Source organism: Hermetia illucens, chromosome 5 (assembly GCF_905115235.1).
Source record: "Hermetia illucens chromosome 5, iHerIll2.2.curated.20191125, whole genome shotgun sequence".
Taxonomy (NCBI): Eukaryota; Metazoa; Arthropoda; class Insecta; order Diptera; family Stratiomyidae; genus Hermetia; species Hermetia illucens.
Genome location: NC_051853.1, coordinates 23152938 through 23268770, shown reverse-complemented (window position 1 = coordinate 23268770; position 115833 = coordinate 23152938). Strand labels below are relative to the sequence as shown.

General features: G+C 42.9%; 4 protein-coding genes across 6 annotated transcripts in view; 1 reads left to right on the top strand and 3 right to left on the bottom strand.

Annotated features, from left to right (window-relative positions):
- Positions 1–18085: 18085 nt before the first annotated feature.
- On the bottom strand, positions 18086–26845 carry LOC119658360 (aminopeptidase N-like). The gene is made up of 7 exons (XM_038065720.1): positions 26171–26845; positions 20804–20962; positions 20254–20734; positions 20039–20195; positions 19893–19974; positions 18584–19841; positions 18086–18490 (listed from the first exon to the last, which is right to left on the bottom strand). Exons 1-7 carry the CDS (start codon positions 26701–26703, stop codon positions 18233–18235), a joined length of 2928 nt encoding a protein of 975 aa, XP_037921648.1. The 5' UTR covers positions 26704–26845; the 3' UTR covers positions 18086–18232.
- Positions 26846–40577: 13732 nt separating this feature from the next.
- Positions 40578–74457, top strand: LOC119657253 (aminopeptidase N-like). Of its 2 annotated transcripts, none has more exons than XM_038064073.1 (7): positions 40578–41101; positions 41273–41428; positions 55714–56191; positions 57818–57974; positions 66682–66763; positions 72700–73948; positions 74024–74457. In XM_038064073.1, the coding sequence occupies exons 1-7, from the start codon at positions 40617–40619 to the stop codon at positions 74315–74317; spliced, it is 2901 nt and encodes a 966-aa protein (XP_037920001.1). In that variant the 5' UTR covers positions 40578–40616; the 3' UTR covers positions 74318–74457. The 2 variants fall into 2 exon arrangements, with proteins under 2 accessions (XP_037920001.1, XP_037920002.1); XM_038064074.1 differs by lacking the exons at positions 40578–41101; positions 41273–41428 and adding exons at positions 49756–50245; positions 50312–50470.
- Positions 74458–81298: 6841 nt separating this feature from the next.
- On the bottom strand, positions 81299–104496 carry LOC119657379 (aminopeptidase N-like). Its single transcript, XM_038064263.1, has 6 exons — positions 103967–104496; positions 98838–98996; positions 98165–98645; positions 97834–97990; positions 81750–83101; positions 81299–81661 (listed from the first exon to the last, which is right to left on the bottom strand). The coding sequence occupies exons 1-6, from the start codon at positions 104455–104457 to the stop codon at positions 81440–81442; spliced, it is 2862 nt and encodes a 953-aa protein (XP_037920191.1). The 5' UTR covers positions 104458–104496; the 3' UTR covers positions 81299–81439.
- A 2159-nt stretch (positions 104497–106655) lies between these two features.
- LOC119658465 (aminopeptidase N-like) overlaps positions 106656–115833 on the bottom strand; it is a 16517-nt gene continuing 7339 nt past the window's right edge. Inside the window, exons 3-6 of one of the 2 annotated variants that reach the window (XM_038065877.1) lie at positions 113868–114348; positions 113628–113784; positions 107093–108447; positions 106656–106993 (exon numbers count right to left, since the gene is read on the bottom strand). In XM_038065877.1, coding sequence (XP_037921805.1) covers positions 106724–106993; positions 107093–108447; positions 113628–113784; positions 113868–114348 — 2263 coding nt within the window. In that variant the 3' untranslated portion in view covers positions 106656–106723. Of the gene's footprint in view, positions 107016–107092; positions 108448–113627; positions 113785–113867; positions 114349–115833 lie in introns of both variants that reach the window. The other variant, XM_038065878.1, reaches the window with a different exon arrangement.

Here is a 115833-nt window from a genome sequence, read left to right as displayed (position 1 = left end):
GAAAGGCTGAATCTTTCAGATTTGCACCAGCAATCTTTGTATTTATTAGGGTTTTCCTATTAAAACCGATGCTTTGAATTTTGCATACAAGAATTATTTTCAGTGCATTGTAGACTGCAGCTTTCCATCCCCCGCATCCTTTCTCAAATGGAGTTCTTTCTTACAGGCTTTGAACAGATTCGACCCATACAAAAAAGGAAGCAAACTTTGCATATTAAAGATCATAAATCAAAAATATTGATATGCTAAATTCTATCCCACACCTTTCCAAAATCTAAATGCCCCAATAACGTAAGATGTCCTTAATCGGCAAACGATTTTTTTGCAATTCATTGTATTTAATGGTTTCGATATGCCTCGAACATGAGAAATGGAGCTGCGAAAATAATAAACATCTGCTAATGGTCCTTTTATATTATTCTTTATTTGAATAATATGAACTGAGTTGAACAGCCTGGAAAAATAGCTATTGTCAGGGAAATCGAGGAAGAAAATTGAGTATAGTTAAAGAAATTGATTCATTCCACGTGGGAGTCATAATGCCTTGGTAAACGGTGTCAATTTTGAGAAGAAAGTAACGAACTTTCACCGCAAATCCAACCGAATATTCCCTGAGTATAAAAGGTGTGAATAATTACATTGAACGTGTAAGGTTTTCGCCTTTTCAGCTTTACAGAAAATAAGGATAATATTTATAACCACACAAAAAGCAAGGAAATTGAAAGCCCTTTGTGAGCAGCGTGAAAAGCGAAATAATTTCGTAAGTTTGTATTCAGCACCATCTAATAAAGTCAACTAACAACCGAGAGATAAAAAACCCCAGAAGCCGAACAATTAAATTAGTTGTATTGTTACAATGGTAGCGTCAAGATCTATTGTGAAAAAGGCCTTTGTGAAGGACGAAAATACGTTCTCATGGAATCAGCTTATTGTGTCTGATGGAGATATTTAGAACAGAAGCCTTAATTCAGATATTTGAATCCTAAGCACGCTCCTCAACTTGGTAGGTAAATATATATTCCATTCGAGCAGTATTGGGTGTCAGGATAATAAAAGGGGTCAAAAGTTACATTTTGTGTTCTTGAGATAAAAATCGGCCCCTAAAAGGTTTAAAATTCAATATTGCGGAAAGAAAGTTGCAATCTTAAATAATTTGCGTAAAATTGCACGTTTACTGAATTCATCCATTTTCAAATTCTTCCATTTTTGTTGAACATGGAAATTGTTATTGTTGCTATGCTGTGTATTGCTCTCCCTATGCGCAATCAGATGGCAGGAAAATAAATCAGGTGTGTACCAGCACAGTGGCTCCCAATATCAATTTGAGTGAGCGCTCCAGCAACAGGTTGCTTCACAAAGGATCAATTCCTTGTGACTACATATTTGGGAACACTGCCAGCAAAAAATTTATTGATTGTGCTATTTGTTTACCTACATAGATAGAATTTTAGCAGAATTGGAGGTCCAACGTAGAGTCTGCCATGGTGGCAATCTAAAGAGGAAGTTAAATGAGCCTTGCCATTTTTCCGCAAACTATTCGACTACATTCATGCAACTGTTCGCTTTTTGATCCATTCATAGACCTTGACCTTCTTCTTTTTCTCTTCAGCCTTTGTCCCGTTCACAAGCGGGGTCGGCTCGTCGTGATCGGCTTCGCCATTTGGCTCTATCGAATGCCTGATCTGAGTGCAATCTCGAGGCTTTCAAATCCCCATCCAGCGTATCAAGCCACCGTTGCTTAGGTCTGCCTTTTGGTCGTTTACCATCGACTTCGATGTTCAGACCAATCTTGGCAAGTGAATTCTCGTTTGCACGAACTGCGTGACAATACCATCGAAAACGCCTCTCACGCAACTTTTCCACGATCGGTGCAACCCCATAACGATCGCGGATATCCTCATTTCGGATGTGATCTAAACGTGTGACGCCACTAGTCCAACGTAGCATCTTCGTCTCCATTACAGCAAGACGCCGTTCATTGTCTTTTATGGTTGGCCAACACTCCGAACGATAGAGAGCGACTGGACGAACGACATTGCGGTAAATTTTAGATTTGAGACGTTCGTTGATACGTCGATCACAAAGGACACCAGTTGTGGAACGCCACTTCATCCAGGTTGCGTTAATGCGTGAAGCAATTTCATAACGCAGTTCTCCATTGGCTGATAGCGTTGACCCGAGGTATTTAAATCACTCAGTTCTGGGCAGATCACTGCCGCTGACAGTGATTGTGCCTGTTTCATGGGGATCGGTCGTCAAAAATTCGGTTTTGTTTAAATTCAATCTGAGACCGTGTTGCATGAGGCGATCATTCCATTTTTGAACAAGTTGCTCGAGATCATTTTTGCTATCAGATGCTAGGAAAACATCATCTGCATAAAGCAGTGTGTAGGGCGCTGGACGTTGGATATCCCGTGTGACGGTCTCCATAACAAGGACAAAGAGGAGTGGTGAGAGGGCACTTCCTTGATGAACTCCAACAGAGACACGAAGCGGTTTTGATACACCCGCCATACTTCGAACTTTACTTTTCGGATCGTGGTAGAGCAATTGAACCCAGCGCACGAGTTCTTCTGGCACGAAGTGCTGTCATAAAGCATACCAGATAGTTCGTGTGGTACACGGTCAAACGCTTTCTCTAGATCCAGAAAGGCAATGTAAAGAGGGCGATGCTTCTCACGGTGTTTCTCCATGAGTAACCGCGCAGCGTGTATAGCGTCAGTAGTTCCGCAGTTCTTGACAAATCCGGCTTGATTCACGGTTATTTCAACGATTTCGCGAATACGGTTGTCAAGAATACGTTCAAAAATCTTCATGGTATGGGAAAGTAACCGGATCGGACGGTAATTTGAACATTCTGCTGGGCTACCTTTCTTTTTCCATATTGGAACAGTGGTACTTTCTTGCCAGTCAGATGGTGTTCTTCCTTCCTGAATAACCCGGTTAAAGAATTCACTGAGCCACATTGTTGGGTCCCAGCTCTTCGCTTTCCAGAGCTCAGATGCGATCTCCTCAGGTCCTGTTGCTTTCCCCGATTTCATTTGTCTTATTGCCTCCTCGACTTCAGTTGCGCTGACTGGTGGAACTGCTCCAAATTGTGACTCAATCCGATCATCATGTTTGTAACGACATTCTATGCATTTTCTTGGTCGACCTGTCGCGGGGCCTGTCACCAAGAGAGATCAGGTAGGATTTAGCATAGTAGAATAACTCCAACTATACTCTATTTATCTCTTTCCCTGATCTCAGCATTTTATTTTTGTTTTACTGAGGATAGTACAGAGTACGTTGCCTCAAACCCTCCTCCTTTACCTGGGCTTGGGACCAGCATACTATGTTAATAGCATGGCGGAGTTCATAGACCTTGACCAAATGGAAATAAAGGCAAACAAAATTAAGGATCTCAATCTGACAAATAGCCGCACTTTTCCAATTTGCACTAAGGGGCATAGTATCGAAGGTTTTGATCAAATGTCGAATTCATTTTGTCTGACGAGGACTTTGGAATCCCCTATGCCGGGTGAGTTGGAGTCATGTAGGAAACGTGAAATGGTTACCTCCGTCGGGTCTGGCATCTATAAATTAAAAAGAGGGTTGCATGGGAGAATTTTGGAAGGTAAATAGTTAACTATAGCCGGAGTATAAATTAAGAATATATACTCACATATTGGCATTCCAAACAAATTCGCCTCAAATACACAAATTTGACCGTCTAGAACTTTGTTAACAATATTTAAATTGTTATCAAACTTTCCAAAATTGCACAATATTATTACTTATAACTGTATCACATTTTATATTGCTAGCATGAAGGGGGTTTTCGGGTAAATTTCTAAAATGTGGTAATATCCTATTATTAACTTTATTTAAGCAGATATCGGAATGGGATGTATTTTCAGGCCTAGATTCCGTATGGATACACCATCGCGAACGTTTTTTCGGTTGGATAGGTTCTGAGAACGAGACCTACTTCACTTTTGGGGCACACATTTTGAGCCTTCACTCCCCTATGTTTCACCCAGTATCAAAAATATTATTAGTTATGAAGAGTACTAATTGGGCCCTTTTATTTGATATCCCACATGACCATATTTCTTAAAAAAAATTTACACAACCTTGCACATATATGGGAAGCCAACTTTTAAAGTCAATCCAAAGTGATGCGACCCGTTGTATGTAAATGGATTCACAGATCACATGTTGTTACCAAATTGCGTGGCAATTGGTTTAGCCATTTCATAGTAAATCCGGTGTAACAGACAGACAGGTAGACACGGAGTGTTCGGCGGTGGTATGCATCGATGCCATGACCTTATAGTTTTCCTAGTAGGATAAGTGGAATAGTGAGTTGTCTGATTTTCCATTGGCGTTCATCGGGTCAGACGAACGGTCCAGAGAGCAGGAGGATTGATCAGGAAGTGAAGCAGCGAGCTTACAGAAAACAAGAACCTAGAAACAAGAACCTAACTATATACCGAAGCAAGAGGATTGCTTTAAGGAACTTTGCACAGAGACGCATATAAATCCATGAGGAAGCGCCCACAGGGTTGAGGTGGAGAGATTTAAAGGTCAGGTAGCTTTGCAAATTACATGTCCCGATCTCCTACTGAAAATAGTTTATGGTTTATTCCCTCAGGGGAGTACAAGCGATTCCAGTCTACAGACATCTCAAGATGTGGCTGTAATACCCCCAATAACGACAAACAACAAACAAAGCCCTTAAGCTGGCTATTAAGTCGAAGTCGGACATATTCGTAGTGTTGTTTGTAGCATGCTTGGCGGATGGGATCTTTCCCGGGACATAGAAAAGACAAAGGTTAGTGTTGCTCCCTAAACCTAATAAGCCTCCTAGTGAACCATCTTCCTAAAGACCTATATGTCTATTGGACACTATGGGGAAAATGTTGGAGCGATTAATTTACAACAGATTGCTCCCGGTTGCAGAGAGTCTGGGAGGCCTATCAGATTGGCAAATGGGCTTCCGTGTGACCAGATTAACTGTCGACGCCTTCAAACTGGTCATTGGCTTGTATGTGTGTGTGTGTGTGTGTGTGGTTGGGAGAAGCTACAGCTTCTGAGCACTCAGGCCGTGGTAGCCCATTGTACTCGCGTCCCCCGTCTAACGGAATATTCCGGATTCGTTAACGTATCGTAGGATTTCCGTTAGTGGATGTGATGCTACCCGTCGTAATTGGAGAACATCGGCACCAAAGATTTGATGCCTGATGCGTCCATAGGCGGGGCATTCACATAGGAAATGCTCCGTGGATTCCGCTTCCTCATTACAGGAGGGACACGTATCATCTTCGGTAATTCCTATTCTGAACATATGCCCAGCTAGTGAATTATGGCCTGTCAGAATGCCCACAATACACCTGCAAGTCCTTCTGTTTTTCGGTCATTGGCTTAGTTGCAAATGCGATGCACGCAAGGGGAGGCACTAGCAAGCACTGAGCAGTGATTACCCTTGAGGTGGAAAATGCGTCCAACTCGGCCAGCTAGAACCTTATAAGAAGATAATTGGCGGCGATTAGGGTACCCTTAACTGCGCTAGTCGACAGCCATTTAACATGTAAAAAACTCTAGTACTCTAGTAAAATGTAACCAAGAACACATTGTCTCCGCGCGTGTTCTACAGGGCTCCGTTCTGGGACCGCTATTATGAAACATCTTGTATAATGATATCCCAGTTGCTAGTGAGGCCACAATAGCGGGTTACGCCAACGACATGGCGGTGATTTTCATTGCAAAAGATCTAATGAATATGGAGTTAGATTCATCCGAAGCAATCACTGCTATAAACAATATAAGTTGCAAACAGAGGCGGTGCTTATCACGAAGCCGCGTAAGGAAACCACTGGCCGTATCAGACTGGGGAAGCATATCATCATTTCAAAACTAGCAATTAAATAACTTGGAGGCGTCCAATGTTAACATGGCCCTGGCAAGGATGATGCCAAATGTTGGGGGCCAGTAATGTACTCCTAGACTGCTTATATCTAGAGTGGTGAGCTCTATACTGCTCTACGCATCGCCAATCTGGTTAACTGCCTTGCATACCGCAAGAAAGGCGCAAAAGATGAGCACGGTTTGTAGAAAGACCGTTTTAAGAGTGTGCTGTGGTTATACAACCACATCAGACAAAGTGGTCTATGAGGTAGCCGGAATGATACTGATCGCCACGTGTAAAACACTGAAAGGGAGGAATCGTTAAGCAGGTGGCTATAACGGTGGGAACGGGCGGAAAAAGGTTGATTGACGCATATATTGATTCCCAGCGATAAAGTGCGGACGCAAAGAATGCATGGTCTCACGCTGTTTCTCATGTGACACTGCGTTTACCGTAACTATCTCTATTGGTTTACACTAGATAGCTCAACCTACTGTAACAGATGCGACGGTATTCCAAAGGAGTCGGAGCATGCCCTATTACCCCAGAAGCTGGCTGTTGTAAAGAAAGAGTTCAAAGATCTAATGAAACAGAGTATATGTAGACCTTCCAATAGTTGTTGGTAATCTTATCAGACAGTTCCTGACCGATACCCTATTTCACTCATCCAGGATTTCGCACGTAACTTGAAAAACTGTATGTTTTCTGGACCTTGGATCCGACCAAAGCGTATCATCAAATCCCAATAGGTCCTGAAGATATACCGAGAATTGCTATTTGGACACCTTTCGGACTCTTCGAGTTCACTTGGATGACATTTGCCCTATGCAATGCCATGCAGGCATTCCAGAGATTCATCTGCTCTGTTCTGTGAAACTTGGATTTCTGTTTTGTATACATGCGTTAGTCATCTCTTCTTCCGAATTTCGTCTTTTTACCCATCTCGTACCACTGCATTAAATACTTCTGTTACTCCCTTGAGGGTAGGCCGTTCACCGTGTTCACAGGCTACAAGTGCTTTATGTTCATGCTTAAACAAAAGCCCGACAAAGTGTCTCCTCGCCAAAACTCGACAACTGAGCTTTATCAGCCAATTCACCCTTGACATTACAGTTGCCGCCGTGGTCAATTTTACGGCTATCGCCGAGACACAGAAGAACGAGGCAAGGCTGCGAAGCTTGAGGACAAAATCCAAATACAAGTTCAAGGAGCTTCTCATATTTGGTTCAAACTCCTACTTATTTAACGAAATCAAGGAAAAGGGACCTAGACCATTCATTCCACGGAGTACACGATCTTGCGCACCCAGGGATCACGACGACGAACCGGTTAGTTTATGGCCGGATCTGAATAAGGACGTACACTCAGGGGCACGACAGTGCATCATGTGCCTGAAGAGTAAAATCAACAACCACGTAAAAGAGGAAGTAGACGTATTACCTTGGTCGACCAAGTGCTTCCATACCATTGACCTCGACATTATTGACCCTTTGCGAAACTTGCACGGTTACAGGTACAAGACTACGATCTTGCCAGTCCTCATGTATTCATCGGAGACCTCCTCGGGTTCTTAGCAGGAGCGTTCGAGAGAAGAATTCTCCGAAGAATATTTGGCCCCCTACATGAGGTTGGACGATTCCGTAGCCTACATAACGTCGAAATCTCAAGTTGTGGATAAAATCCGGCTCAATAAGATGCGGTGGGCGGGTATGATATGGTATGATATGGTCACTTAATCTGTATGGATAAGGTGATCCAGCCAGCCCGGAAAGTCTATAAAGGTAATATCTGTGGCAGAAAGAGCAGACGAGGCAGACTCTGCCGGAAATCAAGCCCCACCCGTCAACCAAACAGCGATCCAGCTAGACTCGGCATACGCATGCGCAATGTTTCCTTTTAGCGTTAGGATTACATTTCAAATTATGCGACATGGTTTAGCATTAGGTGTACACAACAACACAAGTGAATAAACATGTTTTCGAAGTGTTGGAAATTTTCTATAGTAACCTTAATGTTTAAATGAATTTCAGGGTCTCATGGAAAGCTAAGGATAAGGATTTATGCAAATGGAGGTATTGAACGGAGTTAAGTAAGCGGATCGAAAATATGCTGCATACAAGGAAATACATCTTTCATCCGGTCGTCGCTAAATAAAAGGTAAAATAATGTAGTCGCCGAGATGCCACGGATACTACAAATATTAAGGATATTATCACGGAGAAAATTTTAATAGCAAATCTAAATAATCTTCCTAAACTAGCAGCGAAGCCATCTACAAAAAATGCCAGTGATGATTTTGGGAATGATGAGATAATATTTTACCATGGAAATAGATGTAAGATCATCATCATCAACGGCGCAACAACCGGCATCCGGTCTAGGCCTGCCTTAATAAGGAACTCCAGACATCCCGGTTTTGCGCCGAGGTCCACCAATTCGATATCCCTAAAATCTGTCCGGCGTCCTGGTCCACGCCATCGTTCCATCTTAGGCAGGGTCTGCCTCGTCTTCTTTTTCTACCATAGATATTGCCCTTATAGACTTTCCGGGTGGGATCGTCCTTATCCATACGGATTAAGTGACCCGCCCACCGTAACCTATTGAGCCGGATTTTATCCACAACCGGACGGTTATGGTATCGTTCATAGATTTCGTCATTGTGTAGGCTACGGAATCGTCCATCCTCATGTAGGGGGCCAAAAATTCTTCGGAGGATTCTTCTCTCGAACGCGGCCAAGAGTTCGCAAGTTTCCGAGGAATACATGAGGACTGGCAAGATCATAGTCTTGTACAGTAAGAGCTTTGACCCTATGGTGAGACGTTTCGAGCGGAACAGTCTTTGTAAGCTGAAATAGGCTCTGTTGGCTGACAACAACCGTGCGCGGATTTCATCATCGTAGTTGTTATCGGTTGTGATTTTCGACCCTAGATAGGAGAAATTGTCAACGGTCTCAAAGTTGTATTCTCCTATCCTTGTTCTTCTTCGCGTTTGTGTTTGACCAGTGCGGTTTGATGTTGTTGGTTGATTCGTCTTCGGTGCTGACGTTGCCACCATATATTTTGTCTTGCCTTCATTGATGTGCAGCCAGATCTGGATAAAGACAGTTTGTACATCTCGGGTCGTTCTTCCCATGATGTCGATATCGTCAGCATAGGCCAGTAGTTGGGTGGACTTGAAGAGATTCGTACCTCTTGCATTTACCTCAGCATCACGGATCACTTTCTCGAGGGCCAGGTTAAAGAGGACGCATGATAGGGCATCCCCTCGTCGTAGACCGTTGTTGATGTCGAATGGTCTTGAGAGTGATCCTGCTGCTTTTATCTGGCCTCGCACATTGGTCAGGGTCAGCCTAGTCAGTCTTATTAATTTCGTCGAGATACCGAATTCTCTCATGGCCGTGTATAGCTTTAAAGTCGATGAACAGATGGTGCAACTGTTGTCCATATTCCAACAGTTTTTCCATCGCTTGCCGCAGAAAGAAAATCTGATCTATTGCTAATTTGCCTGGAGTGAAGCCTCTTTGGTATGGGCCGATGATGTTCTGAGCGTATGGGGCTATCCGGCCTAGCAAGATAGTGGAGAATATCTTATAGATGGTACTCAGTAACGTGATACCTCTATAGTTGCTGCACTGTGTGATATCTCCCTTTTTATGTATGAGACAGATAATGCCTCGTTGCCGATCGTCAGGCATTGATTCGCTGTCCCATACCTTGAGCACAAGTTGATGAACCACTTGGTGTAACTGGTCGCTTCCATATTTAACCAATTCGGCTGTAATTCCATCGGCTCCTGGCGACTTATGATTTTTCAGCCGATGAATTGCACGGACTGTTTCTCCTAAATTTGGTGGTGGCAGTATTTGTCCGTCGTCTTCAGTTGGCGGGACCTCCAACTCGCCGATGTTCTGGTTGTTCAGTAGCTCATCAAAGTACTCAATCCATCGCTCTAATATGCCCATTCTGTCGGAAATCAGATTTCCGTCTTTGTCTCGGCAGGATGAGCATCGAGGTGTATAAGGTTTCATCCTGCTGACTTGTTGGTAAAACTTGCGCGCCTGGTTCGGTTCCTCCCTGTACTTTTCTAGTTCACAGACTTGTTGGTTCTCCCAGGCTTCCTTTTTCCGTCTGTGAAGTCGCTTCTCCGCTCGACGGAGTTTGTGATAAGTCTCTGCGCGTGCCCGCGTTCTTTGAGAATGCAACATTACTCGGTATGCAGCATTCTTCCGTTCCGTTGCTAGCTTACATTCATCGTCAAACCAGCCGTTCCGACTCCTTTTGCGGCTGGAGCCAAGTATGTTTGTGGCCGTATCCATGATAACGTTCTTCAGGTGATTGTGAAGATCATTTGTTGATGCTTCATCTCCAGGTCCTCTGTTGACTGCGGTTATTGCGGCATCCATTTCCCTCTTATAGGTGTCGCGGAGGGTTGTGTTGTGGATGGCTTCAGTGTTCACTCTCACCTGATTGTCAGAGGGGATTCTAGGTGGTATTGTTATTCGAGCTCGGAGCACCATGCCAACGAGACAGTGATCCGAGTCTATATTGGCCCCCCTATATGTTCTGACATTCATCAAGGCTGAGAGGTGGCGGCGTTCGATCAACACGTGGTCAATTTGGTTGAAAGTGGTCCCGTCTGGAGAGGCCCATGTATGTTTGTGGACCGCTTTCCGCGCAAACCAGGTACTTCCAACAACCATTTCGTGTCCCTGCTAATTGAATAATCCGCAGTCCGTTATCATTTGTTTTTTCGTGTAAGCTATGGGAGCCAACGTATCGCCTGAATACCGGCTCATTCCCTACTTGGCTGTTAAAATCCCCAAGTATGATTTTGATATCATATCTGGGACAAGCTTCGAGCGTTCGTTCTACTGCCTCGTAGAAGGTATCCTTCTCCGACTCTGCAGTCTCCTCTGTAGGGGCGTGAACGTTTATGAGGCTTATATTTCTAAACTTGCCTCGCAAGCGCAGAGTGCATAGCCGTTCGCTTATGTTTTCAAGGCCGATAACAGTAGGTTTCATTTTTTGGCTGACTAAGAAACCTACTCCGAGCACATGGTTTACTGGATGACCGCTATAATATATGGTGTAGTGGCTCTTCTCCAGGAAACCGGTCCCTGTCCATCGCATCTCTTGCAACGCTGTTATATCAGCCCTATATTGGGACAGGGTATCGGCTAGCTGCTCGTCAACTTCATCTCTGTACAGGGAGCGCACGTTCGATGAGAAAATGCGCAAATCGTTATTCCGTGTTCGCTGTCGGGTCCGTCGTTTTAAAATCCGTTCTGTCCGAGGCTGCTGTTGTGGCTTCGTAACAAGTTGTTTTCCGTGTAGGGTTGTCAGCCCTACCCAACCCCCAACCTGGAGGACCAGTTGGTACAATTTGTCCCGTTTTTAGGCGCGGGAGACTCACCTTCATCCTTCTCCGTCTGCAGCTTTTCGTTAAGAAAGAGCTCCCAGCGGTCACCACGTGGAGGTGGAGATAGGGTTTGATAGTAGAGCTGTTGGTGTTGGTTCAGCAGGCATTTCCCAGGTTTCATGCTCCATCGTGGGTACCAATCCACGTTTCGCCCTGGGACCTATACTACCCTTTGTGGGGTGTTGCGACCTAGATAACTCTAATGCTCCTATGCCCTTGGTTACCTATCGGCAACAAAGTTGGGTTGCCGGAAAGCCAACTTCCTTTTAACTATATCCTTATACGTCCTTTTCTTGCGTGACGATTCAATTTGAATGTCAGGTGTTGTAGAATATTTGACACAAACGAATAATACTCTATCAAACGCGATTAAGCTCGCTGAATTATAATATTTGCTATTAATGAACCTGTAACGAAACTACCTATTCCTGCTTTGTTTCCTCAAATATCCGTTTTTCTCGCGATTCATATAGAATATGGAAAACACACTGGCAAAGTTACTGAATGCTATATATTGCCTCTAAAAATTGCGAATAATAATCCACTGTCTTTAGATTCAAGCTCATTTTGTCCTTTCGAGAAAGTCAATTTTTTTCTAAATTTGGGAAATATTTGCAATTCTGAATTGAAGTTAAGAAAAAAATTAAAATTTCATATTGAACTGACTCGAAGCATAAGATTAGTGCTCTAGTGCATCAGGATGTGACCCTGAAAGTGCTCCTCCGTCTCCCTGGAAAATCTCACTTAACGATTTCACTGTATGTTTCACCCCACTCCGTCCGCTAAGGATATGCGTGAAAACTTTTTAAAAATTCTTTTTCCAAATTGAACACGTAGTTCTCCGTGTCAAAGTATGAAATATTGAACGCTTTTAGCATCATTTATTTATAACGAAAATATTTACTCGACGACATGCATCCTTATAATATCCAAATGCCAAACTCCTACGAACGTTGCTTCTCAAACTTATGGTTGAAGGAGAAACATCGAAAGCTCCGGCTTGATCCGAATCCTTCACTTCCCCATCTGAACTGAGCGACTGCACCTTGCAACCCCTCATGAAGGAAGTAGCCTTGAACGGAATTTTCGCTGAGCTGTCTCGTCACAGCCATGACGTAGCATGCACGAGTACAAGCTCGGCTGACCAACAAGGAAGATATCTGAGTAGTAAATTTCAGGCTCACAACGACCAGGACACGCACGACTTTTCCTTACGTTATCGCCCTTCTTCTGTCACCCCAAACGCAACCTATTTAGTAGCATACGCTCAAGCAGAACACCTCGAACTGTACGATAATATCCTCGAATGGAATGAGCGGAACATATGTACGCGTTCGAGGTGGGGTGCTTATCTTGCGAAAATTGTAAAGGTGATTTTATCTTTTCATCGACGCAAACACGTCACGGAATACTCGCATCATTTGCCTCAAACATAATTATATGATGTCTAATTGGATTCGCTACCTTGGGAAATAATTGAGAAATGCTAGTGACATTGTGGAAAGATACGAGTTGCATGTTTAGGGTAGTTAGGATATTTAGTATGTATGTACATAAGTGGCCAATGAAATTAGATGGCTTTATTTTTTTATTTCTGGGTAATCAGATTGAGCTTTATCTAAATGAGTAGTTTTAAAGGACATCTACTATCAATCGTATTTCCTGCTTGCTTGGTCTTTGTATTAATCTTCATGTTCTTAACAAGATAGCATCGGAAATATTTAAAAGGTATGAAAAATAATGTGGATTTCTTAGGCAAGAATGAAGTAATATTGTATATGGGTCGACAGTGGTCTCATGTGTATGCATATTAAGCAGTAGGTACGCCAATCCACTCCCTATTACCTGTGATACTGTCGTTATGCACATCATATCTCGGAATGCAGTCAACTAAACGAAAAGCGATATTTTTGGGCAAGTAGTGCTTTCTTTTTAATAGTAGTATTCCCACCAAACTTTCCACTATCGTATTGTGTACCTATGGTCAATATAATTCAAAAACTTAACGACGGCGGAGTGAACATAATAAGGACTGCTGTAAATTTAAAATCTTTCGAATGGATAGTTTGATTTAAGTCCATGCCCTTCATGCGCCCTTCTTATCCATCTTCTTACGACTGCTGTTAAAACTAGAAATCCCTTTTGGAAAGCATCAATGGATACCTTTAATTTCGTACACCACATGAACTTATTTTTCGATAAAAACGCAAAACGAGGAGGATAGAAGAGCAAAGGATTTGCATAGGCTAGAACAAATTTTGCAGCAAGCGCGGCCTTCAAATTGGGATTATAGAATTTACCTCACTTGATATTAAGACCCTAGTTACAATCTTGTCAGAAATTCGACGGAAATTTTGCAATGAATGGCAAATGTAAAATCCAGTCACTTTTCGGATAATCTATTATAGCGTGTCAGCCGGAAAACCGCAAACCTCTTCACGTAAACTTGCCTGATGAATTTCGCTAGGGATAGTTTGCTAGGGAATGAAACATGCAAGGATGCTCAGCTGCTTAGGCAAATTATTTTTCAGACAGTAGAAAATTTAAATTAATTTATAAGACTTTTTCTAATATGTTGGCAATCTTTTTCGGAAGGAGTCGTTAAGACATGTCAATATACATATTTGGATTCCATATTACAAGACGAACTTTGTCAGACTTATCTTTTAAAGCGTGTCGAAAAATTCAATGAATATTTTTTTGAAGGCTACACCCAATACCAAAAGATTGGGCTCTGAAAAAGTGCATTCCGTTGGCTTTGCTGGCTCAAATAAAAGATGTGTGGACAAAGGGTAGTATAGGTTCCAGGACGAAACGCAGATTGGTATCCACGATGCAGCATAAAACCTGGGAAACGCCTTCTGAACCAACACCAACAACTCCACTACGAAACACTATCTGCATCTCCACATGGCGACCGCTGGGAGTTCTTTCTCGAAGCCTGTCCCGAGTATGATATCAAAGCCATACTTGGACATTTTAAAAGCCCAGTAGAGACAGAGCCCGTATTCAGGCGATAAGTTAGCTCTCATAGCTTACATAAGAATACCAATGATAACGGACTCCAGATTATTCAATTAGCAGCAAATGATTGATGGAAGTACCTGGTTTGCGCGGTCCACAAATTAACGTGAGGACCACTTTCAACAAAATTGACCACTTGTTTATAGAACACCACCACATTTCAACTTTAATGAATTTGGAAAAATGTAGGGGGACCAATATAGTTTCGGATCACTATTTCGTTGACATGATACTCCGGGCTCGAATAACAGCACTGCCTAGAATCCCCTCTGACAATCAGGTGAGAGTTAACATTGAAGCCAGCCACACAGCAACCCTCTGTAGGGAAATGGATGCTGCAATAACCACAGCAACAGAGGTCCTGGAGAAGAAGCATCAACAAATGATCTCCTCGACCAATTGAAGAACGTTATCATCGATACGGCCACAAACATACATATTTGGCCTCAATCACAAAAAAAAAGCTGGAAAGGCTAGCTCCACGAAGAATGTAAGCTAGAACCGGAATGTAAGAATGCTGCATAAAAACTAATGTTACTTTCTCAAGGAATGTCGATACGCGTGGAGACTTATCACGAATTCGGTGGAGCGAGGAAGCAAATTCACAGACGGAAAAGGGAAGCCGATTGGCTACGGGGTATTATCTGTCCCATACATAAAAAGGGTGATATCGCACAGTGCAGCAATTGTATAGGTATCACGTTGCTGAGTACTATCTATAAGATATTCTCCGCTATCTTGCTAGGCCGGATAGCCCCACACGCCCAAGATTGGCCCATACCAAAGAGGCTTCACTCCAGGTAAATAAGCAATAGATCAGATTTTCTCTGTGCAGCAAGCGATGGAAAAACTGTTGGAGTATGGACCTCAGTTGCACCATCTTTTCATCGAATTTGGAGCCGCCTTTGATAGCATAGACAGGGTAAAACTGTACGCGACCATAAGACAATTCGATATCCCGACGAAATTGATAAGACTAGGCTGACCCTGACCAATGTGCGAGGCCAGATAAAAGCAGCAGGATCACTCTCAAGACCATTCGACACCAAGAACGGTTTTGGAGGAAGAGGTCCCCTATTGTGCAGCCTCTTTAACCTGACCCTGGAAAAAGTGATCTGCGATCCTGATGTTACTGCAAGAGGCTCTATCCTGTTTAAATCTAGCCAACTGTTGGCAGCCAACAGCGCCTTTTTCAGCTTACAAAAACTTTTCCGCTCAAAACGACTCACCAAAAGGTCATAGTTCTTTCTGTACGAGACTGTGATCTTGCCAGTTCTCATGTATTCCTCGGAGGTTTGGGTTCTTAGCAAGAGAAATTTCGAATTTTTGGCCGCGTTCAAGAGAAAAATCCTCCGAAGGGTTTCTAGTCCCTTAAATGAAGATAAATGATTTCGTAGCCTATACAACGATGAAATCTATGAGCGATACCATGAGGTTATGGATAAAATCCAGCTTAATTGGTTGCGGTGGGTTGGTCATAAAGTAAAGTTTGTCGGAAAGTATATAAGGACAATAGAAAATGAAACAGACCATGCCTGAAAAGTGGAGATGGCGTGGGGCTGGACGCCAGACAGCTTTTAGGGATATTGGTGGATCTCGGCGCAAAATCGGGATGTCTGCAGTTTTTCATTAAGTAGGCTTAGACCGGATACCCGTTGTAGTGCCGTTGATGATGAAAAGATGTGTTAGAATCCAGTTAAATGCTGTATACTGGGTTGGGGCTTAAGAGTAGACTCACAGTCTTCCCTGCTTGTTGCAAGAGGCGACTAAAGGGTCTGAAAGTTGGTGGGCTAGCAACCTGCACATTTTGAAACTTCGTTGCAATCGAAACCCTAACAACGCCTCGGATAGGGACTGGCCTCACGCTTATGGCCTGGAGCTATCGAAAACGAACTATGATTGGTTTGTGGAATGTGCTCCTTGGATACGGTAGCCAGGGTCCTCAGAATGCTCGCTTTCTCGATCTTGAGCGAAAATTCCACGGATATAAGCTGGACATTATCGGGCTAAAATTAGTAAGACGGTGAGAGTCTGGAGAATACTATTCTCCTTTTTGCCACACTGATGCCAATGTGCTTTAGTACTCTGGAAATTCCAATGATAGCAGACGCGAATTCAGTGTCGAGTTGCTTCGGATGACTACCGCAAGGAGCGCTCTCTTAACCTGGGAGCTAGTTACTGACAGACTTCTAACTGCAAGATTTCTGTCCAAGTTAAGGAGCGTCACAATTGTACAATGCTTGGCAGCATAGAAAACTTCTGGCTAAGTGGGGAAGGATGCTGTCTACGAGCAATTACACGCAGTTCAGGAGAGGCGCCCTAAAGGTGGCATTTTGATAGCGATGGGTGATCTAAATTCCAAAGTGGGGTCTGACAACACCTTGCTTGGACATGTAATGCGTGACCCCCTAAGTTCAACATCAACCACTTGTGTGATCCTGCTGTCGCTAAACAGTGGGGGAGCTATCTTGCTAATCGAACGGTAGATGTAATGAGTAACCCGGCATTGGGCTGCCATCGAAAATGCTCTTCCCTCTGGTGCTAGACAGGTGGTCAGCTACGTCCCGATTGTACATAATAAAATCTGGCTGGCTGCAGAATCGTGCAGAATCGATGAACGGAAGGGGTTGAAGAATGTACTGACTGCTTCCTTTAATAGCGGACGTTACGTGTTCGAACTGCGATACCGAGCGAAATGACGAGAAGTCCAGCGCAGTGCACACCGTAACAATAGAGAATTTTCAAACAGAAGGAAATCATTTCGGCAATCAATGGACTCAAACGGAGTAAAACCGCTCTGGGCTTGACAGTCTCCCGGCAGAATTATTTATCGCAGCACCTCCATTTACTACAGATCTGTTACTTCCGCTCGTACGGAATTCTCGGAAGTGCAAGACTTTTCCCAAAGAGTGGAAGAAGGGGATGGTGGGAGGAGTGCATCTGGAGTGCTCTATGCAAGAGAGGCCTTCTGAAGAAACTATTAGCTATTGTCTGAACGACATATGATGGCATAAAATGTCAGGTGCTACAACGAGGCAAAATCTCGTAGAATTTTGAGGTCCAAAGCGGGTTTGGATCCGGTCGCCGATATTATTTATTCTTATTATCAGTGACGTTCTTCGTGCTGTCTTGTCCGGAGGATGAGAAGGAATTCTATGGACGATGACATTTTTCTTCAAACACATCGACTACGCTGATGTCATTTGCTTCCTCTCTTACCGGATCATGGATCTTGATCAAATGGCTCTGAATTTGGAAACAGAGGCAAGTAGAGTTGGCCTGAAGATAAACACCAACAAAACCAAGGTTATCAGTTTGACGGGTCATGCACTCTCCCTATCTGCATTAATGGCCAAAGCATCGAAGGCGTCGATCAGACTTAAAGCTCCTTCTTTTATGGGAGCCGCTGTAATCTCCTTCCAATCTGACTACACCATAGGCGTTAAGTGCAAGCTTTTCAGCGAAGTGGGGAGGCATACCTTCCACAAATAAGAATATGAACTTGACTTGGCTCCGAAAATCTTAAGATTGGTCAACATCGAGGATAGATTAGAAAAGAGTCGCTTGCGACTTTTTGGGGAGTATAGATTCATAGATATATTTAAGTTTTAGAGGTGCCGCGTACAGTAGCGAAGTACCACAAGCTACCCCATCATGTCAAAGTAGTGCCCTTTCGGAGAAATATTGACATCACCATATAGATAAATAAAAGGTCCCCCTTATATTTTTCAGTTGTATTTTCATTTTCTTCTTCAATATGAATCGCAAACATTGAAAAATTATAAAATTACCTAATTACAAATTTCGATGAAATATACAAGACAATGGGCCCTAATCCTAAACTTAGCATTTCAACTGCTTCAGATTGCAGACAGTTACCAAAAACATACGTATACTATCTAATACCGAACCAAATATAAACTTATGATATTCAAACCCAAAATAATCCACGATATTTCACCACCAATTAATGCTCCAGACGTCACAGCAACGGTTTTGCTTGTCTTATCGTAATTATACGTACTAAACCACTCTATAATGGGCTTCCGATGACGGTCCGCCCAAATTATATTCCTTTGCACCGTGTTCTCTATTGGTTTCGTATGTTCCTTTGAAAGGAGCGAGTATCTTTTGACTTTCTTCAGGAGTCGTGTAAACTGCAAATAATCAAAAAATTTAAAGAAATATGAGTGACCGAAAAGTTTCCTTTTTTTTTTGGGAAAAATTGTCAAGACCGAAATATAACTCACATCCATCTGCAACTTTTTATTAACAATATATCGCCCAACCTCCTGAACCGCTTCTTGAAGTGCGTTTCTCTTACCAGCGCTTATCTTGGAATACTCCACGGTATTTTCTATGAGGAATTCAATGGCTACCCTTAAACCAATCCTGCCTGCCTGAATAACCGACTTCAAAACATAAAGCCTCTCATCGACGGTGTATTTTATGTCAAACGTCTTCTTCATTGCAGTCGTCAAATACAAGCGTATGAGGTTAGCGTCCATCATGCAGCCCAAGCATTCCATGTACTCCTTGCGCTCATACTTATCTCGCGACTTAACAAATAAACTTAGGACTAAACTAAAATCTTGATGCGTAGCGCTTTTCATGCCGTTGCACAAAATCGTGCTTTTCAAATCATTATTAATCTTTTTTGTTTTATTCAGTAAAATCTTGTTCAGCAGGGCTTTAGTTTCATGTAGGCATTCCTCGTGGCCAGAGTAACAAGCCAGATTAATAACTATTTTCCGGGTTAAATGTCTTAAGAAGTCATCTTTCGGCTGGGCTAATAACCCAAAACGTTCATAAGGAACCGTTGTCACATCTCTCAGAAAGTTGTCAAAGCCAATACTGTCCTGTCGATCGGGAAGGCGTCGTCTAAGTTGTCCTAGAACAGATTCAAATGTTTTCCAAGGGGCATACTCATCCTCCTTTACCATATATTTCAAGAGATTCAGGAAGACGTTTACTGGTAACCGATTTACGGTCATAAGATGGTACGCATCGTCCATGAGCTGCGCCCTATTAAGGACGTGTATGGACGTATGGTTTTTCAAAAGGGCCCCTGTAATAAGAGCCCAATTCCTGGGATCATAGTTCACTCGGTAGAAGCCAGTCTGTTGTTTGTTTAGAATTAGCCAGTCCTCATTCGTCCACATTTTCAAAGCAGGGGAGATGGTTTGCTCACCACTGCTGTCGAGGTACCCATCAGCGATGGTAACTTCGAAAGTATCCATATTTTTAGTTACATAATTGAACGGGATCCACCAAATCCTAGTATCATTTTTGTTCTCTCTGCCAATGGTGTCAAATGGCTCCTGTTGCAATCGAAATGTTCCGCTATCATAATCCCTTACCAGTGTCACCAGTGGGTAACCACTTTGCAAGGTCCATGTTCTCAGGAACGATTGAAAATCAATTTCAGTATTTTCGAATACTCCATCTTGAACAGCCGCATCCGTGAAATATTGGAAAATGATATCTGGACTCACTGATCCATACTTTCTGAAAACAGATACTAAAACTGTACCAATTTTGAAATATTTTTGATATTACCGGTCAGCCAGGTAGTTCCTTAGAGCTTTTTGAAATGCATCTTTAGTGAGGACGTGCTCAATCATTCGAAAGATACATGCGCCTGAAATACATGTGAGCATAGACTCATTGTTCGATAAATCCCTAATTTAAATATTTCACTGAACCTTTGTGGTAGGTTATGTAATCAAAAATTCCCCTGATTCCAGCAAGATCATGGGGCCAGTACGTTAAAGGGTGATACGTTTGGTTAGTATCTTCCGCCAAAACCACATGCGTCTTGCTCATCACAAACCACTGGTCGAAGTTCAAGTCGACAAATATCTAGAAACAGAAGTCCCCTTAATCCGGTTTGTTATACCGAAAGATTTAAGATAGATACCAGTTTCAAAATGTGGAATTCCAAATAAGACGTAAGTCCCTCACTTAACCAAACATAGGACCACCAGGCAGGTGTCACTAGATTACCAAACCATTGGTGGGTAAGTTCATGTGCTATTGTGAACGCAATTCTCCATTCCGTCTCCTTCGATCTCTCCCTCAGTGTAAGTAAGCTATTTTCATCGTAGATAATCAAAGCCCAGTTTTCCATTGCCTTCCATTTGTATTCAGGTATTGCCAGATTATCCAGCTTAGTAAAGGGATATGACTGGTTCGTATACCTCTCTAATGCGGACAATATTTTCGAACTCATTTGCAGTGCATATTCGGAGTGGGATCTATATCCAGCTCTTGTTGTAACACTAATCTGAGGTCTGGAATCTTTCAGATAATGTGATTTGAAATCACCGATCGCAAAGGCGAGCATGTAAGTCGACATCTTAGGTGTCGCAAGAAAGCTAGTAGTACAGGTGCCATCGAGACTAATGTGTAAACGAAAATAGGAAGGAGAGTCCTTAATTACAAGTTATTCAAATAATCTTAACACGTACTTATCCACCGGATCCCCGCTTGCAGGCATGTTAGAAACCGCAACATACTTCTTGTTATGTGTAATATTTAGTTGAAAAGTGGCCTTATGGCCCGGCTCATCATAACATGGAAACGCCCGTCGAGCTGAAGTCGGTTCGAAATGTGTCGCTGCCAAAAACCTGGCAAGAATAATGTGGTTAAATCAATGGAGAGAAGATTGAGTAAGTAAAACCATGAAAGTGCAGTCAGGCTCCCTCACAATATACCAAGATTTAAATTCAAGGAGAAGTAAAAATAGAGCAGCCCCAGGCAAACTGAAAGAATGGAGCTGATTTAGATGCAAAGGCCTTCAAGAATTAAGAATAAGTCGTGTTGAGCAAGTCGTTGAAGGGTTTCTGGCGAACTCCACGCAAAACAGTTCACCAAGTATATCATCTCATCGCTTCAGGAAGCATTAAGTCGAGCTCTTGGAAAAATCTGACTTTTTGACTACCGGAAACATCATTTATATAAAGGCTTTTTGTTTAACTTACGGCGGCGATCTTCCTCTGTGTTTAGATTGAAAACCTTCTAGGTTTATAATCCTATGAATAATTAGGTAGGAAAGGATTAGTAAAGAAAATCTAAGTCTTCTTCCTGGAAGCGGGCGCAAGGAGAAAGGTTTTAAAACGATATTAAAAATGTTAGAGCAGGTCGGACCCTTATTTTTGCTGAATCCATTGGTGGACCTCGGCGCAAAACCGGGATGTCTGGAGTTCCTTATTAAGGCAGGCCTTGACCGGATACCGGTTGTTGCGCTGTTGATAATGATGATGATTGAAGGCCATCCCAACGCATCGTCCGTTATCATAGAACACCTCAGCAAACAACCAAAAAGACTCATTCCTCCATAATCCGTAGTCCCATAGAAAAACAAACCCTAATGGTGCACTTTCAGGTCTTACCATGAAGTAGCCGCAACCGATCAAGTTTTTCCAATGAAAGATGCTCATGGTTTTTTTCGGCGCGTCGATAGACTCAACGAGCCCACCGAAGAGTACTACGAAACCTCCAAGTAATTTAACGAGCCCCAAGTCAATCTAAGTACCTTTCACCAGATGGTCCCTTTCGGCAGAGTCAAGAGAAATGAGCTAGCGCCGTGTTTTAAATATCAGAATTTCCAAATACATTGCCCAGATAGCATAAAGGTGCACTAAGCGCTCAAAAACCCAAACCCCTTGAGGAATGTCGAAGACACAGTGCAGTGCATTGCTTTAAAAAAGTAATATCTTTTTAATTATCATGGTTATCCAGCATATAATAGTTTGGTTGCCAGCACGAAAGCTGGCAAACTGAAAAAAATAAGTCAAGTGACACGGGACAAATAGATTGTGACATAAATGCCAAGAAATTCGGTCGGACTAGTTTTTCTATACGGCTAAGGAGACCCCTTATTAAAATCCTGCTCTCACTTCAACCCGAAATAATGTGCAGCCACCCTTCGCTGCTATTAAACTCCTTGACAACACAGGCCCAAAATGCCACTGCTCAAATGTCGGTTAAGTCTCTGAAGCAGACTTCTACTGCCTTTCAGAACCTCGTTTAAGGAGTCGTCCAAACGCCAATTTTATCGGATATACCATCCAAGATGGTTTACCACAACCACTGCGCTCCTAATCATGGAGGACTATGATTTTGAAGAATCTATCGACGAAAGCTTAACTACAATAGATACACCTAATGACGACAGCTGGATCCTGATTATTTTCCCTTACATCAAAAAAGAAATCACTAAGCAATCTAGACTTAATAGTCTTGGGAAGCATCCAAATAAAATCCAAATATGTAGCTGGTTTTTGGGTGGCCACTTCAACACAGGCATTCCTCCTGGGATGATGCAGTTGATCTTAATGGGAGGCTCTGCCTAAATGGACCCACAATCCTGAGATTATCTTCCAGAATGTACCACCAAGACGCGGAAGTCAGTTTATAATTGGTTACTGCTCTCTGATGAAACCTAGTGCTCAGAGGTGGTGAGAAGGCAGGCGAAGAAACAACCCTGTCGGCTGAGTCAACACCAAGTGACCAAGGTGAACCTCCACGTGGTGCCACTGGGAAAAGCTGTATTCACGTTGGTTTGCTGATCGTGATACAGTGCTCGAATCCTCCGAGACCTTGGTTCAACAGACTCGATTTTGTGCGGGACACTTCAGAAGCGACTCCGGCCACAAAGCCTTATCAGAGGTTATCTGGTATCATGGGAACGGTAAAGTCCTCCGAGTTCATATGTCTCAGGAGGATTCCTGGCGGATGTGTTCGTGGTTAGCACCATTGTGGGAGTTTCATGGAAGTTATGGTTGTGCCCATATCACAGATGAAGTTACTGGTGGGCTCAAGCGTGGAGTTAAGGGGTACAACTCGGCTGCCGTACTCCTTAGTTGACATAAAGGCTTCTTTCCATTGGTGACATTCATTATAAACCAGGATCGCTGTGGGGTCTCTAAATCAATCTGTGTCTGATGAGGACTGTGGGACCACGCCGATACGACGAGTAATAATAATGATAATCATTGGCGCAACAACCCATATTGGACAGGCCCTTGAAGTGTGTTAGAGCACTTCATTCAAGACATTAACGGTACACTACAAGATTACAGTACCCTGTAGGAGGCAATGTAGTCAGCATTGCGCTCGCCCAAGATTATTGCCTTGATTTGACTCAGGTACTCATTGACAACTGGTATCCGACGTCAAATCACGATGAAAATTTTACTTCCACCAGTGAGATTTGAACCACGACCTTGCGCACGACATCCTTGTACTCTAACTACTCAGCTATCCGATACGACGAGTACTCACGCAATATCACCAAAACTCAACTATCTGGTCAAACCTGATAAAGATTTCAATCGAGTGGAAAGATATTTCAACGAAAATTATCATCATCATCAACGGTGCAACAACCGGTATCCGGTCTAGGCTGCCTTAATAAGGAACTCTAGATATCCCGTTTTTGTGCTGCGGTCCACCAATTCGATATCCCTAAAAGCTATCTGGCGTCCTGATCTACGCCATGGCTCTATCTCAGGCAGGGTCTGCCTCGTCTTCTTTTTCGACCATAGATGTTGCCCTTCTAGACTTTCTGGGCCTGATCATCCTCATACATGCGGATTAAGTGACCCGCCCACCGTAACCTATTGAGCCAGGTTTTACCCACAACTTGACAGTCATGGTATCGCTCACAGATTTCGTCGTTATGTAGGCTAAGGAAGTTTCATCCACAATACCTGAGAAAATTTAAAGTTAGCTTCCCGTAAAAAGTGACTAAAATAGATGGAAATGTGTGGGCTACCGATGTAGAAACTTTCAATGCTTCAAAATGGCAACAATGTCGGATACGGACAGATGACAATTTGACCTTTGGCAATTCAAAAGCTTTTGATTGGTCTCTTGGATCGATACATACCATTTGATAATGATATCGAGGCTCTCCGAAAGTTCATTTGCTTCAACTTGAACGAGAATTCCGGCGGTATAAAATAAAAATTTTGGGTATAAGCGTAGTAGACGCGACTTTAGAGTTTGAATGTTGCTGACAGTGACTCCATTGTGCGCTTTAATAAGTGGACAGCCACTTTTTGATAGGTCCTTGACTGTATAATTGCGGTCCACGTTTATATATATGGTCACCCATCAATTCAATCACATCTATGCGCCATCGCTCGTGGTTACCTGAAATGCGCCTCAGCTCTCCCCACGACTTGCAGAGACGCTCGCATTCATCCTTTACTATTCTGCGCCAAGTGTCCTTGGGGCGACCTACACGTCGGCTGTCTCAGGAGAGTGGATTGCACTACATGGCGTAGCGCGCAACGCAATGGTCGCCCCTCTTTAAAGTCTGACCTATCCACTACCACTTGCGTCTTCCTATCACAGTGTATATGATTGGCAGGTCTGTGTGCCGACCAAGTTCTCTGTTTGAAATAGTGTCAGATCAGCGCACTTCAATGACACGACCAAAATAGATGTGTTAAGAAGTAGTATTAACGAAAACTTGAATCTTTTGGATAACAACGGAGTACACTCTGCATGTGCTACTCTTATAAAGCAACACAGAAAGAACACTGGCACACAACAGTCTCAACTTGATCTTAGTATTGAGATAGCTGCATTTCTAGATTTTAGAGTAAGCAGCGAAATCGGATCTAGTGCTATTAATACGTCGGGCAACAATCAGTTCACTGTCACCGTCGGTAGAAGCGACGCTTCCTAGATAATTAATTGATCGATGCTGCCGATTCTCTGCCCATTAATGCCGATAGGGAGAGTGCGTTGACCCGTCAGCCTGAGAACCTTACTTTGCTATTGTTTATCTTCACTCCAACTCTGCTTGCCTCTTTCGTTCCAAAACTGAAGTCATTCGCCCAAGGTACATAACCTGGGGAGAGGGTAAGCAGATGCCATCATAGTCGAGGTGTTTGGGGGAGAATGTCATCGTCCACAGAATTCCTCCACGCCCTCCGGACAAGGCAGGACGAAGAACGTTACCACTAACAAGAAGAAATGATATCGGTGACAAGATACTTTTTGGGTCCTCAAAATCGGCCGAGATTTTACCTAGGTGCAGTACGTGACATTTTGCGCCATCATATGTAATAATAAAAGCTATTAATTTCTCCAGAACGTAGAGTCCTTCAGATACACCCCCTCTTCACGCTATAGAAAGCTTTCTCGAAATCGATGAAGGGGGGGGGGGTGAGGGTGCGGGTGGTGATGTGATCAATGCAGGTGGATCCGGAGCGGAAACCAAACTTTCGATATTTCCTTAGGTGCGTTCTAGAATTATTTTAGCTATTATCTTTGGAACGACAGGGAGCACACAGATACCCCTCCAATTGTTACACTCAAATCGGGGCCCCTTCTTTGGATTCCTAAGATTTCTGTACGATTCGGAGCAGCAGATCTGTAGTAACCGCAGGTGCAGCGATAAATAACTCTGTGGGGAGCCCGTGAAAACCAGTAGTTTTACACAAAACCCTAAAAATTACCCTATCAAATGTCAGAACTATTTATTCAATTAGCCTGCTACCAACTGGTACACTTACTTTGCTTCCTTCTTATCATGAAATTTCAGTATGAGCACACTCATCAAGCATCCAAAACATAATATAGTTTTTGTTTTACGCAGAAACCTTAAAAATTGCGATGGAAATTCGTCTCAACTTGAAACTGACTAAGATATGAATCGTCGGTTTTCAAAACCACTTATTAAATGCCGTAAAAATTGTTGTGCTACCGGAAAGCGTTTCTAAATGCTATAATAGGGTAGGCAGATGTCTAAGGAAGGGATCGCCGCAACTTCAATTTCTATCAGCCAAAACTAAAGTAGTCAAACCAGTAAAACTCACATTTCCTTCTTCCTGTGTCCTTCATACACCTTTCCGAAAAATCCTTCATCATTACTTCCTAATTTTCCTGAATAGACAATCGTTAACATCCAAACGTCACCCTTACTCATGGCTGAGGAACTGCCTTTATCAAAGTCAACGTTTAGAAACTCGCTTCCAGCATCCAGAGAAAAAGAAGCATTATTGGCTCTAGGTTCATCCTCTTCCGTCTTGTTGCTTTGTTTAACGAATCTGACTTCTTCGATTTTTAAATCTTTAGAATGCAGAACAACTCGGGATGTATCTTCTTGAATTCGGATTTGAATTTTCACCGTTCCCTGGAAAACACCAACCTGGATGTCCGCCTTCAAATCAATTTCATATGAAAGCGGCAAACTCATGTTCGGAAGACGGAATAAAGGTTTATTAACCCTCAAATTCTTGGTAGAATTCCCTAGCTTTAAGCTTGCATTATCGTCTTTTTGAGGTTTTCCGCAAATATTCAGAGGAACAAGAAGCAAGAGCGTCGTTATGAAGCCCAGCGTGATGAACATGATTTTGGTTATTCCAATTTCCGATTTAATTGCTTAAATTATTTTTCAATTCTTCGCAAGGATACCAAAACTATGCAGTTACTGAAATTTGTACGTTTATTTAACAAAATTATAGAAATAATGATAGCAGGTACGAATAACACATAAGTGACACTGACAAACAATATTCCAAAGGTCCTACTTCGATTTAGTGACGATTTTATTGGTAGTATATTTACGGGTCTTAGGCGGCATTCATCAATTTCAATCATGCGTTTATACCACGCTTCCTAAATTAAATTCTTTCTAAAGATTCCGCTACCTTTCTTTTTCGTAGAAAAGAATAAGGTCACTTTATCATAATTCACTCACTTTTGTTATCGAAACAATTAAAAAAATTTACAAAATATGACCAGCTTTTTATTGCCTATACGAAAAGATAAATGTCTTTACAATGCAATATAAGTAAGTAGTCTGAGCAAATTGGCAATTTGGTAATCAGATACCAGCTGCCATGAAATTAATTAACTACATCTATTACTTATGAATAAGATAATTTTCAAATATTTGAAAAGCGTTTGGAATATTGGGTTTTGTATAGATCAGGCGTTGTAGGTTAAATAATATAATAAAAGTGATCGAGAACCCTCAAAAACAATGAAGTCAAAGATCGGTCCATGCTGGATTCAGAGAAGGTTAGGAAAAACCCGTATTAATAGATGGTTGCCATTTACCCTTTCGTGGGGTATAGTGCGTCAACCACAGCGGTGCGGTTACATGAAATATGCTTCAGCGTCCACCACGATTTCCCGAAGCACCTGCACTCCTTCTGTACAGTTCTGCGCCAAGTGTCCTTGGGACGACCGACGCGTCGGCCATCTTGAGAGAGTAGATTCCACAGCATGGCGTAGTTAGCAATGCAATTGTTGCTCCGCCTTAATATTTCCTCTATCCATTGCCACTTTCGCCTTTCGATCATAGTGAGTGCAGGCACCAGGTTTGTGCGTCGACCAAGTTCCTCGTTTGAGGTAGTATCAGGTCAGCGTACTACGATTATACGACGCAGACAGGTGTTGACGGAGGCTTGAATCTTTTGACTAACAGTCGGGTTCACTTTCCATCTGCTACTCCAATATAGCAACACAGAAAGGACAATATTACACAACAGTCTCAACTTAATTTTGGTGTTGAGGTAACTCATTTTCAGATTTTACACATGGCAGACAAAGATGATCCAGCACTGTGAATGTTGCGCGCAACATCGAGGTCGGTGCTACTTTGGCAGAAGTCAAACTTCCTAGATATACAAATTGATCGACGACTTCGCTGCTCTGACAATAAATGCGATGACCCGTCAGACTGAGAACCTTGGATTTGTTACTTTTTATCTTTAGTTTAACTCTACTTGCGTTTCCTGCCAAATTCAGCGCCATTTCACCAAGGTCCATGACCTGATGAGAGAGCAAACAGATGTTATCAGCGTAGTCGAAGTATCATCGTTGATTGTCCTCGGGACAATGCAGCATGAAAAATGTCACCGATAACAAGAAGGAACAATATCAGTGACAAAATGCTACCCTGGCGAGCTCCGCTTTGGACCTCAAAATCCTCCAAGATTTTACCTCAGTGTAGTATGTGACTTTTTGACATTTACCAACCTGCTCTCTGTCGACCAAGCTTTCGAAATGTCCTGTGATGTGTTCCCGGATTATTTTAGCCATTATCTTTGCAACAGCAGCACGTAGATATCACTCCAATTGTCATACTGAACATGACTGCTCTTCTCTAGAATCTTCTCTCTGAAAAAAGTCTCGGAGTCCGAAGATATCTGTGCGAGTGGAGGCAGTAGATTTACATTAACTGCAGGTACAGCGATAAATAACTCTATAGAATAACTGTCAAGCCCAATGGCTTTACTCGGTTTGAGTGCATTAATGGCCAAAATGATTTCTCTTCTACTTGGAAGAGCAGTCCGTATTCGCATGTTACGGTTACTAGCCATTTCATCCATTCACAGGACCATCGAAAGACTTCGCCTGCATGCAAGTTCTTTTTTGATGGGAATGATTCCTGAAATTATTGGAAAATTTTCTATCGGTGCACACTACGCTGAGCTTGTCGAGATTTCCTTCGGTATCAGAGTACCAGCGCGTCATGCCCGTCATCGTTCATTGATCCGTTTCACGATTCCGCAGTCAGCCAGCGTTTTTGGAGCACCTTCAAGGCATGGCCAACGATCTTTTTAGCACTCGAAAAAAGCATTTTCGGTGGCAGCCAAATATACATCGATATTTTCAAGCAGGTTACTAAGTATATCTGCCGTTCGATCAGCAAGATAGCTCTCACACTGTAGAGCGACATACAAGCAGTCAATGTTGAACTTTAGGGGTCGCGGCTCTCCAACCCTCCACATAGTGGCGAACGTAACACGCAAGCCAACTTAAGCGATTATAATAGTAGTCCCTTTCGAGCCGGACGTCAGTGCCTCTCTTGTTACACACAACCAGGAGAAAACCCCCAAACCAACTGCTGATCGCGAAGTGATAGTTCTCCCATTGTAGAGCGACAGCTATATCATACAATGAGGGGTTGCAAATTTAAACACCTGTTACGCACCACCAAAGGAGCAACTTCCAAATCTATTACTGTCTATTTGATTGTTCGTACGATGTCGGCCAGTTGAAACCCAAAGGACCTTATGGCAGGCTCTGTGCTCGAACAATGTGCCACCAATGGCGAGGCGTTGGAAGTGGCAGAAATCCACGAGCCTTAAACCATTATCGTTGTGGTCACTAAGACCGTATTTCCCCGTTATATCACCGAGGAAGGTGCTGTCATCGCCCGCCTTGGCATTCAGATCACCCATCACGTCCACAACGCCACCTTTAAGAAGAAGCCCTGAAAATTGTCTGCAAATTGTTCGTAGAAAGCATCCCTCTCCACTATTTTCAAAGTTTCCGTGGATGCATAGCATTGTACAATTGCGATGATCATTAACCTCGACCGCAAACTTGCAATTAAAAGTCTGTCGAAAGCCAGCTCCCGGGTCGCGGTAACTGCCTGAAGCAACCAACACCGGATTCGCATCTACTACGACTTAGTTTTACAAAGTACGAAAGTATGTTGTCATCAATGTGGCAAGAGAGGGAGGAATACTCTCCAAAGTCCCACCATTTTACTTTGTTTAGGCACAGAATGTCCACCTTATATGGTTGGAATTTACGCTCAAGTTCGAGAAAGGGAGCATTCTGAGGACGCTTGCTACCATTGTTGAGGAATGTGCTGAAATCGTTTTCCGTTTCGATAACAGCAACACGTAGGGCACATTAAAGGTTAGGCGCATACTGATAGGCCAGCCGCATACGCAGCCATATGACTCTCCTGAAAAGAGGGTCAGACAAACAGTGTCTGCGTGAGTTACATCAGTATATCACCTTTACACCTCAACGCTATACATATTAGGTTCTGACAGAAAAAGTTTTGTAAGTCTAGAAGCATTTAGGCCTTACCACCTGTCATTATGGGAAGCTTTTTCCCAGTTTACTAAGACAGTCTTAGCCAATGCTATTGATAGTCAAATTGCTGGTTGTCAATCAGAATATTCTACAGAAGTGGCGATAGCACACCTTCTTGGGGGTAGCCTTTCGTTACTTCTGTTATTAAGTAGCGATCGACACCCATTTCAGCACACAGCCATCTCTGTGTTAGCATAGTTTAAATCCGCTTAATTAAAGTGTCATCGACACCATTCGCTCTGGCGACATTGCAAAGTTTTTGGGAACACGTATAGTCAAACACCATTACGTACTCACCCTCCATAATTGCTTCCTCTATCTTTGAAACCAAAGAATGAAGAACAGACTTACAGATCTTTCCACGTTGGTAAGCATGATGGCTTTCATTTAGTGGTTGAAACCTAAGCGCCTTCTCGCGAATCTAATGCCCAACTAGTCTCTCCAAACCTTTCATAAAAATGATGTCAAGTTGATCTGTCTGAAGTTCTTTGGATTTGGAATAGTCATGTTTCCCAGGCTTGTTTATGAAGACTACCTTAACTTTCTGCCAAGAGGTAAGGACGTAGTTCAAAGCTGGACATACTAAACGAATATTTCTTAGCAGTCGCCTTAAGTGTTCTATACCCTCCTTCAACATTCTTAGATAGATACCGTCCAGAACAGGTGCTTTGAAGCGTTCAAAGGATAGTATAGCACCTCTGACATTTTCGTTGGTAACAACCGCATTCGCAGGGTTCCAATTCACCTCGCAACACTTACGTGTTGCATGGGTTGGAGTAACCAACAACTCTCCCCCTTCCGCTTTTCCCACCTGCTCTCCGGATGGTGTACTTCCAAGAAGGTCTATACTGATTCCAGTCTGGAGTTTATGAAAGTACCATCGGGCTTTCAAAGTGAAAGCAACTTGGTCGACTCATCCCTTTTAAGGACTCTGCGCAGCCTTGAAGTCTCTCTTTCACCTTCCAGTTTCTGACAGTATGCTCTAAAGGAGTCTCCTTGCGCTGTGAGTGCCGGACATTTAACCAGTCTTCATTCTTATTACTTTTGCAAACACGGTTGAGAAGTCGCTTGGTGGATTTCCTCAGTTTTGGCAGTTCGCGGTTCCACTAAGGAGCCGTTTTATTGCTTTGGTCTCGGGGAAATTTGACAAACATCTTGAAAGCTCTCTAAAAGTGTGCGATTCAGAGTTTTCGATTCATTTTGAAATGCTTTATTGCCGAAAAATTCATTGAAATTTTCCCAATCCTTTTTCCTAGGGTTCCATCTTTGTATTACAGACCGTTCAAACGCAATGGTCAGATTGAACGCTAGATATCGGTGATCTAAATGTGAGACTTGGCCTAGTAACCACCAGTTTTTAATCAACTCTGACTCATTTGAGTGTAGATTGCTAGGTTAATTATTTCAATCCTTCTCGGTGCAACGAACGTAGGGACACACCCTACGTTTGCAGTCATGAGACCAGCTGAAGTAATGAAATCAAATATCTTCTCTTGATATCAGGACACAAGCTCTCGGTCTTTTAGATCTTTTATCGTAAAAGGCTCTAGCCCCCTTTACTGCTCCAAGCCATTGTTCTTCGCTCTCAAAATGGAGATGATGCTCTAAAGTTTCTTGATATGATTAAATTTCAGTCCAACAAGAAATAAGTAGAGCACCATTTGGTGCCTGTCTTTGAACACCTTCAGACTTTTTTGGTCCAGTTCCAATACCAAATCTTTCACGCCTGAAGATTGGTCCTTCCCGGCATTCGTGAACTTTATCCTTCAGTACCCGAAGTCCATGCCAGGGTTTTGTTCGCCGAACATGAGGATGATGTTCGCTGCCCTCCTTCGAGGACCAGGTATCCACCATCCGACATGTTGTGTCCTACGCAACTCAGTGTTCACAATAGTACACTTGGGCCGAGTGAGAGTGTTGCCCATCACTACACTTGAGGTTGTCTTGGAACGTTTTCCGCTGAATGTGAAATAATTTCCATTCATGCAAAGGACAGCCAAACTCCATTCTGATGGGAATGCTGGGAAGTAAAGCTTTGACGTCAAATGACACAGGACGAAAATTCTCAGCTAAAGCCTGAAAACTAAAGTTGTCGCATTGAAGTTTTAATTTTCTGTAATGCCGCCTAACACTTCTATTTTTTTAACATAACCAAAAGAGTTCATTGCCTTAGTTTTGAAAGAAAGTACAAAACCCTGGACAGCATTGTTAACGCTAATCTGTTAAGTTGTTATCGCCAATGATTAAAATTGTAAAAATTCCGCTTCCAGACATTGCGTAATTGTAAGTACAAGGTATGCAAAAAGTATATCTGGAAACATTAATATAATATCTTTATTCAATTCATTGTTGCGACAATTTAATCCCGTTGCAATAGAAAACTTGATTCGGAAAATTTGATATGGTATTTCAAAGAAATTATATAAATATCGTTCGTACTTTTTTCTGGGAGGTACAAAGTTGTTTGTATTCTATTTTAAGGGCAGACATTGTATATTTCATTTTCCGCTTCCTTCCTCTTTATGTTTCAATACTATAATCTCCCAACATCAATCAGACCGTAAAATGGACTGAATTCCTCTTTGGCAGTTTGTTAGCAACATTGAATCTTTTTCTGCTTTGTTTCTTTAATGCTGAGGCCGGGAATATATGGGGTTTCTGTCACAACTGAAGAACCATAAAGAAGTTCAACAAATTGAAAATGTAACGGACGTAGATGCTGGGCATGGCTCAAATGACCATCCGAATTGACTGAACTGGGGTCAACTAGTTATCCATTGCCCATTGCAAAGCGAACTAGGGAAAAAGCAGAAAGAGGAAGACTTGCCCGCAGGAGATTTTATCAAAGTAGTTTCCAGGGCCCAAAAAGAGAAGGCGAAGAAGGATAAACGAAAACAACTAACTACGCCGCAGAGACCCGTCTGACAAGGGGACTGCAAACCAAAAGCCAGGAGTCGAAAAGACGAGAAAGCGAAGAAGGCAAGACGTTTGTGAGAGTCCTTAGTGAAATCCGCTACAAGATGAAACCCGAAGATAACTGAGCAGAGGTGTCTTCCATACGGAAAACGAGGGGTGGCGGAGTACTCGTCGAACTGGGCCCGAAGACGACTAGCAAGAGTACGTTCTGCGAAGTGGTGAAGGGGTTATTGGGAGAGAAGGCTCTCATTTACAGCGTAGAGCCCATGTGCTCTCTAAAAATCCGGGATCTTGACTGCCTTACAGAAGAGGTCGAAGTGGACGAGGCGACAAAGCGTGAATGGCCAGAGGCAACTACTCCTGTAAATGTTCGAGGCCAAAAACTCGCCGTCGTGGAAGTCCCGAGCAATATGCGAGGAAACTACTTAGCAGTGGTAAAATCAAAATTGGATCCTTTGTACTGGTGGACCGCAGAAATTGCTGACCCACGGAGTGAGTGTCATAAGCTCAGGCGTTTAGCACAACGTCTACATGCCAACGAAGGGCATGCGCCATAAAAGCACAGTACAGATCAGCAAAAAGTAAAGCTCGTGGCTGACAGGATCTGGTCAACAAGGTGAATGAGCACCTGTGGGGGCTTGCCTATTAGCCCTGCATACTAAATAGCAGCTCGATAGACCACATTGTACGGGCATTATTCCCCAGACAACCTGTACGGGTTGATGACAATACCACGGAAAGCGACGTCTCCTTATGGGAGCAACGCAGTCGGTTCTGCTCTATGGCGCGGAGGCATGGGTTGATGCCCTTGACAAGGAGATGCATCGTAGGCGCCTTGCTCAAGTGTAGAGTAGGGGGAGCTTTGCGATTGGCGTCTACTTATCGCAATGTTTCAGAACCGGCAGTGATGGTGATCGCGGTAGTGATCCTCGTTTGAGGTTTTCAGTCTTACCTGCACAGGATTGCGAGGGCACGTTTTCCTGATTTTGCGCTCTGCAATGGAGTCGCGGACGCTGAACACACCTAAAACTGTCTACAGCCGCAAGGGCGAAGATTTAAGAGGGGCGGTTGCCGGTGATGACGTACATCGACCCACACCTACCGTGTGGCAACTCTTTCGGTAAAATGAACCAAGAAGTAGATAGGCTCCGTGGCTCATCGACAATTTAGAGCCGCAGCTGAACTGAATACATGTTGAAATTTGTTACTTCCTTACCCAAATTCTAAGTGAATTTGGAGGCTATCAGTCTTACCTGCACAATATTGGGAAGGCACAATCTCTTGATTATGTGTTTTGTAATGGAGTGGTGGACGACGCTAAACACAACTTTTTCTCTTGCAAAAGATGGGACGACTTTCGTCAGGAACTTTATGCAGACACAAAGGAGCTCTCTCTAGACAACATTGTCAGAGAGATGCTGAGAAGCGCTGGCAGCTGGAGTTGTGTTGCTCATTATGTCCAGGCTCCGGCTTATTGCGAAGAGGATTGAACTCGACCAGCGGAGTGTCCGGCTGGCAAGGGGTTCCCTAAACTAACAGCTCCCTTCCTTCCCTCTCCCAATTGACCCACAAAGCATTTTATATTTGAAGCGCTGAGTTTCCAGTTTCCAAATTATATTCTCCCCTTTAAAAGCTTTGTGCAGGACGAAAGCCTGCTGAAATCTGTTCACTGTATGTGTACTGTCCAATCCATCTTTTTTTAAAATTTTCTTTTAAGAGGTGGGATTTTCCCCCTTAAAACCAACCAGTTTTCTTCTAAGCAACGATTATATTGGTTCGTGGATTATTTTGCTTATCTTGAAAAAAACATTTCGGAAAAACCACACGAAAATCGTCGCTTCCCTTAAAAGTTGCCTATACAATTTTGATGATAAGAACGCATGTGTAGAATACAAAGTTATCTTTATCCGATAAGAAACGGCCTTTTCGGGTAGTTAAATACTTAGATCCCTACAATTGTAATCATTGCTTGAAGCGACGTTAAATATAGTGGGAACGGAAGGCTGTTAATCTCGAAGTTTCGCTTGCAGGCATTGATGGCTGGTTTGTTTTCATTTTCGATGGAGGGTATTCCCGAACCATGTACCTACTACACTAGGTTTAAAATCATGCAGGACTTATTTATAATTATGATGGTAGACATTTTCCATCTGATTATTTCTTCGTTATCATTAGTTAGTCTAATCTAATAATAGCTTTTTAGCTGAACTGAATTCACTGAGCCGTATCACAATCGCGTTGACCAAATAATTTTCGATTAGGTCACACTCGTGAAGGTCATTTCAATTTTTGGTATTTTGTATTAAACGATCGCCTGTATGCTTCTTATATGGGGCTGCATTTTATGGAAATTACTTGGGGATTTGCTAAGGAACTAATCCCACCTAAAAATGGAAGTACTGGAAAGAGGAAAGGAGAAGGGTTGTTCCTCACTAGTGGGTTGTTTATGATTTTTGCTGGCTGCGAGACTCATCATTCAAAGAGGTGTAATGACAAAAATAAATTTGAGATGGTTAATTGACCATCATGAAGTGCCCGAGGCAAGAGCTATTTCAAAAACCTAAAAATATGTCGAAATTGACCTTGAAAGTACACCAGCAAGCTCCTTAAAGCTCCTTCCTTAAATTCTCGGACCCGAGTACCGCAATCGAAAGGAAGGATCCACAGCGGATCACATCCTCGATCATTGTTCCTCCTGCTTGTTTAGTGAGGGACGACCTCTCAGGTCACCACTATTCCTTGACATCGTCAGACCATTATATTGGAGGATGTCCTTAGTTTATACGGGCTTTGCGGGGGTAAGGGAGGAGAGAGGAAAGAATTCCTCAAATCAAAGAAACCTAGTTAGAATTCATGGTATAATATATTTAGGATTCAAAAAGAATACAAGAGAAAAACAAATCACAATAAATACTTATGATATCAGTTACGTGTGTTAATTCTCTCACCTGGAGTATTTATTTATTTAATGAAGGCAATACACCGAAAACAAGTTCCTTATTACATACTATCCTCAGAGGGAGGAGCAACTAAATGGCTTGCTTACCTTAAAACTAGAGAAGGAAGCAGAGTCAAAGGACCCCCCAAAGGCCGTTGTGGGACCGGCATAGCCGGCGGTGCGGAAAGTAATATCCGAATTGGCAAAGCAGTACATCAGGCAATTGCAAAGCTTAAAAAGAGTACAGATATCAAGGAAAATGCGGCGTTGTTGCATGGAAGGGAGATTGAGGGTTTGGAGTCGCGACGGATAGTCAACCCGTGGAAAATTCTTTTTGTAAAAGAGGGTCCGGGTGAATTTGCGTTGTACAACTTCAAGAGCACGACAGTCACAGATACTATACTACTCAAGGATGTTTCTGACAAGGGAGTTGAATAGTGTTAAGGAGGGCTGAATTGAGGCAAAGTCGGAGGAGGAATGTAGGATAAAATCAAACATTTTGGAAGCTCTATTGATCATGTCTACGAAGTGGGAATTGAAACGAAGTGTGTCATCAAATATTACACCCAGGTCTTGGAAGGAGCTCAGTAGTGAAAGGGGCTGTCCATTAAGAGAATAGGAAAAGGGTGTTGGGAGGATTTAAGGGAACAGCACATCCAGTGGCATTTGCTAACATTCAGTGTTAGCGTATTGACCGAACACCAATGGACCAAATTATCAAGGTTAGATTGCAAGAGAGCACAGTCGAGTGGAGACGAAACATCGTAAAGCAAACACGGACAGGTGAGGATGAAGGTTAGGTCGTTGGTAAAAAAAGGAAGAATAGGGGCCAAGTACAGAGCCCTGGGGAACGCTAGAGGAAGGGGAGAAGGAACGAGATGAGTAACCATGAAAATATTTTTTGCAGGAATGGTATGAGACATAGGAAGAAAGCCAGAGGATGGTTGAAGAAGGGAAGTGCACTTGATAATGAGGTGACTGAAGTGCATGTCTTTCCAGAATTTTCCAGTAAGAGAAAAGAAAAGAGAAGGAGCGGTAGTTCACAGCAAGAGAAGGGTCTTTGCTCTCGAGAATAGGGATAATAAGGGCCTCTTTCCAGAGAAACGGAAAGTAGCATTCTTCTAAATTTTGCTGTAGATTATACACAGGGGGAGGGAAATGTGTTTTCTACAATTAAGAAGGAAGAGACATTTTTGTTTCATTTTGGTGGTTGAAACCGTTGCTAGCAAGCTGAGAAGAAACCCAAACCCGAAGTCAAGAAAGAAGAAGATAACAGTCAGAAGACGTAATGAGCAAATCTGACTGATAATTCTACTCCAACCAGAAAATCATCAAAAGCCTCATCATGGGCCAAATGTGTAAGGTTTGGAATGCCAAACGTTTCTTCAGCGGCACACATTTTCAACGGAGAACATAGCGGAGTAGCTTACGGCTAGGATGGAAAGAAGAAAAACTATATATATGATATACCATTGGGCGGATGTGATAACAGTCTTTCCTTCTCATCACCAAACTTGCCCAAAAACACGATCTCCACGCACACGTGTAAAGACTGCCTGACGAACAATCTTGGGAGGCACTCACAAACACCAATTGCTAGAACAAGTGCAGATTCGGTAACATTCCAGTGCAGTGAGGGCACATTGTGTGAAAAATCTATCAAGATCCCTGAAGGAATTGTAGAGATTGCTGTGGCCGAAAGAGCAGAAGCAAATAAGGAAATGGACCTACCGCCCATTGAAGAGGAGGTACTAAGCGATTCGGGTTTCGATCTCCTAAGTAAACCCCAGGCGTGTGCCATGTCGGCAGAAGATGATTCTCGACTTAGGAGAAATAATTATTGTTGTAGCCGGCACTGTGATGACCTAGGTGAATTTCCACCATAGAAGGTATCCTTTTCCGACTCTGCAATTTCCTTTGTAGGGACGTGAACGTGGATGAGACTTATATTTCTAAATTTGCATCGAAAATGCAGAGTGCATAGCCTTTCGCTTATATTTTTAAAGTCAGAAGGTTTAATTTTTTGGCTGACCTACTCCAAGCGCATAGTTTACTGGATGGCCATTATAATATATAGTGTAGCGACTCTCCAGGAACTCGGTCCCTGTCCAGCACATTTCCTGCAACGCTGTTCATCAGCCCTATATTGGGACAGGGTATCGTCTGCAGCTTTTCCTTAAATAGAGTTGCCAACGGTCATCACGTGGAAGTGGAGATAGGGTTTGGTAGTTGAGCTGTTGATCTTGGTGCAGCAGGCGCTTCCTAGGTTTTATGCTCCATCGTGGATACCAATACACGTTTCGCCCTGGGACCTATACTACCCTTTGACTACCGGATGTGATCATGACGTGTTACATCACTGATCCAATGAAACATCTTTGTCTCCATTACCATGATATGCCGTTCATTGTCTTTTACAGTCAGCCAATACATTGTTGTTAATTTTGAATTTGATGTAGTCGCCATTTCTTTAGCTGATGCGTCCGCCAAATTTAAAACGCAATTCACCATTGGCTGACAGAATCAAATCAACAATTTGTTCTGAGCAGGTCCGCGGATGAATTCTTCGGGCACTCTGGCCGCAAAGCATACCACATTAGTTTATATGGCATACGGTCAATCGCCTTCCATAAATCCACAAAAGTATGATAATATAGATAGGGTGATGCTTTTCGCGGTACTTCTCCATTAGCTGCTTCCCGAGATATTAAGAGAGCCTTCAATAACATTATCCCGAAGTTATCAGGGAAGTTTTAATGAGAATGTGATTGGAAGAATGTCAGGAAATAGAGTTTTCGGCCGAGGATCGTTCTCTGGATTGTGCACAGCTGCAGTTCGTCCCATCCTAACATACGGTTCTATTGTATGTTGAAAGTGCTGAGCAAGGAGTAGATTAGAATCAAGCTCAATAGAATTCAAAGAACTATATGTTCAGGTGCTCCTGCTCAGCAGATGCCGTTGTCCTTAGCCTCCACCCCTGGACCTCTACATTGAATCTGCTGCAGCATGCAATGCTTTCGGACCAATTGAGCTCAGGTGTTGGGCAGTAGTGGGCTATAGTAACATGTTACATAAAGTAGCTCAGTACTTCTGAGCATCCACAACAGGTTATATTACACGCAACCCGAGCTTCAAGAAGAATTTTGCTTTCGACATTTTAACTTGAAACCGACGATGTGTTTGATGTATAGCGATAATGAGGGTCTATTGATGTGTGAGGCATGACCCGTAACATAGCCATTCTGACCGACAGCCAAGTGTCCATTAAAGTTTTGTACTCAGTGGTGATATTCTCAAATTTGGTAGAAATATGCTGAGTAGACTGGTTGCCAGGTTCAAAGTGAGCTTCCCGTGGGCTCCCATTTGTAGGAATATAGAGAGAAATGCACGGTCTGTCGGACTGCCCAAGGGGGGGTCTGCCCGTTTAACCCGCACCACTTAACAGCTGCTGAGTTCTGATAGCGAAGACTCGTCATCCGCGGCATGTGAAGGACAATTTGGCCTGCATGCAACCAGACCCGATCGCGGAAACTTTTACACCATAGCATACAGATGCGAACAGGACTACGGTAGCTTGCATGGGGCACTGACCTATTGTGAATCATATTGCCAGATTCACCATACTTTACAATTCGTATAGCCAAAGTTACGGAGAGGAGGGAGAAATCTTGAGGCACTTCCTTTGCGATTGCCCTATTCTAGCTAGAACGAGGTTGCGGAGACTAGATGGTCAATTCTTTGGGAACCTGAAAGAGATCGCTAGTTCAAGAGTTGGTGAGTATCCTTTTAATTAGAATTTAACTAAATTCCTTCCTGAGTCCAATTATATTTTTTCTTTCTTTTAACAAAAGTTGTCAGCCCCCAAAATATTATTTAGCCGCCTTTTGTAATAAGGTAAAATATTGTGAGTAAATTATCAGCTCTGGGTTATAAAGGAGAGTCACTCTCTTTGGGATTTTAGATGTCAGTAAGTTACCACTGAAATGACTCTCTTATTCACTCTTTTCACATGTTTCGAGACAGATTAGACATTATGTGATTTGTGCCCCTGTATGCGATCTACCACTTCTAACCTTCAAGCCCATAATTAACTGACTTCAAGAAGGCATGATGTTTTGCAGCCTAAGCTTATTTAATGATTACACACCCTCTTCTCTTTATTTCTTTTTAAATTAATTCTTTCATTCGTTACTGGCCCTCAAAATAAGTTAGTTAATGACATTTTTTAGAAGGTAGAATTTTTTAGAAGGTAGAATTTTTCATCCGATCTCTGTTCGGAGTCGATACGAGATCACCCACGATAACAGACTTTATCGATTGATTATCTAAATTTGAAAATTCTTCTGGTATTTACCGCCGACCGTAAATTGAATTGCGCTCGTCACATACTCATGGATATCCCCTTAATCTAATTAAACTATCATTGGGCAATTAGCACAAATAATATATGGCCACCATGTAATCTGTAATTATTATATTACTGGTTATCGATAAAGAGTTGATCGACATTTAATGTTGCCTGAATTGATGGAACTTGACTTCAGTTCAATCCAATACCGGGCAAGATGTGGTCCCTGAGTGTGGTGTGCCTAGTGTTACCTATATTTCTTGTGGTTAGCAATGTAGCTGCTATCCCAATCCTCCCCTTCAACGAAACGCGGGCAGATGATGTTGGATATCGTTTGCCAAATAACACGCGTCCGGTTACATATGATATCCGTTTGACCACGAATATCCACAGGGAGGATTTGGCATTCACCGGAGTTGCTATTATAGATTTAGAGATACTCCAGAGTACTTCTTCGATCTATCTGCATGCTCGGCAAATCAAAGTTACTTCGGCAACTATATGGCTGGCTTGGGCAGAATCCTATACATATCCGGTTACCTTGACCTACGATGAAGTGACTGAATTTCTTGTAGCAGAAGTTCCAGCAGTTTTACTTCCGGGTGGCGTATACCGGTTAACTCTCAATTATGAAGGCACTCTTCGCACTGACGGTGGCGGATTCTATCGCCAATTCTACAAGAACTCTCTCGGCGAAAATGTGTACGTATCACTTTTGGTATACTCAAAAATATTATAGGATATTAGTGCCGAAGTTGATTTATCGCTGAACAGACCATGGATGGTATCTAATTCCCTTCCCTCCCTCCCTTCCTTCAAAATCTTCTATTCACTTGTGATTAGTAAAAACTTTAAATAATTCTTTACTTGCAGTTATCTTGCCACAACACAATTTGAATCAACCAACGCCAGACACGCTTTCCCTTGCTACGATGAACCGCAAAAGAAAGCCATTTTTAAAATCTCAATTACGCACGGAAGTACTTATAACGCCGTATCGAATATGCCAGTGATGAAATTAACCGAAAAGTAAGTACCATTTATTTCCTAATTAATTTACCAGGCAAATTGGATGTTATACTTGGGAAATCCACATTTTTAGTTATGCATTGAAATACCATAAGCTTCTGTACAGAGAACAGGATTAGGTCCAAACGCATATACGTTTTTATGAAGTAGTTTGGGTAGACGCACTCAGCACTTTACCGCAATCTAACTAGGATTATATAATTGGTGCACGAGTGCTAATTATTTGCTAATCATTATGAGTAGTATTAATTGCCATGATTAATATCACGGTGCAATAAAAACATAAAATCCATCCAGCTTTGCAGATATCACTCCGATTACCGGTGAGTAGGTCCAGTAAAATGTTATCAAAAGCAATAAAACCTATGAAATATTGGCAGCTATTACCTAATGGAATGCGCAGCTCCGCCAGACTTGATTCTTGCAAATCCTGTTCCAATTATCCCGTTTCAATGATCTCTTGATTCAACTTTACACATCTAGTGCCGATATCCACTTGTAGCTGATCCTTCAGGTTTTTTAGCCTTCAGGCCTTTTATATGTTCTCGCATCCACCATTTGCTTCTTATGGTACAGAACAGCATTTTCTTTTCATATACAACCTTCGTCAAAAGTAGCTTTTTTGAGCTCTGAGATCTTATCTATAGTGTAACACATGTTTTCGGTTGTTTTGTTGATAAAAAATTTAACTTTTTTTGGTTTCCAATTAGACTTGAATGAACCGAATCATCATCAACGCAACGACCGGTATCCGGTCTAGGCCTGCCTTAATAAGGAACTCCAGACATCTCGGTTTTGCGCCGAGGTCTATCAATTCGACATCCCTAAAAGCTGTTTGGCGTCCTGGCCCACGCCATCGCTCCATCTTAGGCAGGCTTTGCCTTGTCTTCTTTTTCTACCATAGATATTGCCCTTATAGACTTTCCGGGCTGAATCATCCTCATCCATACGGATTAAATGACCCGCCCACCGTAACCTATTGAGCCGGATTTTATCCGCCATCTGACCGTCATGGTATTGCCCATAGATTTCGTCGTTATGTGGACTATGGAATCGTCCATCTTCATGTAGGGGGCCAAAAATTCTTCGGAGGATTCTTCTCTCGAATGTGTCCAAGAGTTCGCGATTCTTCTTGCTAAGAACCCAAGTTTCCGAGGAATACATGAGGACTGGCAAGATCATAGAGCTTTGACCCTATGGTGAGAATTTCGAGCGGAACAGTCTTTGTAAGCTGAAATAGGCTCTGTTAGCTGACAACAACCGTGCGCGGATTTCATCATCGTAGTTGTTATCGGTTGTGATTTTCGACCCTAGATAGGAGAAATTATCAACGGTCTCAAAGTTGTTTTCTCCTATTCTTATTCTTCTTCGCGTTTGACCAGTGCGGTTTGATGTTGTTGGTTGATTCGTTTTCGGTGCTGACGTTGCCACCATATATTTTGTCTTGCTTTCATTGATGTGCATCCCAAGATCTCGCGCCCCCTGCTCGATCTGGATGAAGGCAGTTTGTACGTCTCGGGTGGTTCTTCCCATGATGTCGATATCGTCAGCATAGGCCAGTAGTTAGGTGGACTTAAAGAGGATCGTACCTCTTGCATTTACCTCAGCATCACGGATCACTTTCTCGAGGGTCAGGTTAAAGAGGTCGCATGATAGCGCATCCCCTTGTCGTAGACCTGTGGCGCGGCAAGATCTGCAACATTCGAAATAAATTTCGAATGCCGCACCACATCACTCCGCCCTCCGTTGTTGATGTTGAATGGTCTTGGGAGTGATCCTGCTGCTTTTTTTTGGCCTCGCACATTGGTCAGGGTCAGCCTAGTCAGTCTTATTAATTTCGTCGGGATACCGAATTCTCTCATGGCCGTGTACAGTTCTACCCTGGCTATGCTATCGTAGGTGGCTTTAAAGTTGATGAATAGATGGTGCAACTGTTGTCCATATTCCAATAGTTTTTCCATCCCTTGCCGCAGACAGAAAATTTGATCTGTTGCTGAGTGAAGCCTCTTTGGTATAGGCCAACGATGTTCTGGGCGTATGGGGCTATCCGGCTTAGCCTAGTGGAGAATATCTTATAGATACTCAGCAACGTGATACCTCTATAATTGCTGCACTGTGTCACATCTCCCTTTTTATGTATGTGACAGATAATGCCTCGTTGTCAATCGTCAGGCATTGATTCGCTGTACCATACCTTGAGCACAAGTTGTTGAACCACTTGGTGTAACTGGTCGCCTCCATATTTAACCAATTCGGCTGTAATTCCATTGGCTCCTGGCGACTTATGATTTTTTAGCCGATGAATTGCACGGACTGTTTCTCCTAAACTTGGTGGTGGCAGTATTTGTCTGTCGTCTTCAGTTGGCGGGACCTCCAACTCGCCGATGTCCTGGTTGTTCAGTAGCTCATCGAAGTTCTCAACCCATCGCTCCAATATCCTGATTCTGTCGGAAATCAGATTTCCCTCTTTGTCTCGGCAGGATGAGCATCGAGGTGTATAAGGTTCCATCCTGCTGACTTGTTGGTAAAACTTCCGCGCCTGGTGCAGTTGCTCCCTGTACTTTTCTAGTTCACAGACTTGTTGGTTCTCCCAGGCTTCCTTTTCCGTCTGCGAAGTCGCTTTTCCGCTCGATGGAGTTCGTGATAAGTTTTTGTGCGTGCCCGCGTTCTTTGCGAATGCAACATTACTCGGTATGCAGCATTCTTCCGTTCCGTTGCTAGTTGACACTCATCGTCAAACCAGCCGTTCCGACTCCTTTTGCGGCTGCGGCCAAGTATCTTTCTAAGAGTATCAATGACAACGTTCTTCAGGTGGTTGTGAAGATTATTTGTTGACGCTTCATCTCCAGGTCCTCTGTTGACTGCGGTTATTGGGGCATCCATTTCCCTCTTATAGGTGTCGCGGAGGGTTGTGTTGTGGATGGCTTCAGTGTTCACTCTCACCTGTTTGTCAGAGGGGATTCTAGGTGGTATTGTTATTCGAGCTCGGAGCACCATGCCAACGAGATAGTGATCCGAGTCGATATTGGCCCCCCTATATGTTCTCACATTCATCAAGGCTGAGATGTGTTGGCGTTCAATCAGCACGTGGTCCCGTCTGGAAAGGCTCACATATGTTTGTGGACCGCTTTCCGCATAAATCAGGTAATTCCAAGAACCATTTCCTGCGATACTGCTAACTGAATAATTCGCAGTCCGTAATCATCCCTATGTAAGCTATGGGAGCCCACGTATCGTCTGAATACGGGCTCCATCCTTACTTGACTGTTATAATCTCCAAGTATCATACTTGGGACAGGCTCCTAGGGTCCGTTCAACTGCCTCGTAGAAGGTATTCTTCTCTGACTCTCCCTACAGAACGTTTATGAGGCTTATATTTCTAAATTTGCCTCGCAAACGCATAGCCTTTCGCTAAAATTTTCAAAGCAGGTTACAGCAGGCTCCATTTTCTGGCTGACTAAGAAACCTACTCCGAGCACATGGTTTACTGGATGGCCGTTATAATATATGGCAGTTTCTGATGAAGGAAGAACTCTCAGCGATCCCTACATGTAGGTGGAGATTGGGGTTGGTAGTAGAACTGTTGGTATTGGTTTAGCGGGCATTTCCCAGGTTTTAGGATGAACCTAAATGAAGATTAACTTAACAATCTTAGCTCATTTAATTGGTATAGTATCAGCTTTAGAAAGCAATCTACAGGCAGCAGCGATAAACCAAGATATATCGATAGTTCTGGCAATGATACCAGCGGAAAACATGAGCAATTATGTAAGCTACAACCAGTTAACTAGTAACATTCCAAACTGGAAAGATCAAAACAAGAGTGAGAAAAAATAGTTTTTCGTGTAAAATATTTGTAAAATTTAGTAAGAAAAAATAGATCTACAAAGACGGACAGGACCGGAAAAACAGAAAATAATCGTTTGGAGGCTTTCCCTTAATGACTTTCAATGACTTTTCATCCGTCTCCTTTAGGAGCTTCTGCAGTAAAAGTTGGGTGTTAAAGTAAGAAATAGACCAGGCTATCGAATAGACCACATACTCCTTGATTCGTGTCATTTATAAATTACATCAGACTAAAACCATTAAAAACGATTTAACGATAGGTCTCTCGTAGCTCGAATCGCGTAAGCCAGTTCTGGCTTAAAATACTTTTTGAACATATGACTTGGGGTTTCATCCAGGGCAAATGCAACTCATCAAACACTGCCTCACGTCTGTCCAGAAGGATTGACTGCTGAGAGAGCGCCGATGAGTTGCCTTGGACTAAACAGCAAGTAGCATAATTTTTGTCTCTTGGGTCCCTGCCTAAGAAACAAGGACCCATGGACCACAACCGTGAAAGTGCATTGCTGTCCAATTGAACCGGTCCACCATAAATTTTCAAAACAAAGTTGAGAGAGAGCATTGAGTAGCGAATCTATCCCTAAACACAAGTTGCCAAGTTTGAGTACGCCATTAAGCACGTCTGCTTCGGGTTGTATTTGGCCTTTATGGACGAGTCTATTTTTTGCAGTTCCTTTACAGTAAAGAGTGTTTAGTGTGCGATAGGTCCTCTCTAGCAGATAACGTCGGCTCAAGTGATCAGGAGAGAATGGTTGCACGATTTGTTTCATCTTAGTTGTTTCCCTGGAATAAGATGGTCGGTGATCTGCTGTGGTGTGACCCAATGTCACGGTCGTCCACTGGTGTTGCTTTAGATGAGCCTTGAAGTAGAAATAGCTTCAGGAGCGAACAGTTCGAAAGTTGTTGTCCACTCTCCCAGAGGAGCTTCAGAGTTGTACCTCTGGCCTGCTCAGAATCATAAGAACGGACAACTCGTAAGCCTTTTTCCGTATACGCGGAGGAGCTCAAAAGATGTACCTCTGCTTTTCGCTTAGACGTGATGAAACAAAGTGTTCTCCTTTGAAATTTAAATTTATCTGTATATTTTGTTCTAATTCCTAAGCCTAACATATATAACTTATTTGCTTGTTTTTCTCACACAAACTTTTGCTCAAATTTCCCGTTTTGTATTTTTCTCACACTGACTTTTTCCCAAGGTAGATTCCCATTTCAACGACTTTTCTGTGATATTTTTCTCCACAGGTTGTAATATTCTCTACTTGCAATATCTGTCAGTAAATTATTGGCACAAGTGAAGTTTGTCTGCAGGCAATTTCTAAGTTTTTACTTATGCGCTAGAAGACTATAATTTTGATAACAAGCTGTTATTTAATATGGGAATCATCTTATCTACGGGTTTGAGTAGTGTGCTTTAAGATTTTGTGTAAGATTGTATTGTATAGTTATTTTATCTATTCTACACTGCGGGCTTCTTGGTAACAAACCTATGTTCGAAATTCCATGGGGTCTTGCTAATGTTACTTCTGCAAACAGTACGCTTTTTAGGGTTTCGATGAACGCAAAATTTTACAATCACGGTTCACTGTTTTTCTATCTGTCTGCTTTGCAGTAATATAGGTTTTAATAGGAAACATTATAGAACATCGCAACGTGCTGTGAAAAAACATTTCATTGAATCAATAGTGAACTCAACGATTCCGCTAATGATTCTGCAACGAATCTTTTCTCCGTGTTTGGATCTTGTGGTTTATTTACAACTTTAAAGATAGCTTCGAAAAAATTCCCTAGTTCACTTTTTTCAACATTTTATCTAGTAGGCAGAATGACAGAAATATAAACTATCATATATAACATAACCTTCTGACCTTCGGCCGTTTCTAAGACTGGCGTTTCTCGTAAGTCTTCCCAAATGATGCCTGCTCAAACACTCTGTCGACTCTTTCTTCCATGTTTCTGATCTTAACCCCTAATGTGCCGATTTTTTTTGCTTAAAAGCAGGCTCTTTCGACGTGGGGTAAACGGCGGAAAAGTTTACTTGCTCACAGCAGACCCAGGTCTAGGATACCTTAAACTCGAAAGGCAGCAGTGGACTAACGAGGCAGCGTTCTTTCTCATGCTATAAGTTCTTGAGTAGTTGGATTCCTCTGCATGTCCGATTGCATGAGGTGGATCATTGTGTCAGAATATTCACTTGTTGTATATATTTTTCAAAGACTGGCATCTTTCAGACTCAGGAACATGACCAACGTCAGACTATGGTCAGTTTGATCCCTCTGCAGTTCATAGATTGGGCTCGTTGTCAAATTGGAGTTGCAAGTTCTCGAGCCAAGTTCGTGGTTTTTATTTAATCGTCCCTTCTCTTTTTGCAGTTCCTCTGTTGAAGTTGATCTATATTTTGCCATGTTTGCTTCCAGTTCACACCCTTATAGAGTACAGGCCATCCACAAGGTCTATTCGTTGTCATTGTTATTATTATATTTTCCTCTTGGAAATCACTTGTTTTCTTCTTCAGGGATCTGACTCCCGATATTCGGTGTTTGTTTAATGAATTATTTTGTAGGCACAAATCGGAAAACTTCTTTAATTTCATTACTTGCTTCATCTGTGTTGGCTATATCAAATATATCTCCGTATTCACTTCACAACTGTTCACTCTGGGTCACGTACGTATTAATGTTTTGCATCCCAAGGTTCTAGAAGCTTTAAGGGGTCATCCCGTGTGTCGGAACCGCCGAATCGATCTTTTTTTGGCATCAATTGTATCTAGATATAGTGTAGAATATGTAGGTAAAGTGATTTTTTGATATTCGGAGTCGTTTGGAAATTATAGTGTTGAACACGTGATAAGTCACATGCCTGATTTTTGTCGATCGCCGTAATAAAGCTCGCATTCATCGGTCCGAATGACGTTCGAATGACTTCGCTAAAAGGACAAGAATTGAAGCCAAGACTGTACATGTGTTTCTTAAAGAAACCTAAGGTTTATAGATTAGGTATAGCAGATTAATAATCAGTTAAGATTTTATGGCTAAAAATCCCATTTTACTTTTTAAATGCGTTTTTCTCAAACCGCATGTTGAAAATCGGCTGCCACCATAGCCCACCACATCAAAATTCACAAAAAAAAGCTTAACACGGCACCAAAAATTTACCTTTTAATATTTTTTAATCATCGTAGTTTGGGGACTGTAGTTAAGTCTTAACGTTAAAATGCTGTTTCCTTTTTTTCTTTACGACGATCGTAGCGCCCTCTAGCGTGGCAACAGAAAAACACCTTTTTTTGGAGATGGGTGTATAAATTGCTTTGTTTTTCAATAATGAACTATGCAATCTTGCTGGAAAAATTACTACGCATGCTCAAGTTATTAGTTAATATATGGTGAAAAATTCGAATTTGTATCTTTATCCAGTACTTCACAAAAAATTTCTAAAAAAAGCAAAAGGAAAAACGGCCTTCACACGGGATGACTCCCTCAACATTTAACACGAACGTCTGTGTAGGCACGCGAAATCTAGGCGAATACAACCGGAAGGAGTGCAGTTCGACAGCTACAATGGAAAGGCAAACTGTCCAACCAAGTGTAGAATTAAGGTAGAGCTGTAGGGGCATTTTAAAACTCATAAATATATGAATCCACACACTTTTCTCCTAACTTATTTACTTTTTACAACGTCGGACAGTTTTTCACTTCAATACTAGCAGGAAGCTACCATACTGCATGAATCCTCCTTGAAGATTTTTTTTCAAAAAGCTTTCTAGCCCTTCACTCAACATCTTTTTCTGCAAATAGTGACAGGTGTGAACATTTTTTCATTTGGCTTTCTTTCCTTCACGGTTTTAGCTAAATTGCGCTTCCCTGTAAAATGGACGGCTATCTGTCCACCCAACTGTAGTTATCTCAAGATATTTTAAACGCTCATTTCCTCGGAATTATTATGTTTTATGGATATTTAACACATTTAATTTAGATTAATTTCTATTTTATTAGCCCCGCTACCCGTTCATTCATCCGGGAGTTCTATATTTATAAACTTATTATGTCTTAAAACAGTGAGGAGTTAAAAATGGATTTTCCTTCAAAAGAAAATGTACTCGCACTCATATATTGCTTGTGTATCTTCCACAATTTCCTTGTAATAATGACAATAATTTTTTACTAGGCAGGTTTAGTTTTACAGTTCTATAAACTGATGATTGTTATAGTGCGCTATAAAAATATACTGGAAACATTATTGGGCACTAATGGATGTTCTGAATTCAACCATCTCAAACTGAAGGTTATCTTTATTTGGAGAGTCTGTCGGCTAAGAATCAATGGCGGACAAAAACGCTCTTATAAAGGATGCAATAAATGGCCTACGTAAAGATATTATTTATGGCACATTGTAGACACTATTGACCAGCCATAAATTTAGATTCACCCAATTAATGATGTTTCAATTTTTGGCAAATGTTTGGTGAATTCAGTCTACCAGTGAATTTAATTACGACAACATGTTTTATAACTTCAGAAGTTTAGTTGTGCTTTTTATCTCAATAAATCTAGTATTTGGCAAACCTGTCGCTGAAGATGAAGATATTGAAGGGATCCCTGATGGGATGTTGCTTCCCAACACAACCCGGCCAATATACTACGATATACACATAAAGACTGAGGTGGACAGAGGTATCACCAACTTTACCGGAGTGATTGATATATACTTCTACGCAGCAGTAGTAGTTGATCGTGTGTACTTGCATATGAAGCAGCTGGAAATAACCTTCATGAAGCTGATAGTGGCTGCATACGGACAAGAGCATTTAGTTTCACACTCATATGACGAAGAAAGGGAATTCCTAATTGTCCATGTAGCCGGTGGCCTTTTTTATGGGCAAACCTACAAACTAACACTGGAATATAAAGGCAACTTGCGGACGGACAATGCTGGGTTCTATATTCAGTCATACAAAAATTCAGCTGGGCTAGACGTGTAAGATGTGTTGAGTGATCGCCTAGTGGAACAGGACGCATTAAAGGATTATTTTATGTTTTAAAGATATCTAGCAACAACACATTTCCAGGCAACCGATGCTCGGCATGCATTCCCTTGTTACGATGAGCCTCAGTTGAAAGCGGTGTTCAGGATCAAGATAACACACCACAAGTCTTATACGGCCATTTCGAACATGCCAGTACTGGGTGAATTGATAGACAAGTGAGTGCTTCAGTTAAATTTTGAAGAAATTAAATGTGGAACTACAGAAAACACTCGCTAAACTCCTTCTTCGACCATAAATTACCTCTGAAAAAAGTTCGTCAAATATAAGAAGGAAATGCAAAAATTATTACACCGGCCAGAATTAAAAAATTAGACACGTCCGCTCCAACTCCACCGCATAAACTTCGGAGGTAGAGCGGGCACCTACGGGATTTTCAACCACTAAAAACCATCCCCTGTGGTCATGTGCACGCACCGGCGTTTTGAAGACTCTTCCCATCTGCGATGCCAGAGATCATTCGACTCTTTGCTTACCGCATTGTTGCGTTCTTTGTGCCAATCCATTCGTCTTACATGGTACTTCATACTCATCTCATTCGCCACAAAGTCGACAGGGATCGTGCCCACCACCACCTGATCTACCCACCATCTGATGTAGTTCTAAAAGCACTGCAAGCCGGTTAACCGAATTCGCCTGCTTCCGTCTCTGAGAATTTGCACCTGTGGGGATAGAAACCACACTTTAAAGTGAATGAAGCCTCTCAACATTTTTAAGTATCATCTCAGGCTCCGCGAATACTTCGAACAAGACACATCCTCTCACATTCGTTGTCCAGCTGGCTCCCTCAGAGCCCCCGCATTAAAATCGCCAGCTGTGATGATCGACCAACGTCCTCTTGCATCCAAAACCATAGCGTTCAGCTCCTGCTCATACTGGGCAAGCATAGCGGAAGGCTTGTTTTCGGGAAGCCCATAGCGCTGCCTCCTTGGTCTTTGATCCAAATGCCACCACTTTGGTTTTAATATAACTCACTAATTATAGCCGCATCGATATTTTTCTCGTGGATGGTTTGCAAGTGAAGGTCCTGCGTCGCCTGGTAGTGGTTGAGATTGATTTATATCAATCTCATGTGCGATTTGCGTTAAATGCTCTTCTGCATTCTTGCCCTCTACCGATGGCCTACACAGTCCATTCATTTGTACAGTAAGCAATTTAGGTCAGCTCCACAATCCTTGCTGATATGCCTTCCATTCCTGCATTGCTTCGACCTGTCATTTACGCTGAGCATGCCTTCGCAATGTAGTCGGAGCCATCGCATTTAAAGCATTGCTTCAGTGCTCGCCGCTCCCTGCGCCGATACATGATCCAGCCTATTCTAATTTTCCCTGATGCTAACAGTATGAGGTAGGCTGCTGATGGCGGTTTGTGTTCACCTGTAGGCTCTCCCCAGCGTTTTCACTACTGAACCCTGTTGTCCAATAAAATGAAACTGCTTTTGCAAGGCTTCGCAAACCTCCTCCTAAATGCTAATCTTATCTACATCTTTGCAGATTATAGTGATCTCTGACTTACTAGCCCTTATGTCGGCTTCCTGACCTAACAAGTTCCGATTTGGCTCAAAAATTATCCGAGTTTTTTATTATTATTCTGTTAAGGCAAAAGCCGCACTGCGTCCTTAAAGAACTATTGTGCCCGTTTTGCTGGTTATAGTGTAGCTATTAATCATAGTATCTCAACCAAGTCTATAACCGTTAGGAATTTTACTATATTTCCTACTTCCAGATCTTTCAATTTTGCATCTGGTATGAAGTGTTCTCCCAGGTGCCTCAACCTACTTTGCATAAGTGGGGGACACTGCTGCAGAATGTATATAGAGGTTTCATCACAATCCGCGCAGAACCTACAATTGTCCGTAGATATCCCTAGCTTCCCTAGGCGATAGTTTAGTCAATAGTGACCAGTAAGAATTCTCACTATCATTCGGACTTTCTTTTTGATGAGGTTTAAGCAATCCTTTATGCGCATGGGTTTGTAACCTTTCCGACATGTGCCTTCCAATGTAATTTTTGGTCTAGCAATTCCCAAATATTGAATCTCAGTTTCTAGTTTCACTTCCATGTCATGTAACCTCATGGCTCTCAGGTGATCAAGCTTACATCTCCTAGTTAATGATACTATGGTGGATTGATCCACAGTCCCACATTCCTGCACCAGGCACTAGTAACACTAAGTCCAGTTTTGATTATATCACATAGAGTATCCTCATATTTCCCCCTACAGATTAAAACAATGTCGTCCGCGTAACCCTGGATCGGTATCCCAGTATTTGTTAGCATGTACATACCTCTTTTGCTAGTTTCCAGTTATCCTCTCTTCCCCTTTTATTCGTCGTTGTGCTGTCACCCAGAATGTTGTTGCCTGCCGCCGCGTGTTAGGACCCCGGGAAATGAGTTCTGCGAACTGGTGTACCCTGTCCTCCTCACTCTCGGTAAATGTTCCATCTTCTTTCTGCAAGCAGACAGAGGATATTGGCTCGTCTTTGGCTACAGCCCTGTAAAGCCTGGTTGCTTTTGTGATTTGTTCGATCCCTTCATAGAATTCCCTGAAATTGTTCCAGTTTGCTTCCCTGATCGCGTTTCTATACGCAGTCAGTGCATTTTTGTACCATGGCCAGTCCATGTTTTTTTGACCGGTTAAAGAGTTGAAGAGGATGCATTGCGCATCCCTTGATGACTTAACTGGCTCAGCTGGACAACTAGCCTCATATGCGTCAATGACGACTGTGTTGAGATTTTCAACCATTGTTTCTAGTTGCAGTTTGCTCCTGATGTCACCGCCCTCTTGAAGGTGGGCCATCTTGTTGCTCAGATGCCTTGCATAGGATTCCAAATCCGTTCTCCTGGGATTCCTTATTATTATTTTCATTTCGGAGTTGCCCTCCATGTCAAATCCGATTATTCTGAGATCGGACATAGAGTGCTCATCCGACATCCTCCAATTCTTGACCAGCCCATTCGTTAGAGTATTTCCTGGGGTTATAGTCTAGTATCTCCTGTCTAGTGCTGGTCACAAATATTGGAAGGCTCCCTAAGTTATATAATTCTAACTCATTGCTAAAAATAAATTCAAGAAGATACGCACCTCTTCGATTGGTGTCACTGCTTCCTCAGACTTCGTGATGCCCGTTGGCATCGCAGCCGAAGAAAAGTGGTAACGCCCTTTCCCACAGTACTTCACCAGTTTAGCGACTTGTTCCATCGACTCCTGGGAAGTATCCCGATGCCACGACTGCCTCTCGAGGGCTCCTCCCGGCTTTCAATGAGACTTGGGTAGTCGCAAGGTCCTCGGTCAGCAACTATGAAAGGCATATATATTTTAAATTGCGTTTTTGATTTTCACAAGCGGAGTCCCAAATTACCTGCATGCTTCCTCCTTGCAAACCGCGAATCTGCTCCCGGTACACCCGGGACTCCTGAACCAGCACTATTCCAATGTTCTCCTTGGAGCTTATCTTTACAATTACCGCAGATGTAGCTTTCACATTGCGGAGATTTATCTGGGCTATCTTAGTGCTGGCCATTGGCTCCGCTGTTGTTTGGAGCCCTTCTCCACTGTCGGAGTAAACCCCCCCTTCTCCAACATGGCGCTTTCCTGGGTGCCGCTGTCCACCCTGAGCCCTAGAAGTCCTAGACGTAGGTCGTTCAGCTTCTGCTCTTCACTTGGCAGCAGGTCTACTTCCCTGGCTGATCTTGTCCTTTCCTCCTCTATGGTTTTCGAGATTTCTCCGGGGACCTTGGTATACTATTCCGAGATGTCTTTCCTCGGCTTTTCCCTGTCGATATGCACAGGTATGTTACCAAATCGATAGTTGATATGGCAACTCCGAAGTTTGATTGACCTACCCCGATCGTGAGAAGTCTACCCTTGCCTTCTACCTTGCTTCTGAAGACTCTCCATAATCGCGAGATCCTCATTCTGAACGATTAAGAGGTCCATGAGATCTTCCGTCTCTATTGTTTCGGCTTTTGGAAGAAAAACTGTCAATATGTGTGGGCCTGGTATATCATTCCCAGCACATGTTGACAGTTCTGCTCTTTCCCAGCCTGGCAAATTAGGAACTATGGTCCTAAGCCACTCTGCAATGTTTTCTGTCGCGTCGTCCATCAGTATATGTCCTGGTCGAAAGTGTATCACGGTGAACGCAAGTTTTGCACTCCACCCCTTGAATATCTGCCTCTCTGCCTCTCTTCATGAGTGAATATTTGCTCGGGAACCTTTTTCTGGCAGCATTGCCAGTCGAATGTCCTTGACAGCACTACCGCGGGGGTGTAATCACCTGGTTCTCAGCATTTCGGAGATGTGTCTCCACCTGGTTAACCAGTTTGTGTGCGGTACGGGGTCCCGCTTTATAGGTACATCGCCAGGGGAGAGACAGCTCACCCCCAAAGAGACTTGCTTGACCCCTTCTTCGCGGTTACATCTTTGGATTTATTGAGCTTCAACATAAGATCGCCTTTGTGGGACCATCTAATGCAGTTGACATTCTCTATCAGATTGGTAAGGCTCGGAGTTTGCTTTTTTTTTCTCCTGAGAATACCAGCGTATGACCGTTCGCCTCGTTTGGCGGTGATAATTACCTTCGGTTTTATCTTCCTCTGATCTTTTCTTTTTTGAGGTGTCACCTTTCTCCAGGCTTCAATATCCGCCTTGAAGGATCCGCCCCCTTTTGCTGGAGTCGCGGCTATGACAATGTCGCCGGCAGCGTTAGCCCTTGTCGTCATGTATGTTACCCTACTTTTTTAGGAGTTGCGCCGTTTTTTCCAACAATGCCTTATTTCCCCACTAACAGTTTTTAAACTGAGTGTAAAGCGATGAAGTGAAGAAACTCCCAAGGAAGAAACTGCACCCAGGATGCGATCATCACCCCTGATCACTTTCCGCAACCTTTGCAAAACACCTCAAGGGAAGACAAATCAGCAAGAACAAACTTTTCTCAGATATGCTATCCTCCCGGTAATCGTCCGATGGCCCAAAAATAAGCCAATTTTTTTAAGTATTCAAAGTGTTGCTCTCCTCCCTTATTTCTAAGTCTAGTTAAAACAGAGATGTTCAAGCGCATATCAACAGACACTTCAGTGGAGTTGCACTTAGGTAGTTTTAATGCTTTTAAGAGAGTTCTTCTCTCGTGTTTGACCGAGGTCAACTAGGATGGTTATTTCGTCCATCTTAAACAAAGGAACTCATTACGACCTGTAGGTATCGTTAGCCATCTATATCAATACTTTTAATTATGTAAGTGATCATAAAAGCACGAGTTCTCCCAAATTTACAAGTTCAATCTGCTATTGCAGCTTATCAATCATTTTTGAACACTTTCAAAAGTTTTGAAATGAATTAGCTGTATATTTTTTGAAGTTTTCTTAAATAAACTAATGTATAATACTTCTGAATTTTTCAGCAATGATGGAACCACCACAACATCGTTCGAACCTACCACCTTAATGTCAACCTACTTGGTTGCATTCACCGTATCAGACTACACATACTCACGACAAATGGATCGCGTTGAACATAGGGTCTACTCTAAGCCAAATTACGAGAAGCAGCATCAATTCGCCCTACAGACCAGCATAGCTGTTCTGAACAGTTTGGAGGATTACTTGGGTTTCGCATATCCCTTGACAAAGATGGATAACGTCGCGATTCCTTCTAAGGGAGGTGCTATGGAAAATTGGGGTATGGTCACATATGGCGAGCAATATTTGTTGTATGATGAAGAAGAAACCACAGCAGCAGCTAAAACTACAATAGCAACAATCATCGCACACGAGTTCGCTCACCAATGGTTTGGTGATTTGATCACCCCAAAATGGTGGACATACACTTGGCTGAATGAAGGATTTGCATCACTTTTTGAATATGTAACCACAGACGAGGTAAGAATGTTTAGTGCTAGCTTAAAATCGTTGATTTCTGGCAACGCTAGCTTCTTCATTCCTGTTCAAAATTGTACTCCATTTTCAAGGGTTTGTGTAAAACAAAACCTTATTAAAATCGGTTTTCTGTCTGTCTGTCTGTCATACCTGTTTTTCTCGGAGACGGTTATAACGATTCACGCCACAAAATTTGGTGGAAAAGAGGGAACTGTGAACGCTCACGCCTACAATGAGTTAGATCATTCTACATCGAATTTAATGGGGGCCCCCCCCCTCTCCGGGGGTCTCCGTACATGCAAAAGGGGATGCACTTTCCGCCGGTCTTAGTTTTGACATTTGTTGGGAAGGTGAGGAGTGCGGGGAGTCGAGACATATTATTTCTTTAACGGACCCATTCTCCGAAACTACCCGAAAAATTTGAAAAAATCAAGAGGCTAGGCTCTGAAATAGACACCATACTGATATCTGTTCCCATTAAGTTCCTTCTAGCAAACAATGTAGGGCATAACATAACAATGTAGAGCATGATCCTACCAAGTTTCGTAAAAATTGTTTCGTAGAAAGTCATAATAGGTCAAAGTTGTCGCTACCTTGCAAATTTAAGACTGAATGTCAACATCACCTGAATGTTCTCATATAATCTTCTTTTTCTTTATCCTTTGTCCCATCGGGGTTGGCTCGCCGTGATCGGTTTCACCATTTGGCTCTATCAAATGCCTGCTCTGGATGCAATCTCGGGGCTTTTAAATCCCCATCCAGCTTATCAAGCCATCTTTGTTTCGGTCGGCCTTTTGGTCGTTTACCATCGGCTTTGATGTTCAGACCAATCTTGGCAAGTGAATTATTGTTAACACGAATTGCGTGACCATACCATCGAAGATGCCCCTCTCTCAATTTTTTCACGATTGGTGCAACCCCATATCGATCACGGATATCCTCATTTCGGATGTGATCAAAACATGTGACGTCACTCGTCCAACGCAACATCTTCATCCCCATTACCACAAGACGCAGTTCATTGTCTTTTATAGTCGGCTTACACTCAGAACTCAGACAAATGCACACTAAAGCCTCTTTATATATATACACAAAACCTTTCATACCTGAAGCGTCCAGCTTCTGGTTTTCCGCCTATATTTAGTATCTTTCTGGTTCCAGTTTCTTCGATATGAACTGATTCCGATATTAATTATGATTCAAAGCTTTATTCAGGAATATTTATCTATTGAAATATACTTATCTATTCTAAATAATTTCTATCATTCCAAAACTTCATCTCTTCAACAAATCACTCTATTCCCTTTATTGGAAGGAGACGTGAACTCTCATCATTGGACAATCTTGCGAAATTTATTAATTGACCAAAATACAAATTCCCTATCAAATCTCATTTTATTGAATGTGACCTTTATTACCCGAAACCAATTTTTCAGCTTAATAGAGGATTACATTTATAACCATTTGATTCTGGAATGTCCCAGTCTGAAAGATAAGCGAAAATAATCGCTTTGATCGAGTTTTAATTGACCAACTTTTGATTAACTACCCTTGAAATTTTTTATAATCGTCAGGAAATTGATATCGCACATTTTAAAAAATTACAATTAAAAAAAAATTCTTTTTTAGGTTTACCCCGAATGGGATCTTATGCAAGCATTTGTAGCTGAATACCTAAGAAGTTCCTTGATAAATGATGCACAATCCAACCCACGCCCTATGTCTGCCTACGCTGAATCTCCCGCTGGTATTGCAGGACTTTTCAACTACGTGTCTTATGGAAAAGGTATGTATTTGTGGTCTTGAAAACTTAAAAATTATTTCATGCGTATCTTATATTTCGGAATGGATTGAAATCTTGCTGACCGCATAGAGTCAATTGTGACATAAGTAGGATAATAATAATCATTATCACGACAATCAAGTTGGATCAGAGATTGGATCAGTGTTTGAGTACTTCATTCAAGATCGTAGCGCTACACCGCAGGACATTGAAGGAGGACATGGGGTCAATATTGTGCCCGCCAGTAGTCATTACCCTGATTTGACTCAGGTATTCATTCACAGCTGAGTCGACTGGTATCTGACATCTAGTCATGGTACGGATCCCTCTGTCGCCGGTGAGAGCTATAGCGACTGAGCTATATGCATGCCAGACATAAGTCATGATGTCAGACATAAGTCATATTACCCCTTAATGAGATGACTATAGAAATTGAGCCTTAGCATGCAGAATACATTGCCATCAAAAATCTTGATCCTCCCCTCCGTTCTCCAATTTCCAAATTCTAGCAATGACCTGCTGTAGTGTGAAGTCCGAAACAGAACCTTATTAAAATCGGTTCAATGTCTTCCTGGCGGTTTTTATTTGCAAGGAGATAAAAATATTCTAAAGATTCTAAAGAAAGTGTGAAATTTTTACTCAGTAAAACCACCCCTGACTCTCCCACTGCCCTGTTGAACCATCATAAAGTTGCATTCCTCACCTCTTCCACTTTTGGCAGTTTGCCCTGGATTGAAGCGATCATTGAGTTGATCACATACAAATTCTCTTGTCAGCATTATTCTCACCACATTTTCCGGTACCAGTGCTTCACTGGTAGTCCTCTAGGTTTCTTCTCTCGCCCACGAATCTTGGACAGTAAAAGAACACGTGCTCTAGCTATTCGAGGACTCCTTCGCAGTTTTGACAATTGGACGAATTTTCCAATTTGAACCACGTAGAGGTACAGGCGATTTCCCGCCAGTAATAGCGTAAGATTATAATTAATCGCCGCACATTATCTTCCCAGCCACTCCTTAATGATAGGAATCAGCCTGTATGACCAACACCCAATAAAGGAGAGGCTGACTTCAGATTGTATATGCTCGACATCTCGTCTGCCAAGATGTCAATTGACGTCATTTCCCAGAAGACGAGTGCAGTCTGACCTGAGACGTTCCGAAAGGAGAACACGCCCTCAGGGTTGTTCTCCAGTAGACTGTACTCAGTTTATGAGCGTTAGCTGCGATTCGCAATCCGTTTCCCAAACTGTGGCTGCATAGAGCAGACAATAAGTAGCCTACATGTATACCGTGGCCCTCCCCCGTTCGGTGTTATCCTTGTCAGGGCCATACTGAATGCGGATCCCTTGTCACAAGCATATTGCACGCATTGTTTAAAACTTAAGGGAGTCACCCCGTGTGAAGGACGTTTTTTCACTTTCGTTTTTTACGTGTGCAAATTTTTTCAATTTATTGAGAACGGTAGAACAAGAAAAAGTGTTTTGGTTTTGGGTATTGGGCGTGCCATATTGTTAATATCATCTACATATGCTATTAGCTGGGTTGACTTCACTGGTAGGGTGACATGCTCCAAGGGTGGATAGAAGAAAATTTTTCAGGTTTTGTTTTCAACAAAATCGATTCACTGTCTGTCAATCTGTCCCTCTGTTTGTCAGGCACACGCACTTTTCTCAGAAACGACTATACTGATTGACACGAAATTCGGCGAGAAGGCGGAAACTGTGAACCCCCGCACATGCGGTGAATGACATTGTTGCCTGTTGAACTTGATGAGGGTTACAAAGGCAAGGAGTGCGGGCACCCGAAAAGGGCAATTACATGAAGGAGCTATTCTCAGAAACTACTCAATCGAAAAATCTGTAAAAAATCATAGTGGTCAAACCACTTGGTATTTAGACCCCAAAATACTCCCCCTTATGATATCTGCTCGAGTAAAGCTAATAACAGTATATTATTATATTGTGAAAATTCACTGTAAATCCCCCTTAAGCATTTTGCAGTGTCGGTAAACTTTAGTAGGCAGCATCATACTGAAATAACAATAATCGTTGGCGCAACAATCCATATTGGATCAGGGTCTTGAAGGGTGTTAGCGCATTTCATTCAAGACCGAAAGCGGCCTTAGTGACATCCAATGAGGACATGATCTATTTGATTAACCTCTGGTCCATTCCTGAATGTCCCGATGTCAAACTTATAATAACTTTTTTGCTGCTGCCAAAGTCTCCCCCAACTGTTGGCGATGGTTACTATTTTATTCATCAAGGCTGCCTATCATGTGTCTCTATGCTTTCTCGCGTTAGGATTAGTTTTTCCATTTGCAAGGAAAATATGAACCCCGAATTAGAACTTAAGAATACACTCTAAGGCTTCTCTGTTTTTAGTAAGAGGCGACTAAAAGGAATACAAATTTGTGGACTAAGAATCTGAAAATTTTGAAAATTTATTTCTACCAAAACATCAAGAACGCCTCAGATAGGGATTGACCTCACATCGCAGACCTTTGGCGAGAACGCACTATAATTGATTTCAGGAATGTGCCCACGCTCTTCGACAACGGCGTAGAGAACCCTCGAAATGCTCGATTTCTGTGATACGGACAAGAAATTCAATGATATAAGCTGGATGTCCCAGGCCTAAGTGAAGTTAGATGGTGGGACACCGGAGAGTACTCCTCTCCATCTTGCCACACTAATAGCAATCTGCTTTTGCACCTTAGAACGCCAAGTTGTTCAGATTCGAAACCGGTATCGGGTTGTGTCTGAAGGCTATCGCAAGGAGCACTAGCTTCCAGTAGTTTCTGACAGGATTTTGACTGCAAAAATACGGTCCAACTTCATGAGCTCCACATTATACCCTGCTATGCACCAACGGACACTTCCGGTATAGTGGGGGAAGATGCTTTCTACGAGTAATTACACGTAGTTCAGCGGAAGTTTCCGAAAGTTGACATTGTGATGGGTGACCTAAATGCCAAAGTGGACCCTCACAACCCATTACTCGGACTTGTGATGGGGAAGCACGATCTTGGAAACCGTAACGGTAATGGTGGGAGGCCTTCAGCTTACATTGCCTCGTCATTTGTGATACATTGATCAAGCATAGAGCTCGACTGACTAATCAGATTGACAACTTTCCGATCAGCAGTAGAATGCTGGATGTGCATAAGACGATCTCGACAGGAATCTGCTGTTCACTTACATTCGTTTCCTTGTTAGCTCCCTCACTTCGCGCGGGGGTGGAGAGCTACGACCCATCAAGTTCAACATCGACGGCATGAATGGTTGCTTGACACTGGAGAGTTTCTTGCTAATCGGATGGCAGATACACTGAACCCGTCTAAGAATATCGATGAGCGATTGGTCGCCATCAAAATTGCTATTTTCCCCGGTGTTACGCAAGTTGTAGAAAACGCCTCAAAATGAACGTCATAAGGTCTGGGTGACTGTGAAATCGTGGAAGCCGGTCCATGAATGGAAAGGGTTGAAGGCCCTATTGACCACTGCGAGTGATAATAATAATAATCGTTGGTGCAACAATTCATATTGGATCAGGGCCTTGAAGTGTGTTAGAGCACTTCATTCAAGACCGAAACGGTACACTACAGTATACTGTAGGAGGCAATATGGTCAGCATTGTGCTGCAAGTGATACCGTGCGGAATACGGGGAAGTTCTGCGCAGTGAGGTTCGTGACAAAAGAAATTGTTTTGCCTATTTACCATCTTTCGATGGTCCTGTGAGGGAGGTTAATGGTTGACTCCTCATTCACTATGACGAGCAGCCGAAAAAATGTAAGGGACACTTCACACAGTTCCTAACCCAATTACATGTGGATGGCATGGCTAGTCACCACGTTTGGATACGGACTGTTTCCACAAGTAGACATGAAATTATTTCGACCATAAATGTACTCAAGCCGAGTGAAACCGCTGGGCTCTACGGCCTCCCCACAGAGTTATTTATCGTAGCACTTGGAGTTCCCGCAAATTCGATACTTTCACGAGAACTCGTTTTGAGTGTGGCAACTGTGCTCCCTGACAAGGCAAAGATAACAGGTAAAATAATCATGGAATGTATCTCGAAAGCTAGAATGCAGAGAGAAGGCATCGACACTCCACGGATCATTTTGGAGCAGTGAGTAATCGTAGTCCCTTCACCTATTGTTTTATCGATTTCTAGAGAGTGTTCGAGAGCGCGAACAACGCTGAAGCCAATAGCTATTTTCAGAGCATCATATAATCTCAGAGGAATTGAAAGTCAAATGCACCAGGGTGGCACCTTGTCTTTGATGTCATCTCCTTTTGTCATCGATGACGTTCTTCATGCTCTCTTGTCGGGAGGGCGTGGAGGAGTTCAATAGATTTTGACATCTTTCGTCAAACGTCTCGATTACACGCTCTTACCGTTTACACTGGGTCATGAGCCTTCGCCAAATAGCTCTGAATTCGGAAAGAGTGACTGGTAGAATTGGTCTGAAAATAAACACTAACAAAACCAAGGTTCTCAGTCTGATGGGTTACTCTTCCTATCTACACTAATAAGCACAGCATTGAAGTCGTCTACCAATTTGTATATCTCTGAGCTAGATACCTTTTCGTTGCCTCGGAAATGTAGTTATCCCAACAACAAAATCAAGTTAAAACTGTTTTATGGAAGTACTTTTTCTGTGCACGTTAAAAGTGACCCCCAATGCGACTCCAAAGTTCCAAGCCTTCGTAAAAACTTGCTTGGGACGTATTATTGGGGAACACATGCCTTCCCACTTCAAACAAAGAATTTGGGCGGCGCATAGGCCTGGTGCCCGTACACATTGTGATCGAAAGACAGAAGTAGCAGTGGATGAGTCACTTATTAAGGAAGTACTATTCATTCTCCATTATCCCATACACCCCATGGCACCTGCCGGCAGCTTCAGGCGCAAAGCCACAACCAATTTCTCTGCCTTATAAAATTTAGCATTTCACAGCGTGATATACCATATTAAAGGAGAAATGCAGGGCTCTATATGGTAGTCTAGTACTAGTAGAAAATGAAATGCCACTTGCCGTCCATAAAAATATCACCTCTTGTCATTAGTATTCCAACGCGATAGCCACTGAGAAATCTGTCTAACTCCAGGTAGCGTTGTGCGAAATAAACGGCCATTTAATTTTTGGCTGACCGAAGAGTACCTAGTATGATCACCAAAAAAATCCTTCCCACTGCAGATAATACTGAACTAACCTTGATAACTTGTGAAACTTGAACAAACTGGGACTTTATAATTTGTTGGGAGAGGAGACTCCTTGACAGAGAATAAGAAATTGATCATCATCATTATCAACGGCGCAACAACCGGTATCCGGTCTAGGCCTGCCTTAATAAGGCACTGCACACATCCCGGTTTTGCGCCGAGGTCCACCAACCTACAACCTACAACCTACGCCATCGCTCCATCTCAGGCAGGGTCTGCCTCGTCTTCTTTTTCTACCATAGATATTGCCCTTATAGACTTTCCGGGTGAGATCATCGTCACCCATACGGATTAAGTGACCCATCCACCGTAACCTACTGAACCGGATTTTATCCACAACCGGACGGTCATGGTATCGCTCATAGATTTCGTCTTATGTTGACTACGGAATCATCCATCCTCATGTAGGGGGCCAAAAATTCTTCAGAGGATTCTTCTCTCGAACGCGGCCAAGAGTTCCCAATTTTTCTTGCGAAGAACCCAAGTCTTCGAGGAATACATGAGGACTGGAAAGGTCACATACATTGTCTTGTACAGTGAGAGCTCGCATCCTATGGTGAGACGTTTGGAGCGGAACAGTTTTTGTAAGTTAAGATAGGCTCTGTTGGTTGATAACAACCGTGCGCGGATTTCATCATCGTAGCTGTTGTCGGTTGTGATTTTCGACCCTAGATAGGAGAAATTATCAACGGTCTCAAAGTTGTATTCTCCTATCTTTATTCTTCTTGTTCGACCAGTACTGACATCACGCCGATTGGCTTCGTGAATGTGTGCACCCTCTTCGACAATGGCATAAATGGCCTTCAGAATGCTAGCTTTCACTGACACAGACGGGAAATCCAATGCCAGTTTATAGCTGGGAGTCCTGGGCCTAACTGAAGTTAGATGGTGGAACACCGGAGAGGCTCCTCTCTCTCTTGCCATAGTAATGACAATGTACTTTTGTACTCTAGAAAGCCAACTGGTGGCCGACGCGAATCCTTGGACCGGTTGATTCTGAAGATTATTGTAATGTGCACTCTCTTGACCTGGGAGCCGGTTTCTGACAGGGTTCTGGCTGCAAGATTCCGGTTCGAATTAACCTACTCCACAATTGTACAGTGCTATGCACCAACAGAGACTTTCGATATAATCCGAAAGGATGCTCTCTACGAGGAATTACAAGCAGTTCAGGGGACGCTTCCTGAAGGTCACATGTGATCGTAATAGGTGATTTGAATGCGAAGGTGGGCTCTAATAACACATTACTCGGACATGTAATAAGCAAGTACAGTCTTGACGATCGTTACGATAATGGTAGGAGGTTTTTAGATTTTTGCGGCTTCCATTGCCTCGTCATTGATGAAAAATTAATCGGGAACAGAGTTAAATTGACCGACAGCGTATGAGCAATCAGAATGACAACTTTGCGATCAGCAATAGAATTCTGGATGTGGATAAGAAGAAATGCACTGATATCACTCTACAAAAGAATCACCATTTGATGTTCGTTTTCGGTCGTTTAGGTGTTGTGGTCGCCACTTCAAGTTCAACATCGACTGCTTGTATGGTTGCTTGACAATGGGAGAGTTTTCTTGCTGATCGAATGGTAGATACACTGAAAACTCTCCTGAGGTTAAAGATGAGTGATTGGCCACCATCAAAATTGCTCTTTTCTCGGCTGTTACGTTGTTAAAAATGTCCCCAAGGCGCATCATAGGGTCGGGTTGACTGCGAAATCGTGGGGGCGGTTCGATGAACGGAAGGGGTTAAAGGCCCTATTGACCACTGCAAGCGAAGTCGGGTATGAAGCGTCTGACCTTCGATACCAAGCGGGAAGTTCATCGTAGTGTGAGCCTTGGGAAAGCGAATTTGTTATTGCGACATTCAGGAAGATGCCGCAAAACGTAGTGATATCAGAACTGTGTATCTCCTGGGGTTTGCCAATTTTTTAAAGTAGGGAAGGTTAACGGTCACCTTCTCATTCACGATGAGTAAACGAGCACTTCACTGTTCTTAACCCTACTACATTCGCTGAAGTTCTTCCTCTTGTCGGTAAAGTGGCTAGTCATCGTAAAGTACGGATACTGACTACTCCTCCAAGCAAAAAAGGAATCATCTCGGACATATAATCAATCAGAAAAAAAAACTGCTGGACTCGAAAGTCTCCTCGCAGAGAGTACTGTACTGTTTCCGGAGATGCACATCTCCGGAAACAATCAGGAATGTCAGAAGGCCCATATATCGTGATAAATCTTTCCAGAAGACCAGTGGGTGAGAAATAATTATGGAAAAGCACGTTGAAATAGACCTGGTGCCTCTTTCAGCTTAAGTAGGAAAATGGAAAAAATATTTATATGTTAATTAACTCTAAAGAACTTGAGAGCTTTTAATTTTAGAGTACGTACATTGAACAAGTACACAGAATTGATTCAGAAGTATGGAAAAAATGTGAAGGGTGTGGAAATGGTGTAGTTCGGCAAGGCAATGTGCCAAACTTTGCGCTTTGTGGAAGAACAGGGAAAAGGACGCACGATAAATCGAAACATCGTATTATGAAAAATACTAATACTTTCATCATCAACGGCACAGCAACCGGTATGCGGTCTAAGCCTGCCTTGAAAAGGAACTCCAGATATCCGGGGCTTGCGTTGTGGTTCACCTAAACAATATCCCTAAACGTTGTCCGGCGGCCTGGCCTACGCCATCACTCCATCTGTGGCAGGGTCTGCCTCATCTTCTTTTTCTGCAGTAGATGTTGCCCATATAGCATTACGGGCTGGATCATTCTCAGCCATATGGATTAATTGACCCACTGAAAGTTATGGTATTGCTCATCAATTTCGTCATTATATAGGCTGCGGAATCGTCCCTTCTCTTACAGGAGACTATTCTTCATAGATATCTCCTCTCGAACGCGGCAAAGGGCTCGCAATTTTTCTTGCTAAGAACCCAAGTTTCCGAGAGATACATGAGGACTGGCAAGATCATGGTCTTGTACAGTACGAATTTTGACCCTAAGGTGAGACGTTGCGAACGGAACAGTTTTTGTTTTTGTTTTTGCCGGCGGCTCCATCTAGATGGAGGCAGTTTGTTCATCTCGGTTGTTCTTCCAATGATGTCGATATTGTCAGCGTAGGTCAGTTGGATGAACTGAAAAGGATGATATCCCTGCATTAACCTCATAATCACGAATCACTTTTCCCAGGGCCAGGTTAGAATGAATACACGATAAGACATCTCCGTGTTTTTGACCGTTGTTGACCCTGCTTTTATTTCACCTCGCATATTGATCAAGGTTAGCATAGTCACTTTTTTAAATAAAATTTTGCACCATTTGAAACAGAATTTATTATGAAACAAATAAAGAAATAAATGGATATTCCAATGAATAAATAAAATAAAAATAAGAAACAAAATTCTTTAAACCCAAAATGATAAACGTTCCCTTAAACTGCCAACAATATATTTATCTGACTTTTCCGTTATTTTCAGCTGGAAGTGTTCTTCGTATGTTCCAACATGCATTTACTGAACCCACCTTCCAGAAGGCTCTGTCAGCATACCAAAAGCAAATGTAAGTATAAATTAAAGGAAAACAAGTCGGGAAACCGGAAGCTGGACGCTTCAGGTACGAAAGGTTTTGTGTATTTCTCAGTACGTAGCACGTAATATATGCATATATTTTGTGAGAATATCCACTTTCGGATGATATTGACATTCATAGTCTTCAATTTGCAAAGAAGCGACAACTTTGACGTATTATAACTTTGTTAGTAATAGTGTGATTTCCACCAAACTTGGTAAGATCATGCTTTATGTTATATCCTATATTGTTGCGAAATTTCGTAGTCCGAGCATGAACTTAAGGGGGGTCTTGCAGCGAATTACTAAAAATTATAGTAATATACTATTGTTAACTTTATTTGTGCAGATATCAATGTGGAAGGTATTTCGGAGCCCAGGTACCATATAGTGGCAGCTTCCTGATTTTTTTCAGATTTTTCGGTTGGGTGGTTTCTGAGAATGGCCCCTGTAAAGGAATGGTCACTTTCAATCCCCCGCCTTCCCCACCTTTTCAACAAATGTCAAAACGAGGACTGTCTTCGAAAAGTACTAACCGAGACCTTTAATTTGATACCCCACATGACTATATTTGATGAAAAAAAAATTTACACCCCCCTTTTGCATGTATGGGGACCCCCCCTTAAATTCATCATTAAAGGATGTAACTCACTGTATGCGTGTGCGTTCACAGTTCCCAGCTTTCCACCAAATTTGGTGTCAATCGCTGCAACCATCTCCGAGAAAAATGCGTGTGACGGACAGACAGACAGTAAACCGATTTTAATAAGGTTTTGTGTTTACACAAAACCTTAAAAAAGGAAAATTTAAGGGTTGCTTTTACGGTGTAACTCATAGTATATGAGTTGATTGCATCAACTAATTTCTCCAATCAAACAAATAAAAACAATTAAACCAACCGTCACCTAGATGCGAATATGTCCAAAAAAAATTTAATTTCAGGTTCAGATAAAATTTCAAAAAAAAAACAAAAGCCTGTTCGACTGGCATTAAGCAACGTAGGTCAAAATAAAGGACTTAACTGGTCATTCAAGGACTCAAATTATTTGGCTTTCCCTTTTTTGCTAACCTTTCCCCCAATCCCTACCAAGGATTTTGTGGAAAGTCTTACGAAAAGTCGTAGTAAAGTTCTGTCTGTCCGACTGTCTGTTTTCATACATACTTTTCTTAGGGATCAGGGGATTCAACCTATTATCCAAATTTTGAAAAATGGGGGGAATGTAGGAACTGTGAGACATACACGGTGAATGACATCGTTGAGCGTTGAAGAATGGAGGTCTCTATATATGCAAAATTTAGGTATAATGTATTTCACCATATATAACCATATGGATTCTCACTTAATACTGCCAAGAGTGATGGGGAGGGAGGTGGTTTGGAGGTCATCATTAACATCATTCATAAAATCTGAAAACTAAACATGATATCATTATATGACACATAGGGCTTTTGGTATGCGCTGTTGAACTCCCCCCAGTTGCTCCAGTTAGCAAGATTATTTCAAAAGCAAAAAAATCTAAAAATCCCACATTTGTTCCTATGGGGACCTCTCCTTGATCTTTACTTATAACCACGACTTTCCACCGAATTTCGTATCAGCAGAAGTGATGGATTTTGTGAAAAATGCGTGAGACATACAAAAAGACAGACAAACTGGCAGCAAAAATATTCAACGGAATATAACAATCAGAAAATTCAAGACGTACCTGATTCCATAGGAGTCCTCAATGAATTGACAGAAATATACATGTAGTTGCCTGAATTCAAACCACCTCCTCCTATCTAAACTCGGCGCAATTACCGAAACGTTTCTCAGAGCCCACATGCCTTTTGGAAAACTTACTTTCGCCTTGTACCATTCTGGGCTCCTTAAATCTAGGACGATCGAGTCTCTGCCCATCCTAGGATAGAGGGTTCCGCCTCATGGTATAACGCCTTGTGCGATGCAGTTTTTGGGGTTTCAGAACTATCCAGCAAACTTGCTATCGTTCACCGCTGTTCTGCGCCGTATGACCTGTTCTTTGGCCATTCCGGTTGTGTCCTATTCCCTACCACTCTCGTCTTCGCATCAAGACATTTGGCCCACGCACCGTCCTAACTATTCTTTTGTTATTGTGTCAGACCAGAGTACCCCGAAGACAGGACACAAAATGAGTTGATGAAGCTTTAGAGCCTTCCCATAATAAGGGCGGTCACTTTTCATAAACGGCTCTCACTGAGAACTCTCAACTGAACATTTTCAACTTTCAATTAGTGGTGAGAAAGTTACATTTCTAGATTTTGGACAAACCAGCGAATGCTGATTGAAGGTGCGGAATTGCCCAGCCGCGTCGAATTCTGTGCCATCATCAACAGGTGTGTACACTTCCACCATCAACCGGTGTGTAAATTGAAGGGCGCCTAGAGTTTGCTACTTATTAATGGAATGGGAAGACCGCCCTGACCAAGCGAGATTTGAACTTCGGTTTTTTATTTTGACCCTATTCGTCTCCATCTTCAAATCCAGAACCATTTAGCCAAGCTCCATGATTCGGTGAGAAGGACCGCAGCAGGTTTCAGGATAGTCGAGAAACTTGGGATCAGATTTCATGGTCCATTATCGGCTACCGCAAGGCGCACTCTCTTGACTTGTGATCTTGATAGCTGATGTGAATGCCAAAGTGGGCTATGACAACAGTTTGCTCAGACATGTGATGGGAAAACACGGTGTTAGCAAATAGAACGATAATGGTGGAAAGTTGGTGGTACAGCTTCCACGACTTCGTCATTTGTAGCACATTGTTCGATGACTGAGGAATCAAATTGACCACCTTGCGATCAGCAGTAGACTTTGAAATTTTCTCCTGGATGTGCATAACAAAAGAGGCGTTGGCATCGGCCTCGAAAGGGATCACCATTTGATGGTTACTTACCTTCTCTTGCGGAAACCGTCCGCTATTTCTCTCACAGTTGGAGAAGTGCGACCACGCAAGCTCACAATCGACAGTTTGCATAATCCAGCTGTCGCTCAACAATGGGAGAGCTATATTGCTGTTCACATGGCAGGTTCACTGAGTAACCGCTTGAAAATTTCGAAGAACATTCGGCCGCTATAAAAATGCTCTTTGATGTGTGATACGCAGGTCATTCACCACCTCACGAAGGCCATAGACCGCCGCAAGCGATAACGAAGATATGACCGATAGCGAGCGAAATCCCGAGCAGTTGAACGTAGTGTGCGTCGTGACAAAAGGGGGACTTGTTATTGCACTTGACTTCAGAAGTATATACTACACCACGAAAAAACTTGCGCCCCGAAGAGGTGGAAAGAATACTGCATTACGTTTCTCAACCGCATTATATTCAGGGAAACACCGCCTCTTGTGGAGGAATTGGCTAGTCACAGTAACATGCGGATACGGACTCTAATTTAAAGAAAAGGCAAATCACCTATTACTGCAGTCAAATGAGGTAAAGCCGCTGGTCTCGGCCGCCTTCCCACAGAGCTATTTATCGCTGCATCTCCAGTTTCTTCATATCTTCTACCTCCCGTACGGAAAACCTGGGAATCCAAGTCCGTCTCCTTAGAGATGAAGAAGGAGGTGATCACAAACAATGGCTATAATCAAAGTGACATATGATGGCACAAAATGTCATTTGTTCCATTAAGGTAAAATCGCAGAGGAATCAAAAGAGGAATCCGCCAGGGATGTATCTTGTCAATAATACTTTTCTTCTTGTTATCGGTGGCGTTTTTCATGCTGCCTTGCCCAGATGACGTGAAGGAGCTCAATGGGCCATGGAAACTTTTCTAAAACACCTCGTCTACGCTGATGACGTCTGTTTGCTCTTTCACCGGGTCATGCATCCGGATCAAATGGCTCTGGATTTGGAAAAAGGGACAAGTGGAGTTCGATTGAAAACGAACACCAATAAAACCAACAGTCTCACATTATGCCTATCTATTAATGGGAAGTGCATTGAAGGAATCAATTTTGCATATCTAGGAAGTGGAGTTACTGCTGACGGTGGCACCGAACTTAATAACGCATTAACAGCATTAGATCCGCTTTCCCTCCATCGTCTAAAATCTGAAAATGCAATCATCTCAACACAGACTATTCTGTGCGAGTGTTCTTTTTGTGTTATTATGTGGGAGAAGCATATGATAAGTCACCCCCGCTGTCACCCGGAAGCTTTAAACCTTCCTCAACACCTGTCTGCGACGTACTATCGGCGTACGTTGGCCTCAAATAAGGAGCTTGGTCATCACACATGCCTGTCACCTGTACGCAATGTGATGGGAAGGCAAAAGTTTCAGTGGATAGGTCACACATTAAGGAGAGGTGAAAATTGCATTACTGGCTACGCCATGCAGTGGAATTCACCATGTGAATAGCCTTAAGGGCTTTTGACGTGAAACAGCAGAGGAGGTGTGTGGACATCCCGAGAATTCGTGGGATGGAGCTGAAACGCATTTCAAGTAACCATGAACGATAGCCCGCGGGTGTATTTGAAGCGCTATACTCCACTGTGGGGCAAATAGCAGCCATCTATATAGGCAACACAGCTAAATTCCAGAGTGACAAGCTTGTAGTGTTGAGACGCTGCTTCAGCTGGACAAAGTGGACCTTTTGGGCGGGAGGAGTAGGAATTTTCTTGTCATTATCATAAGGATATAGTCTTGACACTGTACAATTGTCAAATCTTATCCGAGCCGCAAATAGTGTTTCAGTATAGAAAAGAGGAGTCGAAACTTGCAGATTGCTAACCCAGATATATCCCTTTTCTTAGTCGGATTTTACGAAAATGAGGGAATACTTTTAAGTAAATTCGAGAATCAAAAGGGAGTCACGTTGTCGGTGGATATAACACAAGTTAAGTTAATAGTGGTCAAATTTAATGAGGCATGAGATTTCCCCATCTTTTCCTTGGGTTACCAAGGAGATGCATAGCCATGCAGACTGCAAAGACTGATCCCCTTTTCTTAAACAGGCGTCCGACTGTCCTTTATTTCGAATTTGAGTACCATGATTTGTGTACATGACAATGATCTTGCCAGTCCTCATATATTCCTCGGAGACCTGGGTTCTAAGCAAGAAGAATTGCGAACGCTTAGCCGCGTTCGAGAGAAGAATCCTCTGAAGAATTTTTGGCCCCCTACATGAGGATGGACGATTCCGTAGTCTACGTAACTACAAAATTTATGAGCGATACCATGACCGTCCGGTTGTGGATCAAATCCGGCTCAATAGGTTACGGTGGGCGGGTCAATATCTATGGTAGAAAAAGAAGACGAGGCCGACCCTGCCTAAGGAGCGATGGCGTAGGCCAGGACGCTAGAAAGCTTTTAGGGATATGGAATTGGTAGACCTCGGTCTGGAGTTCCTTATTAAGGCAGGCCTAGACCGGATACCGGTTGTTGCGCCGTTGATGATTATGATGATCTGCGTAGCATTGAACTCAACACAACCACCATAAAATATGAAATGCACTAGGAAACTGCCTTCTTCCATACTTTGGTTATTATTAGAAATATTAGGAGAGTGATTATTTTCTCCGTCAAAGGATGTCACTGACAGCGAAGATTCGATTGTCGAGTAGAAGCCAGTCTGCTTTTATGTATCATACTTGCAAGGGCTTGCAGGCTTGTTCGGTATATCGGAGCATTAAAAGCAACTACAACTGACAGGTGCTGAACCCTCAATTTTCGGTGGACTGCACAAAATCCTTGAATGTCACGCACTGAATCAACGTATCGTAGATACGTATAAGGCATTGAATGTAACTAAAACCGCTAAAAGCAAGCGTATTCTAAATTCGTCATTAAAATGCGCTGGAATGATTTATAAGGCTGAAGACTTCTTGAATATTCCTGCCATTCTCTTGTTTTCCAGAGACTTTCAAATACTCTGCTAATTCCACATAATTTTTTCACAATTTCCGCAGGAGATACCAATCAGCCACAGAGGATGATTTATTCCAATGTTTCAAAGATGCAACCTACGAAGATGGTATTTTCAATAACAATGCTGTCGCCCTTGATATACTGCTGAAAACTTGGACTAACCAGGGAGGTTACCCTCTGATCACAGTAACCCGTGATTACAGTAAAGGGACATTCACAATCCAACAGCGACCATTCGATGGTACAAGCTCGGTTGGATCAACAGACAAGCGTACGTGGTGGGTTCCATACAACTTTGCCACTGGAAGTAATCCTGACTTCAGTTCAACCAACATGGCCGGATATCTCTCCCCTAACGAACAGTCGGCCGTCGTAGAGCAGACAGCACAAAAGTGGACAAATGACGACTGGATTGTATTGAATAAGCAAGCAACGAGCTTCTATAGAGTTAACTATGACGCACAGAACTGGGCTCTTTTAGCAAATGGCCTACAGGCTGACCATAAGAAAATCCACAAGCATAATCGGGCTCAACTGATAGAGGACGCATACCGGCTCATCTTGGCAGAAATCCTAGAATATGACGTTTTATTCGAGCTTATGTCATATTTGAAGAGCGAGGAAGATTACGCTCCTTGGGCGAATGCCAATTCAATCTTCACTACCTTGGATTCCTATTTGGCTGGTGACAAGGAATACCGAGCCTACCGTTTCTTCGTTAAGAGAATGGCCCAAAATTACTTCAAAACTATCGGAGTCGATGAGAAGAGCAGTGACGCACATTTAACAAGACGTATTCGAGGAGCTATTATCAACTTGGCCTGCCGCGGAAATAACGCCGAATGTCTGGAAGCATCCAACAAGAAACTCATCCAATTCGCTCAATATGGAAACAAAATTGAGGCAAACCTGCGTGCTACAATTACATGTACCGGAATGATCAATGGCACTGAATTTGACATGAATTTGATGATCCAGTCATTGAAGACAACTGAAGTTCAAGCTCTCCGTAATAACATCTTGCAAGGTTTAGGGTGCATGCGTAAAGTCTCCTTACTTAAAACGTACCTGAAAAGCATATTTGATCCTGCGTCGCCATTAAGCAATTCAGAGAAGTTGAATATTCTGGGTTATGTAGTGGATAAGAGCGTTAAGGGAGTCGAAGCTGCCATCGAATTTTTGTCAGAAAATTACCAAGAATACTCCAAGCTTTCAACTACAAGCGACACTGTCCTTTTAGGTGTCAGAAGCATCGCCTTACGTATTTACACTGACGAACGGTCAGCCCTCGTAAGTGGATTTTACGTTACATATTTTGCGACCTCTCATAAAAATCAATTCTCTATATTTTGTGCTTATTTCTAGTTCGAAACTCTCTTGGAGAAGTTGAAGGCAGCAGGCAGCCTGGATGATACACAACTGCCATCAATAAGGACTATGGTCACAAATAACTTGGCCTGGACTGAAAACAACAGGCATCCTATTATGAGTTGGATGAACAAGTTCTACGCAGACAATGATGGAGAGAAGGAGGAGGAGGAGGAAGAGGAAGAAGGAGGTGGTAATGGCGGTGGAGGTGGCGATGGAGCAGGTTCAATTATTGTTTCCACGGGCGTTTTAGCATTCGTCGCTGTGTCCGTATTGCGGACTGTTCTGTAGGGAAACATAGGCAACTAAAACACTGAAGTAAAGTTATGGTTTTTGAACAGTGTTTGGAATGATTTAAATTAATTTTGTTCAATTGTTAAATTTGTTGTAAGAATTAGCTTAACTAACAATTACAAACAGTAATGTTACTATTTTGAGTTTTTATTTAAGAAATGGGCAATGGTTTTTAATATTCAACCCGAGGGTGCAAAGTTTGACCTCTTTTCCCATCTCAAAGGGGCTTAACCATAACGGAATTGAGGAGCACTGCAAGTTAATCTTTCTGCTATTCCATCTTCGGAGATTCTTTGTGGAGTCAAGAGTAGTTTCCTCCATGTAATGAGAGGTCAGTTTCAAATTAGATTCTAACTGCAAAGTCCCGGATCATACTCAGGTACCAGATAAAAAATATAGCATTACTCACCAACAGATATTTCACTGCCGAAGGAAGAATGGGCAAACTAGGTAGGTCTTATCAAATGGGGCATTGCTACTAATAATCAGGGTCCGTATACCACAGTCCCAAGTCATCTCTGGAGTATGTTTGTCAAGCAATCATTTAAAATAAAAGGATTGCAAGATATTTCCATTGTGGGTCACAGCTTTCAATCTCAGTGTCTGTTGTAAGTCCAGAGAAATATTCAGAGACTTGTGTAGTTTTCCGAGAAAAATCATTGACCTCACAATTTACCTCCGTTGCAGAAGATGTATTACCAGATTGACCCTCGCAGGGAACAATGGTAAAGAATATATCAATATATTAAATAGTGACCTTTTAGTATATTTGATAAATATATTATGATCAACGACTTGACCGCCCAAATCATATATTTGCCTAAAGTCCCCTCGATCTAACAAGCGGGGGGGATTTTTTACGCCGCCGTTCGCTTCACGTCACCTGGTCATTCAAGGTTCCACAGCTTGGTAAGGACTCATCCCGCTCGTTCGTTATATATTGTATACAATTCTTAGTTGCAACTAATCTTCTACTCTTGCCTCTTTTATTCTACATAAGATTATCCGACTTTTGCAAAGCGATGGACCTCTTCGTGACCCATGATGTTGAGTTCTGCCCTAGGATACACGCCACGCATCCCGATATGAGGATTGGTTTTATATAAATGGAGCGACCGTTTCCCATGCAGTCTTTTTCATTTTGTATCGCAACTACCAAAAAATATGCCATATTTGTGAATTGAATATGTCGCTTATAGGGATTGCGAAATTTCCTGTTTTCACAAGGTCCTTGAATGTGAAACTGGTTTGCTGCAGTGTTAACAACGCACCATCGTTGTCAGTTCCTCAACTCAACCAAGAATTTCGGAATAGCTTGGATAGTTCTCCCTACAATTTTTGATTCCAGAACAACCCGCTCACCGAGCATCCGGGTGTAGTGTCGTCCATCCCCAATTTGTGACTTCCATCCATTGCCTATTTTAAGTATCCATAAGTTTATAGCCTACGGCAGCATCCAGAGTATAGTAGCAGTAGAACCTGATCATCATCATCAACGGTGCAACCGATATCCGACCTAGGCGCGCCTTAATAAGGAACTCGATATCCCAAAAAGCTGTCTGGTGTCCTGGTTTACGCCATTGCTCCATCTTAGGCAGGGTCTATTTCATCTTACTCTTCTACCATAGATATCGCCCTCATAAACTCTTCCGACTGAATCACCCTGACCCGTATGGACTAAGTGGTATCGCTCATAGATTTCGTAGACCACGGAATAGTCCATCCTCATGTAGGGGCAAAAAATTCTTCGGAGGACTCTTGTTTCGGACGCGGCTAAGGGCTTGCAATTTTTCTTGCTAAGACCCCAGGTCTCCGAGGAATAGATAAGGACTGGAAAGCTTATTGTCTTATAAAGTAAGAACTTTGACCCTATGGTGAGACGTTTCGAGCGAAACAGTTTCCGTGAGTTGAAATAGGCTCTTTTGGCTGCCAGCAACCGTGCACGGATCTCATCGTCGTAGTTGTTATCGGTTATGATTTTTGACCCTAGGTAGGAGAGACTATCAACGGTCTGAAAATTGCAGTCTCCTATCTTTATTGTTCTCATTTGACCATGATGTTTTTGGTTGGTACTGGCGTTGCTAATATATACTTCGTCTTGCCTTCGTTGATGTGCAGCCTAAGATCTCGCCCCCATTACCGCCTGCTCGATCTAGATCAAGGCAGTTTGCACCTCTCGGGTCGTTCTTCCCATGATATTGTCAGTACAAGGCAGTAGTTGGGTGGACTTGAAGAGAATCGTGTCGCTCGCATTTACATCAGCGCCACGGATCACTTTTTCCTGGGCCAGGTTACACAGGACGCATGATAATGGACCCTTTTACCTTAGTAATGGTATCGAGAGTGATCCTGCTACTTTTATCTGACTTCGAACATTGGTCAGGGTCAGCCTAGTCAGTCTTATGAATTTCATCAGAATACCGAATTCTCTTATGGTCATGTACCCTGGCTATGCTATCATAGGCGGCTTTAAAGTCGGTGATTTGGTATGGGCCAATGATATTCTGGGCGTATGGGGCTATCCGACCTAGCAAGATAGCGGAGAATATCGTATAGATGGTACTCAGCAACGTGATACCTCTATAATTGCTGCACTGTGTAATATTTCCCCTTTCCGTATGAGACAGATAATGCCTCGTTCCCAGTCGTCAGGCATTGATCCGCTGTCCAACACCTTGAGCATTAGTTGATGAACTGCTTGGTGTAATTGGTCGCGTCCATATTTAACCAATTCGGTTGTAATTGCATCGGCTCCTGCAGCTTGTGATTTTTAAGCCGATGAATTGCGCGGACTGTTTCTTCTATACTTGGTGTTGGCAGTATGTATCCGTTGTCTTCAGTTGGCGGAACCTCCAACTCGCCCATCTTCTGGTTGTTGAGCAGTTCATCAAAATATTCAACCCATTACCTATGGCCATTCTTCGGAAATCAAGTTTCCCTCTTCATCTCGGCAGGGTGAGCATCGAGGTGTATAAGGCTTCATCCTCCTAACTTGTTGGTAAAACTTCCACGCCGGGTGCGGTTGTTTTTTGTTTCGAGTTCACAGATCTGTTGGTTTTCCCATGCTTCCTTTTTCCGTCTGTGAATTCGCTTCTCCATTTGACTATTTGCAGCACGTGGTCAATTTAGTTGAAAGTGGTCCCGTCTGGGAAGATTAACTTCCCACCATCTGCATACACAGGTGCAGGCAATTAGGACCATCTTCAAAATGGGCGGGAGTGTCAGTGAGGTGGGCCGAAATCGAAGAAGAATTGATATTTTTTCTAGGGGACACCCCGAATTATTGATACCAAGGGATAACATAACAACGACGTTTCATTTCGATAAGAAGTATGAAACACGTTGGAAGAGCGTGGTTATGACAAACGGCTTCAACCAGCCCCTGATTACCTGGCACACTAACGAATCCCTTTAAAGCAGAGGAAGAGTACGCTGGAATCATTGATCCAAGAAAAACATACTTTGTAGCAACGTGTAAGGATACTAGTATATTCAAGGCGGAAATATACGCCATCGGCAAATGTGCCTCCTTCAACCTCTAAAGGAAATACAGGGAACAGAACATTGCTATTCTGAAAAGTCAAACGGCAATCAATACACTTAGGTGCAACCAGGTAAACTGGTATGGATTCCTTGAGAGACTGAACATATTCGACTCGCACAATAAGGTGTGATTGTTTTGCGTTCCAGCAATGTTGGGTTAGACGGCAATTAGAGAGAGGAGTAGAGAGGAAGCAGGGAAGCCTCTACAAGGGAACCCTTCTGTGGAAATAGAGTTCATGGCTATGACATTGAAAAACGAAGAGGAATGACTGAGGGAACTATATAAGGTTAACTTACCAAGAATAGAGAAGTCTAGGTTATGCATTGGTGGGGGGCTCAAGCTCCCAAAGGATTATTTAAACCACACCAAACAGAGCTGCGGATGATAGTGGGATTACACACTAGCCACTGCCGACTAAACTATCACCTGGGGAAGCTGTGAATATCTAAGGACGCTACCCGCAGTTTCTGTGTGTAGAGTAACGAAACTTCTGCACACAGGGGGACGGTGTCTGACACTTCTATAAAGTAGGTTTAAGCACATGGCGTGAACATTTAATAAAGGAAGCCAAGTTGAAATACTTGGCAGTACGGTTTATATTAACATTCCTGTCGATTATAAGCTTGTTTGACACGGGTGTGTGTGTTTAAGGTGGAGGAGAGGCAAAGCTTCCGAGCACTCAGAACTTAGTGCTCCATTGTAATCGATTCCCTCGTCTAACGGAATATCCCGGATTCGTTTATGTATCGCAGGATTTCCGTTAGTGGATGTGATGCTATCCGCTGCAGTTGGAGCACATCAGCACCACAAATCTGATGTCTGATGCTTCCGTAAGCGGAGTACTCATATAGAAAATGTTTCATGGATTCCGCTTCCTCATTACAGGATGGACACGTATCATCTTGGATAATTCTTATTGTGAACATATGCCCAGCTAGTGAATTATGGCCAGTCGGAAGGCCCACAATACTTCTGCAAGTCTTCCTGCTTTTCAACAGGATAAACTTTGCAGTATGTTTGTTTGGTTCTGACAGCAGCATTAAGGTTTCGCCACCTATCATTATGGGAAGGCTGTTCCCAATTTTTGATAGCAGCGTCAGCCAATGCTACCGACACCCCAATTGCTGGTTCCGTTCCGGGCATGGGGAAAGTTTGACATACTATAGTTAACAGGTAAAATATAGCCAGCAAAAGTGGCACAATATTTTTTTAGGACGCAGTGTAACTTTCCCTGGCGTTGCCACCGTATATTCCGTCTTAATTTCATTAATTTCCAGCCCAAAATGTTAGGATACCTACTCGGTCTCTTCCCACTACGTCAATATTGTCAGTAAGGGTTAGTAATTTGGCGGACTTGAACATAATAATGGATCACGTTTGTAAGATTAAAAAGAGTTCATGATAGAGTATCTTCGTGACCATTTTTCGCATAGCATCGTTCGTCACGTTTGGCTGGTCTCGCAGATGTCTCGGGGTTGGTTTAGTCGGTGTTATTCAGCTTTGCGGTATAACCGATCCTTTTAAAACTACGTACAGCTTTACCCTGGGTATGCTATGATAGGCGGCCTCATGATGATGATGAGTTGAAGCCACTGACGGTCATGTTCCAGCAGTTTTTTATCGATTGCCGTACAAAGAAAATTTGATCTGCTGCTGATTTGTGTGGAGTCAAGCCTCTTTGGTAAAAAGCGATGATACTGTGGGGAGAATATTTCATGGATGGTACTCAAGGACTCAGTCATTCGGAGATAAAATGATGAATTACTAGTTTCAGTTCGTTTCCACCAGTTCATATGTAATTCCAACGGCTGTTCATGCTACTAATAATCAGGGCCTTAAAGTGTGTTAGAGCACTTCATTCAAGACCTTATTGCGATCCCCCGAGGCTTATTATTCTCAAATCGATGAATTCCATGGACTACCCTCTCCATGATTGGTGGCAGCAATATTTCTCGACCGCCTCCCGTTGGCGGGATCTTCATCATCATCAACGGCGCAATCACCGGTATCCGGTCTAGAGCTGCCTTAATAAGGAAATGCAAACTGCAGAGGTCCCCAATTCAATATCCCAAAAAGCTGTCTGGCGTCTTGACCTATGTAATCGCTCCATCTCAGGTAGGGTCTGCCTCGCCTTCTTTTTCCACCACAGATATCGCCCTTATGAACTCTCTAGGCAGAATCATCATCATCCACACGGATTAGATGACCCGACTACCGCAACCTGTCCAGCCGGATTTCATTCACAACCAGACGGTCGTTGTATCGCTCATAGAATTCATCGTTATGTAAGCTACGGGATCGTCCATCCTCATGTAGGGGGCCAACAATTCTTCAGAGGATTCTTCTCTCGAACGGGGCTAACAGCTCGCACAACCCTAAGCTAAGAACCCAGGTTTCAAGAAATAAATCGTCGTAGATGTTATCGGTTGACCATAGATTGGAGAAATTTTCAACGGTCTCAAAGTTGTAGTCTCCTATCTTTATTGTTTTCGTTTCACCAATGCTATTCGATGTTGTTGGATCTGTGGTTTTTTGCGCTGACGTTGCCACCATGTACTTCGTCTTGCCTTCATTAATGTCTAGCCCGAGGTCTCGCACCGTCTGCTCGATCTGAAAGGTAGACATCTCGGGTTGTTCTTCCCATAATGTCAATATCATCAGCGTAGGTCAGTAGTTGAATGGACTTGAAAAGAATTGTTCCTCTCCCATTTACGTCTGCATTGCAAGCCATTTTCTCCAGGGTCAGGTTAAGGCATCCCCTTGTCTTAGACCGTTGTTGATATTGAGTGGTCTCGAGAGTGATCCTGCTAGTTTTTTTTAGCCTCGCACATTGGTCAGAGTCAGCCTAGTCAGTCTTATAAATTTTGTCAGGATACCGAATTCTCTCATGGCCCTGTACAATCTTACCCTGGCTATGCTATCATAGCGGCTTTGAAGTCGATGAAAAGATGGTGGAACTGATGTCCATATTTCAACAGTTTTTCCACCGCTTGCCGCAGAGACAGAATCGAATCTGTTCCTGATTTGCCTGGAGTGAAGTCTCTTTGGAATGAGCCAATGATGTTCCGGGCGAATGGTGCTATCTGGCCTAGCAAGATAGCGGAGAATATCCTATAGATTCTACTCAGTTGCTGCACTATGATATCTCCCTTTTTAAGTATGGCACAGATAATGCCTGGCGGCGTCTTCAACATGCCGAAATTCTGGTTGCCAAGGAGTTCAATTGCTCACGCCCTTGCTGCAGTAGTTTTCTCTGGAAAACTGCCAGCCGTATACCAACCCCCCACCTTAAGGCACAGTTTGTTTCGGTTTCAGATTCGAAGGGAAATAACTTTTGCAGGGAATTACTATCCAATCTTGGTTAGCATTCCCTTCCTTGCACGAGGCTAGAATCAATTCGAAGATTTTGTTAGACTTTTAGTGAAAACAGTAACAATTCTTCAATCATATATTGAATATATTTCGCTAACAGGTCTATCGTTACAAATGCGACACATTCTCTATTATGTCATATAATATATAAAATTAGATAACATCATTATCAACCATTACACACGGAATATAAAATATGCAAATTAAAACAGTGACCTTAAAGATACCAAAACAGCAACAACCAAGGCAGCAGTTGAACCCAAAATATGAGCAGCACCATTTTTGAATCCTTTGAGCCAACCGATGAGCTCCTCACCGTATTGATTCCCCCAGTCAAGGTTGGTTTTGACCGTAGCTCTTGCCGCGTCCAAATCGGATCCTTGAATGTTGCTATAGCCCGTCGCTTTGGTGAGTAGCTCTTCAAACTGGAAAAAGGGAAAACAAAATTTTCAGCAATGTGAAATAACAAATACTATATAGTTTTAGCGAAATAAACGAAATTAGCCTACTCACATGAAGCTCCTGTTCCTTGGTAACCACTACACTGGCAATGCTGCGGACTGCAGCAAGCAATGGATTTACCCCAATAGTATAGCTGGGCAATTGGCTGTATTTTACATGATTATCAATAAGGAAGTCGATAGCTGCCGACAGTTGGGTTGGCCCTTTGTCAACTACTCCGGGAATTACATACAAACGCTCCTCATCTCGATAATTCACGGACCCACCGGTTTGAATGGAAGTTTCAAGATATTTCTTAAGCAACTTGGTGTTCTGGACACATCCTAACACGTTCGATATCATCTCGCGACGCAAAGCTGCATCTTTAGAATTCATCACTTCATTTAGAATCGTTGTATATTCGGACTCGGTCGCTTTTGCAAAACCATTGCACAATACGCTGGTACGCAGGTTGGGTTCGATAGATTTTCCATTGTTAACGTAGTCACGGAACCTTTGACCTGTTACTTCTTGGCAATCCCCGTAGTTCGCTCGGCAAGCCCAGTTGATGGCGATACTACGCGATAATTTCCGCAAATGTGAGTCGCTATTTTCCTCGGTGACGCCTACTTCCTTATAGAAGTTTTCAACAATTTTCCCGACATAAAACTGGAATACCTCATATCCACTGGCGCCATTTAGGTACAAATGGATTGTGCTCAATATTGAATTGGCCGTGACCCATGGAGCATACTCGCTTTCCTTTTGCAGATAAGTAGATAAACCAAGGGCGACCCCAAACTTCAAACGCTTAGCCAAAGCCAATCTGAATGCATCATCAAGAAGTTGAGCCCGATTGTTAACGTGGAATTGAGACGGATTTTCCAGTAGAGCCTCGGTTAAAAGATTCCAGTTTTGGTTATCATAATTGACTCTGTAATAGCCCGTTGAATGTTTGTTGAGGAGGATCCAGTCACTTTTATCCCATTTATACTCATCTGTTTGGTTGACAGTTTTCTTTGATTCCCCAACATTCAGGTAGTCATACATCGTTGTTGCTTGAGAGTTGGAATATTTAGCAGTTGCAAAATTGAATGGAACCCACCAACTTCGCTGGTCAGTACTTGGTGCAGCACTGGTACCATCAAATGGTTCTTGTTTGACTTCGAAAGTTCCTTTACCGTAGTCTCGAGTGACTGTTATCAATGGGTAACCACCTTGGTTACTCCATGATTTCAATATTTTGTACACGTCAATGGTGTTTGATCCAAAAGTTTTATCCTCTTTAGTTGCGTTATCAAAACTTTCGAAAAGATCATCTTCTTCAGCACCTAAGTACTTCATTTTGATGAGATAATTGTTAAGAGCCTTCTTGAATGTGCTTTCGGTGAAAGCATGACGTATCATCATAAGAACGCTCGCAGCTGGAAAATATAAAGAAAACATTTAAATGAATTATAAATTGTTTAGGTATGGTGGTGAAATACATTTACGAAAAAAGTCTTAGACAGATGATCACTTTCCAGTACCGTATAGGAGATTAACTCAGAACTGTTTGACACATTGCCTCAGGACGGATCTATTCAGTATAGCACACACTGCATTCTCCAGGGAACCTCAACCACTACGCCGTCTCTCCTATCCATCTCCTTCTATCTACAGATAGCTGCGATAGGAGGAAGCAGCATCCTTACTGATTGCGTAAACCAATACTTCGGAACAGTAAGGAAGGACGAACTAAACTTCGCTCAACAAACGACGCCTATTGGACAATGGACCTACATCAACTGGCAAATAGGAAACTTTCTAGTTACAGCCTTCTGTGTAAGTAATACAAATCTACTCGAAGAAGCTCATTTTCGTGAATTTCATCATGACGATGTATTTCAAGGCCGGCTTTGACAAGATGGGAGAATTAGGGAACCTTCTTCTTGGTTATTACGACGGCTTCAGTTTACTTCAGAGCTATGACGAATTCATGATCAGTCATCTGTCTACTCACTCACCGCATCACAACCGACCAGATTCATCAGGCATTTCAAAGGTGCGGACCAAGGATAGATACCTAAACGGCCTCCGATGAAACCCACATTCTTCTCTGCCCTTTCCGGGTCCCGTAGAGTAAGGTCGTTTAAAGAATGCTTCAATATCCACCAAAGATAGTCTAGAATATCGAAAACAATTTTCCAGCGGCTTCAGCGTGTCGTATAATCTACCGTATCTTTCAGTATCTAAAATCGTTTCATCATTGGCACTAAGGACTCTGTAGCAAAGCTCATGTCAGAGATAGTCTTCTCACAAAGCGTTGGAATATTGGAGTGCTACCGGTATTTAGAACAGTAGGCGCCATTTTGGCCGCCATCTCCAAAATTTATATACCCAGAAAACATCCTTGAGTCAAATCCCATCTGAGGGCTCTGCCGTTAAAGTCTAATCCAGCTAGAACTCTCGCTTCCGTGTTTCGCATCTTGTCCTCCAAGGCATTCGGCTTATTCGGAAAAGCCAGCATAGATTTATCTGGCATTAGGTAAACACTGAAAAAAGTAATTTCCGCACAACGAACACAAACGAAGGCATCTTCTATCTCGCTAAGGTTTATTGACAGTCAACAAATCAGTTCTTCTTAATTATACCATCTGCCCCATCAGATCATAACAGTTGTACTCGTATACATGTTTGCTTGCCGGATATTAACCAAAATGCTTCACTTTTTGTAGCGTGCTGTGTTGCAGAATGTATTACTCATGACAGTCTCCGACCCAAGTTCGACTAGTTTACCGCCAATTTGAGTCAGTCAGATAGATTTGACGCTCATCCCAACATCTTGTGATATGGCGTTATTGCGGATTCTCTTGGAGGAATCTACGAAAGATCTCCCTTCGTTCACCTTAATGGGAAGGGTCCTGAGCTATGGTTTCTTCCTTTTCTTCTTCTTGCTTGTATCGTCCTGATAACTTAGACTTTGGTTCAGTGAAGTCCCTGTCATCCATGCACAACTTATATTGTTCTTACTATATTTTTCCGTTTGGTCACCAACTCGCAGAATTCTTCCTACTGCGACATTGGCGGTAGATCTACGCGGTTTTTTTGCTAGTTTCCTTTTATCAATTGTCTGCTCCTTCTGTGCTGCTAGGAGTATAACAGTGGATTGGGGGGTAGACTGATACGAAATATAGCTCGCTGGGAGCTAATCTATCACTCTCCGTGGGTCAATACAAGTTGGTGAATAGTAATGGACAGACCATGTGAAAAATGAAGAAATGATCCTCCTACTGGCGAAGCGCTATGGATCTAGCCTGGAGAGTTGAACAATACTTCCCCCAATCCAGCATAGAATGTGAAAGATGCCTATATAGAATAGTTTGTTGTCGAGGTAACCTCAGTGATTAGGCCTGATTTCGCCATGCTATTAAAAGCCATGACACGAAGTATTTGAAGTTAGCACATCGGACTTCAAAAAAGAAGCAGATCTCAAGGGTTATGAGGTACATGATATTTGCTCTTACTGAAAGACCCTCCCCCCTAGAAGAGGAAAGCAATACAGATCAAGCAATACCGCAAGAGAATAACCCTCCAAAAATGCCAAGCCAGAACCCAACAGAAAGGAAACCCCGGGTAGGTTAAAGATGAAAGTAGCAGCCAGAGACCTATTAGTAACATTGCTAGCGCGGCCAAGGGTATTCGAATTACTACTTTATCCAAGTGACTTCCTAAACAAATACTCGCACATGAGGAGTGCAAAAACATCAAAAACCTTGCAGTCGGGAGAAATCTAAGGAATGGGATGCTAAGCTTTCATAGGATCACAACGTTGGACACTCAGAATTCTGAACCTCATAACCCTCAATAAGTTTTGACAACACAGAAAACCAACTTAGGCAATCAAATGCTCCTTTGAATCCTACAAAGGTCCCGAAGATGTATTTACTAACGCGATCGACCGTAAAATTTTAAATATGCATTAAAGCGTCGTCGGTGGACCTGCCAGTTTGAAGGGTGCACTGCTTTTCCGACGCCAGATTTCTCTCCCATTCGCCGGACCATAATCGTCTCCAGGACTTTGACTAAGGCCAGGAGTGAGGATTACTTCTATCTTCCTCTGGTGACTTGGAGAGCGGAACAACCCTGTGAGTCCTCCGATAAATAATGTTCATTAAAACATTGCCTCAAAGAATTACGTAGCACGATATAACTCGCCTATAAGTGGGTCTATGTTAGTCAACATCAACATAAAAATCAACACAACTTTGACGATGCACTCTGTTCTTCAAGCGTGGAACTTCCTCCGCTTACTGTGCACAACGTTCGTCCACCGCGTTATATGCTTCGGAACCTTCCGCAACAGCTTCCTTAGCATATCATCATTCACGCAATACATCCACTCATTCAATAACTCCACTTTCTCATCCACAGGCAAAAGCGAACTCCTCGATCCAAGCAACCTGTTCCTACTTATTATATCTACGCGTATTCCATCAAATCGACGTAAATGGGGATCAACACTCATATTCTGACTCGCATAGACCAGCAGTCACTGACGTCATGTCCATCCAATAATGTCCATAACTGGAGAAACGTGCATCACAAACGGTTTAGTCAATCTTACTATCACTGCATTCGCATGAATGCTCTGGACGAAGGGTGTCCGTTGTAGACGCAGAACCACTTCATCTAAGTTTACGAAATATGGTTCCAACTTGTCTGGCTAATCATAAGGATCAAGATGAAAATAGCTTTTGGGTAAATCGCCTTCTGGTAAAACAGTACCTGCGAGCAAACTACAATCGCGCGGATGTACCAATGGTAAGGGGAGACAGCGTTCTGGGCATCTACGGGAAAGCAAAGCGGCGATTCTCTAACGATCCCAACTCCTCGTCCCAAAAGGCAACAAACAGAGCTCGGCCAGTAATGGGTAAGTCTTCATTTGCAGCCAAAACTATCGAAACCGTTGAATATATCTTGCATGATGACAGCTATCCTTTCTGTTAGGATATCGACCAGGGCGAACAGTTTATAAGCTTATAATAAACTCCTCCTAGCTGTAAGGACTGCAAGATATTAAGCTTCAGTTTGAGTCCCTCCATTGTGAGTCGGTTGGTGTGTACCATAAGATGTTACCGCTAAACTTTGCCCACGGAAGCAAAAATGAGCGGCTCATGCAATATTGCTCCCCTCTCAACGATGTGTGAAGGGTGCGTGATTAACCATGAAGAGGATTTCTGAGCTGTCATCATTTAAAAAGTGCTTTCTTTGACTTCAAGGAGAGGGGCGAAATAGTGCTGAAGTTCTGAAACGACTGGCTGTCAAGAATAACTCCAATACTTCCTCCTGAATTCTGTTAGGCAGCAAAGAAGGAGAAAGAGTTGATAAACTAGATACGGAACGAATGGGGTCCCGGTTCTACTACGGGCTTGAGGTCGTTGCAAGTGTCGGCTCCTATAGTTATTGAAGGGGACGTACAGCTCACGGCATCTTCATCTGAAGCGTAGATGAGGTGCCATATTTTTCAAATAAATTTCCAGGCATTGTAAAGCGGGCCTGCCCTTATCAGTCGTCAGATTAATAAGTGCAAGACATGCATATACTTCATGTACCATGGGTTGTTGGTGACATGCTGTCCTGTTATATGCCAATGGAAGTGACCCACTCTGCTTGTGCATAGTGGTTTCAAAAGACTTCCAGGTTAACTTAATTAACGACCTATGCTATAGCGTCAGTACCATGGTCCAACAAAAGATGAAAAGCAACATAGATAACATATAAGGAGATTCTTTGGTGCTCTGCTTATTTTCCTATGAATGCCATATATGCTGGGGAAGTTCAAACATCAACGCGAGAGGTTCGAAACTATTAGAGTATTTGTTCATCACATATGTGCATCCTCCATTTGGCTAATGAACCCATTTTCTTCAACAGGAGAGAGGTCATCGACATCATGGTTGCATCCTCTGATATTGCGGCTCTTTTCGACAAGTGGAGCGTAGAAAGAATTTTGCCAAAAGATGAGTTATCTAAGCTTGTAGATCGAAAAGTACACAGAAAGCAATGAAAAAACGGTAAAAAATTTACTTGAAGTGCACTTCCAAGGCAGCATTCAAAATCTAGTCTCGGGGTGTGTGAGTGTGTTGTGAGACGGGACTCTGGGATGTTAAGTAGCATCACTGGATTGAGTAATATAGATACTTAACTCATTTCATAGATACAAGCGTGTTGGCGATGGATGTCAAAAACGCAATCAACTCGCCCAACTGGAACAGAATTAAATGGGCGTTGACTGACATAGGTGACCCTGCGTATTTAGTATATTTGGCGGAAAACTACCTCACAGAGGGGACTCTCTCATACGGGACGGATGAGGGCCCCAAAGAGTATATTGTCACAGCCGAGGTACCACAAGAATCGGTACTTGTTATGGAATATCACGTTAGGTTGTGAAGGTCTACGCGACGGAGACAGTAGGAGCGGTAAAGTCCTGGTTAGAAAGAGCCGCGCTGACCTTGGCGGACGTGAAAACGGAAGCGGTCTTAGTAACCAACCGCAGGAAACATAACACGGTTAAAGTGGGGTCGTATCAAAACCGGCTATCAAATACCAGGGAATTACAATTGACACCAAATTGAGCTTTAGAGAACACCAAGAATATGCAGCGAGTGCCACCGCGACATTTGCAAAACTATTGCCGAATATTGGTGGGCCGAAACACTGTCAGAGGCTGCCTCTAGCCGGAGTGATGCGTTCCATCCCACTTTACTCGTCACTTGTGTGGGTAGAGATTCTTGCAAACTGTCAGAGATGGAAGCAGGTGAAGTCGGCTTACCGGTTAATAGCTTTGAGGGTTTGAAGTGCTTTTAGAACCACATCAGATGAGGCAGTATTGATGGTGACAGGGATAATTCCCGTCGACATTGTGGTGAAAGAAATGAGTGTGATGTACCATGCAGGGCGTATGGAGGGGCACACAGAGCGTAGGAATGCGACAAGGTGTCAGTAGCATGATTTCTGGCCCAGCAGATGACATGGTGGACCCACAGGCTCACAGTGTTACCAAGTGTTTGGCAGGAGCCAGAACCCGGAGAACTTAGCTGCGGAGATGCGGAAGTCCGAGGAGAACTGGCTTACGGTTTGCCCCGCAAAGAAGGAAGAAAGTCGAAAGGAGGAGTAGGACGAGTGCCTAAGGGCAAACCTACCCCGCGAAGTAATACCTCAATGGTGGTCCGGGAGGGTTGAGGGTGGAGAGACCGGGGTGGTTTTCAGTGGGTGCGAACCCCACACGCGCCCGCTGTAGATCCGACATTTGTGCAGCAGGGTTGGGGCAGACGTGCCATTCTAAGATTTTCCTTTCCGTGTACGAACAAAAGAAAATATATTCCAATTAACTGACCCGATGTAAAGATTATATTCGTTCTCAAACCAAGAAAACCCACCTACACGGGCGCCAAAAGTTTTCGACCGATATGTCTAACTTCCTTTTCACATATATATATTCCTAGGTGGCAGCTTCAGTGTATTTAATATGGCCACAAGAAAGGCAAATACGCGCAATCAGCGCTCCATTAACAAACGACAAGTGTAGGGAATTCAATTATGTCTCATTCGCGGAGATTATTTGTGACGTGGCAAGATGGCATGGAAACGATTCGCGGTTAATCAATTGGTTTCGTCACCTGCTGAAGTGGAGAATGATCCAGATGCTGATCGGACAGAAGTTAATTGAGGCACGCTGCTTTAAGGGCTGCCCACAGCGAAAGTTTCTCTATCCTCGCTTGTCGCCCTTGATAATGAACAACTTGCTATGGCTATTGAAGAACACAAAGGTCTTCGTACATGCGTTTACGGACTACCAAGCTATAATAATTGTCGCTAAGTTTGCGGGCATACTATGTGACTGCTTGAATGCAACTCTACATGTGATCTACAGTTGGTGCCTCCGAAATAGACTCCCGGTGAATGCTTGTAAAAGCTATAGACTAGCTATGTTCACTGGAAGCGTTAGGTGCGGCAACAATACACCGTCGATGTTATCAGGGGCGGAAATCCAGCTGGTACAACCAGTCAAGTTTTTGGGAGAATATCTCGACTTTAAGCTAACGTAAAAGCACCATGTCCAGAAATCCTTCAGATTGTTTGGCTTTGTATAACTGCCATAGGCAAAAGCTACGGACTTTCACCGATACGAATTTATTGAACGTATACTACCTGGCTCGATACCATTGGCTGGTTAGAAGGCAACCAATCATAGGGTTATGCAGCCATTTACAAAACCCTCGGCAAAAATCTGGTGGCTCTCATGGCCGCCGATAATGTGGTTTCCAGATTCGCCTTTGAAAGGACATACTCGGTCGCAATCACCAAAAGAGAAGAATGGACACGAGATTTTTGGGAATACAGATCTAATAACCTTGAGAGACGATCAGCCGCAGCGGAATGATCGGGTGCAGGGAGGTTACCGGGAAATCCGATTATGAAACTGGCTCGATCCCTCGGAAAAATGACGACCACATTCCAGGCGGAGATATATGCTATTTTATTGGCAGCAACATAATGTTTAGGACAAAACTGGCGCGATCACACAATGCGAATGTGTTCCGACAATCAGAGCATTATCAGCACTAAACCGCAATAACATATCAAGCCAGTTGGTGTGGAGTTGCCACCAGTTGCTGTCGAAAGTTAAGCGGCTACTCGAAATATTCCTGAAGTGGGTGTCAGGGCATCCAAACATCGCTGGTAATGAGAAAACTGACAGACTAGCTCGGCAAAGTTCTGGATCCAGAGCCAGTTTTTGGCAGCCGGTCATTGATTGTCAGGTTCGGTCTGAAGGGGACCGAGTATAGAAATCTGAACTCCTGTCGGCAGACGAAAAGCTTTGTGAAAGAACTCGCTAGGGCGGCACTTTTATTATCCCTCAAAAAGTGGGCTATGAAAACCCTGACGGAGTTTTCAACGAGACACTATTTCTTATGCACCATATGGAAAAAATGGGGTGATGACCTCAGCTATATGCAGTCAATATAAATCCCTGCATATCACATGCAACTGGCCAGCCTCCTCTGATCTCAAGTAAAGATACCTTGGTAAGATTTTCTTCGACGAAGAACCTGCGCACTCTCTCCACCTGAAGAATGTTCTCAGCCTCGCAAATGACTCCGAACGCCATAGACGGGAGACCATTGAATAGACGATTTCCGTACAATTTGCCTAACAAACGACCTGAGTATTTGGAGTTGAGGTTTTGGAAATGCTTCTCCAACCTTCCCTGTTGTAATTGTTGTTATAATCGAAGAAATGCATATGAAAATGCGGAGGCTTCAATCCACAAAACTTATATTTGAACTCTCCTTAAGGCTTTCCCGAGACATATGCTCTTGCTCATCTACAATGCGTCGCATACCCCTATAGCCACGCAGTTATCGGTTTTGCTGACGGAATTGTAGGCTATGCCGGGGTAAAAATACCGGCATGACGCGAAGGTGATTAGTGTTGATTAGAACATTACTGGCTAGAAAAAAAACAATAAATAACGAATTTCATATATATGTACAAGCGGAATTTGATCAAACCAGACCATAAAAATTCGTCATTCATCAATCAAGCATAATTTTGATAACAGTTCTGAACAACACGATAAGATAAACTGTGGTGGGTTCGTCACTTATGTACCTAAACATAGAGTGGAATAATCTTGTTTTCCGATTTCGTTTGATTATTTAAGACTAGTTAAGGCCGTTCCTAATTAATACTCACTTAAAAGTAATAAATCAGTCAAAATGTAGGTGAGTTAAATCAAATTGATTCGGACCAGGAATTACTGATTGCAGTTGCTTAGTAACAAATTGGCATAAATTCTTGTTAAATAATTGTTGACTTAGCAAAACTTAGGCTTACACAGCAATTTCTTGGAAAATCTTCCGGTTAGCTTTGGTTACTTTGTGGAAACAAAAATTTCATCTATTCCTGCTGATTGAAGCCTGGAAGGCGACTACAAGGAATACAAATTATTTCAAGGAATTAATCCCGTCCATTTCCTTACACACGAAACTGGGTTGTAAAATTTTACAATTACCTTGAAAAACGTCTACAGCAAATATTGCCATAAATTGTTTACCAAGAAGTCACCTCTTATCTTCCCGCTACTTTCTATAGCATAATGATTTATAATTAATAACAAATACAATTATATCATGGTAGTGATAAGCTTAGACCCTGTTCGAATTGATAAAACGTTCCATTTTTTCTTGAGGGACTTTTTTTCTGGGGACATTCAATGAACCCTCGTTCAGGACTCAGTACTTTTACTATGAAAACCCTATAGTTTTTGGAAGGTTCAGTAAGGGTCATCGCCGAGAAAATGAAGCTATTTAACTTGAGGGTGTACAGCGTTCTGACCGCGATGGTTTTCCGGGGCTGAATTTGTCGACACATGAGATACATTATCTGGTCTGTTTGAGCTTAAAAAGTTAAATTTATTAAATACGTCTAGCAAAATATTGATAACATTGCTAGTAAGGAAATTATCTTATAAAAGAAAACTATTTGGTTAGCTACCTTTTTTTCTATTTACGGACGGAAAAATAAATCTGAGTCTGATCATATTGCTATGTGCATGTTTCACTGGATGCCGAGATTTCCTCATTCGAAATGGCTGCCGTTTCGTAAAAATCATTCACTTTCACAAAATCATTATGAAAGCATATCTGTAATATACCTTCGCTTTGGCTGCGTTCCTTCAAACTTTTCCCGTTCTCGATCGGGGAAGTCATAATTGGTGAACCCCTTTTTGGATAAATTATCAATCGAACATTCGAAAACTCACAAGTAAAACGTTAGACCCGTTGCTGATTTGGAAACACTCAAAATTCAGCCAAAAGCTTTCTCTAAACCATAAAGTAATAGAACAACCTCTCCGCGGGGTAAGATAGATGGTCTGCCTGTTTTAGATCAAGATCGACCGTTCGACCAGTTGCACCTCGAACTCGTCATGTTGATAGAAAATAAGCTCAACCCGCGAATATCGTCCGTAATTCTCCGGGGACAGCAGTCACCATCGAAAGCTGGTAAATGACGAAAATGACAAACTAAAACGACTTCTATAAGGCATTTCCCTGGCATCAAATAAATCCTTTCAATTTCTTGCCAATATGAGAAATATAGTGGCACAAGTGGCATCATTCACAAGAAACTGGCTCCTGAAATGCCGCCATTCACGGCTATGTCATATGATTCAGTTAGAAGAGTTACCCAAAATCGCTCACCCCTCCCACCTCCAATCATCAGCAGTAAACAATATTCTGCAAGAACCGAAGTACCTCAAGCTCCAACTATATCACCAAAGGTCAGCGTCAAGACAATCCAGCAAAATGAGGCCTACTTTTACTATAAAAGGATTGGTAATCTTCCTCGGTGTCAAATCAGGAAAAGAACAATCGCTGACAATATTAGACATTGTGTGTGACAACGAAGTATTTTCCTCATTAGGCACCGAGCCTCGATTTGATTTATTTCATCGACTCTGGTACGACTATCTCAATTATTCCTGCCTCTAAATTCGGCGGTGATGTACCCAAATTAGGTTCAAGCTTCGTAGGAACTTCCATGGCATTTTCTCATCGTTGGCGTAGAAACGGCTATCATTGGAGCTAACTTACTAAAATGCTTCGGCCTGCTGGTGGGTGTTACCAATCACCACCCCGCTTACCTCTCAACGCGAGATCAGCAAAACTCTCTATCTCAGCATTTTCACCAGTCACCCAGGGATCAACTGCTTGCATCTTCTTCCGGAATTCATCCAGATCTCGAGCTCTCAGCAAACGTTTCAACAGCGCTCGGAAATAGTAATGTTCCAACCGACGTCAAACAGCCCTTAGGTCAGTTCCATTCACCTGGTACGAAAAAGCAATTCGAAGTGGAGACTCTGCGGTGATTACCAGAAACTTCACATCATCGCGCAATCTGACAATTATCCACTGCCTCTTTATAACCCTTTAACCTCGACTAAATGAAAAGTCTGTTTTCTCAACTGGATGTTGAGAGTTCATTATCTCATTAAGAAAATTACCATCACCACACTTTGGCGACTGCAGTAACTGGTTATGTATTTTGACCTCAAGAACGCCACCCGAACATTTCAAAGGTCTGTTGATACCGTTGGTCGTTCGTGGTCTGCAATTCGTTTTAGTTTATACTCAGAACATTCTAATCATATCTCCATGTGAGGACAGACCACAAACTGCTAATGCACCCTTTCAACAAATGTGGAATGAACAGCTTCACCCAATCGACCCCATTTCTCAATTTGCAATAGAAATATCTACTGCCCGTACCTTTTCTGTACCGGCATAATTTCGTTCTCTTTGGACTGTGGCGAGCGAATGCGAATGCGTATCGAGGGTCCCTAAAATGCTTGCTTTTTCCAATCCGAGTCAGAAGTCCAAGAATATAAACTAAATATTCTGGGCCTAAGGGATATAAGATGATGCGACTCGGGAGAGTACTTCTCTCCATCTTGCGACAATGCGCTTTTGTACTCTGAAAAACCAAGTGGTAGCGGCCGCAAATCAGGTATCCGATTGTTAGTGACGATTATTGCACGCCCTTTTGACTGGGTGTCCGGATAGCTGAGTGGTTAGAGCGCAAGGCTGTCGTACGGAAGGTCGCGGTTCAAATCTCACTGGTGGCAGTGAAATTTGTATCGTGATTTGACGTCGGACACCAGTCGACTCAGCAGTGAATGAGTACCTGAGTCAAATCAGGGTAATAATCTCGGGCGAGCGCAATGCTGACCACATTGCCTCCTAGTGTACCGTTACGGTCTTGAATGAAGTGCTCTAACACACTTCAAGGCCCTGATCCAACATGGATTGTTGTGCCAACGATTATTATTATTATTATCTTTTGACTGGGAGCCGACGGCTCACAGGATTCAGACTCTGTTTCTAATGTAGTGGAGAAGGATGCTTTCTATGAGCAATTCCACGCAGTTCAAGACAGGTTTGATGTGACGGGTGATCAAGGTGGGCTTTGGAGACACCTTGTTCAGTCATGTGATAGCGAAACAGGAGCTTGGCGACCGTGGTGATACCCTTAAGCTTCCACCACCTCAACATTCATCATCATTAACGGCGCAATAATCGGTATCCTGTCTAGGCCTGTCTTCATAGGGAACTCCAAACACCCCGGTTTTGGGCCGAGATCCACCAATTCGATACCCCTAAAAGCTGTCTGAACATAGTGTGCACCGTAACAAAGGGGAATTTATTACTGCGCAGGGAGCAATGACTTCAGAAGTGCATACTGCATCACTAAAGGTTCTACATGTGGTCGCAAATCTTTCGATGGCCCAGGGAAGGACGTTAATGGTCAACTCCTCATTTACAAGACGTGCAGCGGCATAGGTGGAAGGAACACTTCCCCACAGTTCTTAATCTTAGCGGTTGAATTGGCTAGTCACCGTAACATGCGGATATGGAGTGTTTCCCCCAGAAGAAGAAAAATCATCTCGGCCATCAACGCACTCAAATGGAGTAAAACTGCTAGGATTGACGGTTGCCCGCAGAGTTACTCATCGTGCCACCTGCAGTTTCTACAAAACTGCTATTTCTACTCGTACGGAAATCCTTAAGTGCAACAATTGCAACGGTGTCTACGTACCCTTTGCCGTCATTTTCTTGTTCCCGCTTTGTTTCCTCCTGCATCGAGCACATCAACCACCCTACGGATCACAGAGTTTGCATATATTCGCTTCACGCGGACTTTATCGTTTTCGAAGACACTTTGGACAGTGGGATGAGAAGCATAATCATGGATCATCCAGTCACGATAACAAATCTCTCTGTCACCAGTGAGATTTGAACCGCGACCTTCCGCTACGACAATCCAGCGCTCTAACCACTTGAGCAAAATGTCACGTGGGAAAATCTCGGAGGATTTTGAGGTCCAAAGCCGAGTCCACCAACGTTGCGTCCTCTGACAGATATTATTTTTTCTTGTTATCGCTAACGTTCGTCTTGCTGCCTTGTCCCGAGGACGTGGACAATTTCAATGGATGAATTCCTATCACACGGGGTCAAGGATCTTGGCGAAATGGCTCTGAATTTGAAAAATGACCAACAAAACCAACTTTCTCAATCTGACGGGTCTCATTCTCCCTATGTGCATTAATGAGCAGAGCATCGATGGCGTAGATGAATTTGTATATTTAGGAAGCGTGGTTTCTGCCGACGGTGGCATCAAACTGGGTGTTGCTCGACGAATTGACGGTGCTAGATTCGCTTCCGCTACCTTGACTAAAATCCGGAAATGCAGTTATCTTAGCATCAAGATTGAGTTGGGATTGTTCTGAGCTAGTGTTCTTTCTGTGTTGCTACATGGGATTAGTACATGGGAAATGAACCCCACTGTTACCGTAAACATCAAAGCCTTCATCAACAACTGTCTGCATACTCTCTCTCTGTCTCAAATGAAGAACTTAGTAGGCGCACAGGCCAGGCATTCGTACGGAAGACGGAAATGACAGTGGATAGGTCACATATTAGGAAGGGACGACAGTTGCATTACCGGCTTCGCGATGCGGTGTAATTCACGACGAGTGGGTGGTCTCAAGGCCACTTGGCGCAGGACAGTAGAAGAGGATTGCGAGCGCCTCGGAAAGTTGTAAGGGGATCTCAAGAGCATTTCTGGCAACCGCTAGAGATAGCGCGTAGGTGTGGATAACGCGCTATACCCCACTAAGGGGCAGATGGCAACCGCATATATTTTATTTACATATAGCAAACGGAACTTTCACAGCTCACGAAAATCGCCTGCGATCTTCGTAATCGTTATAGTGGAGTAAGTACCCTACTTTTATTCATATTCAGGAATTTCCTACTGATTAATTTGATACAAGCGTGCTAATGAGGAATGAATAAAACATATCTAATATATATATCGTTGAGGTAGTATAGAGGTAACCAAACGGAAAATGATAATTATAAATAAATAAAAATAAGTAAAATTAAAATGTCGGCTCAACCGCCCATTAGTTCCAGAAACTTGCATCTAATATGCGATGATCTCTGGTGGAGAGATCCACCACAGACTGGATCATTTTCCGATGCCTACGGTAATTCTAAAGCGTAGTCTCTAGAGAGTCCTGTACTCATCTCATGGCTTAACATAAAGAACTTTATGTGTATGGTAGCTCTAGGTACCAAAAAGGCAATGAGGAGGTTTTTGAACAGCACAGGCCCCAAATCGAACATCGTTATCAGCCTAGGGTCCTCAAAGATATACTTAGAAACAGGAGATGAGATTGTCCCGGTTTTGTCGGGTACCCAAATGGGAGGTGGTCGTTGCCCGACTATCGGGGCTGCAGCCTTAATAGAGGATCAAAAATCAATTGGACTAAAATTATCCGTAAGGCCAGGGTGAAAAGACAGAAACCCTGAGCCATATAGTATTTTAGGATTATACCCCATATTACTTTGGAAATTCCTGGGGTGGAAGGAGCAAAGATACAGCTTCAGGCTAAGTCTCTAACTTGTGCCCATACCGGAGGTCAAGCAATTAAACTGTACAGTAGACTGAAATGGAGATAACTATCCGTGAGCCTTAGCTTCTCAACTGCTGGTACCGCTGGTAGGTGGTGGGCAGTCACACCCTGTATAAGATGACCCTACTTTAGTCCAATTCTACACATCCAGGCTGGGGAGTCGAAAAACAGCTGTTTCAATCCAATGAACTATTCTTACCTCACCCGTTGGATAGTTTACAGTCAGGAGTAACTGTCTGCATCTGACTTGGTTGACTTAGTGGGTATTTATGAGCGGCTATGGGATCAATCATATCTTTGTAATATTAATAATAATAATCGTTGGCCTAACAATCCAATTGGATCAGGGCCTTTAGTATGTTAAAGCACTTCATTCAAGACCATAACGGTACTCTACATTACACTGTAGGAGGCAATGTGGTCAGCATCGCGCTCGCCCGAGATTATTACCCTGATTTGACTCAGGTACTCATTCACAGTTGAGTCGACTGGTGTCCGACGTCACATCACGATACAAATCCCACTACCACCAGTGGGATTTGAACCGCGACCTTCCGTACGGCAGCTTTGTGCACCCCTTGTGAATACCCTATATTAAAGGATAAAAATAATTTGAAAGCTCCTTACCTTTGGAATAACTAACGTAATCAAAGACGGCCGGAATAGCACTTGGAGCTTCAACGTAATGGGTCATTGGTCGTGCATCCTTTTTTCCATCAGCGAGAAGAGCTCGTTGGAAATCTGAAACTTGAAAATCTTGCCATACATCCCACTCTGGATATACCTGAAAAACAGAAGAGAAGTTGGCATTTCAGATTAATGACATTGACAAGCAATAATTCAGGATCTCTCAACTAGAATCCATTATTTTTATAAACTTCCTGCCACGATCTAAATCTTAGCTACCTCTTGCAATATAGGAAGCTCATAGAAAAATCCGTAAAAAACATTAACGTACCGCATCAATTCCAATATATGCAAGAAGCGTTGCAAAACCTTCGCTTAACCACGTGTAGGTCCACCAAAGTGGAGTAGCCAAATTTCCGAACCACTGATGACCAAATTCATGAGCGATCGTTGATGCAACCTTTTTTTGGGTCTGCGTAGTTGACCATCCAGGAGTATACAGAAGGGATTCCTCACGGTATATTACAAGTCCCCAATTTTCCATAGCACCTGCTCGAAAATCTGGCACAGCAGCATTGTCCATTTTGGGCAGCTCATATGGCACTTCCAGGTAATCTTCCAGCGCTTCCAAAGTCTCGACACTAGTTAACAACGCAAACATTTGGCTACTTTGGGTACCATTTCGAGAAAATATTCTGTGAGGAATTCGTCGCGTCATTGCGGTCGTTTTAAAGTCAGATACAATGAATGCCAGGAGGTACGGTGACATTAGGGTAGTTTGACGGAAAATGGTTGTCGCTGTTCCATCATGGCTAGAAACGGGCAAAAAATATACCAAAATAAGGATATGATTAAGAGGAAATTGGATGAACGTTAAAATTTTTTATTGTCATAAACTTGCAGTCATTCCAGCTTTTCTAGAAATTGTGACAGATTATTACAGAAGTTATTAAGCAACGAAGAATGGTTGTCTGAAGAACCTTATTTAAGAACACAATACATACTTGTCAACAGGACCTTCTATAACAGGCATATTAGATATAGCTGTATACGTCTGACCATGCGTGATAGAAATTCGGAAGATGGCCTTTTTCGAAGGTTCATCATAGCAAGGAAACGCATGCCTAGCGTGCGTAGTTTCAAATTGTGTTGCAGCAAGATATCTGAAACGAATAGAAACCCTATTAGTCTGAAAAAGGCCAATCTTTTAAGATAAATTATTAACAAAATAAAACAAGGATTAGAACCAATTTGTTTTCTTCTTCAAAATTTTAGCGCTAAATAAAAAAAAGGAACAGGAAATGAAGGGTAGGTAGGCGCCACAAATTCCTAAGTGATTGCTTTTGTGGGAAGGACCAGATGAGCAGAATCTAGCCGGCTTAAATCTTCCGAGAGATAGCAATTTTTCCAACCTACAATCAGGGATCCCTTTTAGGTTTCCGCAAAACCGTTTACCTTGTGTCCGTAGCCTGGCTCTAGCTAGAACTGAGTAAAATCAAAGAAGCACCTGACGGCCTATCCCACTTCTATGCAACTTCGACATAGCGTAGTCTAGGGTATGCGAAGTCTGATGGCATGATCCCCTATAGGCTAGTACTCCGTGCAAACTTTCGTAATCTTGTACGAATTGCGCTCGTTTAACCCAAAATCTCTCACGGTTGGGATTTTTTACAGAAAGGTCAAATGCTCTTTGACTTAGTACAAGTATTGAGCTTTCGTTATCGCGGGTAAAAGCTGATCGTACGCGGGACGCAGAATACGTCAGAAAGGAACGTTAGAGCGGAGTCCTGCCAGTCCGTCGGGCTGGTCGTTTATCTTTACGTTCGTATGAGTGGGAACAGAAAGGAGAGTGACTTTGATCGTGTCGCCGCTAGTCTGAATGGTCACCCGTGAGAACAAACTCGTGAAAACGGCTTAATAGGCGATCAAAATGACTATGTTACTCTTGTGGCTGAGACCGTTCCCTAGATAAGGCTCCACTATCGACAGTACCACCACTTGGAATTTACTGGCATATCCTGAAAGACGCGGCTACACTGCGCGTTTCCTAGAAAACTCCAACACAGGCTCCGCAAATCATCTTTAATCCATCGGTAAGGAACACTGATTAAACACTTCAGAACACAACGCCAGTCTTCCACTCCGACCTGATTGGAAAGTTCAAAGTAAAATTCCTCTTCAAGATCGACTTGCGTGTGACGTAGTCTTTTGGGAGCGCCCTGAGTTCCCAAAGTACTTCGTCTTGGGTGTTGTTGGTCAGAAGACTTCGTTGTCCAAAATCCAGATTAACCGTGTCTGACAGCGGAGCACACTAGAGCGTCTTCAATATGAAGGTCCAGAGGAGGAGGTGTTTTAAGCTCCTATTGTATCTCTTAGTTAACACGAACCAGCAGACAATAGAACCGTCCATTAGTATGAAACGAAACTCGACGCTTCTTGGATGGCGTAGAAGGCTATACAGCTCCTTTTGACTCTCACTTCTACGTTTCGAACTCAATTTTACTTAGAGCCACACCCAAATCCGTTGCATTAGAAGTAAATGGCGACGTTTGTTCATTTAACCGCAGGACGAGTTCGTATCGTGCAGCCCACGAGCACACCACCATTCCGAGTGCATAGCCTGTAACCTGAGGAGCTTACCTGATACCAATGCCATCATCTTCCAGCGACCTGTCCAATATCAGAAGAATTTTATTCATTGCTATCAACCAGAGCACCGGTGAGATGGTGCCATCCTGGGGTTTCCCTCTGTTCACAGCGCTGGTCAAGTGGCTACCTACCAAATCAGACTGGATTATTTTGGTTCTTACCAAGGATGCGCAACATACTACCCAGTGTTATTACAGCCTGTTTGTTAGTTTTGCTCAATTGAGGAAAGCGGTCTCTGTAGATTTTCCTTTATGGTAGGAGTTCCCGGTTTTGGAGTAAAGATATGATACTTGACTTCATAGCACTCTAAATGTGTCCAGTTCAGAGTTTCCAATTGATCTTCTAGCGCGAAAGGAGTCCTTAGTCGTCTAGGGAACTGTACTTTATTCCCAATAAGTTCATTGAACTTTGTGCAATCCGTTTTCATTGCATTCCGTCCTTGTATTGCAGACCGCCCGCAATAGTCAGATTGAATTCTAGGTATCGGTGATCTAACAGTGAGGCCTTGTATAGCACCCGTCAGTGATTAATCAACCCTAGCACTTTTGAAGTGCAGATTGTTAGGTCAATTACTTCACTTCTCCACGGTCCCACGAACGTAGGAGCGCACCCTACAGTCATGAGACTAACAGAAGTCTTCTTCTTTTTCTTTGGCTTTTGTCCCGTCCAGAAGCGGGGTCGGCTAGACCAGCTGAAGTGATGAAATCAAATAGCTTCACTCCTCTTGGATTGCATTTACTACTGCTCCAACAAATATGGTGAGCATTCGCATCACAACCTATTAACAGTACGAGACCACTTGATTCTGGATATGCTACTTGATCTGTTAGTTCATCCGTCGGTGGAGGATACAAAGAATCATATGGTAAATAAAAGGAGACAGCTATGATGTTTTTCCGCACTCTCTGTCTTAATCTGTTATTCTACGATGACGGTAACTAAACCCTGGAAACAGAATTGTCTCAACATGCATTCTTGCCTCTAACCATCTTGATACCAGGACACAAGCCCTCAGTCTCGCTCCAATGCCACTGACTCTATTGAATAGAACCCATGGTTCTAACACTAGAAAAATGTAGGGGTAGTACTGCAGCTTTGTCAGTCTCGCTGCCAACAGATAGGAGAAGGCTTTGGTCTACTGCAGGTTAATTTGAAAAACCTTGAGGTTTTTTTTCATAAACTTAAGCTAATATGTAATGGAAAACTGTCAGCGCATGTGACGGGGTTTTCCCAGACCGTGTTTGATTTCTCTGGGAAAAGCCGCACTTGGAGGTACTGCAGTTCCATGTTCTCATCCATGAAAGGTCTCACCTTCACTGGTTCCGGTGTCCGATTTGTATTGATTCAATGGCTCGAACTGGCATCAAGTCAGTTTCGTTCACGTTCCTGGCTGGCTTCTTTTTCTTCCGCCTGTTCCGTAAAAACTATAGGAGAACTTACTAGCAGGTAGGATTCACTGTGTAGTCCCTTCACCAGTGTGAATCCCCACACGGGGGTTCCGCCGCTGCATTCACTACCCTCCGCACGCAGCTCCATTGTGGGAGAGCGCACAGAGCATGCTGCAATTTGCTCTATATTGTGTGAATCGAAGACCGTCATTATTTTTCCCCCACAAAATAGAGATGATGATCTACATATGATTGAATTCCAATCTGTATAAGGAAAGCAGAGCACCATATGGTGACTTCTCTGAGCACATTCAGACTCTTTTGATCCAGCTCGAAGACCAAGTTGAAACCCTCCACATTTGTAGATTTGTGCTTCCTGGCATTCATAGACTTTACCCTCCAGTGTCCAAAGTCCATGTCTGGGTTCTGCTCACTCAACATTAACTTAGGGGTTGTCCCCTGCCTTCCTTTGAGGACGCATTAACCAACATCCGACATGTTCTGTCCTGCGTAGCTCAATGTTCAGAATAGTGAGCTTTGGCCGACCACCGGAACTCAAAGCCGGGATTCCCTGCTAGAGCCACTTTAAGGCAGCCTCATCAGTGCACTCCAAATGAAAAAGCTCATTACGAAAACCTTGATTGTTAAATCTTGGCTTCGTCCCAGGCTCCAGCATTTTTTTTTACAGGCACTCCCGGAGGATGGTAACATTACCGCCACATCCATGTCCTCATTCCGAAGTTGCTTCATCACGGTGTCTGGGCCGCTTGGGTCCATTCCGGTGTTAAACCAGTAGCGTCCACCAGTTTTCCTTTCTTCCGCTCCTCCCGGTAAAGGTGAATGAGGAGGTTCTGACTGGCAGGATTCAGCCTGTAGTCTCCCTCTTTATGGGCCGAAGTTCCCTTCTGCCGAGCCTTTCTTTTCCGTTTTGCAGGTAGATTTGGGCTATATTACCGCGGACTAGCCGGCCGTAGTCGGATTTCCATTTTCTCCCAGTTTCCGTAGTTTTCTTTCTGGCTAGCTTCGCCGTATGTACTAAACGTAAACTTTCCATTGAGTCGGAAAGCATGTATTCTACAGATTTATCCATAGAGAGACATGAATGTGGTGAGGCGTCATAAATCCACGGCTCGACCGCGACACAATTGCTCATGGTCGCGGGTGGATTTCAAGTCGGTGCTTCTTACCAATTGGAGAGTTTCAATTCCTTGTTTCCGTATTCTTGTTTTGGACACCCTTAGTGTAGTAGCGAACTACTATAGGCTCCCACTACGACAACGTGCTGTCCGGAGGGTACTGCCTAGTCCGAAAGATGTGGAGAGCTTCAAAGGAGGATGTTTTCTTTTCACAAGCACATCGACTACGTTGATCTGAATCTGCTTGCTTTTTCAACGAATCAAAGATTTTTATCAAGCTCTAAACCTTGGAGAAGAAAGCAAGCAGGGTCGCACTAAAGATAGGCACCAACCAAATCAAAGTTTTCAGTCTTAGTTTCGGTACGTCGAGGGTGTCGACAATTTTACATCCACTTTTGTGATTTTGTTAAAAATCTGGAAATCCAACTATTTCAACACCAGTAACGAGCTGAGATTGTTAGACGTCAATATTCTGTTTGTGGAAATAGTATACGGAAAGTGACTACTGACTGGATGGCTTCATCCGGATAATGTGACCTACCACTAACGAAGAACTTCCCCGGAAGAAAGTGGAAGTGGATGATCACTTATTGACAATCCATGCTACAGGTTATGCAACCCACTATTCGAAGATGGACGGTAAGTGGATTTCTCTGGAATTATGTGGTACAAAACAGTGAAGAAAGAGTGCTAGTTTCTCAGAAAGTCGTACCGAGCGAAGCGAATATGCATTGGTGTGGTTGATGCGCTATGCCCGGATAGGAAGTTTTCTTTGATCGTTATTAGGCGGAAAATGGGCTGTAAATTTATTTCATTTTTATCGAAAATTTCTGATCTTTTGACCAATAGCGCATATGTGGTTTGTACAACTCTTCTGGGAATTAATAAAACAATCCTTCCTGAATGCATTTTTTTACACCTGAAAACTAAACCGATATCCTATAACATAAAACTACTCACACATCATTTCCATTGTCATCTGCATATGTTGCGTAATAAAATCCAGCTTTATCATCCCGTAGTTTACCACTGTATTCAATATACAACCGATAATAATCGCGGGGCAAAGGTTCTTTGGTAGTTACTTTGAGAAACTCGGTTGTATTATCATAGGCGTAACTAGATTCGAACAACTGTGGACTTAAGTAAGCCGACGTTAAGTTCACTGAATTTATTTGAAGCTGTCGAGCGTGAATTGTTATTTCAGAAGTTGGTTCCGGGACTTGCAAAACAATCAGGACTTCACCAGTGAACGCGAAGTCACCCTTATCAACCCTCGTCGTCAAATGCACATCGTAGGTAATTGGACGGGTATTATTCGGTAACCGATATAAGATGGAATCGTCCTTCCCATTGGCTTTATCTTTTAAAGGAACTGCCTGAGTGGAAAACGCACTAAGGGCAACTAGGATCAGAAGCTTAACAACGGACCGAGCTAAATTAGTCTGCATTGTACCCAAGAAGAGGGAACCAAAGTACTAACGTACAATTGGTTAAATAACCGTCTTGAGCTTGCATGGTTGGCGGTTTATCACTTTGAACTTGGGCTGATAACAAATGCAATACGATAAACTTGGTATGCATGATATTCGCTACTTAATTTTGACGTAAGTTTATCAGATTTCTAGCGAATTCGGTTATTTTTAAATATACCGTTCAATGCTCATAACAGTTCCATGAATCTTGATAAAATTTCTTATTTCGAAGTTAATCAAATCTCAAATGGCTCGTTTTCTTATATAATTGGTTTAAAATTACATACAAGAATATTACTTGATCTCTAGATAACACACATTCTGTGATATACACCTTTTCGCTTCTTATCCTTCAGCTGGTGATGTACTTACCCAAGACGGTTCCAAAGTACCCAGTTGGGAAACGGAAAATGGGATTTGCTCTTAACCCAATAAATCAGAGATATCTAGTTCAAAAAACATTTGACGTCAGCGAACCCAGGGCGTCTTACAGTCAACGAGTATAAGATCTCTCTAATCAGAGACTTCTGCCAAAGGAGCTGCCAAAATGTGCAGAAAGAGAAACATAGATCGTTCCGGCACAAAAAAGATGATCGAATAAAATTCTGACCTGGAAGAGTCATCCTTCATCAGAGATATATTTAATAGATCGCGAGAAGATGAAAAGCCCCAAAATTACTCCTCCGACGGTGACGCCGTCAACAGAGGTGATACCTAAACCTACAAAGAAATGAGAAGATTCGGGAAAAAGGAGAGAGACATCCAAGAAGCTTACAGGGCCCTAAGTAGCAAAAACGCATGTCGCTTACTTCGAGGAAGGGGCTAAACCCTGGGTAGGTAGGCAACCAGTGCACAGAAAGCTGGGATAAGGAGGGGAATCGATGCACAATCAAAAAGTACGTCACAATTAGATCAAGAAGACGAAGGAAAAAATAATAATCAGCCTCAAGACGATTATCATTTCTGGCACTCATAGTATGTTCCACGAAGACATACTAAACAGGGTGAAAGTTCTTTTGAGGATCTCACGTTGGAGCTGAAAAGGTCCGACCAGGGCAAAGTCAAAGACTTCTGGAGCCGAGTCGCAAATCTACTTGGCGAGGGTGCTACCATGTCTGCTCAAAAGCACAAGCTGCTAGACGTTGGAAAAGTCGACAGTGAATAGGTAGTTTGTCGCCTTAAAGAGCAAACCTCCTTAAAGAAGTGGTTTACGTGTCTCTTGTAGAAACATGACTGCGACTGGAAAATAAGGTTGATTCAAATCAGTGTAGGATCGCTCAAGGCCTTTCGCTAGCTATAATAAGCGAACACCACCGCAAGAATGTGGCTAGGCTCGTAAGGACAAAAAATAAACAACCACAATTTTTCTCTAAGCCAGACTTTGGCTGAATTCGAGGACAAGTTGGGGAATTTACTCTTAAAAGTGTCAGGTCAATCTCGGTAGTTTGCAAACATGAACCACTGGATGGGAAAGTTCACTCACGAATGCAAGACGGAATTGTCTCCTGGAGAGCTTCGTGTAATTACCCATCATATTAGCTAACAATGGACGCAAAGTTGTATTCTCCTATCCTTATTCTTCCTGTCTGACCAGTGCGGTTTGATGATGTTGGTTGATTTGTCTTCGGTTCTGAAGCTGTCACCGTATATTTTGTCTTGCCTTCATTGATGTGCAGCCCAATAGCCGCCTGCTCGATCTGGATGAAGGCAGTTTGTACGTCTCGGGTGGTTCTTCCCATGATGTCGATATCGTCAGCATAAACCAGTAATTGGGTCGAGAGCAACTTACTCTCACTTTTTATGGTCCACGGACCCCACAGGCATGGTATCCAATTATGCAAAAGAAAGACGGCTAGCAGTTTTATCCAGGGCATAGGCCTATCTATAATTTGCGCCCGTGTGGTGTCTATGATTATATAAAAAGGAGCGTTTTCGATCTGTTGCCATCTTCGGTCACGCTACTCCCAAGGCAGAGGTGAGGCAGCATCTGATGAGTTACTTCTGGCCTAGATGAAACCGGTGGTCATCTTTCTTTTGCATACTTGGGTGCTACGACCAAACAAGAGGACGATGGACCATAAAAAGTGAGAGTAAGTTGGTCTTCATTTGGTCCATTCGCACATCAAGTAGATCTGGACTTAGTATCACTTATACCCCAAAGAAAACTGTCTGTGTATGTGATGGATACAAGCCAAAGAAACTTCTCCAGCTTGACTAATATTATGAATTTAATATCTACATTTTAACAGCAAGCAGAAGTTAGTATAACTTGTAACAAAGAACTTATTGATATAAAAGTGGCAACCGTCATCGCTGTAATGGATAGAGCAATGGCTGTAGCTCCGCCACCAGGTCCTTTTGGATCCTTTTTGAAGTTTTTGAGCCAAGAAATCAGTTCGTCACGGTGACCTTTTATCCACTCCAGATTAGCTTTTACCCTATCACGTAATTGATCTAAATCCGACTGGGGGATGTCCTTATAATCCTTCAATTTCGCCAAGAGTTGCTCAAACTGAAAGAGAAATCAAAAAGAACTTATTGTGGCCATCTAGAGTAGGTTGTGAATCTAAAGAGTAAAGAATTTAAAAAGTAATGAAATGAATGAACTCACTTGCGCCTTTTGTTGTTCGCTGACTATCTTCTCTGCAATTTCATCTGTCACTGTTAGTAACGGATTAACGTTGCTCCACCCGGATAGCAATTTATGGTACTGCGCATGGTTTTCAATTAAGAAGTTGATTACTACCGCCAACTGAATTGGTCCTTTATCGACTACACCGGGAATCACGGATGTGCGTTCCTGAGCTCGATAATTTACAGAACCATTGGTTTGAATAGATGTTTGTAAATATTGCTGGAGCAAGGTGACATCTTGCACACAACCAAGCACTGAAGCCATCATTTCGCTTCGGAAAGCCTGATCCTTCGAGGTCATAACCTCTTTAAGGAGATAGTTGAACTCTTTTTCTCCTGCTTTCGTCAAACCGTTACAGAAAATACTAGCCCTCAAGTCGGGCTCAATTTTTTTTTCAAAATCGATGTATTCACGAAGCCTGTTGCTCGTCATGTCTAAGCAATCACCATAATTTGCTCGACAGGCCCAATTAATAGCGACATTTCGCAATATTTTAAGCAAAGGTTCCTCGGCCATATTCTCTGTATACCGAACCGTTTCATAAAAATTTTCAATCATTTTTTGAACGTAAAATTGGAATAGTTCATATTCGCTGTCACCATTCAAATATAGGTTAAGTTCGGACAGATGTTGGTCAGCGGTCATCCATGGAGCGTAGTCATTTTCATTTTGTAGATACAAAGATAATTCGAAGTAGATTTCGAATTTTAAAATCTTAGCAGCAGCAAGCCTAAATGAGTCATCAAGGAGTTGTGCTCTGTTATTCACATGGAACTGGGCTAGGTCTTTTGTCAATGCCAGGGTTATAAGCTTCCAGTTGTCGATATCATAGTTGACTCTGTAGTATGCAGTCGACCTTTTGTTCAGGACAATCCAATCGCTATTCTCCCATTGTTTCTCCGCAGTTGAAGAAATCTCTTTGGATGATTCTCCCACATTCAAGTAATCATACATTTCAGTTTCATTAAAATTAGGATTCCTAGCAGCGGCGAAATTGAAGGGAACCCACCAGGATCGCTTGTCAGTACTCGAAGGGGCACTGTCACCGTTGAATGGCTGTTGAGTAATTACAAACGTTCCTTTATCGTAGTTGCGAGTAACCGTTATCAACGGAAAGCCTCCTTGGTTAGTCCAAGATTTGAGCATCTTGAACAAATCAACATCTCTACCGGGCGGGAAAATATTATCCTCCCCGATCGCTACCACGAAACTCAGGAAAAGGTCGTCTTCTTCAGCAAACTTGTATTCCAGCTTGTTAAGATAATTGTAAAGAGCCTTTTTAAATGTACTTTCCGTAAAGGCGTGGCGTAACATAATGAGGACGCTTGCCGCTGGAATTAAAAATAATTATCCATGATTTACAATTGAGCCGTTCACCTAACATTCAGTTACTACCAACTGTCAAATGCCATACACATCTATACCGAACATAACGCATCAATCGCACCTACGGGACATCGCCATCGTTTCCCGTCAATGCCCTTCAACTTCCTCCATGATTTTCCGAGAAGATTGTCACCACATAATCAACTCGTTGCCTGTCATGTGGTAATGGATTCCATTGCACGGCGTAAGTCCCGATGGAGGAATCACCTTAGATAGAAACAAGTTCGTCCAATCTTTGCGTTTTCAAAACGAGGAGAAACCCCAGGTGAACAGCTAATCTTTTCTACTTCACAAAAATAAAAAGCGCTTGGAGGGACTAAAAAGGGTGGACTATAAAGTGCAGTTCGAAGCCACAACTTCAAAAGTGAAAATGTTCTCCCTCACGAAACGAAACGACGATCTGAATCCAATCGACGCTGCCAATAAGTTGTTCGAGGAGATGGAGATCGATTGTCCCACGACTGATGATTCTTCTATGCAACTAGAACATGCTGAGAGTAGCTTAGAAAAAACTGCAGGACTCGAAGTGCACTTTAGCTAATCTGCTGGTCTGTCTTCGAAAGAAAGACGTCGATATCGCACTAAACAACAGACACGGATCGGGGGAGGCCGAATGTCCAAAGGACTCTAAAGTATATATTACAATTTTTCCACAGCACGGCCGAGGAGGTGCCCCTAAGTTCCTTTCTTAAAAATTTGGGAGTCTCCTGGACGGGTACCTCATTCTTGCAGAAGCGCGTGTGATTTTCATACTAAGAGCTTGAAGGCGCGATCATGTGTACACGCAAGGCGTTCGACCAATCATCTCTTTCATCTTAAAGAACCACGAATGCGTCCTGAATGTCCATTCAAGGACAATCATGGGAAGGAGGACCTTTTCCAAAATCAGCCTGCTTACCTCAAGAAAAAATCCACAGGAGCTTGTTTTCATGTGGTAAATAGCCAGGCAGATGGCACCTTCCCCACTGAACAGCAAAGCCTTACAACATCCCAGATCAAGTACCTGGGAAATTCTGGGCATACCCAGCAGACTATGTAGCACGGAAGCAGAGATTCACAAGGAATCTTTCTGTCGGCTTACCAATCAGGGCAGGGTGGAAAACCAGCGATGCGAGGCTATAACTGGGAATTTTTCACCGAATGACCAAAAATGGTCTGCGGAGTTGGTACGGGGATTCTTGGATACGAACAGTTAACCCGAGTGATAGAATCCCCCAAGATTTAGGAGTGCCTGTCGATGGCTGGGACATGACCCGAGCCCCAAGCAAAGCCATTCTGACCGACAGCCAACCAGTCATTGAGGTTTTATGCTCAGTGGGAAAATAACCTCCAGGCTGGTGGGGCTGCGCAATCAGTAAATGATCTGACAGTCCCTCGGTGGGCACAGTTTGACCTGTCTATAACAACACCCGATCGCAACAGCTACGCCAGTCTCGTACAAATGCTTATAGAATTCAAGCATTCAAGCAATTCGCATGGTCTTTCAGAGAGAGAGAAGAGAAACCCTCAGGAACTTTCTTTACGATCACCTAGACTTAGAGTCTAGTCAACAAATCTTTGAAGAACCCAAAAAGATCTCGAGTTTCAGGGTGGGGAGCTGCTATATTTCGTGAATACAACGAGATGGAGATCTGATCCGTCTTAGGAGTTTATGGCATGAAAATCGTACACCACAGCGCTAATTGGGTTCCAGGATAATAGATATTACCTAGCAGTTAGCAATATTCTGAAATACCCGAAACGTGTTTTTTTATCCTAGGGTAGTTGAGGAAAGAAGGGGAGGCCGAGACATTAGGAAGTACGGAAGCACTAGAAAATCTAATTTGGGAAACATAATACCGTGGATTCAATAGAGGCTGAGGAAGGTAGAGGAAGACAGCCTCATCGATATCTGGCTGCCTCAGCGAATAAGTTTGAGCTTATTGTATTAGGGGGCCAAGGCAGGACGAAGCTCCTAATTTCCATACCCGCGGGTACCAAATGAGTACACTATTGGACATAAAAACAAGCAACTGGGCCCTGTCCCGCACACAAACTGGCCAACCATGCGGAAGCACATCTCCGAAACACTGAAACACTGACAGATGATTGCATCCAAAAAGGCAGCAGTAGAATCATGTCACTATTGGCCTAATGTGAGGACTACAACCAACAGAGATCACGGAGATTAACCTGCATGAGTGGAATGCTGGGTTGGGTGCGAAGGCTAGGACGGCCGCCATTAGCTATGCTAGTGCGGTCAAGGGTATTTAACTGGTCATGCTACCAAATAGGTTTCCAGAGCAAATACGTATTAAGCAGGAAACTATCGAGTACCTTGTTTTAAGGCAGATGTGCAAGGGATAGAGTGCGAAGCTTGTGTTCATCCACACTGTTGAATGGCACACATGGTGACAGTATTTCTTCTTAAAGTCACAGCGGTAGAGACGGATCTTACAAGTCTCCTAATTGCTCCAAATGATCTCCATACACGATTATGGTGAGTTTTTCGAAGCATGGTAAAGGGCAAAGGTGAACTCCTCACGATCCGCGTAGATGCCCGGCCCTTGGAGACAATCAAACGTCAAAATTGCTATATCAACTATAGCTTTGGCAACATTCCCGTGGACATGCACGAAAGCACCAATGAAAGGCATTTTGGGGAGGACATCTGGTGGAAAACCTACCGAGGTTCCCGAAGTAATCTCAGAGGCCAGAGAGGCTAAAAACACCTGATCAAGCGGGGAAGTAGACTTGCGCCCATTGAAGAGTCAATCGAGAAGAGCTCCAAAACCTAGGGGAGTCACTGCTCAGAATAAAGATAGCCCAGGTAAAACTCCACCGTCTAACGGCTGCATTTTCAATAACTGCAAGACCAAGTTCTAAGGGTAACGCTGGAATAGTGCTGGCTCAGAAGAATCGGGTTTCAGAATTCCCCGCCTTGCGGCTGCCCAAGTCTCACTGGAAGCGGGGGAGGACTAGAGAGACTAAGAGATTTGAACCACGACAGCCTTGTGCTCTAATGACTCAGCTATTCAGGCGGGATGGTCGATGAAAATTGCAATGTATCCGCCGGCGGATGTATTACTGGTCGCCATAAAAACAAATGAGAAAGCGCTGAATGCGCTTCTGGACATCGAAGAAGTCTTCGATGACACATCCCGCGGAGAGGTACAAGATTCCCTGATCCACAACGAAGTTGAAAAGAGTCTGACTCAATGGATGGGCATTCTGCCTGTTAGAGAGTAGACAGAAAGTATATTGTCAAGAATGGTATTATTTGGAGTATGGTAGTGGATGAATTCCTAAATGGACTAAAAAATGATGAAATGAGAAACAGAGAACAAATATTTGGGAATTACACTAGATTACTATGGAAACGCATGTTAAAAACGCTTGTCAGAAAGCTTCAAGGGCCCTGATGGCTTGCATAGCAACGTATCCTTGGGTCCTCCGGGTTTGATTCCTCTCCATCTGCACCCACAGATGCAGGCAAGGAGAGCGATCTTCAGAATGACCGAAAGTAACAGGGGAGTGAGGTGACAAGCTGCCTAAATCGAAGGAATATTGATATTCTTTCCTACCAGTACTCCGAGTTACTAATACCAAAAGATAACATGACAACGACCGACGTTTTATTTGAAGACATAAACCAGAAACTGATTACCAAGTACACTGACAGATTCCTCACAGCAGAGGAGCGCCAGTGTCATTGGTCCAAGAAAAACTTACTTGAACCACTGAGTAAGCACAAAAGCAAAATCCAGACGGAAATATACGTTGGAGACAGATATGCCCCTTTGAACCTCCAAAGGAACTATAGGGAGCGGAATATTGCTATTGCAATAAGCAAGGTACTTAGATCCAACCAGGTGAACTCCAAGCTGGTATGGGAATGCCTTGAGAGACTCAAGACGCTCGGCTTGCACAATAAAGTCTGGATATTCTCTGTTCCAAGCCATGTTGAATTGGAAGGAAATTAGACAGCAGACTGGCTGGCCAGGAACGCCTCGACACGGACCAGAACCCTTCTGTGGAATCGGAAACGGGTTCATGGGTATGACATTTAAAAATGAAGACGAACGGCTGAGGGAACTAAACAGGGCAAACTTACCAGGAATGAAGCAGTCCAAGGCACATATACGGGATCCGAAGCGTAGCATATAAAGGACTGTTTAAACTTCACGAAGAAGAAATAGTCACTGCCGACTGGACTACCCTTTACGGAAGTTAGGGATGTCTACGGACACTGCTTGCGGGTCCTGTGCGGCGTGTAACGAAAGCTCCATACACTTTCTGGAACAGTGTCCGCCACTTGTGCAAATTAAGTCGAACCACCTGGGACAATACTTAGTACCAGATTGGAATACTTGGAAGCAGAAGACATAATTTTTGACGATTATAGGCTTGCTGGACATATAGGCAATAGGTACACTATGTCCAGTAAATGGGGCACAATAGTTCTTTCAGAATGCAGTGCAACTTCCCTTAACAGAGTAATAATAAATAATGAGATAAGGGGGCCAGTGCCTTTTGAAGATTGACGGGTACAGACAAAAAAAAGCTGCGGTATGAAGATATCCCAGAGCGCTCCTTGATGATCTATCAAAGCATCTCCGGAATGGTTTTTCTCCATCGAAACCATTAGAGTTTTCAACACGTGGCTCGATTCGCAGTAAAGTTCCTAAAGGGAAATTGCGCTCACGACCTGTCGCTCTCTATGGTTTTGACTGTAGGCCGACCAGAAAAGACAATGAACGGCGTCTTGCGGTAATGGAGATGAAGATGTTGCGTTGGACTAGTGAAGTGACACGTTTTGATCACATCCGAAATGAGGATATCGCAATCGATATGAGTTGCACCGATCGTGGAAGAGAGGCGTCTTCGATGGTATGGTCACGCAATTCGTGCTAAGGAGAATTCACTTGCCAAGATTGGTCTGAACATCGAAGTCGATGGTAAACGACCTAAAGGCAGGCCGAACAACGGTGGTTTGATACACTGGATGGGGATTTAAAAGCCTCGCGATTGCATCCAGATCAAGCATTTGATAGAGCCAAGTGGCGAAATTGATCAGCCCATTTGTGAACGGGACAAAGGCTGAAGAAAAAGAAGAAGACCAACAAAAATACAGAATTTTACTTGCCTTTTGAGTAAATCACGCTGTCGAAAATCTTCGAAATGTCACTCGGCGCTTCAACGTAATCAGTCATGGGTCGTGGATTAGCCTCACCATCATTCCGGAGAGCCGTTTGGAATTCTGAAACATGAAAAACTTGCCAAAGATCCCACTCTGGGAATACCTGTAAAGAAATGATTCAGAAAAATTTCATTTAAAAAACGCAATTCATGACTCTGTCGCACATGAAAATAAATTCGTACTCACCGCGCTGGATGCGATATATGCAAAAATTGATGCGAAGCCTTCATTCAACCATGCATATGTCCACCACAGAGGGCTGACCAAATTTCCGAACCACTGATGACCAAATTCGTGGGCAATAGTTAGTGCAATTCTAATTTGAGTTTGCGTAGTTGATTGTCCTTCATTGTACAAAAGATAGTCCTCTTTGTACGTGACTAACCCCCAATTTTCCATCGCACCTGCCGCAAAGTCTGGGATCGCAGCATTGTCCATTTTTGGTAAATCGTAAGGTACATTCAAGTAATCGCCTATTGCCTCCAAAGTTTTACCGCTGGTTTCCAAGCCAAATCTCTGTTCATTTTTAGTATTATTTCGTGAGAACACTCGATGAGGTATCTTGCTTGTCAGTTCGGTTGATTTAAAGTCCGATATAATGAAAGCTAGCAAGTAGGTTGACATGCTATAAGTTGCAGCGAAAGATGTTGTCGAAGTTCCGTCCTCACTGAAACAAATTCATGCATAACATATATAAAGAGACTTATGACTCTAGTAAGATATAAAGTAAATATAAGACGATATCTTGGTCATCATGGCATTATTTTAGTTATTCCTGTGGCAAATGTGTATTCACCTATTAACACATTTGCCGCACTTCTGTTGGAGTTTCTTGACGTATGTACTTGGTGAGTCTAGTGACTACCTACATTGTCACCATTTACCCTAATGAGACAACACCTACGTGCCATTGTTAACCATTAAACTAAGTTTCAAATTTTCGCTAGGTTGGCTGAACTCCTTCTTCTCTACTCTCTCCATTGAAAGCTTTCTCACAATTAACGCAGAGCAATTGCGAGGAGATCTCCACGCATCATCATCATCAACAACGCAACAACCGGTATCCGGTCTAGTCCTGTCTTAGTAAGGAACTCCTGACATCCCAGTTTTGTGCCGAGGTCCACCAATTCGCTCATGGTCTCACTCATAGGTTTCGTTGTTATGTAGGCTACGGAATCGTCCATCCTTATGTGGGGGGCCAAAAATTCCTCGGAGGATTCCTCTCTCAAACGCGGCCAAGAGTTCCCAATTCTCCGGGGAATACATGAGGACAGGTAAGACGCTCTATTGGCTGCTGTTATTGGATGCGATTTCCGACTCTAGATAAGAGAAATTATCAACAATCGCAAAGCTGTAGTCTAATATCTTTATTGTTCCGGTTTGACCAATGTGATTCGATGCTGTTTGTTCTTTGGTTTTTGGCACTGAAGTTGCCACCGTACATTTCGTTTTCCCTTCATATATGCAGCTCAAGATCTCGCGCGCCTGCACAATCTGGATGAAGGCAGTTTGAGTGTCTCGGTTCGTCCTTCCCATGATGTCGATATCGACAGCATACGCCAGTAATTGGTAGGTCTTAAAAGGAGTAGTGCCTTTCGCTTTTACTTTCGCATCATGGAGCATTTTTTCCAGGGTCAGAATAAGAGGATGATAGGGCATCCCCCTGTTTTAGACTGTTGCTGATGATTAATGGTCTCGAGAGTGATCCTGCTGCTTTATCTGGTCTCACACATTGGTCAGCGCCATAACAAGAACAAAGAGGAGTGGTGAGAGGGGGCTTTCTTGATGAATACCAACAAAGAGATGAAGCGGCCACATTTCGAACTTTACTTTTCGGATCGTGGTAGAGCAATTGAATCTAGCGCACGAGTTCTTCTGGCATTAAGTTTTGTCGTAGAGTATACCAGATGAGTTCGTGTGACACACAGCCAAACGTTTTCTCTATATCTTTACCTGAAGTATGAGCAATATTGGTGCGGAACTGACCTATATAATCAAGCTGCTGCATCTGACATAGAGAGACCTTTTCAGGACGCTGTTGGAATGCCTTGCGCGTCGCGAAAATTGTCAAGAGTTCATGATCATTTGGGCTCTATTTCTGCTCTCAGATGGCAGCTTCCCCAAAAAACAACTGGTTGGTACCTTTCACCTT

Bases quoted from the DNA above. Each gene is read 5' to 3' on its own strand.
- LOC119657379 (XM_038064263.1), bottom strand. From the start codon at position 104,457: ATGCAGACTAATTTAGCTCGGTCCGTTGTTAAGCTTCTGATCCTAGTT. The intron at 98,997-103,966 runs GTGAGTAGTTTT...TATTCGTTTCAG, and splicing joins GATGACAATGGAAATGATGT to ATATCTTGCTGCAACACAAT. The intron at 97,991-98,164 runs GTACGTTAATGT...TCTGTTTTTCAG, and splicing joins CATATATTGGAATTGATGCG to GTATATCCAGAGTGGGATGT.
- LOC119657253 (XM_038064073.1), top strand. From the start codon at position 40,617: ATGTGGTCCCTGAGTGTGGTGTGCCTAGTGTTACCTATATTTCTTGTG. The intron at 41,429-55,713 runs GTAAGTACCATT...TGAATTTTTCAG, and splicing joins GTGATGAAATTAACCGAAAA to CAATGATGGAACCACCACAA. The intron at 56,192-57,817 runs GTAAGAATGTTT...ATTCTTTTTTAG, and splicing joins AATATGTAACCACAGACGAG to GTTTACCCCGAATGGGATCT.
- LOC119658360 (XM_038065720.1), bottom strand. From the start codon at position 26,703: ATGTTCATCACGCTGGGCTTCATAACGACGCTCTTGCTTCTTGTTCCT. The intron at 19,975-20,038 runs GTTCAGTGAAAT...CATGTATTTCAG, and splicing joins TTACATAACCTACCACAAAG to GCGCATGTATCTTTCGAATG. The intron at 19,842-19,892 runs GTAATATCAAAA...ATCTGTTTTCAG, and splicing joins AGGAACTACCTGGCTGACCG to AAAGTATGGATCAGTGAGTC.